The 144179-nt window shown below is 42.6% G+C and overlaps 1 protein-coding gene across 1 annotated transcript; it reads left to right on the top strand.

Moving 5' to 3' along the window:
• The first annotated feature begins 68998 nt into the window (after positions 1 to 68998).
• Positions 68999 to 70116, top strand: LOC147448457 (uncharacterized). Its single transcript, XM_086522382.1, has 2 exons — positions 68999 to 69252; positions 69328 to 70116. Exons 1-2 carry the CDS (start codon positions 69211 to 69213, stop codon positions 69988 to 69990), a joined length of 705 nt encoding a protein of 234 aa, XP_086378508.1. The 5' UTR covers positions 68999 to 69210; the 3' UTR covers positions 69991 to 70116.
• The last annotated feature ends 74063 nt before the right edge of the window (positions 70117 to 144179 follow it).

The following is a 144179-nucleotide window of genomic DNA, read 5'->3' as shown; positions in this document are numbered from 1 at the left end:
GGGCTACGTCCACAGGAAAGCAGCCACTCAATGGCTTTAGTACTTCAAAACAAGAAGTAGTTTACAAAGGGATTATACCCTTAATGGAGCTCCCGCCTTGCTTCACTCTCACCACCTCACACTCACTTTGTTGCATCAACTTCACACTATGAAATGTGTGTAGAAATGGCTTCCTTTTATAGGCCAAAAGGGTTGCCCTCTCTTATGAGAGACAGCCATGTGTAGCCGTCCTTGTGCGAATAAGTCCAAATCGGACCCTCCAATCCGCCCATGTGTGGCCGCCCTTGAGAAGACAAGTCTGCTTTTGAATTCGGCCACCGGCCATCGGCCATTGACTTCCGACCACCGGCCACCGGCTATTGACTTTCGACCACCGGCCATCGGCCATTGACTACCAGCCACCGGCCAACCAACCGGTTGTTTTCCGACCGCTTTCCGGCCTCCGTCCCGCCATAATATTCCGGTAAAAAGGAATATTCCGGTGAGTGATTTTCCTTCACACACGATGGCTTCTCCTTATAATGGGGGCCTTACAAATGTGCGCTTTTACCACAGAAAATTACAAGGGTAAATCAGGCTCCATACTTAACAATCTCCCACTTGGAGACTGATCTCCAAACCAAACCTGTGACTGCTTTTCATTTTGGCTTCTTATCCTTGAATGTCGATTGAAGATGAGCAAAAGCTCAACTTCTCCTTGTTGACCACCTTTGTAAACATGTCTACAGGATTTTCACTTGTATGCACCTTTCCTAGCTTTAGTTGTCCCTCTTCCAAAAGAGTGCGTATAAAGTGATATCTCACCTCAATGTGCTTTGTCCTTGAATGAAAGGCTGAGTTCTTCGCAACATGGATAGTGCTTTGGCTATCACTGTACAAGACACAATTGTCTTATTTGAATCCAAGCTCTTCTAAGAATCTTTGAAGCCACATAATTTCTTTGCTTTCCTCCGTCATTGCTACATACTCTACTTCCGTCGTAGAAAGTGAAACCACTTTCTGCAGCTTTGAAGCCCAGCTTACCTCTGTGCCTCCAACTGTGAACACATAGCCAGTAGTGCTCCTTCGAGTATCTTTGTGACCTGCCATATCTGCATAAGCATACCCTTCTAGAAAAATATCAGCTCCTCCAAAATACAAATCATTTGTTGTTGTCCCTTTTAGATACCTAAGTATCCACTTCACAGCTTGCCAATGCTCTTTACCTGGGTTGTCCATGAACCTACTCACAACTCCCACTGCATGTGCAATGTCTGGCCTTGTCCAGACCATAGCATACATTAGAGAACCTACCGCTGCAACATATGGAACTTTAGACATATAGGCTATCTCCTCTTCCGTCTTTGGACACAGATCCTTCGTTAGTTTAAAATGACCAGCCAAAGGTTTAGATACTGGTTTTGCATTTTGCATTGCAAACCTTTCTAGTACCTTCTTGATGTAATATTCTTGAGATAGCTTTATTGTCTTCTTCGTCCTGTCCCTTGATATTTTCATACAAAGTATCCTCTTTGCAGCACTTAAATATTTCATTGAAAAAAGATTTGGACAGCTCCTCTTTTAGGTCTTTGATGTCCTGCACGTTAGCACTTGCAATCAACATGTCATCAACATACAACATTAGGATGATGAATTTCCCATCTCCCAAATTCTCCGTGTAGACGCAGTGATCCGAGTTGCATCTTGTGAATCCATGATCCAACATCCATCGATCAAACTTCAAGTACCATTGTCTTGATGCTTGCTTTAAACCATACAAGCTCTTCTTTAATCTGCAAACCATTTTCTCCTTACCTTTTACTTCATACCCCTTTGGTTGAAGCATGTAGATTTCCTCCTCTAAGTCACCGTGAGGGAATGCCGTATTTACATCCATTTGCTCGAGATTTAGATCATGAGCATCCACAAGGCTTAAGACAAGCCTAATTGAGTTCATTTTTACAACAGGAGAAAATATTTCATTGAAGTCAATACCTTTCTTTTGAGAAAAACCTTTTACCACAAGCCTAGACTTGTACCTTTTCTTCCCACCTTCTTCTTCCTTTAGCTTGTACACCCATTTGTTTTGAAGTGCTCGCTTACCTTTAGGCAACTCAACCAACTCCCATGTTTGGTGGCGATGTAGTGAGTCCATCTCCACTTGCATGCTCTTCGTCCATTTTTCTTTGGATTCATGTTGCATAGCTTCTTCATATGATTCCGGCTCTCCAGAATCTGAGATCAAGAGATGGTTGAAGGAAGGAAAAAACCTTTCTGGAGGTCTACTTGCATTTAACCTTGGTACATGTTTCATTCTCCACAAAGGCTTTCCACCTTTGAAATATGGAAAATACATCAGATTTATTCTTCATGACATAAACCCATGTTTTCTAGTCGCATCGTCTATGAATGTTACATAGTACAATGAGCCACCAAGTGATGGTGTACTTGTAGGACCCCAAACATCAGAATGAACCAACTCAAGTTTTTTATTTTTTCTTTCATTTCCTGATTTTTGAAATTTTACCCTCTTTTGTTTACCATAAACACAATCTTCACAGAACTCTAAGTCCACTTCTTTCAAACCTGGTAGAAGCTTCTTTGTTTGAAGGATTTGCATTCCTTTGGCACTCATATGCCCAAGTCGGTAGTGCCACACCGCACTGTCAACTTTTGTAGTTGCTGCACAAGCTGAAGGTTGCGTGCTAACAGTACACAAGTAAAGTGTACCGACTTTTCACCCTTGGCAACCACCAAAGATCCCTTTGAGATCTTCCACCGTTTGTTTCCGAATGCAATGTTGTGACCTTCATCGTCCAATTGTCCTGTAGAGATCAAATTTTTGCGAAGAGAAGTACCATGCCTAACATCTTTAAGCTTCCATTCATTTCTATTAGCATTTTTGACAGAAACAGTACCTTTGCCGACAATCTCACAAGCTTCATCATCTCCCAAGTATACATACCCAAAATTACCTTTGGTGTAGTCTTGGAAATGTTGCTTGTGTGGTGTCGCATGAATGAAGCCCCGGAATCTACAATCCAGGAATTAGACACATTATCTAATGAGAGAATTAGAGCATCTTGCTCTACTTTACCTGCCACATTGGCCTCCGACGTTGGCTTGTTGTCTTGAGACTTTGTCTCCTTCTTCTTCTTGGACCAGCAATCCTTCTTGACGTGGCCCTTCTTGCCGCAGTTCCAACATTCAAGAACTGACTTTGTGCGTGACTTGCTCCGCCTTGAGCGATCACGACCCTTTTGGTTTTTGAACCTCTCCTTAAGCCTTCCTCTTGTTTCCACTGATAGTGCAGCACTTGATGATTCTCCTGTGCTTCTCCTCCGCATTTCCTCGCTTAAGAGAACACCCACAACATCATCAAACTTAAGAGTATTTGTGCCAGAGATAGAATTACTTACAGCCATCACAAGGCTGTCCCAACTATCGTAGAGATGATAGTATAAGGAGAGCTCGCACTTCGTCATCGAAATTTATTTTCACTGATCAAAGTTGAATTATGTTTGTGTTAAATTCATTTAGGTGTTCTGCAACTGAACCATTCTCTGCCATCTTTAGATTGAACAAGCACTTCATAAGAAATACCTTAATGGATGCCGATGGTTTCTCGTAGAAGGCGTCAAGTGACTTCATCAAGTCCTCCATGGTCTTCATCTCCGAAACATTGAAGGCCACAGTTGATGCCAAGCTTAACCGAATTGTTCCCAGTGCCTTTCGATCAAGGACAATCATGCTTCATCTGCCATTGTTGCGGGCTTCTTCGCAAGACTGCCTAGTGGCAAATAGAGGTCCTTCTGGTAGAGATAGTCTTTAATCTGCATCTTCCAATGTTGGTAATTTTTGCCGTTGAGCTTCTCAATCTTGAGCTTCCCTTCCTCCGCCATAACTCCCACTCAACTCAAGGAATCCTTTCCTTGAGATAATTTAGCTACGAGCAAACCTTGCTCTGATACCAGTTGTTAGGAAATAAGACGTAGCTAAATAGATAATTGAGTAGATTACTTAATGGAGAGAGACAGATTTATATACACGAGATTATAGAGTAGAGAGAGAGAGAGAGAGAGAGAGAGAGAGAGTACACACGATATAGGTGGTTCACCCAATGTGGGCTACGTCCACGGGAAAGAAGCCACTCAATGGCTTTAGTACTTCAAAATAAGAAGTACTTTACAAAGGGATTATACCCTTAATGGAGCTCCCGCCTTGCTTCACTCTCACCACCTCACACTCACCTTGTTGCATCAACTTCACACTATGAAATGTATGTAGAAATGGCCTCCTTTTATAGGCCAAAAGGGCTGCCCTCTCTTATGAGAGACAGCCATGTGTAGCCGCCCTTGTGCGAATAAGTCCAAATCGGACCCTCCAATCCGCCCATGTGTGGCCGCCCTTGAGAATACAAGTCCGCTTTTGAATTCGGCCACCTACCACCGGCCATTGACTTCCGACCATCGGCCAGCGGCTATTGACTTCTGACCACCGGCCATCGGCCATTGACTACCGGCCATCGGCCAACCAACCGGTTGTTTTCCGACCACTTTCCGACCTCCGTCCGGCCATAATATTCCGGCGGGAAAAAAAGTCTCGGAGGCCTCCGCCCACGAGGCCTTTAAAGTTGCCCCTGATTCTTGTCCGTGAAAATTTTGGTTTCCGGTGAGTGATTTTCCTTCACGCAGGATGGCTTCTCCTCATAATGGGGGCCTTACAAATGTGCGCTTTTACCACAGAAAATTAGAAGGGTAAATCAGGTTCCATACTTAACATTTACGAATACATTGTCATGCCTTTTGGCTTGACCAATGCACCAACCACATTCAACCGCTTGATGGATAAGCTGTTCAGGCCTCATCAAACCTTCATCGGAGTGTTCTTTGATGATATTATCATCTACTCTAATTCATTAGACAAACACAAGCAACACCTCCAGGTAATATTTCAAGTTTTAAGAGAGAATAAACTTTATGTTAATCGAAAGAAAAGTGAATTTTTCTTGCAAGAGATTCAATATTTAGGTCAGATTATCTCTCAAGATGGCATCCAAATGGATCCATCAAAGCTAGAGGTAATAAAAGGATGGCCTAAACCAGGGAATCTTCATGAACTAAGAAGCTTTATAGGTATGTGTGCATACTATAGACGCTTCATAGAAATGTTCTCACAAATTGCGGGACCATTACATGACCTAACAAAGAAAAGTGTTAGGTATACATGGTCTGCTAAGGAGAACAATGCTTTCGAAAAGCTTAAAGAAAAGCTTATCCCTCAACTTGTGCTTACACTACCGGATCTCTCAAAACAATTTGAGGTCCAATGTGATGCTTGTGGTGATTGCCTTGGAGCTGTTTTGCTTCAAGAAGGGCACGCCATAGGCTATGAGAGTCAAAGGCTCGACCCTGTTGAGCAAGCTCTAGGCATATATGAAAAGGAACTCCTTGCAGTTCTACATGCCTTAGACTCATGGAAGCACTATTTATTGGGGACTCCTTTCATTCTGCGAACGGATCACCAAAGTCTTAAGTACTTCATGACGCAGACCAAGCTCTCCGACAAACAAATGAGGTGGGCAAATTTCCTTTCGCAATTTCATTTTCATATTGCTCACATTGCTGGCAAGCATAATCAAGTAGCTGATGCACTCTCAAGACGGCCGAGAGTGAATGCGGTTTCCATAGCAACTCACAATGATCTATCTTCAATGATAGATGAGTATGCTATTGATCCCGATTTTAGAGATGTGATTTCAGCCTTTGCATTAGGGAATAAATAAGAACCATTTACTTTACAAGATGGCTATCTTCTCTACCGCAATAGACTATGTGTTACTAACTCACTACGTGAGAAAGTAATGTATGAATCTCATGCTCCACCTTATGCGGGGCATAGAGGGATTCAGTCTACCTTAAAGGGAATTGAAACATATTTCTATTGGACTACCATGAAAGTGAACATACAAGAGTATGGTTCTAAATGTGTAGTATGCCAAAAGAAAAAATTTGATAGAGGGAAGCAACTTGGATTGCTTCAACCTTTGCCAATCCCTAATTCACCATGGGAGAGCATATCCATGGATTTTATCTTTGGATTGACTAAGTCTATCCATGGGAATACGGGAATATGGACGATAGTAGATAGGTTCAGTAAACAAGCTCATTTTATACCTGTCAAAAAGACTATCAAAGCCCATCAAATGGCAACCCTCTTCATTTCACAAATTTTCAAGTACCATGGCTTGCCAATGTCCATAGTGTCGGATAGAGATCCTAGAATGACCAGGAATTTTTGGAAGGGTCTCTTTGAGAATTTAGGGACAAGGCTAAACTTCTCTTCGGCCTATCATCAACAAACGGATGGCCAAAGTGAAATAGCTAACCTAAAAATTCTCGATCTACTAAAAGACTATGTAACGGAAGTAGATCAAAGATCCCAATGGGAGAAGTACTTACCCTTAGTGGAGTATGCTTACAATAACACTGTACATACTTCCACGGGAAAAGAACCTTTCGAGGTAATTGAGGGAAGATCAAAAAGTACCTTGCTACTTAAGGTTCGTGGGAAGATCTTTGCTGCATATGAGTATAGCCGAGACCTACAAGAATCTTTTACGGGACACCAAAAGTACTATGCTAAACTAGCAAAAAGGTACTATGGTCCCTTCTAGATTATTAGGCCAATCAATGAGATGGTCTATCAACTCAAGTTTCCCAATCATTGACTCATACACAATGCTTTCCATGTGAGCCTATTAAAGCCTTACAAAGGAGATCCACCTCAAGAACCAACTATTGAAGACCCACCGGAGATCGAGGACCAAGAAGAGGTGTTGTAGCCCGAGTCCATTCTCCGACATGAAGACAAGGTACTAGGAGGCGGTAAGACTATCCGACGATATCTTATTAAGTTTAACAATTATCCTTTTGAAGATGCTAGATGGATGCAAGGCATACAATTAAAGGATAACCTAAACCTTGTCAATGCTTACAATGCTTCCCAAGAGTAAGCAAATGTACAAAATGTTAAAAATCAACATAGTTTTTTTTGTCTTATAAGACTCTCTTTTTCTTTATTGTGCACAAAAATGAAGTAGTATGCATGCTTAGATCAAATTTGCGGAGACGACGTCTCCCAAACACCAAGTAGAGCTTGTCACTCTACTATGGAAGACTGATAGGACTAATGTGCAGACATGCTTGCGGCAGCCTCAGGCTCTCAAGCGCCAAATGGACTAGTCATCCATTGTGGAATGATGTCGTAGGGTAACATAGGGATCCTCTACCCGCTAAGAAAAGAACTCATGAACATGCTTTATCTTCTCTACACCATAGTTGAGGACGACTATGATTTCAAGAGAGAGGTAATGTCATAATAATCAATATCTAATTCTCCTAAATGATTTTCTCATGTTAAACTGATCATTTAATATGGGGAAGTGCCAGGGGAGAAAAAGCTAGAATATTGGTTAAGCTAGGGCCACAGTAGGGATCCAAAGGAGGAAAAATAGGGATCCACAGAAGGGGTGATCTGAAAAAGATCCATGTGCAACAATGGGCTAAAAAGACCCTAAGGTTCAACCCATTAAGACTTCCAAAATGCTAAGGTTCCAAAATTCAAAGGTTGTGTCCAAAGGTCAACCTTAAGGGAATTGGATGCTTTGTGTCTGTCCCAAAAAGTCTTTGCAATCCCTACTTGGGAGGGGACGAGCCTTGCATGTAGGGGATGAGAGAGAAATCCATACACACACACACAAGCTCCCTTTACACAAAAGGAATGAGGGACACATGTTAGCTCCCTAGGCCAGATGCCCACAAGGTGTATCCAATTCCTATTGGATGGCCTTGGAGGTGGACCAATGAGAATTAGGCTAGAGTAAATCTAGTTTAACTAATTTAAAAACACTTAGTAAAAGAACCAATGACAATTAAGTCCTCTAGAAGACTATTGGACAGTCTCCCAAGGGGTCCAATGAGCATTCAGCAGCCCAATGGCTTGCCTGATTCCAAAAATACCAAAAAACCAAAATTCCAAAAAACCAGCCATCATAACTTGGGAAAATTTCGACAGAGTTTCCCCAGAAGTAGAGCAGTAGGAACCCAAAATATAGACTGTCTATGTATGCATAAACTGTCAACAATAAAACTCGAGCATCAAGTAGGACTCACTAGTACATAGCCTATGGCAAGGTCACAAAAAGGGTGCTCCAGCTACCTGTATCACCGAAAGGATCTCCACATTTGAGAATCCCCCAGCTCAATAAAAACCTCACGCTATCGACCCTCACACGAAGGCTAATGCAAATCGCATATAGTCAAGTCTAAAAAATGACTATCTTCCAGACCAAGTCTCAGAAATGGCTGGGACTGCCAAATACAACCAAGTATGGCTCCACAAATGCGTACAATGGAGGTTTCCACAAGTAACGTACAATTCAGCAGACAATGCGCTCAAATAGGCGCCAAGTGATGCATTCCCACAACAACTGCAAGTGACATCACTGCTAGTATATCACTGTACTCTAGCTACCTGTACCTGTGTGAATCACCTGTACCTGTAACCGTAACCTGTAACCTATAATCTGCAACCTGCATCCTGCAACCTGTAACCCCGAATCTCGAAGCTGGAAGCTCGACGCAGAAGGTACTCGAAGAAGATCCTCCGTGGGGGCGCTAAAAGAATGTGAGCGGGATGAAAACACACACAGCGCCTCTATAACGACCCGACACACACTCTTGGGAAGATACACACACACACTATGGGGCACCACTCGGCTTACACAACACACCTGGCCGAGACAGGGAACACACCTCTGGAGTGAGAGGAGAGAGACTATCCACTTGCCCACTCCACACACACACACACACACCCAAAAAACTCAGCTCAAAAGAGGAGAATTTCTGATGTTTAGATACAAATGAGCTTGGGCCAACACCAATGGGGCAAACAGCTCACACAATATGGGTAAAATAAGCCAGATACAATCACAAACTAGAGCAGAAACTTCGCTCATAGGAGAAACTTACATAGAAAAACAGCAGGAAAAGAGTGAGGAATTTGGCAAAATGGACAGCGCCATCGTGTCCGGAACGGCCCAAAACCCCAGTCTACAATGTCAAAGTGCTCAAATCCGACCTCGGATGAGCAGTTTACGGCCAAAACAGGCTCCAAAATGAGCAAAAACACACCTGCGGCTGTTCCTCCTCTCTTCTCCACGTTTTTTCTGGTCTTCTCTCTGTTTTTTCAGTTCCCACACTTAGCTTTATTAGTTGGGCACCCTTGGCCTTTTAGATGACCTCAAACGGACCCCGAACAGGCCAAAAACTGACCTCACAGTGCATAGTTGTCACCTTTTTGCATCATTCGCACACCTGGCACTCAGTTTTTTTCCAATAATGCATCCCGCCACCATGTGAAGTGGCCCCAAAAAGTGGTCCTAATGATGACCTTTCTGCATAACTCTCACAAGAAAACACCCACGTTGTGTCTGTCCTCATCCGCGTGCAAATATTGACCTCGTTCGCCCTCCTGACGCCACTAGATGCCATCTGACGTACTTGCTGACCTCACGTCGTCGACCCGCGGATAGCTTCCTCGAGACGTTTTACGCGCTATCAACTCCTCCTTATTGTAGAAAAAACACACTAATACTGATAATAGAGAAAATCGATGCACTATGTACATGCTGTCCTACCTGTACACATGTGGGCCCCACATAACCACCTGGCTAAGGAAAATGGGCTATCCTTTATTTGATGCACCATGCATGTATATGTACATATGCGCAATCCCTTGCTCCAAAAAACTCCTGACAACGTACTTACGTTACCTGCACACACATCACATAAACTATAACCCTTGGATGTTTCTATTTTCAAGGCATTGAAGACTCACTTTTGCAATGAAAAAGACATATGGCAACAAAGGACATGTTCAAGACGAGCAACAAAATTAGTGTTCGCTTCAATAGTGGCAAGGGCCATTTCCTCTTCCTTTACTGAGTCCAACATTAGAGCAGGCTTTTGAGAGACATGAATTTTTCTTCTAAATCCTTTTGCTCTGGTATTTGAAGGCATGCCTTGCAATTACACCAATTTGACTGATGATCCTAGTTCAGCTATTGAAGAAGACATCTCGCAAGTGTAGTCAACCCACTACATGGAAATATTGAGGATGAGGCTATCTGAGCATTGAATGATTTGGCAGTTCAATTTGACCAGAACTTATTTGCAGCAGATCATGTTACGACACTTGAAGACATAAACGGTGTGAAACAACTAATTCAATGAGTTATACACGACTCTTGGAGGAAGATGAGGAATTGTGTTTTGGAAATCAGTCAACAGGTTTTGGAAGGCAACCAATAGATTTAGGGGAAAATCAAAAACCACATGGACCAGATAATCCTCACATACATCTCTCTCAGCATTTCAGATCATCTTCAATGGGGATCAACTATGAACAACAAGAAAGCCAGTTTGCAAGTGAAAACACTCCACCTCCATTGCACACTGAGGAGAGGGAACGCATGATTGAACTTCTACATATTCCCCCGACTAAAGTTTGCATCAGGCAAGTGAATAGAGAACCATTTGTTGACTTTACAGATAGTTTGATACTTACTTCAACACAATACATCAAGAGCATGGAAGCCAAGAACACAAAAAAACAGGAAGTAGCAAAGGAGAAGGAGAAAAAGAGACTAGAAAAAGAGGCAAAGAAGAAACAAGCACTTGCAGAGAAGGAGGATGCACGTCAAAGGCGAGAAGACGCTCAACAAGCAAAGCGGAATTGGGAAATCCAACAACAACAATTCAAAAATCTCTTGCGTTCAATATTATGGGAAGGGGGTTCTTTGAGACGCCTTGTCTAGAAGCCACTTCACATGGAGCAACCATTCCATGCTACTGCTTATAGAAGACGATAAAAAAAGATGCTTCATGCACGCTTGCAACATCATCAAGTTTCAGCAAAATATTTTGAGTCTTGATCTGTTTTCTTATCTATCCTAGCCATGCTTTCACATTTCGGATTGACATTATTCACTATGTTTAAGCCAATCAGAATGGTAGTTGCTTTGTCCCTATTATGAGGAACTTACCTTCTATCTTTGACACATGACATTGTCGTCTTGTGCAAAAAAGCATGATATTGTGGCTTTGTAGTTGAGACCAGCATGCGAGAATCCTTTCTATCTCCTATTATGTTAGTTTAAGGTACATTTTTGTTAAGATGGTTTCCATTAGATTTCTGTGGTACATTGTTGTTAAGATGATCTCTATCACTCACTACAAGCACAAATGGATAATGTTAAAGCTAAGACTTCATAGATTATGCTATAAGCATTGCGAAAGACTTACACCTAGTACTTACATCTCAAAGTAGTTAACAAGAACAAGCTTCAACGTCATAGGTGAGTGAGAAATTATCACCTGACATATGTCGTCATAGAGAACAACAGCAACACAGATTAGACAAAGATGAAAGAGTTGAATGGAAATCACAAGGTTTCTGACCTCTAAGAGCTTCGACAAGGATGTCCAATTTCCCAAACGTGGCGAAATCGTCCCTGTTAATAACTGAGATTTGGTCACATTTATGGTTATGAATGACATTCTTATGTGAAGAGTGAAGAATCACAAGTAATACCTTGCTAAGATGCACAAGGATTGTTCCCTACCCATGAATTAAGAAGCCTTGTGGGGTAATTCACACACCATCTAAAAACAATAGCAATGTTGCTACCTCGGCGGCACAAGATGCCCCCACTTTTCCAAGACAAACAGTGTTACCAAAGTATAAGTGTCTTGAACTGTTCGAAATTGAGGGAATTGCAAGAATAGGGCCAACTGAATTTTGTTCTGCAATGATAGATATTGCAAGGACTTGGATGTGGAAAATAAAGAAGGTAGTAAACTCACAAGCTTGAGGTCATTGAGGCGACATTTGGCTAGTGAAAGAGTTGGAGTAATTGTGTCAAGTATCCTATTATCACTTGAGAGCTCGAGTCTCGTAAGCTTGAGGCTTGAGGCACGTATTCTTGAGGCAAGTAAGCTATGTAGGCTTGGTATGCTCCCACGGAGTGTTACATTGGTGAGAGTCACGAGAGTCTTTGAAGATGCGAGGTCGTCAAGTAAGGGATTGTCCTCAAGCTGCGAGGGATTGTCCTCAAGATGCTGGGATTTATTGTTTGCACTGCAGGGGTCCGAGCATGTCCAATCGATGAGCTTGTCAAGATTTGAGAGGCATGCGAGCAATGCCTTCATCACCACAAGGTCTCCAGCATTTGTCTTTGCTACTGTAAATTGCTACCGTGAACCCCTGTTTCGAGATAATGGAGAGTTGTAGTAGGAGGAGAAAGAACATGGAGAGCATCAATGGCAGAGCCTCAGCTCCATGCCAGGCCGCGAGCCATGAGTTGAGTGTTGGGCATGTAGTACGTGCATCGGGTGGAAGCTTGATTAGGGAGAACCCACAAAATACGAGTGGTACTCACCCATCCTTGTGTTGGACACTTATTACACCATGGAGTGAAGGCCACCTCACACAATGCATGGGAGGCGTTATCACGCCATTCACCCTCACATAAATTTTTAAAACCACAATTCACAACACCTACCCTCACCATTTAAGCACCAACTTACCTCCACATCTAGAGGAACACCTAGCTATCCTGGCCAATACCCTAGATGTCAAAATTTTTGATACCTCCCTTTCTTAGGTGGCACTCTATTGGCCAAGTTTTGTAGTTGCATCCAAAAATAGCAGTGGGCTACTTGTTGGGGACGTTTTCTCCTGTTGGCGTATCATTCTTAAGAGTACTTAAGATGAGGAGCTCCTTGTTCTCATATGTAATGAAGAATAAGAGAATGTACACACGTGGGCGGGCGATCGGGACACTAGACGTCCAAGCGGGCAAAAGACGGAGCGCCTTTACCCCAACATAAATCAGGCTCCATACTTAACACTTCAATGAAGCTAATTGTAAGGTATTTTAAGCTCTATTATCTGCTCATTGCTCTTTGGTAGACCATCACCTTTTTGGACCCTCAATGAGATGTAGCCTTCTCTCGCTTTGGTCCCGTGCTGAGATAGGTCTAAAAGCACAAATCTATATTCTATCTCTTTTTCCCATTCATTTTCGCACATTAAATGATCAGTTCAATATGAGAAAATCATTTGGGATAGGTAGATATTAGAATTTATGACAATGTATCCAACTTGAGAACCATGTTTATGCATCCAAATGTGAACCCATGCATCTACCTAAGGAAGCCTTGTATGAACCATGACCTGTTGAATCCATTGAGATCCAGGCATGATGTATCTCATGCAATCGTAGGATGAAAAAGGTTTAAGGGGGCAATTGTTAGGGTTAAACCTACTTCCATCATATGCCTATGTGAACTATCCCTAAAGGTGCTACTCTCACACACTCCACTGGGAAGCAACCCTAGACTTTGCATGATTACCTATGTGCCACCTACATGCCACTACCTCTCACCTAAGAGTGCCACCTCCTATGCCATGTACTAGGACATGTGGCTCAAAATGTGGCTTAAGCCTACACTCTCATAGTGCTATATAGGCAGACAGCTCATTGCACAAATTAAGCATCTTATCAATCAATCTACCTATTTTGTATTATTATTCACTTTCATTGATTACATCATTTTTAATCAGCACGTTAACTGATTGCTTAAATCATGAATGTGACTAATCATTATCCACCATAATCAAGCCTTACAAATGCTTAGTCATTGACAATCCTTGAGCTCATTGTTCAAGACTCACCTCTTGCACTGCATAGTGTTATGAATTGTGTGGACCTCAATAGCATGGTAGAGCCAACCTCGGATATGCATAGACACAACATGACTAGCCAAGCACTGCAGTACCCAAACTACACTTTGTCGTCCTGGAGGACTCAAGCAAGGAGGGGGGGAGGTATTCCAACTGCAGACCTTGATAGGTAGGATAGATTAAGAAAAGGGCAATGTGTTGAAGTGTTTGCATGTCAATGTGTGAGTTTTTGTAATTCAAAAATAAAATGTCATTCTAAGTGAAGAGAATGAGGACTATGGAAAATGATAACTCCTAGGTAAATATAAATTGTGTAAATATCATAAAAAAAGAAAAAAAATATTACAATTTTTACTCTTTTTTGCTTTTTTTGCCCTAAAAGTGATCAAAATGGAGAAATCCACATAAATATGGCCAAATCTAGTGTTTATGCATGTTCAATAAAAAAGGGTCAAAAATAAAAAATAAATAGTAAAAAGGCTCAGATGGAGAAATAGAAGATACCCTGATGATCACAAAGGGAAGATAGATGAGCATGTCAAATCTTGTTTGATTCCGGCGACATTGACAGAAAACCTGAATTGGGCCCGCCATGCCTGATTTGGTGAATTTCTCAAAAAAGGAGCAATCAAAATCCAAATGACAAAAAAATCAAAAGGAAAATGTACTACATTGTCTATTAGGACTAGCCGGGGAGTTTGAGAGAAAATGATTAGGGAAGCCTAGATATGTATAGCCGAGGTAGGCCAAAACTAGTCTCATTTCTACTTTGACATTCTTGGAGAGATCTCTCAGAGCTGGTTTTTTGCATGCCTTTGTCTACTTCCACCGACCTCTACGCTACATAGTCTTGCACGAGACATGAGGGATACATTCTTAACTTACTAATGAGTCTCTTGAACATGTTTTTGGGGGGGTCGGGATAGCTCAGAAAATCCCTAGGTTAGCAGAACCTTCCTAAGAAAGAACAGAGAGAAAAATGACCATAACTCCTAGATCTGTGGACCTAATCATACCAAACCTAAAGAGGGACATAGCGACCACAAATAGAACATTCCCAAGGAGTTATATGACCATTTGACTCGGGGCTAGGGGGGGTTATAAATAATAAGCTAAAATTTGGTCCATAGTCAGAATTGCATTCTGACTTTATAGGGAGCTTTCCCATAGGTGTCATAACCAAGGTACCTAGGTGGAATCAAAAGAAAAGCTCAGTTGAGGCCCCAAACACAAGAAATCGGTTCAAATTTTCACAAAGTGTCATTTTTTAGCTAGGACCTCCAAACTAGAACAAATTTGACAAGGCCATTCCTCAGGCATATGTGACACCACCCCATTCATGGTTGAAGGAAATTGATCCATCAAGTGGCAAGAGAAAAATCACCAAAGTCAGAGAATCAAAGACTGAACAGACTCAAGGAGACCAAAATCAATTCCAATTAGGGCGAAGAGTTACACATTAGGCCTATTAGGTCTCCCCAATCTCAGAAAACAAAAAGTTTTTCAAAACATATGAAGTGACTAAGTGAAGGGTCACTTTAGAAAATGAAAAGACATATGAAGGTGGAAAGTCAAAAGACCTTTTGTGTCCATATAAAGAGAGGTGGTCAACTTTCATTGGTATATTTGTATTTTTCTTATTCCTCTCTCTCTCTCTCTCTCTCTCTCTCTCTCTCACACACACACACACACACACATTCCCATGGCGGGCATGGCCTCTTGGTTCGAGGAGAAGGAACTGTCAATCAACACACAAACCCTTATATGGAGAGGATGACCGCCTGCGCTCTGGCTAAGCAAGAAGTTGAAGGACAGTGTGTGCAGACCGCTTAGGTGGGAAGGTCATGGTCAAGAACCCTGGGCAAGAGCCCTTGACATGTAGCATATGGCCGTACAAAGTGACCCTTGCATGGACAAGCACCACAAGGAGACCTGCAGCAAAAACAATGCGGTTATGTTCAAATCAGAGCGCCCCAGTGTGAGGAGCGCATCTCGTTTCTGCAGTAAGCCTAGATACGGCCTTCACCGCGCACTGCGAGCAAATTGGTCGCCATATCTACTGCTCGCCGTTTTTCCATCGCTCAGAGCGTGGTTGGCCAAATAATTATACCAGGAGGGGTTTCCCGCAGTGGACTTTATTGCATGGCTAGGTGGGAAATCCTCCAATCATGGGAGGAGATATGCGTTTGCATCATCATGGTGATCCTGACATGTAAATTCTAACCAGACTATGAACCAACATCCATGCAAGCGTGCATGCACACGCAGTCGCATAAGCAGATCCACATAAGCCCTCAAGTTCTTGACGAGCTGAGCAAGCCGGCGGCAATACAGCCGGCATGGGTTTCAGGCTGCTCCAAACAAGACACAATTTTCAGATTATTTGAAAATTGTGGACTGGCTATGATGAATCTTTTGACACTCAAGCATGATTTGAGAATCAACAGGGCAAATTGCCATGGTTGCGACTGCTCTTGGTTTCACAAGAAACTTGGTATGGATGGGCAACATGCAAGATGTTGCATTGCGGCTACAAAGGTATGTTTTTGCGGACTCGTAAGCATCATTTTCTATTGTTCGGCAATGCATGTGGCAAATCAAATGCATGCAAGGAATGAGCCAGTTGTCATGTGGAGGCTTCAATAAAGGAATCCACTTTATGACAATATCCACGACAATTTGAAATGTATCTCACTCTTGATCAGATCTTCAGGTATGACTTCTCATTTTTTGGGTTTCTTAATCCATGTATGAACTATTTTTACAGATTTCTACGGAGTGATCTTCAAAGGTTGAATTTTGATACCAAGGCACATTTGCCTAACGATAAAGGCCAGTTTAGGCAGGGCTTGTGGCACATAAGGCATGGATGTTGGGCATGAAGTCACAAGCAAGGTCTGTGACAAACCGAGTATATTTGGTTTTTTCAGGAGAAATTGGCAACATGTGAACGCCACCATTATTGCACACCTCAGGTAGGCTTTGCTTGGTGATTTTAAGCATCCAAGTTAGTTGTGAATTGGGCAAGGCCCTCGACAACAAGAAGTAGAGCATCTAATTCCACCAAGTAATGGTATCTAGAAAATAATTTCTCGATTTTCTTCTTGATTGTTTCGCTATATAACATACTGCATAGTAGTTTCTGAAGTTCGGAATATGCTATCAGCATACGAACTTTGAAGTGTTTGCAGCATCTCTACAAGTTTTCTCACTCAAGATCGGCCTACATCAAGCCCAAAAGACATCTGCGGGACATCCCACAACTCTCAAGTTATTCGCCTATATGGCTATGAGCCGGATTCGTGCAAACTCTTAGAAACCTAGCTACAAGTGGACGACAAGGTAGTCAATTTTTAAGTTATGTTTGTTCTTGTCTATGTTTTACTTTTCATTCTGGAAAAGATCTCTCTACTATGCAAAGAAAAGTGTTTGGGCAGACTACATAAGAATCTACTATACAAAGCAAAGGAAGCATGGATTCTCTTCTGTACCCACGTTCTTATCGATTGATTTGAGATCAATGATCTTTGGCACTATGTGGATATAAGCTCAAAGTAAGTAACGACGAACTGTGATGTATCCATGTCAGTGTAATTGTACAAGAAGGCATGTATACAACGACTCACGTTGAGATTGTTACTGCAGCAAAGGGCTTATCATTTCATTTTTGTTATTTTTTGTTTTTTATTTTTGATCTGTATGCATGGCATACTAGTACAATGGCCGTACCACAACCATCATTGCATATGCTTCCGCTCTAGCACTAGCTACTCTAACAAGGACGAGCTCAGTCATTGATGTTCTCAAACATTTTTGTTTATGTTATCCACAGGCAAAGTGCAATGTTTAAAGTTACCTTGCTACAGTCACAATCACATACAAGGTCAGTGGTTCAAGATGTGATTTATGGTATCTCTCTTTACGAGGGCGTGGTACGAGTTTACGATACATACAGGGTCTACACGGGATCCTATGCAAGGGGCATACAATCCGCTCCAATAAGGGGTTTTCCTCAGCCCATCATTCTCTCTCTCTCCCTTTTCAACTTCTTTGCGAGGAAGGTGAAATGAAACTAGGCGTGCCTTCATTGACATCTTTCTATGTCAAAGGTAACAAGACGAGCTCAAAGATAACAAGAAGGGTTGAGAGTCCTCTTTTGCCACTTATTTTGAAATGGCTACAAGCCATCTTCCCAAAGGCTTACTGGACAAGCAAGGGTCTTTCCATTAGTGATTTATTGGGCACATCGTATTTTATGTGTCACATTCACAATGCGTTTTTTGAACGCCTTAAAACTCGTAAGGGCTTATCTCTACCAAGGTGTATGGATGAAGCCAACATTTCAAACCGCATGGCTGTTCACACACATCCTAGGTTATGGATTTTTGGGTGTGAAAAAGATCTAGTTGTGCTTAAGACTCCAATTTTCAATCACTAAGAGTGCATATCTACGCACAGTTTAGCAGTAAGACCCAGCTCATGACTTAAGATACTATTGACTGCTAGTTGAGCAGTTTTCCTACCATGTTTAACCAAGGGGTTTGACAATGCTGATTTTAACCACGGGATCTGGTTTGCAAAGGCAACACCCAGGGTTTCATGTGCAATACTACTTGCCTTTCACTAATTTTCAATTAGTGTTCCTAGGCCTTGGCCGGCAGGAAATTTGGGTAGGTGCTTTTCACTCCGCTATACGTATGCATCTGTTTTGGTTTTGTTTCTTTTGGTTTGTTTTTTCTACGTAGGATGCATTTCCATTTTTTCTCTTGAGAGAGATGACAAGGTCATGTAAGAGCCAAAACCATTTGGGCTATAGTATCCAAAATAATTTTTTGCATTATGCAGTTTTAGACCCACTTGTCGGGTCTATTTAGCACATGTTGTCACATGGAATACAACCCGGTCTAGGGACTCAAGGAGTTTGGTTTAGCCAGTGTGGAGCAAGGCTAATGAGGGTCTCTCTCACTCCCGTTGTAGAGTGTTTGCAGTTACGTCTACACACAAGTACACCTTGTACTTGTCGTATGTTTTTTTTCAGACATCCTTAGTTGAGATATATTCCACATGTGGCAAATATGAGTCTCTAGGATTGACACTGGCACCCACTTTTTCAAGTATGTCACGACAAAGTCCCTAGGTACTGGTCATACTGGTCATGGTTCGGTTTAGGTGCTTGTGGATTTTTCAAGTTAACCACGATGGTTATTCTGGACATTGTTCATTCCTCAACAATATTGTACGATATTGTGATCCCCGTTTACCAGTCGTCTGGGAAGACTGCTTGTAAACCGTGGGGGATACACACCTCAGTACTATTAGTTATCCAAGGGGAAAGGCAAATTACAAAGTGTAATCTTGTGATAAAGGATATGAAAAGCGCATACATTAGTACCAAGCAATCCAATTACTAAGCATTTATTGCTCTACTTGAAGTTTGCTTACCTTCAAATAAAGCATGTTTGCGATTAGGTTTAGTCTCTTCATGTATAAGTCATGTTATCAACCTTAAATACTAGTTACGGTGGGGTCGTTTACTAATGAAATTTGAGAACAAGTCAAGGATTTACACTTGGCTGATGAGTTATGTCAGCAAGTTACCTTCATGGAAAGTGAAAAGCGGTACTCTTTTAGGTGCATCTTTGTTGTGATAACTCGTTTAGCATGATCATGTGCGTTCTAAATGGAGTCTACACACTATGATTGTCACGTGACACATCCAACCCTCTGTGTCCGTGGAGAAGCTACAACACGACAAGGGTTCAGTCAGTCCAGTCAGTCTAGATTAGAAGTGTTCTGGAACTTTTGTGAGTCTGTTCGCAGACCGTGCATGCCCAGGCACTTAGTGTAGATGCATATCCTCTGGTTGCACACAACATGATCATAAGCATTCCCATCAGAATCTTTCAGGAATTTTTCAGTGCATTTAGCCTATTTTCCCTATTTTTAATATTTTTCACTTATAATTTTTAAGTGACTTTTGTTGGAAAGTAGGTAGGTAAAATTGAATAAGTTTGTATATAAGCAAACCTAGACTAGCACTAATTGGCAGAAGAGGCAGCAGGAGCACCTTGCTCAACAGGCAACTTCTCAGCAAGAACAACCCCCACAACTACTCTGGCATTTTCTCAACAAAAAACCTAGCGTTTTTGCATCAGATCAGCCTTGGCGATTTGTGCACATTAGATCAGCCCCGGCGTCGTCAAGACACAGCAGATCAGCCTAGCATTTTGCATTTACAGAGCAACCGGTGACATCATCAGATTTTCAGCCCTAGCATTTTTGCATTTGCATTATACCCCACCGTTTTGCAGATTCTTCGCGACGGAATCTCAAGAACCATCAATGTTTTCAGTTTTCAGCCCTTAGACACTGCAGATCAAGTCCCAAACCTCGCAAATCTCACCATCTTGCAGAAGATCCTCGCCGCACGGTCAATTTTTGCAAGGTTTACAGTTTCAGCCTGGAAAACGCAGATTTCAGCGTCGTCGTCGTTGCATTTTCTCCATCGACATCGTCACTGACATAAGTCAAAATTTAGAAGATACCAGATTTGCAGATTTCAGCCCTTAGCGTTTTCAGATTTCAACCCGTCTCATCATCGTCCTCATCGTCGTCGACATCATCGGCAAGTCCAAGCATTGTAGAGATTTGTGCAATCATAAGTAGACTGCTCTTGCCATAGAGAGTGGGGCCTTCAGAGGAGGGTTTTACAACATCTGTCATAATAATCAATATCTAATTCTCCTAAATGATTTCTCATGTTAAATTGATCATGTAATATGGGGAAGTGCCAGGGGAGAAAAAGCTAGAATATTGGTTAAGCTAGCAGACCGGCCACAGTAGGGATCCAGGGATCCAAAGGGGGGGCCATCTGTAAAAGAGCTATGTGCAACAATGGGCTCAAAAGACCCTAAGGTTCAACCCATAAGACTTCCAAAATGCTAAGGTTCCAAAATTCAAAGGTTATGTCCAAAGGTCAAACATTAGGGGAATTGGATGCTTTGTGTGTGTCCCAAAAAGTCTTTGTCAAGCCCTAGATAGTAGGAGGGGGCAAGCCCGAGAAGTAGGGGATGAGAGAAAAACACCCACACACTCTCACAAGCTTCATTTGTACACAAGGGTAAAGAGGGACACATGTCATCTCTCTCCCTAGGCCAGATGCCCACAAGGTGTACTCAAATCCTATTGGATGGCCATGGAGGTGGACCAATGAGAATAAGGCTAGAGTAAATATAGTTTAATTAATTTAAAAACACTTAATAGAAGAACCAATAGGAATTAAGCTCTCTAGAAGACTATTGGACAGTCTCCCAAGGGAACCAATGAGCATTTAGCAACCCAATGGCTTGTCTGATTCCTATTGGCCAGGAGGCAAAGGGGTCCAATGAGACTAGTTTAGTTGCATTTATTTAATACCTAAAGCTCTCACTAAAGGGGAAAGGGGGACACATGTCAGAAGGCTATCACTTACCATTGGCTAGGCCTGGGGAGGTCCAGTAAGGCTGTAGCATGAGTAATTAGCAAGGGAGGTCTAACAAGAGAGACAAGGGGCTGAATTTTGCAAGGCATTATCACACACACACTCACACAATTTGATGTGTGAAGCAAAGAAGACTCTCTCTCCTTCTCAAGCTTTAATCGAAAGCTTACCACCTACTCCAAGCTTGTGAGAAGGGATTCCTACACCAACAACTCTTGGCTTTGTGATGCAGATCCAACCAAGAGCCAAGCTTCAACTCATGCTCATCTCCTCTACCATGCTAATTACTAAGATAAGCTATGCTAATATGAGTGATTATGTGAGGAGATGTACATCTTTCTCGTAAGAATACTACTTCCTCTCAATCTACTCTCATACCTTTATAGATCTCACCATCTTTGAAGGTGTGTGAGGTCTTGGGTCTGAGATCGTGAGGGAATTGATGTTGTGTTTGATAACTGTTTTGCTTAGTGCATGAAGTTTCCATCTTCATTGCACTAGCTAGTATTGAAGGAACACAAAGAATTGTACTGTAAAATGTCTCTCTTGATGGGAGAAACCATAATACAAAGCCTTTTGGAGGGGGGACCAGCTCCATGCAAATCTGGTCCTCTATTGTTGTCAATTGTGTAATTTCTCTCTCTTTTGAAGTATTGTTCATGCTACCTAACTAGTTGTTACCTAACAAAGCCTTTTGGAGGGGGGACCAGCTCCATGCAAATCCGGTCCTCTACTGTTGTCAATTGTGTAATTTCTCTCTCTTTTGAAGTATTGTTCATGCTACCTAACTAGGTGTTATGATTTTTGTTGCTCTCTCCAGCCAAGCACTCTTGGTATTCCCATTAGGAAGCTATTCTAATGAAATGCTCACTATGTTCATGCTATTTTCCGCTACACACAAGTTACTAGACCATTAAATGTTACAACATCTCTGGTGTCATATTATCTTCTCTATCTCTCAGTCTCATGCACAGTGTCCCTTCACTTTGTTTTGTTCATAGCACTCTCTCATTAAGAACAGAAGGCTCTCCCTTCCATAAGTAAAAGGAACCTCGAGCACAGTTTGGAGCACTCATCTTGAGCAAAGTTCAAACATTCATTCCGCTGTACCTTACATTGGTATCAGAGCTTTGGCAGTGTTCTGTATCACTCAAGGAAAGAACCACAAGAATCACAAGATTTTTTTTGCTTGTTGCGGTCGCAGAAACCCAAGTTCGCTTGGGCGTGTCGATTCCTAATCATGTTTTTGAAGAGTGATAGGAATCCCAGGAAAGAAGGGCTTGTCCAGCCTCCCCTTGTGTCCCTTTTCACTCATGGAGAGCGGACCGTGCACTTAGTGGCCGGCCAATCGACGTGAGGTGGGAGAAAGAAACCTTGGTGTGAGCGCAAGGCCGCCAAGGGGTGCGCCGTGGAAAAGAGCAGAACTCGGGTGAAGAGAAGATCCTTCTCAAACACAAATTGCAAGCAAAAGAAGACCCTCAAGAACCTCAAGACCTCAAGACCCTCAAGAACCCAAGATCCTCGTGAACTTAAGAACCCAAGACCACAAGAACCCACGACTTCAGTGGATGGTCATCACTCGAAGCGGAATGGATACTTTGCTTGGAGGTGATGAGCATGAGAGAGGCGGAGAAGAATTTTCCCCACTAGGAGGTTTTTCCGACCCTCCCCCTTTTCCATCTACGCTAAGGATTGCACTATCTCCTATGGAGGCTTTTGACAAGAGGATGATGGCCAGGAAGTTAGAAAGCAAAGAAAGAATAGTAGCCATCGACCGCAAATATGAAGAAAGAATGGCAGCCATAGCGCGTGAGACCGAGCAAACACGCTTGGAAGCCAAAGCAAGATTGGCAGAATTTGATCGTGAGAACAAAGAAACGATGCAAGAGATTTTGCGACTTTTTTCTCAAGTGCAGGCACACTTTGCACAGAGTCAGGAAAAGGAGACTCTCTCGGTCTCTACTTCTCCAAAGCAAGACACACATGATTTGCATGATGATTTGAATGACAATGATTTGCATGATGATTTGAATGATAATGATGAGCATTGTTAACCCTCACGGCTCACGGACACCCATCACCTACGATGGACGTGTATTATGTATTTGGTAGAGTCAGGTACCGGGCTTGTCGGACCAATAGGGAAAGGTAGAGTGATCGTCGATGAGAGGCGCACTTTAACTTGGACATTCAAGGGATTAGTTGGCTAAGCATGGGCGCCCAAGTGTGAATGGGGTGAGCTCCTATAAAAGCCAACTAAACCTAATTTTTACTCATTCTCTCATTTGTGCAATTGAAGAGTGCTCTTGCTCCATCTCCATCTTCTTCTTCTTCACCTCCTTGTGTGTGTGTGTGTGTGTGAGAGAGAGAGAGAGGGAGAGTGTGTGTGCGATCGAGCATTACGAAGGCACGACGGCGGCGAAGCGGTTGAGCGCGGCACGACTGCAGCTTCTTCTTCATCGCGGCGAGAAATCCACCACGAAGGCGAGCGCAGAGCGGTGAGTGACACACCCTTTGTTTTCTTGAGCTTGCTAGTTTAGGCTTGTTGTGTGCTTGGAGCCGTTTGTGGCTCGCACACGGTGTATTGGCAAGTCCCTTGCTTCGACAGTGCGGCAAGGAGCGCACATTTTTGGCGCCGCTGCCGGGGATATGCCCTACACTAAGCTCGGTTAGCACTTTACGCTTCCTTGTGGTGCAATTTCTATCATAGGAAAGGCAGGGAAGGAGTGTGTGGAGATTTCTGTTTTTTGCGTTTTCTGCATTTGCTGTCAAGTTTCAATTTCTGCTATTGTCTGCGTTTTTTCAATTTCTGCAATTTCTGCATTTTCAAGTTCGGCGTTTTCAATTTCTGCAATTTTCTGCATTTCTGCGTTTTTTTTTAATTTTCTGCGTTTTTTCTGCAATTTCTGCAATTTCTGCATTTCTGCGTTTTTCAATTTTCTGCATATCTGCGTTTTCTGCAATTTTTGCATATCTGCGTTTTCAATTTCTGTATTTTCTGCACCAAAAAGAAAAAAAATTAAAAAAAAAAAAATTTTTCCAAAAAAAAAAAAATTTCTGGGAAAAAAAATATTTTTTTAAAAAAATAAATAAATCGGAAATAAAAAACGCGAGTGAGCGGGCGGCGAATTTTTTCGAAAATAAAGAACGTGACTCTTAAAACGGACGGGTTGGTTTGTATGAAAGATAGATCGGGATCGGGAGCCCAAGCCCAAGCCCAAGCCCAGGCCCAGGCCTCAGTCCTAAGTCTTATGTTATATACTAGACTCACTCTTATATATATACCCTACTCCCTCAAGAGAGAATGAGAGCATGTGGGACAAGTCCTCCACTCTCCTCCTTTCTCTTCCCACTTGCACCCTTAGACTTTCTAGTTTGGGCCTAGTTCCCTACTGGAAATTGACAGTTTTAGGGATTCCGAGGGCATAGAGTGACCAAACGGAGGGCTGTAAAGCACGGCACGACCCTCTGACCGATACGCTCGTTTCGAGCTATCACACGGCCCATTCCACGACACGCTCTAAAAAATCTAGCAAAAAAACAAACAAAAAACACGCTAAAAACTAGTCACAAGGCCTCCTAGAGCAGCTTTTTGACACCTTAGGGTATCAAAAGCACATGCACTTACGCTCTGGGCGGGTGCTAGAACACGAGCATATTGAGGGTGCCTCTGTTCATACGGACACCCATTACCCATCCACGATAAGCTCTAGACCCTCAGCGGGGACACAAGGTAGCACCACCCAAGACCCTAAAATAGCCGCTAGTGATTCCTCCTCCGACTCAGAAATCATGGAAGCATACCCTACCCAAAACACTGAGAGAGAAGGCCATGCACCTCCCGAAGCTCCACAGCCTAGTACTAGTATGTTTAGCCGTTTCATGGAAACATTAGGTAGAGCTACTCGCTCGGAACCTGATGCAAATGAAGCACACGAAGGGGGTGGGGAAGTGGAATCTCCTTTCACATCGCACGTGGACCCCACACCCCCAAAGAGTGTCCATGTGGATATCCTGCCAACTTCTTACCAAGAAGGCCCTGTTGAGCTGCCTCCTTCAGAAGTTCCCTGTAGAGTACCGTTAGTGGCAAGTAAAACCACGGGGAGCAACATTGCTTCTACCTCACAAGAAACCGTTAACACGTCGACTCTAGAAGGATTGTTCATTAATGATCATTGGACATACGACCTCCACACTGAGGTGTTGACGGATCTACACTCTGGCCACGCCTACCATGTAGGATGGATAGAGATTGTACAATCCACCTCTAGTGCCACGAGCATCGAAGATCAACAGAAAATGATCTGTAATGTTATCCATGGCATTATTCAATTAGAAAGGCAAAACCGAGGGGTAAATATACTCTCAACTGGCCCCATGAGATTTCTGGATACAAGTAAGGCTCAACAGCCTACTCTATCACAAATGGAGACTCCTCTAATGAGCCCCATGGACCCATCTTACGTCATTTCACCTGGGGTCTCTATGCAATCTGAGCCTCCGAGCGAAAACTTTAGCTTCCCTAACTTGGCTCAACCCTCTATTAAGGAAAACCCAGTGCTCACTCCAGGGATAAGCCTAACAGAGAATGTACCGATGACATCTACGGTTAGCGCAGTGCCACTACCTAGTGTTGTAGTACCTAATATGGGGCCCTGACCGTATGTGCCTCTAGCCCCTTATGCACTCATGGCCCCCACACCTCCAATTGTACCACTTGCTTATGCTCCTCGAGTGCTGCTCCCTAGCTCTTATCCGAGTGGACCTATGCCCGGTTATGTTCCATATCCTGCATCATCCACACATATGCCAAGACCGGTACCCGTCCCTCTCCCACATATGATTCCAAGAGTACCTCCACCGGCCCTACCTCCTCACATAGGTGACTTGGCAGCGTTTGCTCAAACCATAGGTCGATCTATCGCGGAAAATATGCATCATGCATCTGATAGAGAGCCTAGAAGTAAGGCAGTACAAATTGCCAAACTCACGCAAAAATTCAATGGGGACGAAGATGCTAGGAAACACATTGAAGTGTTTGAACAAGTATGTGATTCTTTAGGGGAACGCAACGAACTACATAAGTGCAATGCCTTAAGCTTGACATTAAGTGGGAAAGCTGGAGATTGGTATAGGACCCTAAGGGTGGACGAGAAAACAATCTATCCTACCCTTCGAAGGTTGTTTCTAAAGGAGTACATACGAGAAGGTGTGCTTTGGGGTGTAGCATCTCAGCTACAGAAGGCCGAACGTAAGGAAGGAGAGTCAATAAGGGACTTCATTAGTCGTCTAAAGCACTTAAACTCTCGTTGCCCTGTAAATGAGCGCTTCAACAATAACCAACTGCTTGACCGATTCATTCGAGGGTTGAGGAATGAAGGAATCTATAATGGACTAGTGATTAGAGGTATCACAACCTGGGAAGATGTCACTGCCAATGCAATCCAATTAGAGGACAACTTGATGATAGCAGGCATGAGGGTGTCTACTGACACGAGATCCACTAGCTCACAAGCCATTGAGTATGAACCCATGACTGCAAAGCCCATTTCCAATGAGCCAAAGGTATTTGAGACATTCTTGACAGACCTCACCAAGGCAATCCAAGAGTCTCTTAAGGATAATCGACCCCCTCAAAATAGTCACATGTATCCAAGAAGGGAGCAACAATGGTGTTCCATTTGCTTAGGTCCACATAGCACTAGTGAGTGCCCTACATTTAGAGTAAAATTTAATGGAACTTGCAACGCATGTGGTAGGTATGGTCACCAAGCTAAGGATTGTTTAATGATCAAACGTATGATGGCAAATAGACCACCTGTAGCCTGGACGGATGCACCTCGAGCTCCTGTATTGATGCCTACTCCACCTGTTGAGAAACTACCGCAACACATGGTCCCTAGATCTCAAAATGTTGTACAAGCTACACCGCTACCACCTCCTGTGCTAGGACCGCAGCCCCCGCATCCAAGAGTCGCCCCTATGAACCAAGTGGGTTGCGAGCCATCAAATGCTTATGCAGATGGCTGTGAAGAGGAAATAGACACTAGTATTGCCTACGGACTTGATACATTGGAAGAGTGTCCTATATACTACATGGAAGATTGTTGGGGACAAGTCAAGCCGGTTTATCAAGCTGCTGCTCTCGCATCCAGAGGTCAAAATATCAACACCCAGGCTAGGAGGCCACCTCTTCAATGCTACGAGTGTGGTGGACCACATCGAGCAGCGGAGTGCCCTATTAGGCTGCAAAAGAATGCTGCACAGATGCAAATGAATCAAGGGAGCACGTCTGCAATGCCAATACTCACATGTAATCGTTGTGGCATAGATCACTTGATTGCCCAATGCCCCTATAACCCAAATGCGCCTAAAATCACACCCCTGAATTTGGTCGAAATTGCTAGTGTGACATCGCCAATACCACCCGTCGCACCCGCTTATGCGATTACACGGTCCATGCTTCAAGGGCCAGGACATATCCTCGAAGAGAGAGATACCGCGTCAATTATCCAAGCAAAGAAAAAGAAGACACGAAGGAAGAAGTCGCAGAATACGGAAAATTCAAAGCCAAGTTCCAAAACAAACATAGGAACAGGAGATGACCCCGTGTATATGAATGACCTCGAGGATGATTCAGATTCAGTCGAGACAATGGAGACTAGAACCAATACCACAAAGGGAAAGACCGACAAAGAAAACCGTAACATGGAACCAAATGAAAACCGAATAAGAGAAAATCTTAAAGAGCCTCTGAAAACACCACAAGTGTTTCCAAATCCAATCCAAGACCCCCAAGATAGACCGCAGGGGCAAAAAGGAAAGAATCGTAAAAAGAAGATTGGGACGTACCCAAACCCAGTAGACGAGATTAAGCAGGTGTTAACCCTCACGGCTCACGGACACCCCATCACCTACGACGGACGTGTATTATGTATGATTTAGAGTCAGGTACCGGGCTTGTCGGTCCAATAGGGAAAGGTAGAGTGATCGCCGATGAGAGGCGCACTTTAACTTGGACATTCAAGGGATTAGTTGGTTAAGCATGGGCGCCCAAGTGTGAATGGGGTGAGCTCCTATAAAAGCCAACTAAACCTAATTTTTACTCATTCTCTCATTTGTGCAATTGAAGAGTGCTCTTGCTCCATCTCCATCTTCTTCTTCTTCACCTCCTTGTGTGTGTGTGTGAGAGAGAGATAGAGAGGGAGAGTGTGTGTGCGATCGAGCATTACGAAGGCACGACGGCGGCGAAGCGGTTGAGCGCGGCACGACTGCAGCTTCTTCTTCATCGCGGCGAGGAATCCACCACGAAGGCGAGCGTAGAGCGGTGAGTGACACACCCTTTGTTTTCTTGAGCTTGCTAGTTTAGGCTTGTTGTGTGCTTGGAGCCGTTTGTGGCTCGCACACGGTGTATTGGCAAGTCCCTTGCTTCGACAGTGCGGCAAGGAGCGCACATTTTTGGCGCCGCTGCCGGGGATATGCCCTACACTAAGCTCGGTTAGCACTTTACGCTTCCTTGTGGTGCAATTTCTATCATAGGAAAGGCAGGGAAGGAGTGTGTGGAAGATTTCTGTTTTTTGCGTTTTCTGCAATTGCTGTCAAGTTTCAATTTCTGCTATTGTCTGCGTTTTTTCAATTTCTGCAATTTCTGCATTTTCAAGTTCGGCGTTTTCAATTTCTGCAATTTTCTGCATTTCTGTCAATTTGCTGCAATTTCTGCGTTTTTTATGCAATTTCTGCGTTTTTTTCCATTTTTTTCAATTCTTGTACTTTCTGCATCAACAAAAAAATAATAATTTAAAAAAAAAATTGGGAAAAAAAAAGTTTTTTGAGAAAAAAAAAATAATTTTGAAAAAAAAAATTTAAAGGAAAAAAATTCGGAAATTAAAAAACGCGAGTGAGCGAGCGGTGATATTTTTTCGAAAATAAAAAACGTGACTCTTAAACGGGATCGGGATCATTTTCCCAAGCCCAAGCCCAAGCCCAAGCCCAAGCCCCAGGCCTCAGTCCTTAGTCTTATGATGTATACTAGACTCACTCTTATATATATACCCTACTCCCTCAAGAGAGAATGAGAGCATGTGGGACAAGTCCTCCACTCTCCTCCTTTCTCTTCCCACTTGCACCCTTAGACTTTCTAGTTTGGGCCTAGTTCCCTACTGAAAATTGACAGTTTTAGGGATTCCGAGGGCATAGAGTGACCAAACGGAGGGCTGTAAAGCACGGCACGACCCTCTGACCGATACGCTCGTTTTGAGCTATCACACGGCCCATTCCACGACACGCTCTAAAAAATCTAGCAAAAAAACAAACAAAAAACACGCTAAAAACTAGTCACAAGGCCTCCTATAGCAGCTTTTTGACACCTTAGGGTATCAAAAGCACATGCACTTACGCTCTGGGCGGGTGCTAGAACACAAGCATATTAAGAGTGCCTCTGTTCATGCGGACACCCATTACCCATCCACGATAAGCTCTAGACCCTCAGCGGGGACACAAGGTAGCACCACCCAAGACCCTAAAATAGCCGCTAGTGATTCCTCCTCCGACTCAGAAATCATGGAAGCATACCCTACCCAAAACACTGAGAGAGAAGGCCATGCACCTCCCGAAGCTCCACAACCTAGTACTAGTATGTTTAGCCGTTTCATGGAAACATTAGGTAGAGCTACTCGCTCGGAACCTGATGCAAATGAAGCACACGAAGGGGGTGGGGAAGTGGACTCTCCTTTCACATCGCACGTGGACCCCACACCCCCAAAGAGTGTCCATGTGGATATCCTACCAACTTCTTACCAAGAAGGCCCTGTTGAGCTGCCTCCTTCAGAAGTTCCCTCTAGAGTACCGTTGGTGACAAGTAAAACCACGGGGAGCAACATTGCTTCTTCCTCACAAGAAACCATTAACACGTCGACTCTAGAAGGATTGTTCATTAATGATCATTGGACATACGACCTCCACACTGAGGTGTTGACGGATCTACACTTTGGCCACGCCTACCATGTAGGATGGATAGAGATTGTACAATCCACTTCTAGTGCCACGAGCATCGAAGATCAACAGAAAATGATCTGTAATGTTATTCATGGCATTATTCAATCAGAAAGGCAAAACCGAGGGGTAAATATACTCTCAACTGGCCCCATGAGATTTCTGGATACGAGCAAGGCTCAACAGCCTACTCTATCACAAATGGAGACTCCTCTAATGAGCCCCATGGACCCATCTTACGTCATTTCACCTGGGGTCTCTATGCAATCTGAGCCTCCGAGCGAAAACTTTAGCTTCCCTAACTTGGCTCAACCCTCTATCAAGGAAAACACAGTGCTCACTCCAGGGATAAGCCTGACAGAGAATGTACCGATGACATCTACGGTTAGCGCAGTGCCACTACCCAGTGTCGTAGTACCTAATATGGGGCCTCGACCATATGTGCCTCTAGCCCCTTATGCACACATGGCCCCCACACCTCCAATTGTACCACTTGCTTATGCTCCTCGAGTGCCGCTCCCTAGCTCTTATCCGAGTGGACCTATGCCCGGTTATGTTCCATATCCTGCATCATCCACACATATGCCAAGACCGGTACCCGTTCCTCTCCCACATATGATTCCAAGAGTACCTCCACCGGCCCTACCTCCTCACATAGGTGACTTGGCAGCGTTTGCTCAAACCATAGGTCGATCTATCGCGGAAAATATGCGTCATGCATCTGATAGAGAGCCTAGAAGTAAGGCAGTACAAATTGCCAAACTCACGCAAAAATTCAATGGGGACGAAGATGCTAGAAAACACATTGAAGTGTTTGAACAAGTATCTGATTCCTTAGGGGAACGCAACGAACTACATAAGTGCAATGCTTTAAGCTTGACATTAAGTGGGAAGGCTGGAGATTGGTATAGGACCCTAAGGGTGGACGAGAAAACAATCTACCCTACCCTTCGAAGGTTGTTTCTAAAGGAGTACATACGAGAAGGTGTGCTTTGGGGTGTAGCATCTCAGCTACAGAAGGCCGAACGTAAGGAAGGAGAGTCAGTAAGGGACTTCATTAGTCGTCTAAAGCACTTAAACTCTCGTTGCCCTGTAAATGAGCGCTTCAACAATAACCAACTGCTTGACCGATTCATTCGAGGGTTGAGGAATGAAGGAATATATAATGGACTAGTGATTAGAGGTATCACAACCTGGGAAGATGTCACTGCCAATGCAATCCAATTAGAGGACAACTTGATGATAGCAGGCATGAGGGTGTCTACTGACACGAGATCCACTAGCTCACAAGCCATTGAGTATGAACCCATGACTACAAAGCCCATTGCCAATGAGCCAAAGGTATTTGAGACATTCTTGACAGACCTCACCAAGGCAATCCAAGAGTCTCTTAAGGATAATCGACCCCCTCAAAATAGTCACATGTATCCAAAAAGGGAGCAACAATGGTGTTCCACTTGCTTAGGTCCACATAGCACTAGTGAGTGCCCTACGTTTAGAGTAAAATTTAATGGAACTTGCAACGCATGTGGTAGGTATGGTCACCAAGCTAAGGATTGTTTAATGATCAAACGTATGATGGCAAATAGACCACCTGTAGCCTGGACGGATGCGCCTCGAGCTCCTGTATTGATGCCTACTCCACCTGTTGAGCAACTACCGCAACACATGGTCCCTAGATCTCAAAATGTTGTACAAGCTACACCGCTACCACCTCCTGTGCTAGGACCGCAGCCCCCGCATCCAAGAGTCGCCCCTATGAACCAAGTGGGTTGCGAGCCATCTAATGCTTATGCAGATGGTTGTGAGGAGGAAATAGACACTAGTATTGCCTACGGACTTGATACATTGGAAGAATGTCCTATATACTACATGGAAGATTGTTGGGGACAAGTCAAGCCGGTTTATCAAGCTGCTGCTCTCGCATCCAGAGGTCAAAATATCAACACCCAGGCTAGGAGGCCACCTCTTCAATGCTACGAGTGTGGTGGACCACATCGAGTAGCGGAGTGCCCTATTAGGCTGCAAAAGAATGCTGCACAGATGCAAGTGAATCAAGGGAGCACGTCTGCAATGCCAATACTCACACGTAATCGTTGTGGCATAGATCACTTGATTGCCCAATGCCCCTATAACCCAAATGCGCCTAAAATCACACCCCTGAATTTGGTCAAAATTGCTAGTGTGACGTCACCAATACCACCCGTCGCACCCGCTTATGCGATTATACGGTCCATGCTTCAAGGGCCAGGACATATCCTCGAAGAGAGAGATACCGCGTCAGTTATCCAAGCAAAGAAAAAGAAGACACGAAGGAAGAAGTCGCAGAATACGGAAAATTCAAAGCCAAGTTCCAAAACAAACATAGGAACAGGAGATGACCCCGTGTATATGAATGACCTCGAGGATGATTCAGATTCAGTCGAGACAATGGAGACTAGAACCAATACCACAAAGGGAAAGACCGACAAGGAAAACCGTAACATGGGACCAAATGAAAACCGAATAAGAGAAAATCATAAAGAGCCTCTGAAAACACCACAAGTGTTTCCAAATCCAATCCAAGACCCCCAAGATAAATCGCAGGGGCAAAAAGGAAAAAATCGTAAAAAGAAGATTGGGACGTATCCAAACCCAGTAGACGAGATTGAGCAGGTGAAACATCTAAGAGGTTTAGTGGAGGAGACTCAAAGGAAACTAGAACCAGAACCCATGCAGGTCAAAATTCATGACACAGTGTTTCCCACGCAAGTTCATCCCCCCCACATGAACCATAGACCGTTAGCCATATCTAGTATCATCCAAGAAGGGAGTGAGGACAGGACATCAGAAAGTGAGCATACACCTTTCTTGTTGGAAAGGATGTTTAACGAAGGAATACCTGATCCCATTGAGGAATATGAGATTCCATCCTCACCAGTTCCTAGTCAAGGACCTACACCATGCAAAACGCCAATGAATGTTGCCAAACTAGTGGACTTCATGTCTTCTGAGGTCCGAACCACGATCATAGCAAAGCTGTATGGAGATCCTGAGTTATTCCTTGCACTTCGAGCATTCCTTAACGGAGACCTACGAACGGGATTACCGCAGTTTGCGCAACCAAATAGGCCTGACTCGATTATGATTGATGAGGAAAATCATGTGCAATCACTTGACTTAGATGGACACGAGTCTGTGATCGAGGTACCCATTAACGAATTAGGACAGTATTTTGAAGGCGACGAGTCTAATGCGACCCTACCCATCACTACCAAGGGATTAACTATAAAGGGAATTCTTGATGGTGGTGCGGGAGTTAGCATCGTTACAAAAGATTGTTGGGAATCCATGGGAAAACCCCGCCTCAGTGTTACTAACATTGTGGTAAAGATGGCAAATGGTACCATAGCCAAACCTATGGGGATGCTCAAGGATCTTAAGATCAAAGTTCTAGGACACAAGGTACGACATACGTTCATTGTAATGGATTTCTCTAAACACCTTATGTCATATGAAATGATTTTAGGACGACCATTCATGAGGGAAGCACAAATGGTTCACGATTGGTCTAAAAATCATGTCTATTTGCAATTCCAAGATTCTGTCCTTAGAGTGGATTTGGTGACTGGTAAAGTACACCCCTTAGGGAGTAAAACCATTATTGATCATCGCTCTGACACCACGGTTCACTCGGCCCCACTACAATATTGTTACACTTGTAAGAAGGATACAGACATTGGCCAAGATTCTCCTTACATGGATGTGTTACCGGGTATGACGGAATCAGACAATGTAGATTGGGTCCACCTAGCATCAACCATAGACACTTGGGGAAATAGGGGGACGACCTGGGTAACACCTGAGGGGGATGAAATTCCTATACCCTTAAATATGCTACAAGCAATGCATATCGCTTTCGACAAGACTCATCCTAATGTAACGAAGAAAACATACAAGTGGGTCCCTAAAGCTTCTTTAGTGACCATAGCTAGTGTAAAAAAACAGAAGCCTTGTAAGAAACGTACCACTCGCTCCAAGAAAAGTAAGAAAATGTTGCGATGGATCCCTAAACGACTATTGGAAGCCCAAGGCTACTATCAAGGAAATGATCAAATCTGGGTACCAAAACGTAGATTGTGCTCTTACCTATCACCTGACCCAAGTGAGCCCAATCCCGTAGCTCCAAAACGAATCAATGATCGTGGAAAGAAAAAAATCACAGAATGCTACACACCCGCTCCCGAGCTAGTTTGGGTACCAAAGAAAGAACGATTTGTTCCACCTAGCTCAGGAAGGGGGGAGTCCCATGAAGATTCTAGCTCATCATGTAATACATCCATAGAGGTAAAAGCTTCTACACAGCCTCCATCTATAGTAGTGGACCTCAATGAAGCTACAAAAGAATCCACACCTCCCAGTGTTCAAGAATCACCTGATGAACCACTTCAAGTTCAATCCTGGGAGAGTACCTTACCACCCTTGCAACTTGACGAGGCACCTACGGTAATAGAAAACTACTGGCAAAAATCCTCACCTATTACCAACTGGAACAATTGGTTTCAAAGGGTGACAAGCTCATTTCAAAAGGTATGATCTACCCAAGGAAGGGGGGAGTGTTTGCTGACAGTCATCATTCATTTGTTTCCCTCTCAACCTTTTTCCCTGACCTCTCAATCTCCGATCTTAGGGAATGTATATATATAGCCTTATACTCGCAAAAAAAAAAAAAAAAAAAGAGCAAGAGCAATTAGCAAACGAGTATGCACATTAAAGTCAAAACATTGACTCAGACCTACACATGTCACATCTGGTACAGTGAAACGGAAACCTATGCCATAAAACACCTTTGATCCTCATCACTTGAGTGATGGAGGGTAGGTAAGATTAGTACGATAGGAGTGTTTCTGTTTTAGAGTTGAGAGATTAGCAAAGTTCTCTTTTCCCACTGATGTGCCTCCTAGAGGTATTGTTTGTGTTTCATAGTGTGTACAGGAGCGTGTTGCTGTGGTTAGGATTTGGACCTTCATGGAACCTTTCTCTCGTTCACACTTCAAATCAAGCGCGACCATCAACACAAACAGGTGTTTCTTCTCCATTAGCATTGCCCTTATCTTTTTTGCATCCATGTTTGTCTGCTTTGATTGTGATCGGTAGCATAATATTCAGCGCATTGGCTTAGTATCCAACATTTAATTCAATGCAATCTTTTGTCATAATCACTTGTTTAGGGGTAAAAATCAAGCAGTCCAACTAAGCTAGTTTGACCAAGCTAGGTATTAGAAATCTTCTCTTAATACCATGGGGAATGCCTTCCTAATAAACAATGGTTACTTAGGTTCTTAATCCGATTTAGGCAGCATTGTGTGAAATGTACTAGGGCTTTCTAGTGGGCTTAACCCTATTGACCTTTAGCTTAAGTATTATAAAGGGAGTTTACTAATGTGATGAGCCTGGGGAGGGTAACAGTGTTATATGACCCCCCAAAGTTACAAAATTAAAATGCTGAAAATGAACAAGCAAAAAAATCAAAGTGCCACAATGTAAAATTTTAAGCTGGAAGAGAAATCTCAGCTTGATTTGGTACTTCACTCACATGTATTGCCTATGGTACTAGAGCCCTAGAGGTTCCCAGCGTGGGTGCTTTTCCTTGAAAAGCAAAAAAACCCAAGGCATACAAAATAAGCACACACATCATAATTGAATCACTGTGAAAAGACCTTGGGGGGTCAAAGAAAAAGTAATCAGTCAGGCGATGATTTCATGAGAAATTCCTTTTATGGTAGCTTAACTACAAGGTTTTCTAGATATAGCCTCTAGTCAGCCCTTGAACATGAATACTTGGCTCTCACGATTAAACAACTTAATTGACCACAGAAAATTAAGAAGCTTACCCATGGTATTAATATTTGATCTCTAGTGCCTTTCGATCGTCAAATTAGCGACCCCAGACTTGTTTAATTTTTTGCCTTTACATCTGTTTATGCATTTGATTACATTGCAATTTAATGTTCATTGCTAGCAAATTGTTTGAAATTCTTTGACCAATCAATTTGTCTACCTAAAACTACATATGCTTTTTAAGAGAATGCAATTACTGTGCCAATGTTGTTTGATTTTGCAGTGACTGAAGAAGGCTAAGGACATTCATCTCAAATGCTCTTCCACCTCGACGATCCAGCTTCAACTCAATAGCTTCCGAGGACGGAATCTACATCAGGAAGGGGGGCATGTTAACCCTCACGGCTCACGGACACCCCATCACCTACGACGGACGTGTATTATGTATGATTTAGAGTCAGGTACCGGGCTTGTCGGTCCAATAGGGAAAGGTAGAGTGATCGCCGATGAGAGGCGCACTTTAACTTGGACATTCAAGGGATTAGTTGGTTAAGCATGGGCGCCCAAGTGTGAATGGGGTGAGCTCCTATAAAAGCCAACTAAACCTAATTTTTACTCATTCTCTCATTTGTGCAATTGAAGAGTGCTCTTGCTCCATCTCCATCTTCTTCTTATTCACCTCCTTGTGTGTGTGTGAGAGAGAGAGATAGAGAGGGAGAGTGTGTGTGCGATCGAGCATTACGAAGGCACGACGGCGGCGAAGCGGTTGAGCGCGGCACGACTGCAGCTTCTTCTTCATCGCGGCGAGGAATCCACCACGAAGGCGAGCGTAGAGCGGTGAGTGACACACCCTTTGTTTTCTTGAGCTTGCTAGTTTAGGCTTGTTGTGTGCTTGGAGCCGTTTGTGGCTCGCACACGGTGTATTGGCAAGTCCCTTGCTTCGACAGTGCGGCAAGGAGCGCACAGCAGGTGAAACATCTAAGAGGTTTAGTGGAGGAGACTCAAAGGAAACTAGAACCAGAACCCATGCATATCAAAATTCATGACACAGTGTTTCCCACGCAAGTTCATCCACCTCACATGAACCATAGACCGTTAGCCATATCTAGTATCATCCAAGAAGGGAGTGAGGACAGGACATCAGAAAGTGAGCATACACCTTTCTTGTTGGAAAGGATGTTTAACGAAGGAATACCTGATCCCATTGAGGAATATGAGATTCCATCCTCACCAGTTCCTAGTCAAGGACCTACACCTTGCAAAATGCCAATGAATGTTGCCAAACTAGTGGACTTCATGTCTTCTGAGGTCCGAACCACGATCATAGCAAAGCTGTATGGAGATCCTAAGTTATTCCTTGCACTTCGAGCATTCCTTAACGGAGACCTACGAACGGGATTACCGCAGTTTGCGCAACCAAATAGGCCTGACTCGATTATGATTGATGAGGAAAATCATGTGCAATCACTTGACTTAGATGGACACGAGTCTGTGATCGAGGTACCCATTAACGAATTAGGGCAGTATTTTGAAGGCGACGAGTCTAATGCGACCCTACCCATCACTACCAAGGGATTAACTATAAAGGGAATTCTTGATGGTGGTGCGGGAGTTAGCATCGTTACAAAAGATTGTTGGGAATCCATGGGAAAACCCCGCCTCAGTGTTACTAACATTGTGGTAAAGATGGCAAATGGTACCATAGCCAAACCTATGGGGATGCTCAAGGATCTTAAGATCAAAGTTCTAGGACACAAGGTACGACATACGTTCATTGTAATGGATTTCTCGAAAAACACCTTATGTCATATGAAATGATTTTAGGATGACCATTCATGAGGGAAGCACAAATGGTTCACGATTGGTCTAAAAATCATGTCTATTTGCAATTCCAAGACTCTGTCCTTAGAGTGGATTTGGTGACTGGTAAGGTACACCCCTTAGGGAGTAAAACCATTATTGATCATCACTCTGACACCACAGTTCACTCGGCCCCACTACAATATTGTTACACTTGTAAGAAGGATACAGACATTGGCCAAGATTCTCCTTACATGGATGTGTTACCGGGTATGACGGAATCAGACAATGTGGATTGGGTCCACCTAGCATCAACCATAGACACTTGGGGAAATAGGGGGACAACATGGGTAACACCTGAGGGGGATGAAATGCGTATACCCTTAAATATGCTACAAGCAATGCATATCGCTTCTGACAAGACTCATCCTAAGGTAACGAAGAAAACATACAAGTGGGTCCCTAAAGCTTCTTTAGTGACCATAGCTAGTGCTAAAAAACAGAAGCCTTGTAAGAAACGTACCACTCGCTCCAAGAAAAGTAAGAAAATGTTGCGTTGGATCCCTAAACGACTATTGGAAGCCCAAGGCTACTATCAAGGAAATGATCAAATCTGGGTGCCGAAACGTAAAGTGTACTCTTACCTGTCACCTGGCCCATGTAAACCCAATCCTGTGGCTCCAAAACAAATTGAAAATCGCGGAAAGGAAAAAAAATCACAGAATGCTACACACCTGCTCCCGAGCTAGTTTGGGTACCAAAGAAAGAACGATTTGTTCCACCTAGCTCAGGAAGGGGGGAGTCCCATGAAGATTCTAGCTCCTCATGTAATACATCCATAGAGGTAAAAGCTTCTACACAGCCTCCATCTATAGTAGTGGACCTCCATGAAGCTACAAAAGAATCCACACCTCCCAGTGTTCAAGAATCACCTGATGAACCACTTCAAGTTCGATCCTGGGAGAGTACCTTACCACCCTTGCAACTTGACGAGGCACCTAGGGTAATAGAAAACTACTGGCAAAAATCCTCACCTATTACCAACTGGAACAATTGGTTTCAAAGGGTGACAAGCTCATTTCAAATGGTATGATCTACCCAAGGAAGGGGGGAGTGTTTGCTGACAGTCATCATTCATTTGTTTCCCTCTCAACCTTTTTCCCTGACCTCTCAATTCCAATCTTAGGGAATGTACATATAAAGCTTTATACTCACAAAAAAAAAAAAAGAGCAAGAGCAATTAGCAAACGAGTATGCACATTAAAGTCAAAACATTGACTCAGACCTATACATGTCACATCTGGTACAGTGAAACAGAAACCTATGCCATGAAACACCTTTGATCCTCATCACTTGAGTGATGGAGGGTAGGTAAGATTAGTACGATAGAGTGTTTCTGTTTTAGAGTTGAGAGATTAGCGAAGTTCTCTTTTCCCACTAATATGCCTCCTGGAGGTATTCCTTTTGTTTCCTCGTGTGTACAGGAGCGTGTTGCTATTGATAGGATTTGGACCTTCATGGAATCTTTATCTCGACTCACTCTTCAAATCAAGCGCGACCATCGACACAAACAGGTGTTTCTTGTCCATTAGCATTGCCGTTATCTTTTTGCATCTATGATTGTCCGCTTTGATTGTGATTGGTAGCATAATATTCAGCGCATTGGCTTAGTATCAAACATTTGATTCAATGTAATGTTTTGTCATAATCACTTGTCTAGGTTTAAAAATCAAGCAGTCCAACTAAGCTAGTTTGACCAAGCTAGATATTAGAAATCTTCTCTTAATACCATGGGGAATGCCTTCCTAATAAGCAATGGTTACTTAGGTTCTTAATCCGATTTAGGCAGCATTGTATGAAATGTACTAGGGCTTTCTAGTGGGCTTGACCCTAGTGACCTTTAGCTTAAGTATTATAAAGGGAGTTTACTAATGTGATGAGCCTGGGGAGGGTAACAGTGTTATATGACCCCCCAAAGTTACAAAATTTAAATGCTGAAAATGAACAAACAAAAAATCAAAGTGCCACAATGTAAATTTTTAAGCTGGAAGAGAAATCTCAGCTTGGTTTGGTACTTCACTCACATGTATTGCCTATGGTACTAGAGCCCTAGAGGTTCCCAGTGTGGGCGCTTTTCCTTGAAAAGCAAAAAACCCAAGGCATACAAAATAAGCACACACATCATAATTGAATCAATGTGAAAAGACTTTGGGGGGTCAAAGAAAAAGTAATCAGTCAGGCGATGATTTCATGAGAAATTCCTTTTATAGTATCTTAACTACAAAGTCTTCTACATATAGCCTCTAGTCAGCCCTCGAACATGAATACTTGGCTCTCACGATTAAACAACTTAATTGACCACAGAAAATTAAGAAGCTTACCCATGGTATTAATATTCGATCTCTAGTGCTTTTCGACCGTCAAATTAGCGACCCCAGACTTGTTTAATTTTCTACCTTTACATCTGTTTATGCATTTGATTACATTGAAATTTAATGTTCATTGCTGACAAATTGTTTGAAATTCTTTTTCCAATCAATGTGTCTACCTAAAACTGCATATGCTTTTTAAGAGAATGCAATTACTGTGCCAATGTTGTTTGATTTTGCAGTGACTGAAGAAGGCTAAGGACATTCATCTCAAATGCTCTTCCACCTCGACGCACCAGCTTCAACTCAATAACTTCCGAGGACGGAATCTACATCAGGAAGGGGGGCATGTTAACCCTCACGGCTCATGGAGACCCATCACCTACGATGGACGTGTATTATGTATTTGGTAGAGTCAGGTACCGGGCTTGTCGGACCAATAGGGAAAGGTAGAGTGATCGCCGATGAGAGGCGCACTTTAACTTGGACATTCAAGGGATTAGTTGGCTAAGCATGGGCGCCCAAGTGTGAATGGGGTGAGCTCCTATAAAAGCCAACTAAACCTAATTTTTACTCATTCTCTCATTTGTGCAATTGAAGAGTGCTCTTGCTCCATCTCCATCTTCTTCTTCTTCACCTCCTTGTGTGTGTGTGTGTGTGAGAGAGAGAGAGAGAGAGGGAGAGTGTGTGTGCGATCGAGCATTACGAAGGCACGACGGCGGCGAAGCGGTTGAGCGCGGCATGACTGCAGCTTCTTCTTCATCGCGGCGAGGAATCCACCACGAAGGCGAGCGTAGAGCGGTGAGTGACACACCCTTTGTTTTCTTGAGCTTGCTAGTTTAGGCTTGTTGTGTGCTTGGAGCCGTTTGTGGCTCGCACACATGTATTGGCAAGTCCCTTGCTTCGACAGTGCGGCAAGGAGCGCACAAGCATGATGATTTGGATGACAATGACAAGCATGATGGTTTGCATGATCAACATGTGATTTTTAAAAAACATGATGATTTGCATGAAGATGACGTGATTGTTCACAAGGATGATGTATTAGTTGATACTTTCTCTAGTAAAGCTAACCTCATTGCAGATTCGATCAATCACGAAGAACCAATCTTGGCTGTCGAGCCTAGGTCCAAAGAACCCTCACAAGAAGTATTATGTGTTTGCATGATTAGAAGTGTTTCATTCGTGATAGTTTCCTGTATTTTAGTCAGTGTTTTTATGTAATCCCTTTTCCTAGGCATTCCTTGTAACCTTTAAAGTAGTGGTGAGGGCCTCACTTCTCAGAGCATCTGCACGCAGAGTCTGAGAGTGAAACCCTAACCGCTCTCTTGTACTTTGATGATTGATTAATACAAAAAGAAATACCGAAAGGGGCGCCAGTCTTTGGGGCCAATATCTCTAGGCACGGAACTCTACCGGGCCAGTGCAAATCTATTGTGGTCTGTGAATTGTTTTGAAGTGGTTATTTGGTGCTGTCGCGGTTGATTCTTGACTTGGAGTGTCCAAGTCTGTTACAGGTAGGGCAAGTTGAGTAAGTTTGTATATAGGAAAACTTAGACTAGCACTAATTGGCAGAAGAGGCAGCAGGAGCACCTTGCTCAACAGGCAACTTCTTAGCAAGACCAACCCCCGCGACTACTCTGGCGTTTTCTCCATGGAAAACCTAGCGTTTTTGCATCAGATCAGCCTTGGCGATTTGTGCACAGCAGATTAGCCCCAAAGTCGTCAAGACAAAACAGATCAGCCTAGCGTTTTGCATTTGCAGAACAACCGGCGACAGCAATAGATATTCAGCCCTAGCGTTTTTTCATCTGTATTATACCCCAACGTTTTGCAGATTCTCCACGACGGAACCGCAAGAACCATCAGTGTTTTTAGTTTTCAGCCCTTAGACACCGTAGATCAAGTCCCAAACCTTGCAGACCTCATCTTCTCGTAGGAGTTCCTCGCCGCACGGTCAGTTTCCTCAAGGTTTACGGTTTCAGCCCGGAAAACGCAGATTTCAGCACCTGCGTTTTCAACGCGTCGCTGTTGCATTGTGGCCATTGACATCGTCACCGACATAGAGTCAGAATTCAGCAAATACCAGATTTGTAGATTCAGCCCTTAGCATTTTCAAATTTCAGCCTGTCTCGTCGTCATCCTCATCGTCACCAACATCGTCGGCAAGTCCAAGCATTGTAGAGATTTTTGCCATCATAAGTAGACCTCGCCATAGAGAGTGGGGCCTTCAGAGGAGGGTTTTACAACGTCTCTGGTGTCGTATTCTCTTCTCTATCTCTCAGTCTCATGCACTTTCATGCACAGTGTCCCTTCACTTTGTTTGTGTTCATTACCCTCTCTCATTAAGAACAGAAGGCTCTCCCTTCCGTAAGTAAAAGGAACCTTGAGCACAGTTCGAAGCGGGCTGGGATCACAACGAAGATTCAGGCAGAGTGTATGGCGCACCTCGGCCTACTCAGGCGGAGCAAAGAGAGATGGAGCGTTGTCAATTGATTGGCGATGCAACAAAGATGATGCTCAGTTTTTCCAAGGACCCGAAGATGGCAAAATATATGAACTAGACCTCTTTGGAAGAGGTACAGATGGAGTGGCAAAGAACCACAACACCACTCCCGAAACCCGCTCTCAAGAAACCTTCTGCCTCCAAGAAATATACAGAGAAGGAACTGGAGAATGTGGTTGATGCACGGATTGCTCATCTTTTTGACGTGCAAAAGAAAGACAAAAAGCACGGCAACAAAAAGCAGAAGAAAGGCACTGACTTCCCAGGATATTTGGGTCGTCGGTCGACATTCGACAAGGCAAAGAAACTGAAGAAGCGCATCAATTTTGAAGGCCTACCCAGTTCTTCTTCTTCTTCTTCTTCTTACAGTTCTTCTAGCTCTTCAGACTTGAGAGAAGAAGATAGGAAAAGCAAAAAGCGAAGCAAGAAACAACGCTTCGGAAAGGGCAAGAAAAAGGCAAGGAAGTCTAAGTCTCGCCCAGTGAGTGACACTTCTACAGAGGACTCGTCTACGGACAGTTCAGATTCTGACAACGGAAACTTTTATGCGAACAAGAAGAATTTTTACAAAGCCAACCAATATGACTTTCTCGAGGATAAAAGCAAGAAAGTCCGAGATTTTAAGGAAGGTGGCCACTCGATCAAGTTTGATACTTTTTTAGGATACTCAGATGCTTCGAAGGCTTTGTCTTTTATACAGGATTTTGACATCGCTTTCGTGGGAGGACGCTATTCAGAGCACTCCAAGATTCGGAGAGCTACCTCTTACCTTAAGGGGAATGCTCGTACTTGGTGGTCCACACTTCTTTTAAACAAGACTGCGCCAGTTAAATGGCTGAAATTTAAGAAGCTTTTTATTTCTTCTTGGTTGACGCAAGAATATGAACGAGATATACGAGCTGCTTGGAACCATCTTCGGATGACCAAGAGCGATACATTAAATACTTACTGTGAAAGATTCTAGAGCTCTTTTCTACCCGCCTCTTCATTCAAGAAGATCTCGTTCAGAGAACAGCTTGAGCGGTTTTACCTTGGGTCTACCTACAGAGATCCGAGATCACTGCTTGGAACAGAAGTCAGCTTCTATTCAGGAGTTGATGAGTCATGCGAAGCGGGGCTTTGCCATTCACTCTGGCAGTCTGACCTACCCCACAGATGAGGCCATGACACAACGAGCCGAACAGACTTATGGGAATGAAAGTAGAAAGAGAAAGAGAAACCCAGAGAAAAAGGATGCACGACCCAAGCTTACTCCTGAGGAGAGAGCTCGCTTCATCAGAGAGGGGAAGTGCTTTGGATGCGGGGAACATGGACATATCTCCGCGAAGTGCCCTAAAAAGGCAGAGAAAGAACAGAATGATAAAGATGAGCACACGTCTGAGAGTTAGAGAGCAGCTAAGGAATGTGGCAGAAAAGGCATATAGAAAAGCAGAACTGGTACCACATGGCGTGGGACTTGCACCGAATCAAATGAATGAAAGTATAAACTTTGTCGCTTTTTGGGGAAAAGTGAAGGATCAGAAAGCTCTTTTGAAGGAGCCAAGGCCAACTTCTTTTCACTTGGAATTGGCGACTCGATTTGGAATTACGCCCAACAGACTGACGCCACAGGCGAAGGTAGTTCGACTGGCACCCAGATGGGATGTTGCCATTACACCGAGCATTGGCAAACTTCGTTTGCAATGACAGGGGTGTTCAGGGCACGCGAGTGACGTTCTACTCAGGATCCCTTGGTACCACAAGAACTACGCCGTGGTTGACTACCGGGCCGAGAAAGCGACTTTGATAAATGAAGGGCTTAGAGATTGTACTTGATGAACTTCAGTTTCTTACTCATTCTTTTGGGAGAGAACTGAACGCTGGATAAAGGTTGAATATGTTTTGACCTGATCAAAAGAACGCCAAGATTTTTCTCCACACTCATGCCGATTGCTTTTCAAAGGGCTTGAAGATCAAACCATTGATCTGATACTTGGAAGCACGCCACTGAATCGGCCACCTTACTGTGGAGCCGAGTACAGAATGAAAATATTATGAACCCAGTGAAAGACCTCTTGGAAAAGGGTCTTGTCCAACCTAGTACTTCACCGTATTGCTCTCCACTGTTGTTTGTTTTGAAGAAAGACGGATCTTGGAGAATGTGCATCGATTATAGCACTCTCAATGAAATCACCATCAAGAACAGATTTTCCGATTCCTAGGATCGATGATATACTCGACAGGTTACAAGGATCCTCGTGCTTTAGCAGGATTGACTTGAAGAGTGGATATCATCAGATCAGGATAGCGCCAGGAGATGTCTACAAGATAGCTTTTCGGACAACTTTTGGGTTATTTGAGTTTTTTGTGATGCCTTTTGGCTTAACCAATGCTCCTGCGACATTTAACCGGACGATGGACTGGATTTTTCGAGAGTACAAGCTATTTGTTGGCACTTTCTTTGATAACATCATTGTTTTCTCCAAGAATGAGGCAAAACACAGAGATCATCTGCTTCAAGTCTTTTAGGCATTACGAGATCACACGTTAGTGATTAATGCAAAGAAAAGTGAATTTTTCCTACCAAAGATACACTTTTTGGGACACATTGTGTCAGCAGCAGGAGTGCAAATGGACTCGGCCAAGATAGAGACTATCCATGATTGGCCCGATTTGAGGAATGTCCATGAAGGTAGAAGCTTCTTGGGACTGTGTTTCTACTACAGGCGGTTCATACGAAAGTTTGCAGAGGTTGCTTCCCCTTTGCATACCTTGACACAGAAAGGAGTACCTTTTTCATGGGGACCCACAGATGTGACTGCCTTTCGGACATTGAAAGAGAAATTGACTACTACGGGACCTATTTTGACTTTGCCGGACTTGCAGAAGTCATTTGAAGTGTATTGTGATGCTTGTGGTCGTAGTCTGGGTGCGGTCTTGATGCAAGAAGGCCATGTCATAGCTTACTAGAGCCGTTTGTTCTCTAGGCCGGAGGTGACAGCACATATTTATCAGAAAGAGCTTTTGGCGGTTATCCATGCTCTTACTCAGTGGCGGCCTTACCTACTTCGGAGCGGATTTTACTGTCTTTACAGACCATCAGAGTTTGCGCTACTTCTTGTCACAGAAGCAGCTTTCGGAAAAGCAGATGCGGTGGGCGAACATCTTGTCACAGTTCCACTTCCAGATTTTCCATGTGCAGGGACAGAAGAATGTGGTGGCAGATGGTTTGTCTCGGAAACCGTTGGTTCTGGCTATTTTCGGGATACATCATAGGAGCTTCGAGGATATGGTCGATCAGTATGCCACAAATACAGAGTTTGCAGATATTTTCACAGGGATACGGGATGGGGATACAATAGCTGGATACTCCCTTCGTGAAGGCTACTTGATGAAAAAGACTATGTTGTGCATTACACAGCCGTTGAGGGATAAGGTTATGACTGAATGCCACTGTCCACCTTTTACGGGTCACCGCGGCATTGCTACCACCATGAAGGGGCTAGAGAAATACTTCTTTGGGCCGAGACTCAAAAAGGATGTGGAAGAGTTTGTGTGCAGTTGCTTGGTATGCCAGAAGGTCAAGTTTGACAGACATAAGGCACAGGGATTGTTACAGCCTTTACCCATACCCACCCACCCCTGGGAAAGTATTGCAATGGATTTCATTTTTGATCTACCGAGAACACAGAAAGATCACGATGATTTTCCGATTACATGGCACGTCTGAGACGATCGTATCTGACAGAGACCCCAGATTTACGAGTTTGTTTTGGAAGGCAATTTGGGAGAACATTGGCACGTAGTTGCAGTTCTCGTCATCGTTCCACTTGCAGACTGACAGGCAATTTGAGATTGCCAATTTAGTGATTTTAGATTTATTGAAGTCTTGTATCTTGGATCAGAAGACTCAATGGGAAAAGAACTTACCTTTGGTGGAATTTTCCTACAATAACACGATACACTCTTCGACGGGGAAGACGCCATGTGACATTGTTGAAAGTGCTGTGAAGGTTCCATCCTTCCTGAGCACGAAAGATTAGATATTGGAAGCGGATGAATATTCGTGAGATTTGGATACGGCTTTTGCCAAGGTTCGCGAGACTTTGCAGAAGTCTCAAGAACGACAGAAAAAGGCAGCGGATCTCCATCGTCGCGACTTGAAACTGAAGGAGGATGATTGGGTGCTCTTACTTTTGAGAAGGCACGCCTAAGAAAGAAAAAGGGAAAGGAGAGGCTTTTTCCAAAGCTTAGTATGTGATACTACGGACCTTTCCAGATCACTGACAAGATAAATGATGTCTCCTTTCGATTGGAACTGCCAGATACTTGGAGGATTCATAATGCATTGCATGTGAGTCTCTTGAACCCTATTAAGGGTGATGTGCCTGATGATGGGGAGCCTGATGAGCAACCCGTAGTGGAAGAAAACGAGGAGATCCTTGTTCTTGAACAGATTTTGGCACATACTGATACGAAGAAAGGTAAAGTACGAAGGCGGTTCTTGGTTTACTTCAAGAACTTTCCTACATTTGATGCGAAGTGGATGGAGGAGGAGGACCTAGCAGATACTCCTCGGATTGTGAAACTTTACCTCGATGTTTTGGTTTAGCATAGTCTACTCCAAACGGAACCCAGAATTCAGTTTGGCCAAAGATCTGGTGCAGTGGGATGCACAAGAGGGGAGTCACTCCACTCCTTTGTCAACAGATGCCTCGATTTTGATACTAAATTCACTGATGTCTCTGTGAGCTTCAGGGATACTGAGAGCTGATAGTATTCTGCTGGATGACTTTATGAAATGGAATTCCTGATTATGATATTGATTTGTTCTTGACTTCTTGTGAGTGTAGGAACTGATAGACGAAATGACTGCAGCATTTTGGTCTGATTGATCTCGAATAGACATGGTTGCAATAGGGGTTAGTCAATCGGACATCGATGAGGTCCCGATTGGACCTAGATGTGATTGCTAGCTACATTGCCAATAAATCACGGTCTAAGATCCGAATGAACGTTGAATGTCATGTGATGCCCTTCGATGTCTGGTGATGTCCTGTGATGTCGTGTGATGTGACTGTAGATTGCGTACATGTGCTAGATGTGTGTTCCTAGTACGTAGGTACTAACAGTCAGTGTCTGCTAAGACGGTTTATGGCTTTTGTCGGTTTTGCAGGCGTAATCGTGGTTGATTACAATGCTTTCAAGCGGGGGGTATGTCACAAAGTGATGACGTGGCGGACAACAAAAACCCTAATTTATGCCAGAAACCCTAAAATTCCTGCAAACCCTAATTTCTACCAAAAATCCTAATTTTCAAAAATCGCGAAGGCGATTAAAAAAATATTTATTTTTTTTTTTGTGAAAATGATGAGCGACGCAAATTTCTCTTTTTCTCTACTTAATGAGAAAGAGAGAGAGAATGCTTTTGCTTTCAAGTTTTGACTCTCTGTGAGAGAGAGAGAGAGAGAGAGAGCAATTGTTTTTTATTTGAAGCTTTTGGGGCTCTGCTTTTGGGCATTCCTTGTAACCTTTAAAGTAGTGGTGAGGGCCTCACTTCTCAGAGCATCTGCACGCAGAGTCTGAGAGTGAAACCCTAACCGCTCTCTTGTACTTTGATGATTGATTAATACAAAAAGAAATACCGAAAGGGGCGCCAGTCTTTGGGGCCAATATCTCTAGGCACGGAACTCTACCGGGCCAGTGCAAATCTATTGTGGTCTGTGAATTGTTTTGAAGTGGTTATTTGGTGCTGTCGCGGTTGATTCTTGACTTGGAGTGTCCAAGTCTGTTACAGGTAGGGCAAGTTGAGTAAGTTTGTATATAGGAAAACTTAGACTAGCACTAATTGGCAGAAGAGGCAGCAGGAGCACCTTGCTCAACAGGCAACTTCTTAGCAAGACCAACCCCCGCGACTACTCTGGCGTTTTCTCCATGGAAAACCTAGCGTTTTTGCATCAGATCAGCCTTGGCGATTTGTGCACAGCAGATTAGCCCCAAAGTCGTCAAGACAAAACAGATCAGCCTAGCGTTTTGCATTTGCAGAACAACCGGCGACAACAATAGATATTCAGCCCTAGCGTTTTTTCATCTGTATTATACCCCAACGTTTTGCAGATTCTCCACGACGGAACCGCAAGAACCATCAGTGTTTTTAGTTTTCAGCCCTTAGACACCGCAGATCAAGTCCCAAACCTTGCAGACCTCATCTTCTCGTAGCAATTCCTCGCTGCACGGTCAAGTTTCGCAAGGTTAACGGTTTCAGCCTAGAAAACGCAGATTTCAGCACCTGCGTTTTCAGCGCATCGCTGTTGCATTGTGGCCATTGACATCGTCACCGACATAGAGTCAGAATTCAGAAAATACTAGATTTGTAGATTTCAGCCCTTAGCGTTTTCAGATTTCATCCTGTCTCGTCGTCATCCTCATCATCGCCGACATCGTCGGCAAGTCCAAGCATTGTAGAGATTTGTGCAATCATAAGTAGACCTCGCCATAGAGAGTGGGGCCTTCGGAGGAGGGTTTTACAATGTCTCTGGTGTCGTATTCTCTTCTCTATCTCTCAGTCTCATGCACTTTCATGCACAGTGTCCCTTCACTTTGTTTGTGTTCATTACACTCTCATTAAGAACGGAAGGCTCTCCCTTCCGTAAGTAAAAGGAACCTTGAGCACAGTTCGAAGCACTCATCTTGAGAAAAGTTCAAACATTCATTCCGTTGCACCATACAATGATTGGATTAAAACTAGTAACACAAGATGGTTGCAAATGGACAACAATGTGCAAAATCAAGATGTTATTCTTGATTATATTTGACCTTCTACTGCACCATGTTTTGATCAAACAAACATTTGGATCCATGAGGGATACCATTGTGGAAAACATTAGTGTTCTTATGAAGATCCCACCACTTTTGTTTTTCGAGGACAAGAACGCTTCTCCGAGGGCCAGGCCAAGGGCTAGAGGGCAGAGCCTGACCTAGGGGAGTTAGGGACTTACGCCAAGGGCTGGAGCGAAGGTGTGGATAGGGGATCCATGGGCCCTCCTATAATAGGTTGGCTGGGAGGAGGATCCGGCATTCAGTCTCCCTATGGTCTTTCAGTTATTATCTCCTGACCCAAAACTTGCCCATTTTTACTTTTGAGAGAGAGAGAGAGAGAGAGAGAGAGAGAGAGAGAGAGAGAGAGAGAGAGAGAGAGAGAGAGAGAGAGAGAGAGAGAGAGAGAGAGAGAGAGAGAGAGAGAGAGAGAGCACAATGGGAGACATGATGAGAGAGACACCAATGTAAAATAAGAGGCCTGACAAAATAAAGGGGCCGCTAACTCTCTAACTCCATTTCTAACTCTCTAAATCCCTCTATCTCTCTGTCACTAACTCTAACTCTCTAAATCTCCATATCTCTAACTCTAACTCTCTAAATCTCCCTATCTCTAACTCTAACTCTCTTCTAACACTCCAACTCTATCTCGAACTCTCCAACTCTCCAAATATAGCTAACTCTCTAACTCTCATTTTTTCTATATCTCTTATGTGGATCAAATGGTCAAGTGTCTTCAACCTTCTCTGTGCGTCACACTGTACCACTCTAGCTGTCTGATGTAGCTCTCACACTCTATCTATAACTCTCACCCTTGCACTCTATGTTGAACTTTCTAACTCTCTATCTCTATCTCTAACTGTTACTCTCTGACTCTAACTCTAACTGTTACTCTTTGACTCTAAATCTAATTGCCTAAATATAACTTGCTAACTCTCTAGCTCTAATTCTATATCTCTATCTCTAACTCCCACTCTGCCACTCTAAATCTCACTCTAACACTAATAAGTCTAGCTCTTTGGACCTCACTCTAGCAGACCAAATCTCTAACTCTCACTCTCTATCTCTATCTCTATCTCAATCTCTATACCTACAACCTCATTCTCCAACTTTCTACTCTATCTCTAACTCTGACTCTATCTCTATATCAATCAAACAAGAATTAGGGATAAGTCAAAAGGAAGGAAGGGGGAGAGAGAGAGAGAGAGAGAGAGCACGTGCTAATACTCTATCTCTAACTCTAACTTTATCTCTATATCAATCAAACAAGAATTAGGGATTAGTCAAAAGGAAGGAAGGGGGAGAGAGAGAGAGAGAGAGACAGAGCACATGCTAATGCAGCGTATTGCATCCAAAATCATCACAGGCGTCGAACATAGCAGTGGGCTACTTTTTGGGGACGTTCTCTCCTGTTGGCGTATTGCATCCAAAAACCACAAGAACCAAACCCTAAGAAGGGGAGAGCATATAACCACGAGAACCAAACCCCAAGAACGGGAGAGCATATAACCAAGGAAAAAAAATAGTTTTTTTGTAACATTCACCACCCCTCTAGGCTTAACCACTGGTGGGGCGCCACCAATTTGGCCACATCTCTCCATTATTGCCAGAAGAGAGAGCCCTCTCTCTCTTGCTAGGCTCCGCCAACCCACTCTCTCACTTACCTTGCTTCTGCATCGCCCGGCCCAATGGGCGCATAAAAAAACACATTGCCACTCTCTATATTCCTTGGCGGGTCGCCAATTTTTTGAATTCCCTCTCTCTGTCTTTCATTATTCGCAAGCTCTCTCTCTCTCTCTCTCTCTCTCTCTCTCTCTCTCTCTCTCTCTCTCTCTCTCTCTCTCTCTCTTCGCTCATCCATATCTCGGCCCAACGGACCGCCATACCTCACCCCTCCTTTTACCTCTCGTCCACACCCCCTCGAATTCACTCTCCCCTCCATCTCTGCCCTCTTGTTTTCTTCCCACCGACGGACCACTGCTCTGTCTTCCCCTATCTTCCTCTCCCTCAATTAGCTCTCACTCTCTCCCCCCTCTGAGTGAGCGGCCCCACGTGCATGGAATAAATTAACAATCTCTCTCTCTCTCTCTCTCTCTCTCTCTCTCTCTCTCTCTCTCTCTCTCTCTCTCTCTCTCTCTCTCTCTCTCTATTCACTCCCACATACCCTCTTCCTCTTATCCCCCCCCTCTCATTCACACACACTCTTTCTCTTTCCCCGGTGTAGGTACCCACCATGCAAAATATCTCTCTCTCTCTCTCTCTCTCTCTCATTTTTCTGTGGAGACCACGGCCCCGGGGCACAACTCACTCTCTCTCCCTCTACAACCACACCCACACACCCCTCCAATCTCTCCCCGGCCGCTTCTCATCCTCACCCCGTCCCCATCCCGTTGACCTTATCCCCCCCCTTCCCTCGCTCTCTGTTGGCATAAGCTGGCCCGCCGAGCCCTCTCTCTCTCTTTCTCTCTCTCGCTCCCAGTTCAGGCCCGAAGGTGCAGCAAGAAACTCTCTCTCCCTTTCTCTTACACACACACACCCTCACACACTCCCCTTCACACTCTCGCTACCATCTCGCTCTCTTCCTCGCCCGCTCTCAGCCTGTACAGGTGTAGCTCGGAAAATCTCTCTCTCTCTCTCTCTCTCTCTCTCTCTCTCTCTCTCTCTCAAACACACACACACACCTACACACACACACACACACACTCTCCCTTCCCCCGTACAGCCGCCGAGACCCCTCTCTCTTCCCCATACTTGTCCTCGCGTTCTCTGCAGTAGGCAACCAATAAAAATAAAATTAATTAATTAATTTAAAAAATAAAAAATAAAAATATATATATATCTAGCACTCCTTCGTTCCCACGCACACACTCTCCCGCCTGCACACACACGGCACGCATTTACACACTCATATATATATACACACACATAAAAGCACACTCACATACATAAATACATGGCACGCATACCCACACAACCAAATAACACACATGCATATACGCACACATTGATAAAAAAGAGAAAAATCCAAATGACATCGACGTCATCAACAAAAGAAAGGAGATGACCAAGTCGCGCACCGCCAACACCAAAACAAGAAAAGGCACCGAAGGCATGCCCAGGCTAACCCCGAAAGTGACGAATGCGCTACACCGACGCACCAGCTAGGCCGCCATTCATCGGCATTGCAGCAAGGCTATACATATCTATTATATGGAGTGGTGCAAGCTCTTCATCACCATCTCCATAAGCTCTTCTGAAAAAATGATAACCTATGGTAAAATCCATAGGTTATCATTTTTTCAGTTTCAAACCAATCTTGTAAAAAATCCCAATCTTTGTAAATTCTCATCTCTCTCTAGGTGGTGGTCACAAAGGCCCGCCTAGAGGTTTTCCTTTATAATATTTCCCAAGACAAAGCAAGGGTCAACCACCCAGGGCCACCGCCTTGCTTTTTCTCCCCTTAATTAGAATCTTAATCTAATCAGATTACCCTAATCTAAAGCAACTAGCACCTATAAAAGGGCACTGAGAAGTCACCATCGGGGGGGGGGAGGCAAGTTTATCAGAGGTCAACACTTGGTAGTAGTTTGGTGGGAGGGATTGGCAACATTTGCATCACGAGAGAGGGGACTTAATGTGGAGATTTTCTTTGGAAATTTGTACTATGTAAAAGAAGTTATTTTTACATCTCGACTCCAATGGTCGATACACACACACACTCATATTAGCAAGGGTTTTGTGTCGGTGAGTCATCTCTAGAGAACGCACTAGTAGGCTCACTATCTCTCCCTCTATCTCTCTATCACCATGATTTCCACCTCGCCAGAAATAAGGTTGTTGTAAATATTGCAAGAAAATAGTTCTCCCTCACACCCCCGAGGGTTTTCATTACCTGTCATATTCTCTCTCTCTCTCTCTCTCTCTCTCTCTCTCTCTCTCTCTCTCTCTCTCTCTCTCTCTCTCTCTCTCTCTCTCTCTCTTGGTGTGTAGAATCCGTGATATTTCCAATCACCGTTGTCTGCGTCCTAGCCGGTCAAAGGTAGGTGGTGCGCCCTGTTCGCTTCACCATGACCGGCTTGCGGCGTGCATTGGCTCCCGGTGTTTACGAGGCCATCAGAGTCCATGTCGCGCTTTGCGCCCGTTATTTGGTGCCCCCACTAAGGAGGGCTTCTCAAAAACCTTCAATTTACAACGCTGAAAGCAACGCACATCATCAATCATGGACAAATGGCTGAAGGAATTCTCTAACTGGAGGACGGAAGAGGAGGAGACTAAAGAGGCACTAGCAGTCTTGATTGAAGTACTACTGCCAGGCTGTAGTGTCGTCAATACTCAAGAGGTAAGATCCCTATTTTATGTTTCTCGTTCTAACTACAAATTGAGAGCATCAGGTGGGAGGTCTATGAATTGTCATCACTATTGTCAACGAAAGCACACTGTCAATGAGTGCCAGCAACAATGAAGGTACCGAAGGGGCTAAAATAATCTACATTGACATTCACCACCAGGAGGTCTTCCATATCAAGGGAGGAAAGAAAATGATAAGGCCTCTCTTTCCTAAGGAAACTACAATCAAAGGTATAACATCTACTCCAAAATGGCCTAAAGGGGCTGCTCGAGCCAAAGGTAAGGAAAGGCTAAGACAGCTTGGAAACACATGACCCCAAAGGAAGAAGTATCTGGCCACATGAGTGCTTCAAGTTCAGAAATCCGGGTCATACCCAGTTTGCCAAAGATTGGTCATTCGAGGCTAAGCAACGAAAGGTCACTATCGATTCGCACGGTGCATGCGAGTACTGCCAGTCCTTTTCGACAATCCTAAAGCAGAAGTGGTAAGAAGGTTTCCATGCCCTAAGGAGGAGTGGTTCGGCTACTGCTCTCGCTGTTTTGGAGGACGGGTAGAGGGTCTTCCTCCTCTCCCCGTACAACTCATCCTGAAGAAGATCTCCACCATGGGTGAAACCCAGTGGGTTGGAGACGAGTTACAGCTAAATGGAGTGGAGTTCATGCAACATGCCTACTACAGTGATTATCTACAGTTGTTGCTAGCCAAAATGCTAGGAGTAGTCATACGCGTAGCCATCACCCCGTACGTGCTGAGCGAGAAAGGAAAAGTGGAGCCTATGAAAGGCGACGACCTCCTGTGGATGTGCTGACTCATCAACACCGGAACGGTAAGAGTATAAGTAAGTGATCCACCCTCTGTGCATGATGTAAAATTGGCCAACAGAGTTCCCATGTAGATTTCTACAGCATATGCACGTGAATATTTATGTAGATAGGAAAATATTCTACCAATAGAAGATTGTGTATCTGTTTGGTGCTGCCTGCTAGGAGAAATCCTTAGCTCCCCAAACCCTATCATTCTCCCCATATTGGATTACCACTACTCCTTCAATGTTTCCATCTTTATCCTGGTTTAATCTATCCACCCAACCCTGTAAAAAGCCGCTATGAGACGCTACTGTCATTAATCTTATAACTTTTTTTTTGTAATTTTATGAGTCACTACCATGGCAAGTGTTTCTTTCCCCACGTTCAATGGAAAGAAGGGAGAAGACATCACCACCAGCTTTCTGGATGATTTCAACATCGCTTGTGTGGTTTCCAACAACGATGACGACGCGTCACGGCTACGAATTTTTCCTCTACTGATGAAATTAGAGGCCAAGTCTTGGTACAATGCTTTGCCCCAAGCTACCAAAAATGCATGGGATGTACTACGTGCTGCCTTTGTGAAGAGGTTTGGTGGAGGCACAACCTCAAAAAAGCTATGGCAGCTTACTATTGACGAAATTAAAGCAAGGAAGTCTGCTAGAGTATGCCACCTACGAGTCCATGTTTATGGATTTGTGAGAGACATGGGTTGCCTCACTGGAGGAAGGTGAAGGAGCGCCTAATTTCCTGAAGAAGGACCGTTTCATTGTTGGCCTGTGGTCGCCGCTTAAGGAGAAGGTGAAGGGGAGGTTTCCTGCAACATATGAGTTGGCAGTGGAAGTAGCCCGCCTTAAAGACAAGAAGATTCACATGCAAGAAAGAGTCAATGAGTCAGAGGAATCAAGCTCATTCCGACTAACCCCAGTGAGACTGCAACAACCGTTCATAGAGCCCACCCACAAGAGGCATCAGAAGAGCAGCAAGAACTGCTGAGTCGTATCACTACACAACTCGAGAGTTTATCCATGCATCTGGTGGAGCAAGGGCATGCACCTATCAGAAATCCAGAACAAGGGAGAGGAAAACGAAGGAAAAACCAAGAGTATCACTGCTATAATTGCGGGGAAGACGATCATGGCATGTACTACTGCCCACATCCAAGAAGGCAGAATTTCAATAGAGGAGGGAGACAGAATCAGATCTCTCCACCAAGGGCAAGACCACCACCACCCAGGCAACCAGGGCCGATTCCATCGGTCCAAATACTTCGACCACCTGTACAACAACCACAACCACAACCTGTTATTCCACCGCTACCCCCACCACCTGCTGTAAACCAAGTAGTGAGTGCTATTAGCTTGGAAGCTAATGGGAAGGCAAAGGTAGAAGAACTAGTTCGAGAGAAGCACAAAGGGAAAGCAAAAGTAGAAGAAGTGTATGCCATGGGAGTGAAGTGTGCCAGGCACGAAGAAGCCTCTCAAAAAGAAGAGAAAATGAAAGGAAAAGGCGAGTCTAGCAAGCAGGCATCTAAGCCACAACGGAAGATAGGCATCGTGGATTTTTCACTATGTGAGTATGCTAAACCATATGACTTAGTTCAGGATGTGTTGATGAAGGGCCCGAAGATAACTTTGCCCCAATTACTCCACCTTGCACCAAGGATGAGGAGGCAATGGACAAAGATGGTAAGTACAAGAAAATCAAGACCAAGGATAGCTGGGGCTATCTCTAGGAGGGACCTCGACGACATCCTACTAACCATGGATACGCACATCAAGGGGCAACAAATCTCAAACGTCTACATAGATGGTGGCGTGCAAATATGCATCATGAGTGAAAAAATGATGCACCATCTTGGCCTAGAGGTGAGCAGGCTGGCACCCTGCTGAGCCAAAATGGCAAATAACGTAAGAGTGAAATACGTAGGCATTGTGAATCCGGTCAAAGTAAAGGCATTCAATACAGAAGTGGAGGTAGACATTTTTGTCATGCCACACAAAGGGGAGGGCTACCCTATCATTCTTGAAAGACCCTGGCTCATGGCTATGGAAGCTAAGCAAGACTAAAGTACCGGAATGATTCAGTTAAGGGCGCTAAAGGGAAGTCCATATTCTACAACATGAGGACTTGGAATCAATGCAACATGATCTTGGAGGCTTCAGAAGATGAGTCCACTAGTGACTATTCGTCCACCTCAGGAGAAGAGACAACAAGAACCAAAGAAAGTGATAGTAGCATCGAAGTGATGGGGGTCATCCTTAAAGACCCAAAAATATTGACACAATCTGAAGCACCACCGACAAACCAATAGGGACCGTCAGGTACGCAATCCTTATAGGATACAAGTAGCGTACATCGGATGCTCTCCAATGAGTTAACCGATAAAGAGAGGAAGGAATATGTCTCCATGCTAGGTAACTTCACCACATTGTTCATTGATGGCTATGATAAGATCACAGGAATCATAGTACTACAACACCGCATAAGACTCAAAGAAGGAAGTAAACCCGTAGTGCAAAAACTCAGAAGACTTGGGGTAATCCAAAAAGAGGCACTACTTAAAGAAGTGAGGAATTTGCTACAGGAAAGTTTTATTTACCCCGTCGAAGACTCAGAATGGGTCCCTCCAGTAGTAGTCACATCAAAGAAGAATGGCAAGTGGAGAGTTTGTGTGCACTATAAACCTCTCAATGCAGCCATAAAGAGGGATCACTTTCCCCTCCCATTCCAAGATGAAATTCTCAATGAAGTGGCAGGTCATGAGCGCTACACTGTATGTGATGGCTAATCAGGATACTTTCAAATTAGCATTGCAGAAGAAGACCAGAAAAAGACAATTTTCATAACACCTTGGAGATGCTTTGCTTACAGAGTGATGCCTTTTGGCCTCACCAATGCTCTGCCACATTCCAACGCTATGTGAATTTTGTCTTCCAACCATACTTTGGAACGTCAATACGGGTCTTCATAGATGATTTTTGTCATAAAATCTAATATCTAATATCTAACCAACCCAAATGATTTTCTCATATTAAATTGATCACTTAATGTGGGAGAATAAACGGGAACAAGTGTTAAGATACAGACATGTGCTTATAGATCTATCCCAACACGGGGCCAATGGTAAAGGGGCCCAAATGAGAGATGGTCTATCAAAGAGCAAGGCTAACAAAAGGAGCATGTCTTTATGAATATCTAGTCATGCCTTTTGGCTTGACTAATGCACCAACGATGTTCAATCATTTGATGGAGAAAATGTTTAGACCATACCGCAAATTCACTGGAGTGTTCTTTGATGATATCATCATCTACTTCAAGTCTTTGGAGGAACATAAGCAACATCTCCAAGTTATTTTTCAAGCATTGAGGGAGAACAAGCTTTTTCTTAACCAAAATAAAAGCGAATTCTTCCTTCAAGAGATTCAATACCTAGGTCATATTATCTCTAAAGATGGTATCCAAATGGATCCATCAAAGTTAGAGGTAATAAAAGCATGGCCTAACCCAAGAAATCTACATGAGCTAAGAAGATTTGTTGGTATGTGCGCATACTATAGACGCTTCATAGCAAAATTCTCTCAAGTAGCAGGACCACTACACGACTTAACTAAGAAGAACGTTAAGTTTGTATGGACTGCTAAGGAGCAAAATGCTTTTGAAAAGCTCAAAGAGAAGCTTACTTCCCAACCAGTCCTCGTGCTTCCGGATCTCTCAAAGCCATTTGAGGTCCAATGTGATGCTTGTGGTGATTGCCTTGGAGTAGTTTTGCTTCAAGAAGGGCATGCCATAGCATATGAGAGCCGAAGGCTCAATATTGATGAACGAGTCTTGGGCATTTATGAAAAAGAGCTTTTAGCTGTTCTACATGCCCTAGACACATGGAAGCACTACCTATTGGGGAATCCATTTATCCTAAGAACCGACCACCAAAGTCTCAAGTATTTCATGACGCAAACAAAGCTTTCCGACAAACAAATGAGGTGCGAAAATTTTCTTTCGCAATTTAATTTCCATATTGCTCACATAGTTGGTAAGCACAATCAAGTGGCTGATGCACTTTCACGACGACCCAAAGTTAATGCGGTGTCTATAGCTACTCACAATGATCTATCCTCTATGATACATGAGTATGCTACTGACCCTGACTTTAGAGACATAATGTCAGCGGCCCTTGCTTTGGGGAAGAAAGGGGAACCATTCACCTTGCAGGATGGTTATCTTCTCCACGGCAATAGGCTATGTGTTACCCATTCCCTTCGTGAGAAAGTTATGTATGAATCCCATGCTCCTCCATATACGGGGCATAGAGGTATTCAGCCTACTCTCCGAGGAGTAGAGACATACTTCTATTGGCCTACCATGAAAGTGGACATACAAGAGTATGTTTCAAAATGTGTAGTATGCCAAAAGAACAAGTATGATAGAGGGAAGCAACCTGGATTACTCCAGCCATTGCCTATCCCAAATTCACCATGGGAGAGTATATCCATGGATTTCATCTTTGGATTACCCAAGTCTATCCATGGGAATACAGGAATATGGACAATAGTTGACAGGTTTAGCAAGCAAGCAGATTTTATTCCTGTCAAAAATACTATTAAGGCACATCAAATGGAAACTCTCTTCATATCTCATATTTTCAAGCACCATGAATTACCCACATCCATTGTGTCAGATACAGATCCTAGAATGACCAGTAATTTCTGGAAAGGTCTCTATGAAAATCTAGGAACAAGATTGAATTTCTCTTCGGCCTATCACCCACAAACGGATGGCCAAAGTGAGATAGCCAATCTTACGATACTCGATCTACTCTAGACTTATGTTACCGAAGTAGATCAACGCTCACAATGGGAAAATTACTTACCTCTTGTAGAGTATGCCTACAATAATACTATATATACTTCTACGGAAAAAGCACCTTTTGCGATCATTGAGGTAATACCTGAAAGTCCCTTGCTACTCAAAGTACATGGGAAGATCTTTGCCACCGATGAGTATAGCCGTGACCTAAAAGAATCTTTTCAAAAGATTAAGGAGGCTATATCACAAAGGCAAAAAGCTGCTGCTGATAAGCACAGAAGAGCCCTAATGTTCAAAGAAAATGATTGGGTCTTGCTCAAGTTTCCTAAGGCTCGATTAAGGAAAACGACGGGCAAAAATCCTACAGGCCATCAAAAGTATTATGCTAAACTAGCAAAAAGATACTATGGTCCTTTCCAAATCTTGAAGCCCATCAATGAGATGGCTTATCAACTCAAGTTGCCCAACCATTGGCTCATACACAATGCCTTTCATGTAAGCCTACTTAAGCCCTACAAAGGAGAGCCACCAACTGAACCAATTATTGAAGACCCTCTCGAAGTTGAAGACCAAGAAGAGGTGCTATAACCCGAAGCTGTTCTTCGGCATGAAGACAAGGTACTACGACATGGTAAGATTATCCAACGGTATCTTATTAAGTTCAAAAATTATCCTTTTGAAGATGCTAGATGGATGCAAGGAATACAACTTAAGGATAGTATGAACCTTGTCAATGCTTAGAATGCTACATTAGAGTAAGCAAATCAAATTTCTTTTAAATGACTCATGGTTTTGTCTTATAAGACTAGTCCTCTTTTTAATTGTGCACAAATTTAACTAGTATGCATGCTTAGAATCATGTTTCTGATGACGACGTCTCTCAAACACCAAGTAGAATTTGTCGCTCTACTTTGGGAGAATGAAATGGACTAAAGAGCAGACATGCTTGCGGCAGCTATGTCTCCCAAGCACCAAATGGATTAGTCATCCATCTTGGAAAGATGTCGTAGGGTAAAAAGGGATCCTCTACCCGCTAAGTAAAATTGACTAATGACTAAGGCTTTATCTCTTCCACCTCATAGTTGAGGACGACTATGATTTCAAGAGAGAGGTAATGTCATAAAATCTAATATCTAATATCTAACCAACCCAAATGATTTTCTCATATTAAATTGATCACTTAATGTGGGAGAATAAACGGGAACAAGTGTTAAGATAATATAGACATGTGCTTATAGATCTATCTCAACACGGGGCCAATGGTAAAGGGGCCCAAATGAGAGATGGTCTATGAAAGAGCAAGGCTAACAAATGGAGCATAAGACCTTAGGGTTAGCTTCATTCAAGACCTCCAATAATGTGTGTAAAAGGCCTTTGACCTTAGGTAATTGACCTTAGGTAAGCTAGGGCTGAGCTTGAGGCGCGGGAACCCGACCCAGCTCGAGGTGCTTGTCTTGCTTGCCATGCTTGATGACTAAGGTGCTTGAGGTGCTTGAGATGATTGCGGTGCTTAATTATTGAGATGATTGAGGTGCTTGACATGCTTGAGATGCTAGGGTTTCACTTGAGGTGAGAACCCACCCCAAGCTTAAAGTGCTTATGAGCCAAGCTTGTGGTGGGAACTGGGCCTATGCATGAGGGGTTGAGGTGTCAAAAAGTCAAAGATTCAATCCCTACAAGGAGGGGGTGAGCCCTACATGAGGGGGGATGAGAGAAAACACCCACACACTCACAAAAGGCATGCATGGTACAAAGAATGCAAAAGGGACACTTGTCAAGTTCCTCCTCATGTTGCCCTCATGGTGTGCCTGAAGCCTATTGGGTGGCCACCCAAGGGGTCCAATAATAATTTAGGAGATTTAATTAATTGATTTAGCATTTATCTAGACCTCTCTGTCAAAGGGGAAAGGGGGACACTTGTCTAAAGGCTACCCTTGCTGCTTGTAATGCCTCCTGCTTGTGATTGGCTAGGCCTGGAGGGGTCCAATGAGCTTCAAGCATGAGCTACAAGGGTGGGGCCACCCAAGCAAGCTAGGGGGTTTCTTAGGGGGTATACTCACCCACACACACTCAAAAACACTCTCATTGTGTGCTATGCAAAGTTCAAGAGCTCCCTCTCCTTATCCAAGCAAGTAGAGGTTGAGAGCCTACACCAACACTCTTGGATATGGAGTGCAAATCCAACCAAGAGCCATGCTTCAATGCTTAAGCTTGCCATCTCCTTCTTCTTCATTACTATGCTATTATGTATGCTAGCAACAAGAGTTATGATAAGTGAGGAACTAATTCTTTCTCCTACGAAATGTTTCTTCTTCCTCTTCCCTACCCTCATTCCCTGCTAGCTCTCTCCACCTTCGAAGGTGTTTGAGGTCTTGGGACTGAGGCTTGGGATAGCTAAAGCTTTCTTCAAGTTTATGTTATGTTTGTGATGCATGAAGCTTTCCATCTTCATTGCATCACCTAGGTCACAAGGAACACAAAGATTGTATTGTAACAAGTCTCTCTTAATGGGAGAAGTCATAATACAAATGCCTATTGGAGGGGGGACCGGCTCCACATAAATCCGGTCCTCAACTGTTGTCATGTTCTCTAAATTCTCTCTCTTGCAAAAGTATTGTTCATGCCAAGTTAACTAACTGCTATGATTATGTTGCTATCTTCAACTATGTTAACCCGCTATGCTCACAAAATCATTTCTCAAAAGTATTCTCATTAATTTCCGCTACTCTCAAATTAAATAGGTCAATTTCATTACAATTTTTGCATCTATAGTTCACGCTCCCTCCATTTGAGCAAAGTCTATGATGGCCTGACCAGGCTGCAAACCTTGGTGGCCAACTCAACGTGGATAAGTGTTGAATTAATGAAAGCAAAGTCACTCTCCTTGGCCATGTAATTTCAGCAAAAGGGATTGAGGCTGACCCGACCAAGATTCAAGCTTTGGTATCTTTGTCATCACCCACCACAGCTAAGCAGTTGGTATCTTTCCTTCAGAAGGTAAGATACTTAAGCAGGTTCATTCACTTGCTATCTCAAGTGGTTCTCCCTCTACAACAAGTCACCCAGAGGGATGTCTTCTCATGGAGTGAAGAAAATGAGCAGCAATTCACCGAAGTGAAGCAAATCCTAGCCACGCTTCCCACCATTTCACCCCCCAGATGGCACGAGCCATTTTATGTGAACCCCAGTGTAGGAAGTGATACACTTGGAGCCGTACTAATGCAAAAGGACCCCCAAACTTCTTTCATGCGTCCTATCTACTTCTCTAGTCGTGTCATGACCCCATTAGAAAAGGGATTCACCGCAGTAGAACACATGGTGCTCGCACTAATGTTTGCTACCACAAAGTTCCTCTCTTATCTACTGCCTAGACCCTTTGTAATTCTGACAATCGAGGAGGTTTTTCCGGATGTAATGCGACACATGGATGTCTCATCTAGGATCTCTAAATGGCTGGTTAGATTACAAGAGTTTGACTACACCATGCAAGTAGAAAACTCCACCAGGGCTAGTCTAGTTGGTATTCTTACTCATCGTCACTATGAGAAGAAGCTGAAGGTCAACACGAAAGCAAAAGAAGAGACACCAATGGTAGAAAGTCCTAGGCTAGAAAGAGCTCACTCTCTTTTCTTTGACGGAGCATACAAGAGACCAGTGGACCAGTCTGTAGCTGGCATCATCATTTTCAATGAGCAACAGGAAAGGGTATTCTCCATCGGGCAACTATTATAGTCCCACTCCAACAACGAGGCAGAGTATGCAGCTTTAATTCTTGGGTTAGAACAATGTATTTTGCAAGGGATTCAATGCCTAAATGTGTTTGGCGATGCTCTACTTTTGATAAAGCAGATAAATGGAACTTGGGTTTGTAAAAATCAGGTTTTACTTGGTCAACTACGCCAAATTAAGGATCTTTTAAGAAAGTTTGAAGCAGTGCAATTATTTCATGTCCCCAGGATAGAAAATCATGGGGCAGATGCTCCATCCAAGGAAAGAATACAAGACGTTCCCATAGGAGCAATCAAACTAAAACTACCGCTCTTTCAAGGTAGTGATGCTATGCCTGATATTATCAGCTTTCTAGATACATGAGAATTTCCGGAAGGGTACACTAAGGGCCAGAAACAGTGGCTGGTAAGGAAGGCTACAAGATACCGCCTTGTAAGCGACCACTTGTATTGTAAGGGCAAGGATCAGATTCTCAGGCGAGTACCAACCTCCAGTGAAATCATAGAGGTAATTTCAAGTTGCCATGATGGTGTCTGTGGCGGTCATTTTGCTTTAGATATCACCAGTAGGAAGATTCTACAGGCAGGATACTCTTGGCCTAGCGTGAAAAGGGATGTGCATTAGTGGTGTAAAACATGCAAGGCCTGTCAAGTGGCCAGTGATCGCACACTAACTTGAACCACTGACTCCTATCATCTCATACGGTCCGTTTGAGAACTGGGGAATAGATGCAAGCGGTCCTCTACCAAGGGCCCAATCAGGTAAACTATACATTCTAGTTGGTGTAGACTACATGACCCGATGGGAGGAAGCAACAGCCACCACCCGCATTACAAACCAAGAGGTAGCAATGTTCATATTTGAGCACATCTGTTGCCGTTTTGGCACTCCTCTTGAGATAATATCTGATAGGGGACCAGGTTTCAAAGCCGATCTGGTGGGAGAACTGATGAAAAAGTTAGGCATTACCCACCGACATTCCACACCATACTATCCACAGTGTAATGGCCTAGTAGAAAAGGTAAACGGAATGATGTGCAAAATCATCACAAAGCAGGTGAATAACCGCACAGGAGACTGGGATAAACATCTCATGGCCGCTCTATGGGCCTATCGAACGACGTTCCGAACATCATTAGGTTTCACCCATTTCCATCTAGTTTACAGAAAGGAGGCAATTCTATCCATTGAGGTACAATTAGCCAGCTTACCAGTCATGGCTAGCCAATTACAGCGCCCAATTGTAAATCTCCACAACCACATCTTGGATTTGGAAAGGCTCCAACTAGATAGGGAAGATGCAATCAATCACTTTGCAGCGCAGGGAGAGCGACGCCGGCTCACCTTGAAACAAGGGCTTAAGGAAAAGAGCCTGGAAAAAGGCATGTTAGTATTGAGATACGACAACAGATTTGACATCAGGAATGACAAGAAATTTCAACACCAGGGGAAGGACCATTCATTGTCAAAAGGCGCTATGACAACGACAACTATAAGCTGATGGAAGAAGATGGGAGAATTCACAAGACTAGAGTCAATGGATGGAGGCTAAAAAGGTATTTCCTTAGGTTTGATCCAGAGTTCATGCTAGATGGGAGAACCCTCCAACTCCATAACTAAAGAATCAAAAGTAGGGCTAGAAGCATGAATGCCTCTAGCCAGACGGGAGGGCTAATAACGGCCGGTTTTCGAAACCGCGACCGCAAGAACCAAACCCCAAGAAGGGGAGAGCATATAACCAAGGAAAAAAAGAACAGTTTTTTTGTAACATTCACCACCCCTCTAGGCTTAACCACTGGCCGGGCGCCACCAATTTGGCCACATCTCTCCATTATTGCTAGAAGACAGATCCCTCTCTCTCCTGCTACCCGGATCCGCCAACCCACTCTCTCTCACTTACCCTGCTTCTGCATCGCCCGGCCCAATGGGCACATGAAAAAACACATTTCCACTTTCTATATTCCCTGGCGGGTCGCCAATTTTGTAAATTCCCTCTCTCTCTCTTTCATTATTCACAAGCTCTCTCTCTCTCTCTCTCTCTCTCTCTCTCTGTCTTCGCTCGTCCATATATCATACCTCACCCCTCCTTTCTCTCTCTAGTCCACACCCCCTCTACTTCACATGCCCTCTTGTTTTCTTCCCACCAGCGGACCACCGCTCTATCATTCCTTATCTTCCCCTCCCTCAATTAGCTCTCACTCTCTCCCCCCCGCGAGCATGGAATAGAATAAAACTCTCTCTCTCTCTCTCTCTCTCTCTCTCTCTCTCTATTCACCCCCACATACCATCTTCCTCTTATCCCCCCCCTCTCACCCACACACACTCTCTCTCTTTTCCCCGGTGTAGGAACCCGCCACGTAAAATATATATATATCTCTCTCTCTCTCTCTCTCTCATTTTCCCTACACACCTCCTTCCTCACCTCTTCCCCTCTCTCCCCTCTCGACCATCTACAACTCTCTCTCTCTCTCCCTCGCTCTCTGTGGAGACCACGGCCCCACGGGCACAACTCACTCTCTCTCCCTCTACAACCACACCCACACACCCCTCCAATCCCTCCCCGGCCGCTGCTCCTCCTCACCCTCTCCCCATCCCGTTGACCTTATCCCCCCGCTTCCCTCGCTCTCTGTCGGCATAAGCTGGCCCGCCGAGCCCTCTCTGTCTTGCTCCCAGTTCAGACCCAAAGGCGCTCCCTCTCCCTTTCTCTCCCCCTCACACTCTTGCTACCATCTGGCTCTCTCCCTCACGCACTCTCAGCCTGTACAGGTGCAGCGCGAAAACTCTCTCTCTCTCTCTCTCTCTCTCTCTCTCTCTCTCTCTCTCTTAAACACACACACATAGACCTACACACACACACACACACACACACCCTCCCTTCCCCCGTACAGCCGCTGAGACCCCTCTCTCTTCCCCATTCTCATCCTCGCGTTCTCTGCAGCAGGCAACCGAAAAAAAAGAAAGAATATATATATATATATATATATATATATATATATATATATATATATATATATATATATATATATATATATATATCATGCAATCCTTCGTTCCCACGCACACTCTCCCGCCTGCACACACACAGCACGCATTTACACACTCATACATATATACACAAACATAAAAGCACACTCACATACATACATAAATACACAGCACGCACACCCACACAACCAAATAACACACACGCATATACGCACGCACTGATAAAAAAGAGAAAAAACTGAAGGACATCATCATCATCAACAAAAAGAAAGGAGACGACCAAGTCACGCGCCGCCAACACCAAAACAAGCAAAGGCGCCGAAGGCATGCCCCGACCGCCCCGGAAAGTGACGAATGCGCTACACCGACGCACCAGCTAGGCCACCGTTCACCGGCATTGCATCCATGACGGCCTCTTCAGTAAAATCCGTAGGTTGTCGTCATTTTTCCAATTTCAAAACAAATCTTGTAAAAAATCCCAATCTTTGTAAATTCTCATCTCTCTAGGTGGTGTTCACAAAGGCCCACCTAGAGGTTTTCCTTTATAATATTTCCCAAAACAAAGGAAGGGTCAACCACCAAGGGCCACCGCCTTGTCTCCCCCTGATTAGAACCTGAATCTAATCAAATTACTCTAATCTAAAGCAACCAGCACCTATGAAAAGGCACTGAGAGGTCACTATCGGGGGGGGGGGGGGGGGGGGGGGGGGGCAAGTGCATCAGAGGTCAACACTTGGTAGTATTTTGGTGGGAGGGATCGGCAACATTTGCATCACGAAAGAGGGGACTTAGTGTGGCAATTTTCTTTGGGAATTTGTACTATGTAAAAGAAGCTATGTCTACATCTTGACTCCAATGGTCGATATACACACACTCATGTTAGCAAGGTTTTCATGTCGGTGAGTCAGCTCTAGAGCACTAGTAGGCTCACTATCTCTCCCTCTATCTCTCTATCACCATGATTGCCACCTCGCCGGAAATAAGGTTGCTGTAAATATTGCAAGAAAATAGTTCTCCCTCACACCCCCGAGGGTTTTCATTACCTGTCATATACTCTGTGTGTGTGTGTGTGTGTGTGTGTGTGTGTGTAGAATCCGTGATATTTCCAATCACCGTTGTCTGCGTCCTAGCCGCTCAAAGCTAGGTGGTGCCCCCTGTTCGCTTCACCATGCGGCGTGCATTGGCTCCCGGCGTTTACGAGGCCATCGGGATCCGTGTCACGCTTTGCGCTCGTCAATAGCATCAACGACAACGGCACCGCCTGCGCCCAACATGTCCAAGAGTACTACTTGCCCCACTTACGCTCAGGTAACCACTCTCTATCATGGGCATTAGGATTACCTTTTAATGTGTATGGCATTTGAAGTTGGAAAAAATGAAAATTTGCAACCCTAAATAATAAGCACGGTTATTATCTCGTGACCCAAAACTTGCCCGCTAGAGAGAGAGAGAGAGAGAGAGAGAGAGAGAGAGAGAGAGAGAGAGCACAATGGGAGACATGATGAGAGAGACACCAATGCAAAATAAGAGACATACAGACTCCTTTATTTTATTGCCTGGTCATTGTAACAAGGGAGGAACCGACAAAATAAAGGAGCCGCTAACTCTCTTACTCCATTTCTAACTCTCTAAATCCCTCTATCTCTCACTCACTAACTCTAACTCTCTAAATCTCCCTATCTCTAACTCTAACTCTCTTCTAACACTCCAACTCTATCTCGAACTCTCTAACTCTCCAAATATAGCTATAACTCTCTAACTCTCATTTTTTCTATCTCTCTTATGTGGATCAAATGGTCAGCTGTCTGCAACCTTCTCTGTGCGTCGCACTGTACCACTCTAACTCTCTGATGTAGCTCTCACACTCTATCTATAACTCTCACCCTTGCACTCTATGTCGAGCTTTCTAACTCTCTATCTCTATCTCTAATTGTTACTCTATGACTCTAACTCTAGCTGCTACTCTTTGACTCTAAATCTAATTGCCTAAATTTAACTTGCTAACTCTAACTCTCTATGTACATATGTACTGGTGGGTTTGCTATTATATCGTACAGGACTCTTCTGAGATCCGAGATTGTAACTCATTTCCTGGCTTGGCGTACATAGAGCAACAAAATTAGCAGTCGATTTCCGGATTTGAACTCTGGCGGGCCGAGCCAGCAAATTCCGAAGCTAACCAACTCAACCAACTGTTTTTCGTGCTTTCAAAGCGCATCTTTTATCCTATACAAAAAATCTTTCAACCTCTTCCCAGGCCCTCGTCCACCACCTGCGCGCCCTGCCGCTAATGGAAACTGCTTCAACCGCCGGCGCTGTCCTCAACACCAAGCTAGGCGAGCATTCCTCCTGTAGAAGACCACTGTTTACGTTCAACCTTCGTTGGCGGCATGAAGCTGAGTGCTTTTGATAGCTGGGCATCATCTTAGATTCGCTACGATAACGATTTTTTTAAAATCGTAGGGACATACTAGCTCTAATTCTATATCTCTATCTCTAACTCCCACTCTGCCACTCTAAATCTCACTCTAACACTAATAACTCTAGCTCTTTGGCCCTCACTCTAGCAGACCGAATCTCTAAGTCTCACTCTCTATCTCAGTCTCTACTACAGCTCGCTCAACTAGCTGAAACTCCAACTCTAACTATATCCCTATGTCAATTTAAAACTGTGACCCTGACTCTATCTCTGTGTCATTCTCCAACTCTCTACTCTATCTCTAACTCTGACTCTATCTCTATATCAATAGTCAAAAGGGAGAGAGAGAGAGAGAGAGAGAGAGAGAGAGCACATGCTAATGCAGCGTATTGCATCCAAACGCGTCACAGGCGTCGAAAATAGCAGTGGGCTACTTGTTGGGGACGTTCTCTCGTGTTGGCGTATCGTTCACCTCAAAGCGGCCTTTTTAAGAACCTAAAGCGCAGGCACTGAAGTCTGCCCTTCGCCAACGACAGCATCAACGACAACGGCAGCGCCTGCACCCAGCATGTCCATGTCCAAGAGTACTACTCGCCCCACTTACGCTCAGGTAAACGCTCACTCTCTATCGTGTCTCTCTTTGCAATTGGACTGTGCTCATCCTCCTCCACCATTCGCACTGCAGATGTGCTTCGAGGCCCTCATGGATTTGCGGCGCCGCAAGGGCTCCAGCCCCCACGCCATTGCCAAGCACTTGCAAGCCCGATATGGCGCTTCATTGCCTCCCACCACTCCCTTCCGCCGCCGCCTCTTGCGTTGGCTCAAGCACCTGGCCCACCAAAATCTCTTACTCAAAATCAAGGCCTCGTACAAGCTCTCCCCTTCTGCCCGCCATCACTTCCGGCGATGCACAACAAAGTCGTTCAGGAAGTCTACATCGACATCAAGCGGCGCCGCACCGCCCGCCGCATCACAGCCTTTCACAATTAGCGACGTCGTCACATTCACCTCGAGTTGTGCTACTTTTGGCAGCGACGGCAATACGAGTCCGATACATGAATGTGCATCTGAGGCCGCAGCCGGTGTAAGCATGACTCCCATATCTCCCCATTCCTCCTCGTTGAACACCACATCGAGCACATCCTCGGCAGCCAGCGACGCTGGCTCTTCCTCCAGCTCCTTGTCACGCAAGCGCCGGCGGGCACTCCTCAAACAGCTTCTTGCTGTGCATATGTCAGGGGTAAATGTACATCTGAGGATCCCTATGGCAGCCCCCTCTCCACATCCTTGCAGGAGAAGGCTCCGCCGATACGGTGCCTCACTGCTACGCCCAATCAGCTACATATAGCGGCGAGCTCAATGTCATGTGCTGCTCTGATCCCAGTCCATTACAAAATCTCTCTCGTGTTCATGCCACATGAAACTTAGTAAAGTACTCATATGTTTATAAGCATTCCTTTTTAACTGTCAACAAGTCTGTCTATCTGTTCAATATTGTTGGGCTTTGCTGTATTTTTTTATTGCCTAAACTGCACCATCCCGGCTGCATTCAGAGCTCGCCTTGAAGGAAACCAACTCAAAAGTGGTGTAAAAGCCACCTCTTTCTTCAAATTTTGACCCAAAAGCCGGGCGAATTTTTCGAGTGCCCTTATTCTCTTCAGTCCTGTGTGTAAGGGAATGGACAATCATGGGAAAAAAATTCCGATTCTGAACGGAACGGTACAGATCAAGCCTTGCTCCATCATTCCAACCATTAGAAAGTAATGAGATTGAAATCCATGTGCAGGAGTATGTAGTTCGCCTCCAAGTGAAGTATGGCCGGCTGATAGTGGCAGTGTCTGGTTGTTCATGTCGCCGACTTGGCTTCATAAGAGTGAAAGCTACTATGATACATAAGTTGCAGGTTTGATTTGGGCAAAGACAGGTTTCCATATACAGATTATCAAGAAAGTAAGATATTGCACTACATCATCCACTCCAAATAGAGATGAAAGGCACCGCAATCGATTGCTTGTCTGATTGAAGATTGTTTTTCAGTCTATATTCCGGCTCCACATTGTGGAAAGAAAAATCATCCCCGGTGATCAGTGATCGGCCAAAAGAGTTACCGCTATATAATAAGGACAAATATCTCCAATTACAAAATGCAAATGCAAAGGATTGCAACTTATTTGTGAAGCATACCTACCTCCTCTCAGCAGGCTGAGTGTTTGGAGGAATATGTAGTATATAATAGACACCAACAAAATCTTTTGAACTGTCCTCAGAAAGTAGCACAACTTTCACATTCGTAGGGCATTTGCTTCAAACCCGTGAATCTCTCTTCCGCCGCTGCTAGTGAGATGGCTCTTCTCTGTAGGCTTTGCATGGTCTAGGGTTTGTAGTCTGAAGCTCGTGACTCCACTGTGGAATGTTGATTGGCACGGCAAACCTTGTTTCCGGGCCCACGAAACTTTGGCCACGAAAATTAAAATACTCGATGCTGCTCATGCTCACGCTCCTCCCTCGCCATCGCTAAAACCCCCCCTCCCCCCCCCCCCCCGCGGGGTAACTTCCTTCTTCCACCTCCTTTTCAATTCGATGTGAGGAAGATGCCGATGCAAAGGAAATCTATGCTGTGCAGTACTGTGAATGAAGAAGTTGCAAGGAAAAAAAAAAAGAATAAAATTAAAATTAAAATACTCGATGCTGCTCATGCTCACGCTCCTCCCTCGCCATCGCTAAACCCCCCCCGCCCCCCAGCAGCTCGCGTTGCCCCTTGCCCTTTGCCTTCGCTCCCCCTACCCTTCTCTCCCCCTCAGTCCCAGCCTACCCCGCACAACTTGCCCTCTGTCCCCCACCCGCACAGCCAGCCCTCTGTCCCCCACCTGCACAGCTAGCCCAAGTGTTGGCTATGTCCACGGAAAAGCAGCTACTCAATGGCTTTCACTTCAAACTAGAAGTAATCACAAAGAGATTCGCAACCCTTAATGGACCCCTCGCATTGCTTGAGTCTCTTTCACCACCTCACACACACACTTCACCTCGTACCTTCACAATGTGTTTTGTGTGTTGAAGAGACCTCCTTTTATAGGCCAAAAGGGCTACCCTCTCTCATGAGAGAAGACCGTGTGTAGCCGTCCTTGTGTAGAGACATTCAAGTAGAACTCTCCCATGTTTTAAGTTGCAACGGCTATGGAGGGCGAGCCCTTGGAGAAGCCATGGCAGCTTGAGCGTGTAGAGAAGTGAAAAACGAGAGAGAGAGAGAGAGAGAGAGAGAGAGAGAGAGAGAGAGAGAGAGAGAGCTGATCAATACACTTCAAAAATAATGCTATATTTGATTGGGGTGGTTTTTGGTTTACTCCCAAATCTTGGGTCTACATGAGAAGAGGTTTACAAATCACTGAAAATGGGTTGGGAACATACCCTGGTAGAGAATCAACTACTTGAAACAATGAGTAGAACCCCGCCCCCCGGTGACAACAACATGGGATGTGTACTTTCCTTGGACAACAATCTGAATGAAAACAACAAGAACTCGACCAAAAATTGATAACTTGCGAGGTCTTACCATGTTGTATGTGGTAGTGTCTAAAACTAGTAAATTTTATTGACTATGAAAAACATAAAAGAGACTGGACCTAAAGGAATTCGATGTCAATTGAAAGTACTTGTGATTCTGTATCACCATCGACCATGTGAATTTGATTTTTATTTTTCTTGAAACACTTTTTGGAAGGATGGTTTGTCTTATCACACTGAGTACATGGATTTTTTTTAAAGCAATCCTTTGTTTGATGATTGTTGCGCCCAGAAATGGCACAAGATCTGGTACTAGTGGATGGTTTGGCTAAAGGTGAGATAGAAGTGTAACCACTGACTGCGTATGGTAATAATGGAAGAACTAGTCTTTTTTACTCTTCCTGCAAGGAATTAATGATACCATTCAAAGAAGGCAATATATCTTTCTCCTTTAAGATTGTTACAATTTGATGAAATTCAATAGGTATGCTATCAAGTAGAACAACTATGAGATCTTGATCTAGTTGTAATGGAATTAGCCTATTTAATTTGAGAGTAGCCGAAATTAATGAGACTACTTTTTAGAAATGACTTTGTGAGCATAGCGGATGAACATAATTGAAGATAGAAACATAACCATAGCAATTAGTTAACTTGGCATGAACAATACTTTTGCAAGAGAGAGAATTTAGAGAACATGACAACAGTTGAGGACCGGATTTATGTGGAGCCGGTCCTCCCTCCAATAGGCATTTGTATTATGATTTCTCCCATTAAGAGAAACTTGTTACAATACAATCTTTGTGTTCCTTGTGACCTAGGTGATGCAATGAAAATGGAAAGCTTCATGCATCACAAACATAACATAAACTTGAAGAAAGCTTTAACTATCTCAAGCCTCAGTCCCAAGACCTCAAACACCTTCGAAGGTCGAGAGAGCTAGCAGGGAATGAGGGTAGGGAAGAGGAAGAAGAAACATTTCATACGAGAAAGAATTGGTTCCTCACTTATCATAACTCTTGTTGGTAGCATACATAATAGCATAGTAATGAAGAAGAAGGAGATGGCAAGATTAAGCATTGAAGCATGGCTCTTGGTTGGATTTGCACTCCATATCCAAGGGTGTTGGTGTAGGCTCTCAACCTCTACTTGCTTGGAGAAGGAGAGGGAGCTCTTGCACTTTGCATAGCACACAATGAGAGTGTTTGTGAGTGTGTGTGGGTGAGTATACCCCCTAAGCAACCCCCTAGCTTGCTTGGGTCGACCCCCCCCTTGTAGCTCATGCTTGAAGCTCATTGGACCTCTCCAGGCCTAGCCAATCATAAGCAGGAGGCATTACAAGCAGCAAGGGTAGCCTTGAGACAAGTGTCCCCCTTTCCCCTTTGAGAGAGAGGGCTAGATAAATGCTAAATTAATTAATTAAATCTCCTAAATTATTATTGGACCCCTTGGGTGGCCAACCAATAGGCTTCAGGCACACCATGAGGGCAACATGAGGAGGAACTTGATAAGTGTCCCTTTTACTTTCTTTGTACCATGCATGCCTTGTGTGAGTGTGTGGGTGTTCTCTCTCATCCCCCCTCATGTAGGGCCGCCCCCTCCTTGTAGGGATTGAATATTTGACTTTTTGCACCTCAAGCCCCTCATGCATAGGCCCAATTCCCACCACAAGCTTGGCTCTTAAGCACTTTAAGCTTGGGTTGTGTTCTCACCTCAAGTGCAACCCTAGCATCTCAAGAATGTCAAGAACCTCAAGCATCTCAATCATTAAGAACCTCAAGCATCTCAAGCACCTCAATCATCAAGCACCTCAAGCACCTTAGTCATCAAGCATGAAAAGCAGGACAAGCACCTCGAGTTGAGTCGGGTTCCCGCGCCTCAAGCTCAGCCCTAGCTTACCTAAGGTCAAAGGACTTTTACACACATTATTGGAGGTCTTGAATGAAGCTAACCCTAAGGTCTTATGCTCCATTTGTTAGCCTTGCTCTAATTTGGCAGATGTGCGCTCCTTGCCGCACTGTCGAAGCAATGGACTTGCCGATACACCGTGTGTGAGCCACAAATGGCTCCAAGCACACAACAAGACTAATCTAGCAAGCTCAAAAGAGGGAAATGGTGTGTCACTCACCGCTCTATGCTCCTGCCGTGGAGGATTCCTCGCCACGATGAAGAAGAAGCTGCAGTCGTGCCGCGCTCAACCGCTTCGCCGCCGTCGTGCCTTCGTAATGCTCGATCGCACACACACTCTCCCTCTCTCTCTCTCTCACACATACACACACACACGAGGAGGTGAAGAAGAAGAAGATGGAGATGGAGATGGAGCAAGAGCACTCTTCTATTGCACAAATGAGAGAATGAGTGAATTTTAGGTTTAGTTGGCTTTTATATGAGCTCACCCCATTCACACTTGGGCGCCCATGCTTAGCCAACTAATCCCTTGAATGTCCCAGTTAGAGTGCGCCTCTCATTGGCGATCACTCTTACCCTTTTCCTATTGGTCCGACAAGCCCGGTACCTGACTCTACCAAATACATAATACACGTCCGTCGTAGGTGATGGGGTGTCCGTGAGCCGTGAGGGTTAACATGCCCCCCTTCCTGATGTAGATTCCGTTCTCGGAAGCTATTGAGTTGAAGCTCGTTCGTCGAGGTGGAAGAGCATTTGAGACGAATGTCCTTAGCCTTCTTCAGTCACTGCAAAATCAAACAACATTGGCACAATAATTGCATTCTCATAAGTGATTAAAAAGCATATGCAGTTTTAGGTAGACAAATTGATTGGTAAAAGAATTTCAAACAATTTGTCAGCAATGAACATAAAATTGCAATGTAATTAAATGCATAAACAGATGTAAAGGTAAAAAGTTAAACAAGTATGGGGTCGCTAATTTGACGGTCGAAAGGCACTAGAAATCGAATATTAATACCATGGGTAAGCTTCTTAATTTTCTGTGGTCAATTAAGTTGTTTAATCGCGAGAGCCAAGTATTCATGTTCGAGGGCTGACTAGAGGCTATATCTAGAAGACCTTGTAGTTAAGCTTCCATAAACGGAATTTCTCATGAAATCATTGCCGGACTGATTACTTTTTCTTTGACCCCCCAAAGTCTTTTCACAGTGATTCAATTTTGATGTGTGTGCTTCTTTTGTATGCCTTGGGTTTTTTGCTTTTCAAGTAAAAGCGCCCATACTGGGAACCTCTAGGGCTCTAGTACCATAGGCAATACATGTGAGTGAAGTACCAAATCAAGCTGAGATTTCTCTTCCACCTTAAGATTTTATAGTGTGGCACTTTGATTTTTTGTTTGTTCATTTTCAGCATTTTAATTTTGTAACTTTGGGGGGTCATATAACACTGATACACCTCCCTAGGCTCATCACACCAGTAAACTCCCTTTATAATACTTAAGCTAAAGGTCAATAGGGTCAAGCCCACTAGAAAGCCCTAGTACATTTCACACAATGCTGCCTAAATCGGATTAAGAACCTAAGTAACCATTAATTATTAGGACGGCATTCCCCATGGTATTAAGAGAAGATTTCTAACACCTAACTTGGTCAAACTAGTTTGTCGGACTGCTTGATTTTTAAACCTAGACAAGTGATTATGACAAAAAATTACATTGAATTAAATGTTTGATACTAAGAAAATGCGGTGAATATTAGGCTACCAATCACAATTAAAGCTGACAATCATAGATGCAAAAAAGATAAGGGGCAATGCTAATGGACAAGAAACACCTGTTTGTGTCGATGGTCGCGCTTGATTTGAAGAGTGAGTTGAGATAAAGATTCCATGAAGGTCCAAATCCTACCAATAACAACACGCTCATGTACACACTAGGAAACAAAAGGAATACCTCCAGGAGGCACATTAGTGGAAAAAGGTACCAACACTTATTGAACACAACAAAAAACATAAGGAACCCTAACCTAATTATTTGCACTCCCCCTAGAGAGTCAAAGGAATAGGATATTGTAGAGGTTGGGGGGAAACCCTAAGGCTAAACCCCTATTTTCGTCGTCGAGATAAGCAAAATCATCATCCATGAGACCATATGTGCCATCCGTGTAGTCGTGTAAATTTTCTTCTTCATCATAGGTGCCCATGTTTACTAAGAAGGTCACTAGACGCCTATAGTCATCTTGGTCAAAAGGGTAGGCTTGTGCAATGGGAGAAACACTCTCTACTAAGTATGGATCAGACGTGGTCAAGAGACGTATCAGCCATTCTAACTCCTCAAAATTCCTCTCACATGCTAGCGATACCTATCAAATCCCATTCACATGCAAGCACTGGAAAGACCATGTGAAATATTTGTGAAAAGTAACGAGGTTACCTCTCACCCAAGGCAGGAGTGGATGACTCTAGCGTACTAGCCACATCTGTACACGCAAATAGATGATGGTTAGAGTGCAAATATTACAAGGGTCGTGTTCTTGTGCATAATTTGTTTTTATGATTTGTGTTATGGCTCTTGCTCTTTTACTTTTTTATCTTGTTTTTGTGAGTATAAGGCTTTATATATACATTCCCTAAGATCGGAGATTAAGAGGTCAGGGAGAAAGGTTGAGAGGGAAGCAAGTGAATGATGGATGTCCACAAACACTCCCCCCTTCCTTGGGTAGATCATACCATTTGAAATGATGTCGTGACCCTTTGAAACCAATTGTTCCAGTTGGTAATAGGTGAGGATTTTTGCCAGTAGTTTTCTATTACCCTAGGTGCCTCGTCAAGTTGCAAGGGTGGTAAGGTACTCTCCCAGGATCGAACTTGAAGTGGTTCATCAGGTGATTCTTGAACACTGGGAGGTGTGGATTCTTTTGTAGCTTCATGGAGGTCCATTACTATAGATGGAGGCTGTGTAGAAGCTTTTACCTCTATGGATGTATTACATGAGGAGCTAGAAGGTTCATGGAACTCCCCCCTTCCTGAGCTAGGTGGAATAAATTGGTTTTGCCTTGGAGCCCAAACTAGCTCTGGACTAGGTGTGTAGCATTCTGTGATCTTTCCCTTCCCACGGTCTGCCATTGGCTTTAGCGTTACATTGTTTGACTCATATGGGTTTGTTGTCGATAGGGAAGGACACATTTTACATTTAAGTACCCAAATTTGCTCATTTCCATCATAGTAGCCTTGGGCTTCTAATAGTTGTTTTGGAATCCATCGTGATTTGGTCTTGACTCTCCTAGGGTGCGCTCTTGGTTTTCCCGGGAAATTTTTTCTTGGAATGGATGGGAGGGTTGAGGTAGTTGGAAGTAAGGCCTTGGGGACCCATTGATATGTACTCTTAGGTCGTGCAGGTTGAGTACTTGCAATATTACTGCTTGCTGCAACTACAAGTGTTGAAGTGCTAGGTTCATGGGTAGCTGGCAAAGACGAGTTAACCACCTTGGCTTGTGAATGTTGGCTATCCTTCAAATTTGCTAGAGTTTGCAACATAGGTGACTTTGCTTGAATGATAGGGGTAAGAGTCGGTGGTCGCGTCGTGACACTACGAGTATCCCAATCCATAGTGCATTTGGTTGCCAACATCCACGTGCGTCCCAGGTTTACGTTGCCTTCCATAGCTCCTGCGGGCATGACTAGAAACCTCTGCACTATGCTTCCATTGTCATAGACAACAGGGGTCTGAAGGACTCCAAGAATAGCAGTTTTCTTTTTATTAATTCCCTTGACTTGCATCGTACTCGGGGATGGGGTCGGTTTCCCTAATTGACACCAAACTCCATAGGATAACAAATTGTGTTTAGCCCCCGTATCTAATAAGGCATTGTATAGTACTTTCCCATAGGGGCTATTTAGCTCAATTGCGTATCGTAGGGGTGGCTCAGATTCTAATGAGTCGTCATCTGTGTCCTCGAAAAATGCTTGCGTGATTCCCAGATTAGCCTCTCATTGGTGTCTAAGACGTTGTTGTCGTTCTCGAGCCTCAACTCTTGCTTGGATTTTTTAAATCTCTGCTTGTTCCTTGGCAGCCTTCTTTTGATGGATGGCTTGCAACTCTTCCTGACTTAGAGGATCATAATATCTTTTGAATTTACTCCCATTAAGGAATCCAATAATTTCAACTCCATCTAGAGTCTCCACACGAATGGTACCTTGCGGGGTAATTTCACACACTCGATATGGCCCCTTACCAGCGTATTTCAATTTCTTCTTTTCATTATGTACCCCGTACATAAGAACTTTATCACCAACCTTGATGTCTTTATCCTTTAAATGGATATCAAACCACTTATTTCTCCTATCCTTCTCCACTAGAGCATTTCGCATAGCTAATTGCCTCTCTTCATCTAGCCTTTCCAGGATATATAATCGCTCCACTAAGGGGTTACCATCCCAACCTTCTTGAGAAGCTACTCGAAGACTAGGAATGACAAAATTCCATGGCATAACTGCTTCTTGGCCATACACCATCTTAAACGGTGTGCAATTAATAGCAACTTTATACGCAGTACGATAAGCCCATAAAGCTGATGTAAGCTTTAGGTCCCAATCAGTGCGATGAGCCTCAACTGTCTTTGTCAAAATGGAGATGAGAGTTTTGTTGGTACTCTCAGCTTGGCCATTTGCTTGGGGATAATAGGGTGTAGACTTGTGGTGTGATATCATGAAGTTTGACGTGAGTTCTTTTATTACTTCATTTATAAAATGACTTCCATTGTCACTCACAAGTTCAAAGGGGCATACAAAATGTGTGATAATGTTCTCAAAGAGGAACTTATCTGTTGTTTTTGCATCCGCCTTCCGTGTTGCTTTTGCTTCAGCCCATTTGGTTACATAGTCGGTAGCCACAATGATATATCGTGATTGCGTGTTACGTGCAGCTGGACTAATCGGTCCTACAAAGTCTAAGCCCCACTTTTCAAATGGTTGGGTTACCTTGATGGGATGTAGAGGCATCCTATCACTTCTTTGTGGCTTCTTGAAGCGTTGGCATTCATCACATCCCTTTGCAAAAAGTGATGCATCCTTAAACAGAGTGGGCCACCAATAGCCTGACTGTAAGATCTTTCGGGCAGTCAACCTTCCTGAAAAGTGACCACCAGCTACACCCATGTGTGCCTCTTGTAGAATATATAAATACTCATCCTCGCGGGCACAGCGTCTAAGAACATCATCTTTTCCTCTCTTATAGAGAGTTCCAACTAGTAAGCAATAGGGTTCACATTCCTTGATTAATTTTCGAGCTATATCTTTTCACAGTTCTTTGGGTGGAAAACCATTAACTAAGAAGTTAACAATCTTTTCACTCCATTCAGGCATTGTCTCAAGAATGAACAAAGGAGTATCAGGCAATTCATCATCAACCCCCGTAGGAGCTTCGCCATTAAGGATACGAGATAAATGATCCGCCATGACATGTTTCCTCCTAGGCCTCACAACAACGGTGAAGTCATACTCAAGAAGAATTAACAACCATCGTGTAATTCGACTTGTGGAACACGGCTTGTTTACCAAATATAGCAATGCTTGATGATCAACATAAAACACAAACTTGGTAGCAAGAAGGTAATAGCGAAATTTCTTTACTGCGTAAATCATAGCTAGACCTTCGCGCTCTGTAGTAGTGTAGTTCATCTCAACATCATTTAATTGGCGACTTGCAAAGCTAATAGGGTAGTCCAATTTATGTTCTCCTGGTTGAGTTAGAACACACCCAATAGCAAAATTTGATGCATCAATATGCACATGAAAAGGTACATTCCAATCGGGTGTTCGCAGGATTGGAGCACTTGTTAGGGACTTCTTTAATAACTCATAAGATTGATGACATTCTTCCGTCCAGTGAAACTCGATAAGAAGCTTGTACAATGGACGCGCTATCTCGGCAAAGTTTAAAATAAATCTTCGATAATAACCAACATGGCCCATAAATCTTTGAACTCCTTTATAGTTCGTAGGTGGTGGCAAATGGGCAATGGCTTTAATCTTACTCTCATCTGTGGATATCCCGTTCTTGGACACTATATGCCCTAGAATTACTCCATGCTTAACCCAAAATTGGCATTTGAAAGGGTTCAATGAGATGCGATAAAATCTGCACCTTTCAAATATTTTTCGTAGATATAACAAATGCTTCTCCCAAGAAGAATAAACACAAAGGTCGTCTAGGAAAGCTTCACAAAACTCCCTTAGAAATTCTTTAAACGCAGTGTTTATTAATCGTTGGAATGTAGCAGGGACATTTGTTAAGCCAAAAGCCATAACACGAAATGCAAACACTCCAAACTCTGTGATAAAAGCAGTTTTAGCTTGGTCCTCTAATGCAATTGTGATTTGATTGTAACCAGAGTACCCATCTAAAAAGCTATAAGCTTCCTTGCCCGCACCTCTTTCAAGCACATGTTCTGAATATGGCAAGGGATAGTGATCTCTCCTAGTGGCTACATTAACTTTCTTGAGGTCCACGCACACTCTTAGTTTCCCATTCTTTTTTGGCACAATGACTATTGGAGAAACCCATTCTGAGTGCTCAATAGGGTATATGAATCCACATTGGATAAGTTTTTCAATCTCCTCTTGTACAATTTTGGCGTACTTAGGATTCATTGGATAGGGTCGTTGCTGGACGGGTTTAGCAGTGTTGATCATGGGAATTGTATGTTGCACCACAGAAGGTGGAACGCCCTTCATGTCATGATATGTCCAACCAAAAATATCCTTGTATTCCTTGAGGAGCTCTTAAGTACAGCCTCTTCAGTTTCGGTAAGGTCTTGAGCAATAAAGACTGTTTTAGACTCCTCACCTGCTTCTGCTAATTCTATCTCTTTAACTACCGCTGGACCATCATAGACTCCACTGCTTTCATTGGTAGGTATTCGTTGGGCCTTGGCATACACAACCTTTCGCTCCCCCGTGGTATAAGATTTAAAATGTTCAGGAGCCGTATGTAAGTCAGTAGGCTCTTGACCTGACGGAGACCTTTCTTTTAGTTCTGCCTCCTTTTGTTGTTGTGCTAACTCTCGGTTTTGACGTCTTCTTATAGTTCGACTCAATTTCGGCTCTGTAACCTCCAATTGAGCGAGGTCAATGGGTCGCGGGCTGCACCACATGACACTCTGGAGATGTTCACCCCAATTGTCTACTAGCTTTCGATGAGCATCACATGCCCCTAGATAGCTAAGCCATTCTGCAGTAGATCTTTCCTTGTTTATCCTAGCTCTCACATTTGCTCGATATCGTCGTCTCTTATATGACCTTTGTTTCTTGTTAAGGTTTTGATTTTGGTAAATGTTTGAACTCGACTCGCTTGATAGGTCTTCGCTTGTATCTTCTTCACTCTCATATAAATTACCATAGATGGTCGTACTAGACCTTGAGTGTTCAGTTTCTATACTTGGCTCACTCGATGTTTCCTCAGGTTCTGAATCCATTTCTCCCTGAGATTCCGTTTCTGATGTGTATTGGCCTGAAGCCTTTGAGGAATCATCGGTTTCACTCTCAGGTAGGTGTGCCTCTTTCTTATCATCGGATGTTACATGCGTTACACCTAACATGTTTACCGGTGCAATGTGTGGTATCTCTTCCCCATCTGGTGTTACCTAGGTTGTTCCTCTAGCTCCCCATGTATCTATAGCTGCCGCTAGGTGTACCCAATCGACATTGTCTGACTCAGCCATTCCGGGTAGGATATCCATATATATAAGGAGAGTTCTCCCCAATATCCGTGTCTTCGTTACACGTGTAACAATACTGTAATGGAGCTGAGTGAATTGTTGTGTCTGATCGATTATCAATGATGAATTTATTTCCTAGAGGATGCGTTCGACCACTTAAAAGATCAACTCGAATGACAGAGTCTTGGAACTGTAAGTAGACGTGGTTTTTGGACCAGTCATGCACCATTTTTGCTTCCCTCATGAATGGACGCCCTAAGATCATCTCAAATGACATAGGATGCTTGGAAAAATCCATAACAATGAAAGTCTGCCTTACCTTGTGTCCCAAGACCTTGATCCTGAGATCCGTAAGCATTCCAATAGGCGTAACAATAGATCCATTAGCCATTTTTACCACTACGCTTGTGGCTTCAAGGTGAGGTCGCCCCATAGACTCCCAACAACTCTTTGTCACCATGTTGACTCTTGCACCACCGTCAAGGACCCCCTGTACAGTTAATCCTTTAGTAGTGATTGGTAGAGTAGCATTAGATTCATCACCTTCAAAGTATTGCCCCAATTTGTTAACGGGTACTTCAATTACAGATTCATGTCCCGCTAGGTCAGATGGTGGTGCTAAATGTTCCTCGTCATTCATTATCGAGTCAGGTTTGTTCATATGTGCAAACTATGGTAATCCGGCCTATAATTCTCCATTGAGGAAGGCTCGAAGAGCTGAGACTAGCTCGGGGTCTTTATATAGTTTGGACATGATGGTGGTTCTAACATCTGAAGACATGAAATCCATCAATATGGCAACATTTAATGGCATCTTGTGGGACTTAGGACCCTGACAAGAGAATGGTGAAGATGGAATCTCCACTTCCTCAAGGGGGTCGGGCATTCCCTCACTAAACATTCTCTCTAGTAGGAAAGGTGTGTGTCCACTTTCAGATGTCCTACCCTCACTCTCTTCCAGACTGATACTGGGTATAGCTAACGGACTGTAGTTCTTGTGAGGTTGAACTTGTGTGGGAAACACTGTGTCCGACATCTGGATATGTTTGGGTTCAGGTTCTAATGTTCGTTGAGTTTCTTCCACCAAACCCCTCAGTTGTTGGACTCGTTCAATTTCCACTGTTGGGTTTGGATAGGTTCCAATCTTTCTCTTGCAATCCTAATTTTTTGTCTCTCGTGGTTTATCTTGGGGGTTCGCAACTGGGTAGTTTAACTTTGAATACTCTTTTGGTGTTCGTCGTAATTCCCTCTCGTGATCCTCCTCACTTGCTTTTTCCTTTGTAGTAATAGTTTTGGTCTCCGTGGTCTCTATCGAATCTGAGTCATCCTCAAGGTCATTCATATACACGGGATCCTCTCCTGTCCCTATGTTAGTCTTTGAACTAGGTTTTGAGCTAGAAGCATTAAGGGATTTCTTTCTTCGTGTTTTCTTCTTTCTCGCTCGGCCAATGGATGCAGCATATCTCTCTTCGAGGATGTAATTTTGCTTTTGGAGCATCGACCATGTGAGTGCATTCACTGGTGCTATGTTTATAGTTGGTGGTGTCCCATCAACAATCTCTATTATGTTCAATGGTGTGATTTTCGGTGCGTTTGGATTGTTAGGAAACTGTGCGATCAAATGATCTATGCCACAACGATTACAAGTGAGTATTGGCATTGCCAATGCACTCCCTTGACTTGTTTGCATTAGTGCGGCATTCTTTTGTATTCTAATGGGGCACTCAACTACTCGATGTGGTCCACCACATTCGTAGCACTGAAGAGGTGGTCTCCTGGAAAAACTATTAATGTTTGGGCCTCTTGCTGCTAGCGCAGTAGCTTGATATACCAGTTTGATTTGTCCCCAATGGTCTTCCATATAGTACATGGGACACTCCTCAAGCATGTCGAGTCCATAGGTGATACTAGAGTCTATGTCCTCTTCGCAATCTACATAAGTATTAGATGACTCGCAACCTATTTGGTTTATAGGTGTAACTCTTGGATGAGGGGGTTGCGGTCCTAGCACTGGAGATGGCAACGGTGTGGTTTGGACCACATTTTGGGTTCTAGGGACCATGTGCTGTAATGGCAACTGTTGCTCCATGGGTGGGGTAGGCATCAATGCAGGAACTCGAGGTGAGTCTGCCCAAGCTATAGGCGGTCTATTTTCCATGATGCGTTTAAGCATTAGGCAATCCTTCGCTTGATGGCCATACCTACCACACGCGTTACAAGTCCCGTTAAACTTTACTCTGAAAGTAGGGCATTCACTCATAGTATGTGGGCCCAAGAAAATTGAGCACCATTGTTGCTCCCTTCTTGGATACATATGAGTGTTTTGTGGAGCACGATTACCCCTAAGGCTTTCTTGGATGGCCTTTGTGAGATCTGCCAAAGTCATCTCAGATATCGTTTGCTCTTTCACGATTGGCTTTATCTTCATTCGCTCATGCCCTGATGCTTGCGAGCTACTAGACTTCGGCTCGGCAGACACTCTTTCTCCTGCAATCATTAAATTATCCTCCAATTGGATTGCATTCATAGTGACTGCTTCCCAAGTAGTGATACCTCTAATGACTAGGCCATTATAAATACTTTCATGTCGTAGTCCCCTAATGAATCTATCGAGCAATTGGTTGTTGTTGAATCGCTCGTTTGGATTGCATCAAGAATTCAAATTCTTTAGGCGACTAATAAAGTCTCTCACGGATTCACCTTCTTCTCGTTGGGCATTCTGGAGCTGAGAGGCTACACCCCAAAGTACTCCCTCTCGTATGTATCTTTTAAGAACAGTCTCCTAAGAGTAGAGTAGATCGTTTTTTCTTCTACTCTTAAGGTTCTATACCAATCTCCAGCCTTTCCGCTTAGGGTCAAACTCAAAGCCTTACACTTATGTAGCTCATTGTGCTCTTCCAAGGAATCGCACACATGTTCAAAGACTTCCATAGCTTTCTAGCATCTCCGTCTCCATTGAATTTTTGTGTGAGCTTTACTTGAACTGCCTTGATCCTAGGCTCTCTATTAGGTGCACTACGCATGTTTTCCGCAATAGAGCGACCGATAGTTTGAGCAAATGCTGCCAAATCTCCTATTTGAGCAGGTATAATGGGTGTATGTGCTCCTAGAACCACATGTGAGATGGGAGTTGGCCTTGGCCTTAGCATACGCGCGGCTCTTGGGTCCCAAATTTCGTATGGTGGTGTACCAAACGGTGGTCCAAAGTTTACAGGCGTGGCCCTAGGCATAGGGGGTGCCTGATATGGCATGTTATTATTAAATGACATGGCTCCACTTGTATAAGAGCTTGGATAATTCCATTGTGGATTGTAAGCTCTTGGAATAATCGGAGGTGTAGGAGCTACATGAGGCTGAGGTACGACAGGTGCACATGATTGATACATACATGTAGGTATAGTTGGGGGCACTGTGCTACTAGGCATCGGCGCAGTATTAACAAATGAACTCCATGGTGTACTTCTTGTCATGCTCACCACTGGGATATGCATGGTAGCCGTAGTGTCATTAAGAGAAAGATGAGCTAGATCTGGGAAGGTAAAGCTGCCACTTGTGGGCTCAGATTGCACTGAGACTCCTGGCGAAACAACATATGAAGGATCAATGGGGCTCACTGAGGGAGTCTCCATTTGTGATAGGGTTGGTTGGTTGGCCTTTCCCGTATCCAAGAATCTCATTAGGCCTGTTGAAGGCATGTTGATCTCTGTGTTCTGTCTTTCTAACTCGACAATCCTATGGAGGACATCACAGACTTTCTGTTGTTGCTCATCTATGCTAGTAGCACCCGATGTGGATTGTAGAACATCTAACCAACCCACATGATAGGTGTGTCCTGTGTACCGATCAGTTAAAGCTTCTGCTTGTAGGTCATACTCCCAATTTTCGTTTAGGAATATCCCATCTAGGCCTGGCGTGCTGGAGGTTTCCCTTGAAGTGGAAGCATTATTGCTCCCCATAGCTTGCCCCTCCGTGACGGTTACCTTGGGAGCACTCGGTTGCTCGGCTGGCATGATTGTTGTTATATGAGCCTTTGCTTTCAGGGCTCGACTTTGTTCTAGCCTTCGTAGGTTCTCAATTTCCCTCTCCCTTGTTGCTTGCATATAGCGTTCGATCTCTTGTACTTCGGCAAGACTCCTACCATCGGGTAGTAAAACCTCAGAGGGAGATAGTCCTAAAGGATCAGGAGGTGCAGTGGATGGAACATTCACATGCACACTCTCAAGAAGCATAGGGTCCATTTTAGGCATGAATGATGAATTTACTTCCCCACTCCCTTCATTTATTTCATTAACCGCATGTTCGGAGCGAGTAGCTCTACTAAGGGTCTCTTTTAAGCGGCTAAACACGCTGGACCCGGGCCGAGGGCCCATGGCATGCATGTCTTGACTTGAACTATCAAGGTTTGGTGTAGGATACCCCTCCATGACTTCGTAGTCAGAGTAAGAATCACTAGACGCGATATGAGGATCTTGGGTCGCGCTACCTTGAGTCTCGGCCGAAGGTCCAGAACCTAGGGTGGAGGAATAATGGGTGCCCGCGTAAATGGAGGCCCTACCAATATGCTCGTGCTCTAACAGTCGTCCAAAGCGTAGGTTCATATGACTTGGATTCCCTAGAAGTGTCGTGAAGGCCCGTGAAGGCTGCTCACCTAGTAATTTTGGGTGTTTTGCAACCCAAGTCTTTTCTTATTTTTTGATTTTTTGGTCCTTTTTTTCTGACCTAGCTATAGAATAGAACGTATGATAGCTCAAAACGAGCGTCTCGGTCAGAGGGACGTGCCGTGCTTTTCAGCCCTCCGTTTGGTCACTTTATGCCCTCGGAATCCCTAAAACCGTCAATTTCTAGTAAGCAACTAGGCCCGAATTAGAAAGTCTAAGGGTGCAAGTGGGAAGAGAAGGGAGGAGAGTGGAGGACTTGCCCCATATGCTCTCATTCCCTCTTGAGGGGGTAGGGTATATATATAAGAGTGAGTCTAGTATATATCATAGGATTGAGGCCTGAGGCTTGGGCCTGGGCTTGGGCTTGGGGAAATGATCCCGATTCTGATCAAAATTTTAGTGTAGCCCCCCAGTCACTCACACTTAAATATTTTCGGATTTTTTTTAAAATAATTTTTTTTATTTTTTTATTTTTTATTTTTATTTGTTATTTTTTGGTGACGAACGCGTGCGGATTTGGTGACCCTTTCTTGGCCACCCACACTCTCACCTACCTAACCTCCCAGTCAATAGCTCACAGACAGCTCACTACCTTATCTACTTACTAGCTGTGCTGCTAACCACTAACTAATCTACTAACTAATCTACTAACTAATCTGTTAACTGCTTGCTGACAGGGAGCTAACTGTCCACCTACTTCCTCTCTCACTACCTGCTATGCAAACACTGTGTGCAGCCAAACCTTGACAGAAAACTGTGTGCAAACAGAAATTGCTAACTGCCTTCCTACTTATTCATTCACTGCAACCAAGCTAACGACTACTAATTGTGCAAAGACTGTGTGCAAACAGAAAACACAACATTATGTAGAAATCACAGAACTTGCAGACAACACAGAAATTAACAACATACAGAAAAACAACTCATTCCTCTTCCTCTTCCTCTTCTTTCCTACTACAAACAACTCATAGGGGAAGCACAAAGTGCCACTTGGGCTTAGTGCAGGGCGATTCCCCGGCAGCGGCGCCAAATATGTGCGCTCCTTGCCGCACTGTCGAAGCAAGGGACTTGCCGATACACCGTGTGCGAGCCACAAATGGCTCCAAGCACACAACAAGACTAATCTAGCAAGCTCAAAAGAGGGCAATGGTGTGTCACTCACCGCTCTATGCTCCTGCCGTGGAGGATTCCTCGCCGCGATGAAGAAGAAGCTGCAGTCGTGCCGCGCTCAACCGCTTCGCCGCCGTCATGCCTTTGTAATGCTCGATCGCACACACACTCTCCCTCTCTCTCTCTCTCTCTCACATACACACACACACGAGGAGGTGAAGAAGAAGAAGATGGAGATGGAGATGGAGCAAGAGCACTCTTCTATTGCACAAATGAGAGAATGAGTGAATTTTAGGTTTAGTTGGCTTTTATATGAGCTCACCCCATTCACACTTGGGCGCCCATGCTTAGCCAACTAATCCCGTGAATGTCCCAGTTAGAGTGCGCCTCTCATCGGCGATCACTCTTACCCTTTTCCTATTGGTCCGACAAGCCCGGTACCTGACTCTACCAAATACATAATACACGTCCGTCGTAGGTGATGGGGTGTCCGTGAGCCGTGAGGGTTAATAACATACCATTTCTCATTTGGGCCCCTTTACCATTGGCCCCCTGTTGAGATAGTTCTATAAGCACATGTCTATATCTTAACACTTTTTCCCATTTATTCTCCCACATTAAGTGATCAATTTAATATGAGAAAATCATTTGGGTTGGTTAGATATTAGATATTAGATTTTATGACATTAGCTCTCTCTTGAAATCATAGTCGTACTCGACTATGAGGTAAAAGAGATAAAGCCTTAGTCATTAGTAAATTTTACTTAGCGGGTAGAGGATCCCTTTTTACCCTACGACATCTTTCCAAGATGGATGACTAATCCATTTGGTGCTTGGGAGACATAGCTGCTGCAAGCATGTCTGGTCTTTAGTCCATTTCATTCTCCCAAAGTAGAGTGACAAATTCTACTTGGTGTTTGAGAGACGTCGTCATCACAAACATGATTCTAAGTATGCATACTAGTTAAATTTGTGCACAATTAAAAAGAGGACTAGTCTTATAAGACAAAAATATGAGTCATTTAAAAGAAATTTGTACATTTGTTTACTCTAATGTAGCATTGTAAGCATTGATAAGGTTCATACTATCCTTAAGCTGTATTCCTTGCATCCATCTAGCATCTTCAAAAGGATAATTTTGAACTTAATAAGATATCGTCGGATAATCTTACCATGTTGTAGTACCTTGTCTTCATGCCGAAGGATAGCTTCGCGTTGAAGCACCTCTTCTTGGTCTTCAACTTCGGGAGGGTCTTCAATAATTGGTTCAGTTGGTGGCTCTCCTTTGTAGGGCTTAAGTAGGCTTACATGAAAGGCATTGTGTATGAGCCAATGGTTGGGCAACTTGAGTTGATAAGCCGTCTCATTGATGGGCTTCAAGATTTGGAAAGGACCATAGTATCTTTTTGCTAGTTTAGCATAATACTTTTGATGGCCTGTAGGATTTTTGCCCGTCGTTTTCCTTAATCGATCCTTAGGAAACTTGAGCAAGACCCCATCATTTTCTTTGAACATTAAGGCTCTTCTGTGCTTATCAGCAGTAGCTTTTTGCCTTTGTGATATAGCCTCCTTAATCTTTTGAAAAGATTCTTTTAGGTCACGGCTATACTCATTGGTGGCAAAGATCTTCCCATGTACTTTGAGTAGCAAGGGACTTTCAGGTATTACCTCAATGATCGCAAAAGGTGCTTTTTCCGTAGAAGTATATATAGTATTATTGTAGGCATACTCTACAAGAGGTAAGTACTTTTCCCATTGTGAGCGTTGATCTACTTCGGTAACATAAGTCTTGAGTAGATCGAGTATCGTAAGATTGGCTATCTCACTTTAACATGTTGGAAGACCCCTCTGACAGGATTGGTGGTAGCCATACTCTGTGCGTAGAGTTGAGCGGCAGCTTGGGAGAGGTTTTGTATGACTCTGCGGGTTTCAGATGTGTGGCAACATTCTAGCTTTGTGAGGCAGCTAGACAGCCTGGCCTTCTCTCGTTCGGACCGTAGAGTGGGAGGCGTGAATCTATCTCAAATAGACCGCTTCTACACTAGTGTCCATTTCTGTGACTTGGGTGGGTTGGTTGGCATCCTGGTTGGGACTTCCTTTTTGGACCATGGACTAGTGATCCTCACAGGGACAAATAGACAGAGGAGGGGGAGCACAATGTCTAGCATGAATATCTCTTGCCGGAGCCGCACACTCGGAGACATTACTAGGGACTTTAAACAAATGTTCTTTGATTGTGGTCGCATTACCACCACTGAACTCATGGCCGCAGGTCTTGCATTTCAATTGAGATATATTATTTCTAACATGAAGCTAGTGGACGTAACTCCACTCACGTCTTTTCACCATGCTGGGAGATAAATTCAAAGTGCCAGATCAACAAATCCACTTATTAATTTTGAGGTCAAAATTAATTCAAAGCAACAAACTACACAAGCAATGCTCTATCGATCAATATAGTGATCTGAATCTATCCACATTATCAATTAGTCTCATGCTACATTATCAATTAACAATTATCAATGATATATTAGCATTCTTCAATAAACTCATGTCAATCAAATTATATTTTGATGCGCTAAATAACTTCATCACTTCAAATAACATTTCAATCACATTGCACTATATCGATTCATCTAAAGTGTAAGCTTTTGGCTTTCACACAACATTACGATAGTCGATAATCTTAATCACTTATTTAAAACAATACAAACAAAACTCATCATCATCACGTTGCACTATATCGATTTATCGAAAGTGCATGCTTAAGGCTTTCACACATTACGATAATCGATAATATTGATCAAATCTTGCAATTGATTCTCATTGGAACATGAGGATTAATTGCAAAACTTGACAATTGTCATATCTATCTGAAGTGCAAACATGAAGTTCTCACACTCCACGGTAGATCCCTTATCTATCTGAAGTTGATGCACATGTACATTACATGATATGATAGACGTAGCAATCCAAATAAAGATAATGTAATATCAATGTATTTGGACATGAGATTCCTAAATTTTGATTTTAGTGAGAGCATAGTGTGATGGCTCTAAACATGACAAAACAATTTCTATCTATGTTCACATTGAGGTGAGAAAGTATCTGCACGTCAAAATTGAACCTACCTAGATAAAACTGACCTCTATTTTATTAGATTTTGCAGACAGATAACCTCATGTAAAAGTAAACTTTGCACACAATGGCAATCTCTAAATTATATCACTAATTCACTTCCACATGATAGTAAACTGAGCACGTAGCAAGTGACTCCTAAAAAATAAACACCTTGTATGAGTGAGAATTTGAGCTCTACACAACATAGAAAGCTTATATAATTTGATTTTAAAAGAATGTAAGGTCTATGCCACCCTTGGAGAGGTTATTTCCATGTAAAGGAAAACATATCAGGCCATTCTAGTCATATACAAAATGTTACTATTTTTGGCAGTTTTTAGTCCCCTACCTTGTTTATAGGTAATGACTTAACAATTTTAGTATGTATGCCTTGTTTTGCATTTTTTCCAAGTCCATTTGAGATGTTGCTTTCAACCCCATATTTTTCATGGTGGTTTGTATTTCTCCCCACAACTGTGGTTTTAACCTCAGGAGTTCTCCCAAAGTGATTGTGCATTGAACTGGTGTTGACATAATGGATAGTAAATTAGCCACATCCAAGGTTTGTCTTGGCCTTTCTAGTTTTTTTCTGCAGACCATTGATTTCTCTCCATTATCTCCTAAGTAGGATGGTAGCATCTGTATAGTTTCATCTTTTGAAGAGTCTGACTGCTTGGATCCCCAATCTCTATATAATGATCCAGTTCCATGGGGAACCTATTAAACTGAGCTTTCTCAATTAGAGATAATTTCAAGGTTATACTCTCATTTTTTTCTTCTATAACCCTTCTCCATAGGTAGTTCAGCCAATCTCCTTCAACTATCGGTAACTCGTCCCATCCTTCCTCACTATCTGGAACTTCCAATTTAGGTGAGGGTGTGTTAATGTTTGCTATGTTTCCCAACTCGTCCTTTTCATGAGCTCTTTCTTTCATGGTTTTGGTCTCATTTTCAATCGATTTTTCCGCAACCTCCTCTTCCGGATTCTGTTTTTCCATCATGGTTTGTGTAATTTGCACAAGGTTTTTGTAAGATTCTAGTCTAGCTGCTTCCATATCTGGTGTAGGATAATTTTTCCATTGATTTTCCAGGGTTTGACCCGCTTGGAAACCCTCCATAGTTTCATTGGTTGGTTCGTAGATTCGGTCGACCAGTACCAATCCAACCAATTTTGATTTTGGTTCCTTGAATTCTATTGAAGGAGTTTGAATTCTTTCTTTTGTTTCCTTCCGTATCTTCTCTTCAATCTCTTTTCGTTGTTTTTGTCTCTTAAGTTTATACCTCTTACGTCTTTCTTTCTTGGAATCTTTAGAGGATTTACTAGATTTGTCAGATGCACTTGCATCTTTTTGCATGTTTTCCTTGTCTAGTCATCACTTGAACAATATTTGTTGGTTCCCTCTAATGAACTACTTGGCCTGATTTGAATTATGTTTATAGCAGCTCTTCCTGTTGGTTGGGTTCCTAGGACAATCTTCAAGAAAATTTCCTCCCTTTTGTTCACACGCCCCACAATAAGACTCTATAGGTCGTGCATTCTTATCCGATTTGGGAAAGTCATTCTTCCAATGATCATCCGCTCCACAGTTATGACAATTTACAATTTTTGGTATGGGCATTGGCTTTGACCATTGGTGGTATCGCTCCTTGATTTGCAATAAAGTTGACAGGTGTTGTTTTAGTAGGTGCTTGAAACATCGTCTCTATAGGGGCTGGAGCATGTTGGCTATACCACTCTTCTTCTATCCCCATTGTTACGGAATTTGTTTCAGGGTATGGAGTAACATGTACTAGAGCTTGCTCATCCATATGTCCCTCAGGTAGCAAATACTTGATCGATACATTATTCCTAGGGAGTGGTGATTGTTGGCGTAATACTGACTGTGGTCTCTCTATATTCATTTGCAATCTTTGCATGGGTGCCACATTTGGTAGATAGCGATACATGTGTTGTCCTTGTGGCCTCATTGGCACGTACTGAACATTTCCATCATATTTAGTCTTGTAGTAGCACTTGTTTGTCTTGTGATTTGTCCATTTTCCTTCTGCCTTTGCAGTTTTCCTTGATTTGGTCCTTACTTTGGGCATCTTTTGCATGTTGATCATCATATTGTTCATGCGCTTCAGCATGTCCTCTATAGAACTGGCAGAAGCCGCAAAAAATGGACCGACTTGTGCTGGCACAGTGGTTGTTGTTTGTTTGCTTTGTATGTCTTTAGCTTTACTTTCCTCATTATAAATCTCGCAATTATCACTCAGGTCAATCATATCTAGACTACATTCTTCCCAAGTCATATGTTTTTTGTTGTACACGATAGCATGTAATTTCTTGTTTAAAAGTCCTTCCAAAAATAATGAGACAAGTCTTTCCTCGGTTGGAATTTCCACCTACGGACATATGTATACATATTGCCTCATTTGACTCACACTATCCCTTACAGTCTCTGCCTGTTTCTACCTTAAACTATAGATTTGTGCCATTGTACTATTCTTTATCCCCATTTTGAAACAAGTAGCAACAAGTCTCATTGCCAAGGTTGGCAAGTCAATTATTGATCCAGGAGGTATGGTTTGAAACCAAGTCAAATCTTTGCCTTCCAAGGTCATTCCGAACCCCTCAAACTGTGTATGGAAGTTGGTTATATGCTTAGCTCTCAAGACCTATCTAAAGCTGGTCAAATGTTCATATGGATCCCCCAATCCGCTGTATTTTTTGACCCACTTTTAAAAATCTTCTCGGCTAACCCTACGGTCGTGTTTTGCACCCGCTCTTTCCCTTCTAGCCAGTGTCTCTCCCTTTAATCTCTCAAACCAGTTGTTTGATAAATGTGACTCATGTGGACCTCTTCTTGTCCTCATGTCACCCATTTCTCCCCTGTTATAGGTGGTTTTAGCCTTTCTTTCTATGTTGGTACCATTGAGGTGATCACCCCTTGTTGTGCTTCCTCATTGATTGGCCATGCTATCATAAGATCTAGCATTTGGATCCACATCCTGATCATTTTCTTGTGTGGTTCCCATGATCACTTCACGGATTGAGTGTCCGTGGTACTTGGTTTGCTCAATCTTCTTTGGAGTCATCATGACAAAATTATTGTTGTAACAACATCTAAACAGATGAGCGAGAAGTTCTACCAACCCTTTTTCCTTGATCTTGAAGATGTACACAATTTTCAAGGGCGTCAGTTGTCCTAATCTGGCATGGGTAGTCCATACCATATCCTTGATATTGTTTTCTTCCTAGCAATAAACTCCAAGTCTTGGGTTATCAGTGTGGATGAGTTTTAATGATTTAGCATGTATTAACTGATACCCTTATAATTCTAACACTAGAGGTCCCTCTTTTACAGCTTTATCTTGTATTAGAGTATCAACGTACAATCCCCATTTGTCCACTGAATCAAGGTGTTGTATCTTGCAATATTGTACTCCATTTTGGTCCATGTAAATGTCGTCGTGTTAGTTTGCTCTCACCTCCTCTTCAAAATCAATGGCATGGTCATCTATCCGCATTGTGAACTCCTCATTTGGGTCCAAGTAAATCTGGGCTTCATATTTGTTAGTCTTGAAGAAAGTCACGATATGCTTGAATTTGAGAGAGGTCCCTGTTCTTGATTAAGCTGAAAAGGAAGACATGTCTGAGCTGAATCGGAGTAAGTGTCTAGCACTTCTTCCACAATAGTTTCTAATGGTCTCCCTTGGTTTACACTCTCTTTTGTGGATGCTTTGCTCCTATTCTCTCCTAAGTCAATCAAGTTTCCCAAAACTCTTATCAAATCTTAGGTTTATATATGGACTTATTCACTCAATTGAACTGATACTTCAAACCTTGAAATGTGGCCTTGATTTCAACCGCAATACTTTTTTTTCTCACAATTTGTCACCAAGTCGCGAGTCCCTTCACACCACCACTTAAAACCGTATGTGATTCCACAATTTAATGTCACATTGTTCAATAAGGAGTCAAAAAGATACAAAATTTCCTTTTCCTATCCCTCGATAGACTCTTTGTGCAAAAAAGATGTGAATTTTTTCAAGCTATCTTAGGTGTGTCAAAGATATCAGCACTCATAGGTAGGCCCAATTTCACCTACAAACGTATTGGTATGCTAAAAAACGAAATACTCAAAACAACAATGCAATACCGTACGCGAGAGGGATGAGAGATTGAAGAAAAAATAGACAATCGTTGAGCTGCTGCAGAAATGCTTACTCTTAATTATCCAAAAAGTAGGTCTTAAAGTTATAAAAACTGGCTTTTATACCTTAGCCAAGGTGTAAAAATGGATCCCTAGCTAATTGGGGCTCTCAGTATAAGGTTAAGAGACTGCATAGAATTACAAACATGGAAGCCATTTGCCCCTTTACACTCATCGGTACTCGATAACATTACAACGGCTTTGGACTTTCGAGATTTTTCAATAATAAAATGGGTTTGATTACAATCATTAGGCTTGAAAAAATGTGTGGAGTCTTGCTTGATGCTCTTCTTTTTCTCTTGTTAGCTAAGAAGCTAACAAGGATTAGCAAGTGTAGAATTCAATTTTGCATAATTAATTATTACACTAGTTACTCAATATGAGGACTGCGGACTAGCACATGTGAATCACCACCCAACCACGCCCTATATATTCCCTTGGTCATTCTATTTATAGGACCCCCTTTACGTATGTCCTAGCTCTTGACCTGCCCGATCCTACCTTAGGCTTGGTATTACTTCCTCCTTGGAGAAGCGTTTTCATTCTCAAAAAAAAAGTGATGATACCTCCATAAGAACACTACTGTTTTCCATGGAAGCATCATTTCTAGATCTAGGTGTCCCTTTGACTAGAACATGTGCAATAGGAGGTTTAATAAAATCAAGAAGAACATCTTGAGTTTTCACATTTTTGTCCCTTTGCAATAGTTTTGTGTAGCCGGCCTATATCCAACATAGTGTGTAAACTCTATTTATAGCTCACTAGAGTATGCTAAACAAAGAGGTGTCTAAAAGAATACCTCTTCTCACTTTCCATGAAAGTAACATGTTGACATAGCCCATCAGCCAAAAAAAATTCTTCACTTGTTATCATTCTTCAATAGTTAACAACCCCACCATAATTGGTAAACAAGGTTGAGAACTCAACCAAAAAATGAAGGGACTAAATTTAGTCACCACATGCTTTGCCTCATGGTAAGAAAACTCCAACTAGAGAGATAACCTTTTCAATTGGATGGCTTGGTGCTAATATACATGCTTAGCATATCCTTTAGCACAAGATTTACACTTATGTATTGTTGGAGTTTTGTTTTTTGGTTGGGCCGAGCAACTACTACATCACTAAAAAAATATATTTTATAATATGCTATTCCATGACAACAATCTCACTTGATCTTCCATGAGGAGTTTGTTTTGGCACACAATGAAGGGTTTGAAGCTTTTGCAAAGACCTAGTCTAACTAATCATTCTTTATGAAGCTAGCGCCTATGTTTTGAGTCAAGATATGTTGATGCTACAAGATGACCATCCAATGTGAAGAAAGAACCGAACGAGGGTGCATTCCATGTAAGTCAGGGTCAACGGGAGGAGGGTGCCTTTTCTACAATATCAAAAAAATTAAGAGAGGCAATCCCTCTGCAGGGTTTTTGAGCCAGAGCGTGAACGAGGTCCATGGGGGCGTTTTTTTATATGTGTATATGTATATTAAAAAATGATTTTTATATGGCCATTCAAAAAATATGTAAGTGCCACCACCCTTCAATGAGGAGTTGCGTGCATGAGGGAGGTGCATGGCCGGTGTGCTAAATGGATATGATAGAGGGGATGCGGACCGTGCAAGACGGGGCCAGGATGAGGAGAACTCAGAGGGGGGGGGGGAGTCACCTTTCTTGAATTTTAAATGAGATCTTGAGAGGATCACGACGAAGCCGGAAGAGGCATGAGAACCAAGATGGAGAGATGGATGCTCTGAGGAACTTGAGAGGATGAGATGGCTCAAGTGGGGACTCTGAGAGCATAAAGAAAGAGAGAGATCGATTCTCTATAGGATGCCAAGAGAAAAGGAGGGTACCCCTACTTGTCGTAGGTCCAAGACAGAGATAAATAGAGATTTCTTTTTTTTAAAGGGAGATTTAAACTTCATTAGAATCCACAAGGGGGGATCCCATAGTTAGGACAAGAAGAAGGAAAAGAGAGAGATTCTCTCTACATAATAGCAAGAGAGGAAAAGGGGTTCCGATCAAGAGAATAGAGAGAGAAGAGGGCTCATTGCAAGGTTATTCCAAGGGTGAGAAGGATTGCACTAAAAAAAAAAGACAAAGAGAGTAGCTTTGTCTAAGGTAGCTCGAGACATAAGGGTGAAAAGAATTTGCAAAGTACGTGTATGAAGAAGTGTCCATAGACGAGATACAAAGTCAATGCTCCGGACATGGATAAGTTTCTCTTATTTTTCATAAATTTTGTTGTAAACTTGACATGATTAAAGAAAACATTTAAATACAAACATTTGTAGTGTCTATCTCTCTCTACAAGTTGATTAAAAAAAAACACAGAAGTGTCTTCCTAATTGTGTTTTCAAGTCTTCACGAGTATATCCAACCCGAGCACTGTGTGGGTTTGAGGGACAGTGTTTGATACATTATTTGGCAGATGATTTAGCAGCGCCTACATCTTTTAGATTCATTGATTTTGGGGGTGAGTGTAGCTGATAGCATGAGCCCCTTTAGTCTTTGTTAGGGTTTTTCTTGGTATTGCTATTCTCCATAACCCAGGACTAGAAAAATATCTATCAGTGGCACGCCTGGTGGGACCCAGCTTCTAGCATTTTTGCTTGGAAAAGTACCTAAAATTACTACAGATGGAGCTAGTTCTTTCCTTTTGGTTGTACCTAACTTTGAAGCTGGTTTCTTTCCTCACATCCATTTGGGATGCTTGCATATCCAGAAGGGGAGACTCCAAGAGGAAGGTTATTTTAATGTGTGTTGCTACCCAAACCTGGACTGTTGAAGATGATTTTGGTGAACCTTTAGGTTTTTATAGAATTTGGGATGAGTTTTTATGCCATTTGAGTGATGAAATTGATGAAGATCAGGGCAGTTTCCTTGAGGTTATTGCTTGGAGCAAAGAGTATAGGGAGAGTGAAACTCTTGACGAGAGTGTTTGGGATGGATTTTTAGCAAATTTAGTTGATGATGCCACTTTTGACCATGAGGAGGATAATGTTTCCCTACCTCTTGTTCTTTCCCACCCTCCCACTCTTATTCAGGAGGTATAGTATAGAGTGGGGTTTATCACTTCTTTTGACCATATTGATGATGAGATAAAGCCTTTAGAAAAGATAGCATTTGTACCAAGAGATAAGCCATTAGTTGTAGCCAAGACTTTTGAAGATGATGTTCCTAATGATTCAACCTTTTGTTCATTTGATGTTTTGGGTGATGATGAGCCTTTGATTAATGAGGTTCTCACGGAGGAGAAACTTGACCCCATAATTCTTGTTTCTCATGTTGCTGAGTTACTAGTTGTTCCCCAAGCTAGGGAGAGACCTATTGGTCAATGGATTGTCAAGTTGACACCCTACGATGGAGTTGGGGCTGATGTAGTTGATTCCCATTTATTACACTTTGTGCAAGATTTTGGTTTGAGGTTTATGACAAGCCTAGCATCTTATGTGGTTCTTTCCTTCCTTTTTGACAGGTGTAGCTATGCAATGGTACCATTGTATGCATCGGCATTTTACACATTTGATGCAAACTTGGGATAGAATGGGCCGAGATTTTGTTGCTAGATTTTCTACGCATTTGCCTTATAATTTATCCTTTGGGAGCTTGCTAGACTTCTTCCAAGGGGAGGGTGAACCAATTTCCGAGTATATTAACCTTTTTGAAGCTTTCAAGAGGAAGCAGTGTGACCCCTATTGTTTTGATGAAAGGCTATATTGGAATGTTTTATTAAGGGTATTTTGAGGGTTATTCAACTCCTTGTGTGGTTGTTAGATCCAAATACACTAGAGGATGCATATGCACAATCTAAGGTTGTGAGGAAGGCCTTTGCAAACACCACACTAGCAACCTAGTCTAGACTTACCTTTAAAGCTGAGAGATATAAGAGAGTGGCTTATCCAATTTCTATGGCATGTGATCCTACGGTTCCTATTCCACCACTCCTTACCCAAACACCAGCTAATCCTTTTGGATTTTTGAAAGCTAACAAGTCACCTTCTTTTAAGGATAGGACTTTGCCTATACCACATGGGATACCACATGTGCTAAAGAGTGAGTTTGTTTCCCATTCAAGGGGGTTAAATATGGATACAAGAAAAAGAGAGAAACTAATAGAAAAAGGGTAAAATTCAAGTGGAAGGAGAAAGAGAACTGCAATGGATAAGGCACCAATCGTAACCATATTTTGGGTTCAACATTAGCAAGCTAGTTTTCCTTGCAGGACGCCACTGTTGAGTTTTTTTGGCATGGAGGAGGAGCTACTACAACATGAACGTTTGCACTAGAAAAAAAGGTTTTATTATATGCTATTCCATGATGATACTCTCACTTGATCTAGCATGAGGAGTTTGTTTTGGCAGGAAATGAAGGGTCTGAAGATTCTACAAAGACTAACTAATCATGCTTTATGAAGCTAGTGACTGCGTTTGAGGCAAGAGATGTCGATGCTGCAAGATGACCATCTAATGTGAAGAAAGAACCAAACGAGGGTGCAATCCATACAAGTCAGAGCTGATGGGAGGAGGGTGAATTTTCTATAATCATGATCAAAGAGAGACTACAGGGTTTTTGAGCCAGAGCATGAATGAGGTCCATGGGGGAGTTTTTTTAATGTGTATATGTGTATGCAAAAATGAGTTTTATATGAACATTTAGAAAAAATGTAGGAGCCACCACCCTTTGATGAGGATTTGCATGCATGAGCAAAGTGCACGGCTGTATGCAAGAATATGGATGTGATAGAGGGGATGTGGACCGTGCGAGATGGTGCCAGAATGAGGAGAACTAAGAGGGAGAGAGAGTCGCCTTGCTCCGCTATGAATTGAGATCTTGAGAGGATCACCATGAAGTAGGAAGAGGAGTGAGAACCGAGATGGACAAATGGCGGATGTTGAGGGATTAAGGGTTTGAAGGCAAGCCGGGCCAGCACCGATGGGCCAGCATCGAAGCTACTAGCTGTAAGGAAAGAGAGGATAAGAACATGCACCACACTGTACAATAGACCAATAGCTTCTTTGAAATGAAATTAAGTACAAAAACAAATGGATTTGATAACATGAACAAGATAAGATGCATGTTGCCCAAGAGACACCGTAATGTAATTTAGTTGTAGATTATGGATTTTAAACTCCCTTACAACGGGTTAACTCAAATAAAAAATGATAGATAGGGAGAATAGTTGAAGAAAATATGTAGAAGAAGTGTAAGAAAATGGGAAGCCAATGCAATCTCAATGACAATAAGGTGTGCCATTGTATTGGCCTTCCAAAAAATCTCTCCTGTTGATCTCCTTGCTCTTCCCAGCTCTATGTTATTGCCTTTTCAAGAGAAAACTCTCTGCACAAACTCTTAATGTTATAAAATCTAATATCTAAATAACCCAAATGATTTTTTCAACAGGGGGCCAATGGTAAAGGGGTCCAAATGTGAGATGATCTGTCAAAGAGAAAGGCTAGCTAATGGAGCTTAAAAGACCTTAGGGTTAGCTTCATTAAAGACCTTCAAAGGTTAGTGCTAAAAGTCCTTTGACCTTAGGTAATCTAGGGCTGAGCTTGAGGTGGGAACCAAGCCCAAGATTGAGGTTCGTGTTGTGCTTGTTGACTAAGGTGCTTGAGGTGCGTGTTGTGCTTTCTCACTAAGATGCTTGAGGTGCTTGTCGTGTTTGCTGACTAAGATGCTAGAGGTGCTTGTCGTGTTTGCTGACTAAGATGCTAGACGTGCTTGTCGTGCTTGCTGACTAAGATGCTTGTGGGAACACTACCCAAGCTTGAGGTGCCTTGTCATGCTTGGTGACTTAGGTGCTTGAGTGTAAGCTGCTCAAAAAGTCAATTCCAATCCCTACTCAAGAGGGGGTGATCCCTAAAGCTAGGGGGATGAGAGAGAACACTCACACTCACACACAAGGAAAGCCCGTACTCGTGTTGCCCTCATGGTATGCCTAAAGTCTATTGGTTGGCCTCCCAAGGGGTCCAATGATAAATTAGTTAATTTCTTCTTTTTTTTGCATTTTTCAATTTCTCTCTCTCAAAGGGGAAAGAAGGACACTTGTTCCAAGGATACCCTTGTTGCTTGATATGCCTCTCGTATGTGATTGGCTAGGCCTAGAGGGGTTCAATGAGCTTCAAGCATGAGCTACAAGGGGGGGTAGACCAAAGCAAAAAGGGAGGATTCTTGGGGGGTATACTCTCCCACACTCACTCACACACAGTCTCATTGTGTGAAGTGAAAAGAGCAAGAGATCCATCTCCTTCTCCAAGCTAGTAGAGAAGTTGAGAGCCTACACCAACACTCTTGGCTATGGAATGCAAATCCAACCAAGATCCATGCTTCATTGCTTAAGCTTTTCATCTTCTCCATATTCATTACTATGCTATTATGTATGGTAGCAAGGAGAGTGATGATAAGTGAGGAACTATTTCTTTCTACTATGGAATGTTTGTTCTTCATCTTCCCTACCCTCATTCACCGCTAGCTCTCTCCACCTTTGAAGGTGTTTGAGGCCATGGAACTACGGCTTGGGATAGTTGATGTATTTTACAAATTTATGTTATGCTTGTGATGTATGAACCTTTCCATCCTCATTACATTACCTAGGTCATAAGGAACACAAAGATTGTATTGTACCAGGTCTCTCTTAATGGGAGAATCTACAATACAAATGCATATTGAAGGGGGGACCGGCTCCACATAAATCAGATCCTCAATTGTTGTCAGCTCTCTAAACTCTCTCTCTCTCTCTCTCTCTCTCTCTCTCTCTCTCTCTCTCTCGCAAAAGTATTTTTCATGTCAAGTTAACTAAGTACTATGTTTTTGTTTCTACCATCAATTAAGCTCACCCTCTATGCTCTCAAAGTAATCTCACAAAAGTGCTTTCTCTAATTTTTCTAATTCAACTACTCTCAAAGTTCATAGGCCATATCTATTGCATTGGTATCAGAGCATTTGGCTTCTCTTTTTTTGCTTAAGAAGAGAGGTCCTTAAGTAGCCTATTAATGGTTGATTTTGTTAATTATATTTGGGTAAGTGGGACTAGGATCTATAATTGGTTTTGTTGAGCCCACTATGTGGGATATGGTGCACACCTTGTTAGGAAATAAGACGTAGCTAAATAGATAATTGAGTAGATTACTTAATGGAGAGAGACAAATTTACATACATGAGATTATAGAGTAGAGAGAGAAAGAGAGAGTACACACGATATACGTGGTTCACCCAATGTGGGCTACGTCCACGGGAAAGCAGCCACTCAATGGCTTTAGTACTTCAAAACAAGAAGTAGTTTACAAAGGGATTATACCCTTAATGGAGCTCCCGCCTTGCTTCACTCTCACCACCTCACACTCACCTTGTTGCATTAACTTCACACTCTAAAATGTGTGTAGAAATGGCCTCCTTGTATAGGCCAAAAGGGTTGCCCTCTCTCATGAGAGGCAGCCATGTGTAGCCGCCCTTGTGTGAATAAGTCCAAATCGGACCCTCCAATCCGCCCATGTGTGGCCGCCCTTGTGTAGATTAATCCGCTTTTGAATTTGGCCACCGGCCACTGGCCATTGACTTCCGACCCACCAGCCACCGGCCAACCGACTGGTCGTTTTCCGACCACTTTCCGGCCGCCGGCCGGCCATAATATTCCGACGAAAAGGAATATTCCGACGAGGGAAAAAAAAAGTCTCGAGGGCTTCCGCCCCCAAGGCCCGTAAAGTTGCCCCTGATTTTTGGCTGTGAAAATTTTGGTTTCCAGCGAGTGATTTTCCTTCATGGACGATGGATTCTCCTCATAATGGAGGCCTTACAAATGTGAGCTTTTACTACAAAAAATTACAAGGGTAAATCAGGCTCCATACTTAACACACCTTGGGAGCTTTGGTCTTTATAATGGAGTATTTTTAGACTTGCCTACGTCTTTACCATTATTGATCCATAAGAAGTCTGAAAGGAGCTATCCTGCGGCAGTTCTGCAGTATTAGACCCACTCCACTACTCTCTATGATTAACCAATTTGAGCCGTGGGTGTAGATACTTAAGTGCTGATTTTCAAAGGCTAAGAGGAGTAGAAACTAAGATTTTGAATTTCCAAAGCATACACTAAGTTAACACATAAGTTTCATAAACATGGCTAACAATAACCAAGAGAGTAGAATGAACAATGATAACTTTGATTTTCACATGAAGGTGCTAATGATACTGCCCCCATGTTTGTCAATTACCTGGTTACTAGGTTGCAGTAAGCTATGGGAAACCCTACTTTGCAAGCCAAAGTTACTCAACAGCTTCCTGCTTATGGGATTTCCCATCCTCTCCAACAAGAGAAGAGAGCTTAGGAGGCCTCTTGATGAGACCCCCAAAAGAAGACTCTCTCCCATACAAGAGGAGGAATCCAAAGAATAGGAAAGTAATGAATCCTTAAGTTCCTCTAAAGATGTGGCTCTAGCAAGACGGCGGTTTAGACGATCGCCAACTCCTCCCAAGAGGAAATGGTCAACCACAGTCCTTCTCCTCATCATGCCGAAAGGGAAGAGAAAAAAAAAAGGAAGAAAAGGGCAAGAAAGAGTTCGCCTTTCTCCTTATTTTTCACCTTCCTCCTCTTTCAGACCAAAGCTATGGATACTCTCCTAGAGAATACAAGAGGGGAGGACATTGCAAATCTTACCCTGCATGGTGAAAGTCACAAAAGCTCAAGAAGTTCAAAGAAGGAGGAAATAATATCCCTTTTCTCACCTATGATGGCACCTTTGCTGCCACCAACAAAGTATTGGCCTTCATCCAGCAATTTGATGTGGCCTTTGGAGAAGAGGGGTTCACAGAGTCCTCGAAGCTATGCCATGTAGTTATGCACTTCCAAAAATTGACTTGTCAATGGTAGGCTAGCCTACGGTGTGGCAACATGAATCCCCAAAGACATGGAAAACTCCACGAGTTTCCATCATGAAGCAATTCCTTGCAAGCGATGCAAAGGAAAAAGTGCTTACTGAATGGTGAATTTTGAAGCTTCTCTCTCATGAGTCTATCCACAAATATGTAGAGAAACTTTTGGGATTTACATCTCAAGTCTATTGTCTAGACTTTGCCAAGAAAAAGTAACAATTCTGTGTAGGATTACTCAAAGAGATGGCCGAGTACGTCAATTCTCGACGACCTGGCTCTATCACCGAAGTAATCCACCACACCGTGGTTGCTTTGCACATCAATTTCCAACAAGGGGCTACACGGAATTTCAAACCCATGGAAAACAAAGACAAGAGTGATGCAAAGGGGAAAACCAATGCCCAAAATTCTTCCCAAATCAATTCCAACAACAACAACAACAATCGATCCAAGGACAAGGGAGTTTACAAAGGTAAAAAAAAATTCTCTCTTGAAGAGCTTGATGCTTTTCGCAACAAGGACCATAAATGTTTTAAGTGTGGGGAGCAAGGACACGACCATCGTTCTTGGCCATCACTCTTGCCCCAACAAAAAATCCTGCAATGAGACTCCTAGAGCTTCCACCATCGAAGCTCCAAAAGAGGATGCTCACTGCAAAGGATCACCTCTCCCCTATGATTGGGGAATGTTAAGGAAGCATGATGCCTTCATCTTGTTTGACCGTGGCTCTACTCACAACTTCATGTCAATGGAGTTGGCCACCAAGTTGGGCATTCAAGCTTTCAAGATGGGAGACTGCTTTTGATAAATCAATGAAGAGCTTAGTCTACGTACATGATTTTTGTCAACAAGTCCATAAAATATCCTAATGTTTCATTAAATGTAAATGGTAGGAATCAAGAAGAGTTACACTTGTCTAATTTTCTAAAAAGATTCCAAGATGTGTTCATTGATGATATCCCTAAGGAATTACCTCCAAAACGAGTGGATGATGACCATCAAATTGAGCTCCTACAAGGAAGCTCACCGCGTAACAAGCCTCCTTATCAAGTTTTCCAAGCTCAGCAAGATGAGATCATGAGGCTAGTACAAGAATTGGTAGACAAAGGTATGGGGAGGCCTAGCTCCTCTCCCTTTTGTTCTCTACTCCTTTTAGTTAAAAAGAAAGATGGTACATACGGCATGTGTGTGGACTATCGAGCACTAAACCATATCACTATCAAAAAAAAATTTCCCATACCTTGGGTAGAAGATATGTTTGATAAGCTACAAGGCTCTACCTACTTCAGTAGGATTGACCTTAAAAGTGGCTATCATCAAATAAGTGGATGAAGATATCCTATAGACCACATTTCGTACAACATTTGGTCTTTATGAATATCAAATCATGCCTTTTGGCTTGAATAATGCACCAGCCACGTTCAATTGTCTAATGGGGAAACTCTTTAGACCCTATCACAAATTCACTAGAGTGTTCTTTTTTATGATATCATCATCTACTCCATGTCCTTGGAGGAACACAAACAACATCTCCAAGTGATTTTTCAAGCACCAAGGGAGAACAAGCTTTTTCTCAATCAAAAGAAAAGTGAATTTTTCCCTCAAGAGATTCAATACTTAGGTCATGTTATCTCTCAAGATGGTATCCAAATGGATCCATCAAAATTGGAGTTAATAAAAGCATGGACGAATCCAAGGAATCTACATGAGCTAAGAAGCTTTATTGGTATGTGTGCATACTATAGATGCTTCATAGAAAAACTATCTCAAATAGCATGACCACTATATGACTTAACCAAGAAGAACGTTAAGTCTTCATGGATTGCTAAGGTTGCTTTTGACAAGCTCAAAGATAAGCTTACCTCCCAACCAATTCTCATGCTTCCGTGTCTCTCAAAGCCATTCGAGGTCCAATGTGATGCTTACGGTGATTGCCTTGGAGCAGTATTGCTTCAAGAAGGGCATGCCATAGCATATGAGAGCCGAAGGCTCAATATGGATGAACGGGTCTTAGGCATTTATGAGAAAGAGATTTTAGTTGTTCTACATGCCGTGGACACATGAAAGCATTATCTACCAGGGGGACTCCATTTATTTTACAAACAAACCACCAAAGTCTTAAGTACTTCATGACGCAAACCAAGCTTTTCGACAAACAAATGAGGTGAGAAAATTTTCTTCTGCAATTTGATTTTCATATTGCTCACACTACTGGTAAGCACAATCAAGTGGCTGATACACTTTCACGATGACCAAAAGTTAATGCGATGTCTATATCAACTCACAATGAACTATCTTCTATGATAGATGATTATGCTACTTGTAAGGCTTGGGTGGGTGAACTGATACAATGAACTCAAGGTGGTTTGAAGCTTGAAAAATCCATGGCTATACACAGGAGAGAGAGAGAGAGAGAGAGAGAGAGAGAGAGAGAGAGAGAGAGAGAGAGAGAGAGAGTCACACTCAATAGACCATAGTGTACATATAATATATTTACAGCATATATCATTATCATGCATATACAAAAGGAAGTGTTTATGTACAAAAAGTCTCACAGTCAGTATTCGGCAGCTCATATCTCTAGGTGCCTTTTCAAAAGTCTACACACATATCTGTAATGAAGAGCACGTGCAAGAGCATGTGTGTGTTGCAGCAATGCAGAAGAGAGGGGACACAGGTTTGGGTGGACTCCAAACACAATAGTATTAGGGTTATGTGTCCTTATTCTTTTATGTAGAATGAATGTTCGGTGTTAGTTCCTGGTAGTGTCCGGCCGCCCAAAACTTAGGCGCGGCACATTGGGCTTTACCACTCCAACAACCTCCCACTTATTACAGGACAATGTGACTTTAAGTTGGGGTGACAATGTATATATATATATATATATATATATATATACAATACATGTAGACAATGACCATGATCATCTACCCAATGCCCATGAGTGCCCGACAATGTGCAAACCGCTCTGAAGGTAAGCCCATTGTTAGAAGATTAGCAGGGTTTTCAGTGGTGTGAATCTTGGCAAGCTGCAATCACTTGTCCTCAAGCACCTCACGAATGAAGTGATCACATCCACATGCTTTGTCTTTGCATGAAACACTAGATTCTTTGCCAATTGTATAGCACTTTACCTATCACAATGTAACACAGGAATCTCAACATTGATTCCCAAGTCTCCCACCAGTGACCAAGCCATATAGCTTCCTTGCAAGCTTCTGAAGCTACAACATATTCAGCCTCTGTAGTAGACAAGGTAACAAATCTTGCAAACGAGATCGCTATGAAACTGCACCTCCAATGAATTCAAAAACATAGCCTGAAGTGGACCTTCTCTTGTCCAAGTCTCCTGCATAATCTGCATCCTTGTAACCAATTACACATGTTTACTTTCTTCCAAAGCAAATGCACATGTATTTTGTAACATTCAAATATCACATAACCCCTTTCACTGCCTCCTAATGTTTCTTGCCTGGATTTGACATATATCTGCTAACAACTCTCAGTGAAAACGCAATATCAGGACGTGTAGCAATCATACGATACATCAAACTCCCAATTGCAGGTGAATAAGGCACTTGTGCCATGTCAACCTTTTCCTCTTCAGACTTAGGGCAATCATTTTTAGAAAGTTTCACATATGGAGTACTGAATTCCTTCCCCTTCTCCATATTGAAACGCTTGAGCACATTAGCAATGTACTCATATTGAGACAAATAGACCAATTTCTTGCATCTGTCTCGCTTAATGCGCATGCCAAGGATATGGCTTGCTTCACCCATGTCTTTCATTTGAAAGTTTTCATGTAACTGTGACTTCAAGGCTGAAATCTCATCCCTGCATTTCCCGGAAATTAACATATCATCCACATAAAGGACCAAAATCAGCAAATTACCATCGTTAGCTCGCTTAGTGTAGAGGCAATGGTCCATATTGCTATGTTCATAGCCTTGAGAGAGCATGAACGAGTAGAATTTATGATACCACTCCCTTGATGAATGCTTTAGACCATAAAGAGTCTTTTCTAATTGAGACACCAAGTCTTCATTGCCCTTCTCAACAAAACCTTCTGGTTGCTGCATATAAACTTCTTCTTCAAGATCACCATGCAAGAACGCCATCTTGACATCCATCTGGTCAAGTTCCATGTCGTCTTTAGCAACCAACGCAAGTACACACCATAGAGTAGTCATCTTGACAACCGGAGAAAAGATCTCATCAAAGTCACTCATCAAAGTCAATACCCTACTACTGCTTAAATCCTTTAGCAACAAGTCATGCCTTGTACTTGGGTTTATTATCATGAGGTGTATTTTTTTTTCTTGTACACCCATTTGCATGGTAATTCCTTTTTTACCTTTAGGCAACCGAACCAACTTCCAAGTTTGATTCTTATGCAACGAGTCCATTTCTGATTGCATAGCTTTTCTCCCACTTTGCCTTGTCATCCATTAACATGGCTTCCTTATAGCAAGAAGGCTCTCCGCAATCTGTAAACATAATGTAGTCCAATGAGGGTGTAAATCTATCAGGAGGCCTTGAAACTCTTGTAGACCTTCTATTAAGTGCTTGGGCCGGTTGTCCCTCAGCAACATCTTGTATTGCAGGAAGATTCTGTACTTGTTGTCTGACATTAGGCACTTCAGCCCTATTGTGTACAATTCCATCTTCTTGGAAGATAACTCTCTGGACCTCCATTGTATGCACATGCTTCTTATGCATCTTTTCTTCATTGAAGTATACGTCATTACTGCGAACTATCTTTTTAGCTTCAGGATCCCATAACCAAAATCCCATCTCACCAAGATTGCCATAGCCAAGAAATATGCATTTCTTTGACTTATCAGCCAACTTGCTTCAAAACTCCTTTGGAACATGGCAATACGCTTCACAGCCAAAGACTCTAATATGCTTGTAAGAAGGTGGCTTCCCAGACCAAAGCTCTTCAGGTACCTTCTCATCTAAAGCCTTGTTAGGAGATCTATTAATAAGATGGACAGTAGTTTCTAACGCTTCCGCCCAAAATCCATTAGGAAACTCTGCATTAGACAACATGCTACGTAACTTCTCTTGTATGGTACGGTTCATCCTCTCAACAACACCATTTTGTGGAGGGTTATAAGGAGCATTCAAATCTCTTTTGATGCCTTTCGAATCACAAAAATTCTAAAAAGCTTTAGTGACATACTCACCACCATTGTGTGACCTCAAGCACTTTACTTTCTTACCAGACTGATTCTCCACTAATGCCATAAAATTCTAAAATTTTGAAAGAACTTCATTCTTCTTCCTGAGAGGACATACCCACACTTTCCTTGAGAAGTCATCAATGAATGTAACAAAGTACAATGAACCCCCCATGGATACGTTAGGCATAGGTCCATAGACATCACTATGCACTAACTCTAATGGCTCACTTTTTTGAGTGCTTCCCCTTCTCTGTGGTGACTGTGTTTGTTTACCATAAAGACAATGCTCACAAATTGAAAAGTCTGAGAAATTGAAGCCAGGTACATAACCAAAATGAGATAAGAATTTCATTCCCTTTTGAGACATATGTCCTAACCGGCGATGCCACAAAGAAACACTTGGCTGCTTGCTTACACAAATTACATGGTTTTTAACATTGGATACATGTAGCATGTACAAAGTCCCAGACTTTGAACCATGTGGTACCACTAAAGAACCTTTGGTGATCTTTCACGAACTATCACCAAATGTACAGTAATATCCTGTGTCATCCAATTGTCCTGTACTAATCAAGCTTTTGGTAAGCTTCCGTACATGTCTCACATTCTTGAGCATGAATGAAGAACCATTCTGAAATTTCAGTTGCACATCACCGACACCGACTATGTCGCAAGCAAAATCATTGCCAAGACGAACATGACCTTTGTGGGATGCATCATATGTACCGAACCACTCTCTGTGAGGAGTCACATGAAACGATTCACTTGATTCAATAACCCAATCCTGTAAAACATAGTCATCAGTGGCAACTAAAAATGTTGAATCCATGGCAGATGTGAGATAAATATCTCCATCATAATCTTCAACAACAACATTGTTGATCTCTTCAATCTTTATACTGCTTTCCTTAGTCTTGCCTTCTTCCGACTTCTTATCTTTACCTTTCTCTTGTTTCCACTTTTGATAGTCTTTCTTCATATGACCCTTTTTGTGACAATGATAGCACTCAATGTCTTTCCGACCACGTGATTTGCTACAAGATTTTCCTCTCTATTTCTGCTTGCCCTTTTCTTGTGATCGACCACGAACAACGAGAGCGTTGCTAGTACCACGAGAAGTATCAAGATTCTTCCTGTTAACCTCTTCAGTAAGCAAACTGCCCTCAACATCAGCACATGTTAAACCATCAGGAGGTGATGAGTTACTTATGGCTCTGTGAAAAGTATCCCAACTTTTTGGTAGCGTAACTAGCAAGAACATTGCTTTGACCGAATTGTCAAAATTGACTCCCTGCGCAGAAAGCTGATTGAAAATTGTGATGAACTCATTGAGGTGGTTGCACATGGGTGTGCCCTCATCCATCTTTAAATCAACTAACTTTTTCAGCCAATAAACCTGTGATGTTGTACTTTGCTTCTCATACAGGTCACATAACTTCTTCCACATCTCATAGCTAGTTTTTCCATGTTCACATTGAAGTACACATTCTTTGACAAAGTCATCATGATGGTGGACCTGGCAAGCTCATCCAACTCCTGCCAATCATACTCATCCATATCCGCATGCTTTATCCCTTTCATCTTTATCGGCCGGATTTGCTTCTTCTGTACTAAGACATTGTAAATTTGTTCCTTCCAAAATGGGAAGCTAGTGCCATCTAACTTCTCAATGTTGAACAAAGATTTCTCCAATGATGAAGCCATCACTCGAAAAGGAACAAAAGTGATAGATCCGCTCCACTAAAGAAGATGATAGAAAACCTGAAAAATTTCGGTAGAGTTTCCCCTGCAAAATTGAGTTCTGAACCCAAAACAATTGTGTACAATGACTGAAATGCTGATCAAAGTGGCTAAACTGGCAAGATAAAATCTCAAATAACTGTCACTGTCAATGTCTCCAACTCTAGAAGAGTGTCTCTAACCAACTGAACACTGTCAAAGGCATACACATAAAGATGATAGCAATGCCAACAACGGCGGGTCAGTAGATGCACACCAATACTGCACTAACCGCATAAACATACATCCTATGTCGATGCCGAAACTATGGAGATGTTGGGGGCTCACTCCAAAACCTATATCATCGAAAGGATCTCCACATTTGAGAATCCCCCAGCTCAATAAAACCTTACCACGACCCTCAACAATAGGCTTTGCATGTTTCCATCACAATACATAAACCGCATAAGATCTTACATCAACCATAGAAACCCTTTTCTGTAACCGCTGCGGCGATTTGTCTGATTTAATAGACCCTCAAGACCTTACATCAAATATGCATGTGAGAAAAATTGCAAAAAGAGTCTGCAACGAAAACCTGTACGCAGAAGAACCGACGATGGTAGACCATCCTGCTGTCTGAAATGAATATCTCTCAAACTGTGCCGCAAATTTGCAAAAACTTTTTTTTGCAAAGTTGTAGACCACACGAAAACGGTTAGGATCGCAAGAATGGACTTGAAATAAGCTATTTTTTATAGATAAAAACAGATTTGTAAAAATTTGTAGCTTCTACTTCACGACCTACAGGTAGTCTGAGTGACGTATCTCAAAATTGGTGAAGATTTTTCAGAAAACTTTCTTATGCAAAGTTGAAGAGGATGAAAAAACCAATCAGAAATCGCAAGAATCGGCTTAAATGAAGACATTTTGGTAGGCCATAACAGATCTACAAAAATGTGCTGCAGTTTTTGTTGCTTCTCCGCCTGCCTCCCCGCCGCCGCTAAGCTCCAATGGTGCTCCCAATCCCTGAGCTCTGATACCAGTTGAAGAGCGCTTGCAAGAGCGTGTGTGTGTGTGTGCAGCAATGGAGAAGAGAGGAGACACAAGTTTGGGTGGCCTCCAAACACAATAGTGTTAGGGTTATGAGTCCTTATTCTTTTATGTGGAAAATTGGTCAGTGTTAGTTCCCGGTAGTCTCCGGTTGCCCAACACTTAGGCACGGGCACATTGGGCTTTACCACCCCAACATGTAATATGTGTCACTTAAGAAATTAAACTAGGTGTGGAAGGACTTCCCATGCCCACCTTTCAACCCTTCCCTTGGGCATGTAATACATATTGAAGACCCAATTATCCACACAGGATGACACTATCCACACAGGATGAGAAGATCTATCCATAGAGGATGAAAAATACCTCCCCTTGAACTAGAGAGAGTAGAAACAGATCTTCAAAGTACATATGTAACAAAATAAATTTCCCCTTCATCCTCAGTTTCTTCTTCTTGGACTATATGTGCTGCTCCTCTCACTGGCTTCTTGCCTTTGTTGTTACTGTTTCCACTGCTATCTTGAACTTTTGAATAGAACCTAGAAGTAGGGTGCCCCTTCTTTCCACAGGTGCTATAAAATTTATTGATATAGCAGTATTTAGCTATATGACCCATTGTACCACAGTCATAGCATTTTCGGACGTTGGAAGATGATATGAAATCTATGGATGATTCACCTTCTCTTGCTATAAAAGCCCCATTTGTCGGTGTATGTGGATTTTTCTGCTTCCTTTCTTCTGCCTGAAGTGAGCTTACCACATCTTGAAGTGCTCGACCTGGCTCCTTTTCTTCAAGAATTGTGACTATATGGTCATAGTTGGAAGGAAGTGCACTAAGAAGGACTGCAACTTTGTCGTCTTCTTCTACTTTGCATTGAATGTAGGTCAATTGTGTAATCATGATTTTAAGCGTATTGACCAAACTGGCTATGTCTTCCCGCTCGAGCACAATGATTTTGTAAAGTTTCCTTTTCAAGCTAACTTTATTTCGTTTTTCTTTAGCTCCAAAATTCTCCTCTAGAACTTGCCAGTCCTCGTATGCATGTGTGCACTCATCTATAAAATGTACATAATTATCATGGAGTGCAGTAATTATTATGCCAAGTGCTTGTTCATCCTTTTCTTGATTGAGTGTGGTAGAAGCTCTGGTTTGTGTGCTTTCATGATCACTGAGAGATGTTTTTACACTTCCCATAATGTTTTCATTAAGTATCCCCTTAGCTTAGTTTTCTAGGTATGGAAACCCTCCCCATTAAATTTTATGATTCCTTTCTCTTCCATGGTGCAAGTACTCGTGATAGATGCTAGAGACTTGGTCTTACCGATAGAGAGACTCTCTCTATGGCAGTGTCTTGCCCATTTTACAAAATAGTGCAGTTTCGAGCTTCACAATTTTGATTTGTGAAGTCACTCTTCTCTCTTGAGAAGTACCTCTTCACTAAATCCTTGAAGTAAAAAGGATGTCGTGAAGTACAAGAATAAATGCTCAAAAGCTTGACGTGGTGCTTTGCTTAGCTAGGGATTGCCCTTTTTGAGTAACGCGAGCTTGCAGAATTTTAAAAGAGCCTTTCGTTAGGAAACCCTCTTTAGGCACTGAAGCCGGGGAAAGAAAAGTTCCTCTCTTCGGATGATTAAGATTGCCTAATGGTTTGAGCCAAAAAACTCTTATGCACCTTTTACTTGTGGGAAACCCGGGTGAGAATGAGTTAGAGTAACAATGGGGTGAGAACAAGACTTCACTTTTAATGAAAAGTAAAGGCTAAAAACAAAGGGAGAAATAAAAAACCGCATTGCCAGAATTGTCGAAATGAGCAGGAACCGTCGATTGTTGCAATGATGAAGTCTTAGTGTTTGGCATGAAGTGAAGGTGCAGGGCTGATTGCCTTGACCTTGTGGCATAATCTCTGGGGGCTGATCGAAGCCTGAAGCGCTCGTGTGTGTGTGTGGAAAACAGCGCTGCAGCCACTTGATTTTATTTGCATCGATTTGCTTCTCAAAAGAAGAAGCTGCTCGATTTTTCCATGAAGTGCTTCAATATTCCCCCTCCAAGCTTGCTCGTTTCCAAATTGCCCTGCTTTGCTGCAACTTTAACATAGACTGTGACTCTGTGTACAGGTAGCGGCAACAAGTATCACCAAGCTTGGCAGTAGATAACGATGCCGAAAGTTGATCAGCTGGGGCAATTTGTTCTGGTTTTTAAGGGCTACACACTTGCGAGTTGAAGACTTTGGTTGATGGCGAGCTCGAGAGCTTTAAGTTGCAAGAAAACAGATAATGACAAGCCCGTGTGTGTGTTGAGATCAATACATATATTGCCCTTTGTTCTATGCAGCACTGTCGATTCTCTTTGCTCGCTTTACTGGCTTTACTTGGAAGCCCTCAAGCTCACTTACTTGCCTTGAATTTGCTCTTGCAAGGTTGGATCGGATTTGCCTGCTTGCATAGCCGAGATTTTCCTCTATTGCACTCGACTGCCTCAAGCTCTCAAGCTTCCATCTCCCACTTGGGAGGGTTGCACGCGTGATGACAGAAGCGAGGATCGAGATTGGATTGCGATATACACAGTAGAGAGAGAGAGAGAGAGAGAGAGAGAGAGAGAGAGAGAGAGAGACTCACACTCAATAGACCATAGTGTACATATAATATATTTACAGCATATATTATTATCATGCATATACAAAAGGAAGTGTTTATGTACAAAAAGTTTCACAACCAGTATCCGGCAACTCATATCTCCAGGTGCCTTTTCAAAAGACTACACACATATATGCAATATGTGTCACATCAAAAATTAAACTAGGTGACGAAGGAGTTCCCATGCCCACCTTACACTACTGACCTTGACTTTAGAGACAGAATGTCAACCATTGCTTTGGGGAAGAGAGAGGAGCCATTCACCTTGCAGGATGGTTATCTTTTCCATGGCAATAGTCTATGTGCTACCCACTCCCTTCATGAGAAAGTTATGTATGAATCCCATGCTCCTCCTTATGTGGGGCATAGGGGCATTCAACCTACTCTCCAAGGAGTAGAGACATATTTCTATTGGCCTACCATGAAAGTGGACATACAAGAGTATGTTTCAAAATGTGTGGTATGCCAAAAGACCAAGTATGATACACTACAAGAGGTTGTGTGCTCTTGTGACGCTGTTAGCGACGGAAATACACTGGGTTTTTATAACCCCCGGTGTCGCTAAAACCGTCGCTACGAGCGTCGCTATATGCGTCGCTATATAGCGATGCATATAGCGACGCCTATAGCGACGTTTACAAAGAAGACTATAGCGACGCTCATAGCGACGCTACAGAGCCATAAATAGCAACGCTTATAGCGACGCCCGAGAGATTTTTTTTTTGGTGGCAGGGCATTGAATGCCCTGCCACCCATCAACCATATTGTACTTGATTCACTTTTTAAAAAAAGTGCAAAGGTAGATAATAGACCCAAAATAGTCACCCACAAGACGCATTGTTTGCAAACTTGACAATTGTACACATCATAAGCAAAATGAATTGATTGGCAAATGTAATAATGACAATTGTACAACATCATAGGCATAAAGAATTGATTGGCAAAAGGAACTGCGGTGACAAATGTAATAATATACATGGTTCAAAAAGACGTATAAAATCCGTCTCATGATACATAAGCTATGAGAAACCCTAAACTAATGCTATCTAGCTATGGCTAAACTGACGTCGTCTAGTCAGACGTCTCATCACGTCCAAGTGGCGTATCTGTCGGATTCTGCAAAAAAAGACAATAAGACAGCTTTCAGTAAGTATAAACATATAACGACATTTATAAAACAATACAAAAAATAAAAAAGAGTAAACCCTAATACTAACCATGCCGCTGCGAGAACTGAGAATGTCCATCAGGGCGTTTAAGCCCTTCCTGCCTGCGTACTCGCGCTCATACGGTGTGGGATCACGTCCTGTCATCGACCACTGTCAAAACATACAAAGATTTCATTATGTTAGAACTAAAAAACTCATAAACCCTAAACTATCAAACATGCATAAAGAGCAATGTGAAAACACTTACAAAATCGGCCTCAAATGATGCCCATCCACCGCTCCCCAAGTGGTGCGAGCTCCCTGCCTCTACTCGCGCTCTGGCTGCATCCTTTTGTTGCTTCCACTTGTCGGGATTCTCCCGCGCTGCTTTCTTCGCATTCTTCCAATCTTCTTTGGCCGGCCAATCTGGCCTGTTCCACCCATTCTTGATTGCTTTTTGCACTTCGGAACGCTTGTGTTTGCAGTATTCGTGCATTCGAATCTTCATCAGGTCTTCATTGAAGCGCTGATCCCGTGTTGGAATGGGAAACTCATCATGAAGTATGCTGATGACTCTGTTTTTTAAATCACTTGGTACTTCACTCCATTTGTTTAGTATGTAGTGTCTAAACAGCTGAGAGAAAAGACCACGCATGCGCGAGATCACCTTCTTGCCGTCATCATCCATGATGATGCCGCCGTTGATGTCGACGGAGTAAGGCAAGCCCTCTGGCCGGTGACGCGTGAACTTGGGTGTCCCGGTAGGGGTCTCTAGCGGCGTGTCGATGGGGGTACGGACGTCAGGTGTCTCCACCGGCGTCTGGGCCCCGAAGCGAGGAGTGTCGAGTGGGGTGGCTCCTGGCGGAGTAGGTAGAGGTGTGTAGCTGCTAGGAACAGTCAGCCGCGCAAAACCTGGCGTAGATAGCGATGCTGTGGCTGGTGTGGGGGTGGGCAAAGAAGGGGAGGGTAAAGAGCCTCGTCGAACACGAGGCGGTGTGGAGGCATCGGCGGCGGAATCCCCACAACAACCGCCACCGCCACCACTAGAGCGCTGGTGTCTAGACGAGTGTGAAGATCGTCTCGTCGACGCCGAAGCTTCAGAGCGCGCCGAATGCTCTGAAAGAGAGGGAGATGCGGATGGAGTAGGAACGCGCGATGATGCGCCAGAGCGATGACGCTCCACGTACCACTGTCTCTGCTGCGGTGACAAAGAAGAAAGAAACTCCTCATCATCCATACCTGCATTAAACACACGAATATTTAAACTTAATATTGAATGAATAGAGTAGACAATGACGCAAAGACCATTAAATACAATGACGTAATGACGCATATAAATACAATGACGCAATGAATTGAGTGATAGAAGAGGCAAGTCGAAAACTTAGAATTTTCAATCAAAAGATGTGAGCGCGAGTAGAAAAGAGCGTTATACACCATGGAAGGTACTTAGAGAGCCAGAGCTTTTACAACACGGAGCAAAATTGTTCAAATACAATATTTGTGGCTTTAAGAGATCTCTCTCTCATCCTCGCATAACTCAGCATAACTTCCTATATCTATATAGAGCTCTCCGTTTAAACACATATCCTCTATTTCATTTTGTAGCTCCTCTGCATGCACCCCATATAGAGTAGTAGCATCTTGATGCTCGTCTGGCACCACTGCAGCAGCTTCTGATTGAGCATCTTCTCTGATCTCCTCCATTGATGCCGTTGTGATTGGCACATGGTATCCTTCATACGTCCTTGCACTACGAGGGGCTACCTCTATGACGTACCACCAGTTTGATGTAGACTTTGTAGGATGAAATATTACCTGCCAGAGCCACATAACTTACATGAGAGCTTTCAAGCACATAACTTGTAAAAGGGGGATGTTAACTATTTCCATACTTACTTGTTCACAATGCTCTGGTAGTACAAAAGTGTCTCTTAGGTCAGTCCATTTTCTTAGCAGAATCCACCTCAAGAAAACCAGACTCTCCTCTACGCACAGTAGCGTTGCGACCCTCCATGATTATCTTGAACCATTGCACGTCGAACAAGTCGACAAAAAATCCTCTGTAATCGATCCTCAAAATATCTTGCAGCGTGCCGAAGTAAGTGAGTTGCGCCACCACAGGATCTGCATCAGAGGAATGTCGTCGACTAGACTGTTCAAATTTTGCCATGATTCCACAATCTTGAGTAAAACGCTTTTTGTCGATTCGTTCCACCCTAAAATGTCGACCTTTACACCATGTTGCTGTGTATGACTTATACTACAACGAACAAAGATTATGAGTGGCTGTTCAAACGTTTATAAATAAAGTCACTTGCTAGTCGTACATTGCAAACTTACCTTGGTCGCGCAACCCCGAGAGTACTCCCACTCTTCTTCACTCACTTCGTCACCGCATTGTTGTGCGCTTTTCAATTGGTTGTGCAACCATCTTAAGCTCATGAAGGTTGGTAGGCTCTCCAGAACCGCTGGATAGTGCATCAGTGGTCGTCTTCCCCGTCTCCACTCGATTCGTGCCCTTTGTCGCTCTTGCTTTGCATCCTCATATTGTGAAATCCACTTTTGCATCACTGGATTGTGAAGCATGCAAAATCGGTTGATTTTAGCCTCTAGATCTTCCGTCATCTTCTTCTCAACACCGAGATTGCACATGACAATCCCAGATATGCGCTCATCATCTATGGTTCGCCATAGCGTGTCTCAGGATTTATCAAATCCGTCTAGCCACTCTCCAATGTACACTAGGGACTCTGATACCAACCAACCTTCTGCCATGCTACCCTCCGGACGTGCCTTTTGACGCACATATCCCTTAAGCGTTTTCATGAAACGCTCTAAGAAGAACATCCATTTGGAATGAACTGTGCCAGCTATTTCCACCTCATCAACTATGTGAACAAGAAGATGCACCTGAATGGTTAGCATTGTAGTAGGAAAATGTTTCTCAAACATGCACACAAGCTCCGTAGCATTTAGTTTGGCAAATGGTATGGAGTCTACGTTGATCTCCTTTTGTGAGATCCATTGCACCAGCTTTGCAAGTTTTTAGATTGTGTTACGGATGTCGAGAGACAAACATCCCTCCATGGCAACCGGTAAAATAAACTATAAAGTATGTGCAGCAATGATATTAAAGTCCACATTTTATGCAATGATATTAAAGTCCACTATGAACGTACCTGACACATTTTATGCCAATCGTGTGACTTCAAACCGGTAAGCTTTCCTTCTTTAGTAAAACACGTTCAGAGCGAGTGCATTACGCCAGTGGAGGTCCGCAAAGATCGAATGGTCTCTTTTACTTTGCGTTCTTGGGCTCCTGTGAAAATCCATGGTGCTTTAGGGAGTTTTATCGATCCATCAGACGCTGTTTGCGGCCAATATTGCTCCATACGATCCACATTTCTAAGGTCAACTCTGGCTCCCAAAGTATCTTTCTTGCCGGTCAAATGGTCCCATAGTAGATTACCCACATTCTTGAATATGTGCATTGGATCGAGCAAGTGATTGATCATGAGTCGGGGCCAGTATGGTAACTCGTACCATAGAGATAGTCTCTTCATCCCTGGAGGCAATCCGTCATCGCACATCTCCTTCTGCTCTAACCATGCTTGTGCAGACATCCTTGGTGGCTCTCTTCCCAAAAAGCCATCGCGTAACACATGATTCTCTGGAAGATACGCTTGATGACCTTTGTAGATTTGCTTCTTCAGTGAGGGTGTCCTACGTGCATTCAGTCTAGGTCCACATGTGACACATGCTCTGTATCTGCTTGTTTGAAGCCCTGCATGTATACACATGATAATAGATCAACTATGGGAAAAAACAAGATTTACAGTGTCTGAGTGAGGAGTGTCAGTAGATCACCTGAGCATTCTGTTAGCCCGGGATAGTCATGCATGGTCCACATTAGAATGCCTCTGATCAAAGCTTTCCGTCGTCCTGTGTGTCGGCTCATATCCACCACCTCTATGCCAATCCACAATTGTTGTAGCTCTTCCAATAGTGGATGAAGATACACATCCATATTCCCCACTTTATATCGCCCTGGCACAATCAAGCTTAGCCATAGGTGTCCCTTCTTCGTAGTCAACCACGGGGGAATGTTGTAGTTGACGATGACAACGGGCCATACACTGTAAGATGTTGATCTTTGACCAAATGGATTTACGCCATCCATAGCCAGGCCTAAGCGCAAATTTCGAGCTTCCCTGGCAAAATCCGACCATGTTCCATCTATATGTTTCCACGCTACGCAATCTGCAGGAATTCGTAGCACACCATCCGAAGATTTATTCTCCTCATGCCATGATGCTAGGGCGGCCATGGACTTACATTCGAAGAAATGCTTGATGCGAGGAAGCAGAGGGAAATGTCGCAAAACCTTTTGTGGAATTTTTGTCCCGTGGAGATCTACTCGATATCTTTCGGAATCACATTTCGGACACTTCTCCATGTCTATGTATTCCCCTCTGAAAAGAATGCAGTCATTAGGACAAGCGTGGATAGAATTGTAATCCATCCCCAAGTTTCGCAAAATCTTTCTTGCTTCATCTCGGGAATCTGGCATCACATTGTCAGCTGGTAGTATGTGCTCTTTCAGCAATCTACACAACATAAAAATATGATACAGTTGTGTAAAAATCTATCAGATCATTATACATTTAGAGTTCTATTAAAGTAAACTAATTGTAATAGATCACCTGAAAAGCGTTGTGACGCTAGTGTCACTCCATCCAAACTTTGCCTGCATGTTGAGAAGAACCAGGAGTGCTTTCAATCTAGACATACGTGCTCCATTATACAATGGCGTATCGGCTTCACTTTTCATATCATCATGGATAAGCCTTTCTGAATCCATGATCGTCTTGATCATTTCATCAATCTCGGGCTCAAACATTGCCTCGTTGGGAATGTGCTCTGCATGATCATCCCCCGAGCTGTCAGAGGATACATCTTGTGGCCTCACATATGCTGCTTGACCAAAGCACCTGCGAACACGTCTATTGGGTTGCAAGATTGCTGCTTGTTGGCCAGCGTCAGAGTCCGACGAGTTATAATTGGCAACAACTCGATCTATAATAGATGGATCGAACTCGCCAAATTTGCGAACGTGCTGCAAAGAAACACGTCTTGTCCGTCGCACAGCATGCTTGCATTGATTACAAGGACATAAGACCCTCGTTGAGAGATAGGTGTTTCGGTTGGACGGTCCCACATCCTCGTCGCTACTCATAATGAGGATAAAAAACTTATAACCTGGACAACAAATTTAATATTCTATTGGCATTCTTCGTCTTATCTCTCTCTCTCTCTCTCTCTCTCTCTCTCTCTCTCTCTCTCTCTCTCTCTCTCTCTCTTACCTCACATTCTCTAGTCATGTCCAATCCCCGCACACCTCGGTCTAGAGGTGCACGGAGATCAGAACCACCGGGTTATAATCTCGTCTTTATTGGTCAATACCTATATTTGTGTGTACAAGAAATCTACACACCCACGTCTACATGATACTGCATGTAGTGGACAAAACCTCTTTGCCTCTTCTCTAGCTGTAGCACTTCACTTCATCTTAACATCTTTTCACAGTAGATCTTTTCACTGTTCGTCTAACTCTAAACCCTAAACCGTAAGTAATTCTTGCTTGGACTCGATCTAACATAAATAAGCGTAAATCTAAATAAACGTAAATCTAACTAAAAATAAAGCTAAATCTAATTTAACGTAAGTCTAATGACTAGAGGTTGTTTAGATGGTCATTGTGTCGGGGATGTAGTGACTCTTGCCACCCTGAAGATCCAACTTCTTCCCTATCTTCTGAAGACATTTCACCAGTACTTTTGGATCGACGGAGCCCACCATGAGTGAAGGCAGCAATACCCTATATTCCATTGAGGGCTTTCTTCACCCGCTTCATGCAGGCATCGCAGTCTATGGAGACCTAAATCTAATCTAATATAACGTAAATCTAAATCTAGCTTAAATAAACGTAAATCTAGTTAAAAATAAACCTAAATCTAATTTAATGTAAGTCTACATATAACCTAATCTTTAACGTCTTTTAAGATAGTTTCCTACGACGTTATAACTCTCTTCTTCTTGTGTGTGTGCGTGTGTGTGGATGTGTGTGCCAATAAAAAGAGATAAATGGTATAACCTTTCTATCACCCATGCCAAGTATGATAGATTGATTATGCCATTTCCCTCTTGAATAATAGGTCTTGAGTTCAACTCCTCGTCAGCTAGATCTTTAGGTCTTTCAATTTTAATTAGTTTCCTACGACGTTAAATTAGTTTCTCTCTCTTTCTCTCTCAATGTGTGTGCGTTTTTTTGGATCGTATGCATGTTTTCTCTCTCTTTTCCTCTCTCAATGTGTGCGTTTTTTGTTTATGCATGTTCTCTCTCTCTTTTCCTCTCTCAATGCGTGCGTTTTTTGTTTATGCATGCTCTCTCTCTCTTTTTCTCTCTCAATGTGTGTGTGCATTCTTTGTTTATGTATGTGTGTGTGCGTTTTTGTTTTTGTTTGTACTCTCTCTCTCTCTCTCTCTCTCTCTCAAAAACACTATGTATGTGTGTGTATGTGTGTGTGTGAGAGAGAGAGAGAGGGAGAGAGAAAGAGGGGAAGGGAACATGAGAATGAGGAGAGGGAAGCAGCATACCTGGCTCTCCTTCCTCTCCTCGTGTGTGTGTGTGTGTGTGTGTGTGGAGAAGAAAAAGAGAGAGAGAGAGAGAGAGAGAGAGAGAGAGAGTGAGGGAGAGCGTTACCTGCTCCTTGCTTGAGGGCGCCAAAAAACTCAGATCGTTGGGCGCGCTCGGTTATTTTTTTACCCCAGCCGGCGTCGCTATGAGCGTCGCAAATTTACAAAGAAATTTGCGACGCTCATAGCGACGCCGGGAATTTTTTTTTGGAGCGTCGCTGTGTGAGCGTCGCTAATATGAAGAGCCTCTTGTAGTGATAGAGGGAAGCATCTTGGATTAATTTAGCCATTGCCTATCCCAAATTCACCATGGGAGAGTATATCCATGGATTTATCTTTGGATTACCCAAGTCTATCCATGAGAATACGGGAATATGGACAATAGTCGACAGGTTTAGAAAGAAAGCACACTTTATTCTTGTCAAAAAGACTATTAAGGCACATCAAATGGATACTCTCTTCATATCTTAGATTATCAAACACCATGGATTGCCAACATCCATCGTGTCAGATAGAGATCCTAGAATGACCAAATAATTTTTGGAAAGGTCTCTTTAAAAATCTAGGTACAAGATTGAATTTATCTTCAAAAATCTAGGTACAAGATTGAATTTATCTTCAACCTATCACCACAAACAGATGGCCAAAGTGAGATAGCCAATCTTACGATACTGAATCTACTAAAGACTTATGTTACAAAAGTAGATCAATGCTCACAATGAGAAAATTACTCATCTCTTGTAGAGTATGCATACAATAATACTATCCATACTTCTACAGGAAAAATACCTTTCGAAATCATTGAGGGAAGCCCTAAAAGTCCCTTGCTACTTAAAGCACATGGAAAGATCTTCGCTACCAATGAGTATAGCCGTTACCTACAAGAATCTTTTCAAAAGATTAAGGAGGCTATATCCATCTCTCAACAAATAAAAAAGCTATTGCTGACAAGCATAGAAGGGCCTTAACATTTAAAGAAAATGATTGGGTCTTACTTAAGTTTCCCAAGGCTCAATTGCGGCAAATGACTGGCAATATTCCTAAGGGCCATCAAAAGTAATATGCTAAATTATAAAAAAGATACTATGGTACTTCCCAAATCTTAAATCCAATCAATGAGATGGATTATTAACTCAAGTTGCCCAACCATTAGCTCATACACAATGCTTTTCATGTTAACCTACTTAAGCCCTACAAAGGAGATCCACCAAGTGAACCAATTATTGAAGACCCTCGTGAAATCAAAGATAAGAAGAGGTTCTACAAATCGAAGCTATCCTTCGGCATGAAGACAAGGTACTATGACATGGTAAGATTATTCGATGATATCTTATTAAGTTAAAAAATTATCCTTTTGAGGATGCTAGATGGACCATGCAAGGAATATAGCTTAAGGATAGTATGAACCTTGTCAATGCTTACAAGGCTACATTAGAGTAAGAAAATGTACAAATTACTTCTAAATTCCCAATATTTTTGTCTTGTAAGACTAGTTCTCTTTTTATTGTGCACAAATTTAAATAGTATGCATGCTTAGAATCATGTTTGTGATGATGACGTCTCTCAAACACCAAGTAGAATCTATCACTCTACTTGGGAGAATTAAATGGACTAAAGAGCAGACATGCTTGCAGTAGAGCTATGTCTCCCAAGCACCAAATGGATTATTCATCTATCTTGAAAAGATGTCATACGGTAAAACGTTATCCTCTACCCGCTAAGAAACATTGACTAATGACTAAGTCTTTATCTCTTCTACTTCATAATCACGGATGACTATGAATTGAAGAGAGAGATAATGTCATAAAATCTAGTATCTAACCAACCCAAATGATTTTCTCATATTAAACTGATCATTTGATGTGGGATAATAAATGGGAACAAGGGTAACAATAATGTCATAAAATCTAGTATCTAACCAACCCAAATTATTTTCTCATAATAAACTGATCATTTGATGTGGGAGAATAAATGGCAACAAGGGTTAGAATATCGACATGTGCTTACGGGTCGATTTCAACACAGCCAATGGTAAAGGGGTCCAAATGTGAGATGATTTGTCAAAGATAAAGGCTAGCCAATGGAGCTTAAAAGACCTTAGGGTTAGCGTCATTAAAGACCTTCAAAGGTTAGTGTTAAAAGTACTTTGACCTTAGGTAAGCTAGGGCTAAGATTGAGGTGGGAACCCGGCCCAAGCTCGAGGTGATTGTCATGCTTGCTAACTAAGGTGCTTGAGGTACGTGTCATGCTTGCTTACTAAGGTGCTTGAGGTGCTTGTCGTGCTTGCTGATTAAGATGCTTATTGTGCTTGTTGTGCTTGCTAACTAAGGTGCTTGAGGTGCTTGAGGTGCTTGTTGGGCTTGCTGACTAAGATGCTTGAGGTGCTTGTGGGAACACTACCCAAGCTTGAGGTGCTTTGTCATGCTTGCTAACTAAGGTGCTTGAGGATAAGGTGTTCAAAAATTCAAATCCAATCCCTACTCAAGAGGGGGCGTGCACTAAAGCTAGGGGCAATGAGAGAGAACACACACACTCACACATAAGGAAAGCCCAAGCCTCAAGAGATAGCAAGGACACATGTCAAGCCCCTACCCATGTTGCCCTCATGGTATGCCTAAAGCCTATTGGTTGGCCTCCCAAGGGGTCCAATGATAAATTAGTTAATTTTATTAATTGCTTTTGCATTTATCAAGTCCTCTCTCTCAAAGGGAAAAGGGGGACACTTTTTCCAAGGCTACCCTTATTGCTTGATATGCGTCTTGCATGTGATTCACTAGGCTTGGAGGTGTCCAATGCGCTTCAAGCATGAGCTACAATGGGGGGTCGACCAAGGCAAGAAGGGGGGTTTCTTGGGGGTATACTCTCCCACACACACTCACACACACATCTCGTTGTGTGAAGTACAAAGATCAAGATCTCCATCTCCTTCTCCAAGATAGTAGAGAAGTTGAGAACCTACACCAACACTCTTGGCTATGGAATGCAAATCCAACCAAGAGCCATGCTTCAATGCTTAAGCTTGCCATATTCTCCATCTTCATTACTATGCTATTATGTATGCTAGCAAGAAGATTGATGATAAGTGACTAACTATTTCTTTCTATTATGGAATGTTTCTTCTTCATCTTCCCTATCCTCATTCACCGCTAGCTCTCTCCACCTTCGAAGGTGTTTGAGGCCTTTGGACCGAGGCTTGGGATAGCTACTGCTTTTTACAAAGTTTACATTATTTTTGTGATGCATGAAGCTTTCCATCTTCATTGCATCATCTAGGTCACAAGGAACACAATGATTGTATTGTACCAAGTCTCTCTTAGTAGGAGAATCCATAATACAGATGCCTATTGGAGGGGGATGACTCCACATAAATTCGGACCTCAATTGTTGTCAAGTTCTCTAAACTCTCTCTCTCTCTCTCTCTCTCTCTCTCTCTCTCTCTTAAAAGTATTAATCATGCCAAATTAACTAATGATAGCCCTTTTTCGGCTCTCCATAATCGCCATAGTGAGTTACCTCACCCTACCAAAATCACCTAAACACTGTGGCTATTCCTACCTTTTCACTGTACATAGGCATGTGTGAGTAAGGGAATTTTTTCCATATCTCCTTAAAACTCTTAGTAGCTAGCTAGTAATTTGGGCTAGTTGAGCCAAAAAACTAAATAAATTTTAAAAATAAAATATATTATGGCCCATTTGTGTTGTAAATATTGCATTGTATATAGGGCCTAAATATAAAGAATTTTCAAAATTATTTTGGTATTTATTTAAATATTTCTACCTAGGTGTGCGTTATTTTCCTATGTATGCTATGTACATTGACTCACCATTACCACAATTTTCTTGGCATTTTTCATACTCTTTATTCCATATAAAAATATCTTCACACAAGCTTCTCTTATATTTGGAGAATCCACTCCAAGGGAAAACTTCAAAAATACCTTTCACCATCAGTAGTTGCCTTTCACTAAATTTCTATTTCCTATAGGTAGTTTTTTTTATCTCTTTTCAATAAATATACTTCAATAAAACTAAATGAGGGTCCCCTCAGTTGATTCCTTATATTTTCATATATCTATTTTTTCCATTTTATATTTATATATAGCTGACACTATTCTAGATTCCATAAATTGTTTATATATACTAGCCTATTTTTTCCCATCTTATCCATGTATTATATTTTGCATAATCCAGAACCATGCATATTTTCAAACCTCTCAGAATCAATTAGGTCATTCTCTCATGCAAGGAGGGGCTCACCTTTGGAGCCATATGCAAATTCAGCAAAAGGGGGGACACTAAATACTTTTTTGTGAAGAAAAACAAGTATTTTGGTGGGATTTTTTATATCCATCTCCACTCCCAATTGAAAGTGGTGGTCAAAAGAGAAAATGTGGACCAAAAGTTGAATAATCACCTCAAACATTTTGGTGATTTTTGTTAGGAAATAAGACGTAGCTAAATAGATTTTTGAGTAGATTACTTAATGGAGAGAGATAGATTTCACACACAAGAGATTATACTAGAGTAGAGAGAGAGAGAGAGTACACACGATATACGTGGTTCACCCAATGTGGGCTACGTCCACGGGAAAGCAGCCACTTAATGGCTTTAGCACTTCAAAAGAAGAAGTAGTTTACAAAGGGATTAAACCCTTGATAGAGCGCCCGACTTGCTTCACTCTCACCACCTCACACTCACCTTGTTGCATCAACTTCACACTCTGAAATGTGTTGAGTAGCGTTCAATGGTAACCGTGCATTTGCACTACATTTCTACTCAAATGTATATATTTTTTATCAAAGTTTTAACCTAGTGTTCATTCTCTCTTTCCGTAATAGCCTTTTTCCATACAAACACCTTACCCTTCTCAGATCTTTATGCATCTACATCATATTTCTCTCTTCATGCTAAATGTAAATAGTAAACTTAATTCTACTCTCCTAGTTTTTTACTGTATATTCTTTTAACTAATTACCTTTACTAATTTAAATAGCTATCTACATCCCATAATTTATAAATAAATAATTTATGGGCACTTATCTTACCCATCTTCTCTCAAGGGTAGGGTTAACCTTGTAGGCCTTCCCTTCCCCACCACTATGTGACCCAAGTCTTGGATCATTTACTTGTGCTGGTCAACAAATCTTAAATATAATGTATATCCCCAATAAATCAAACTTTATTGGAGCCCACCTCATTTGTTTAAGGTGGATTCTCTTTTGAAAAAGCATGCTACACCTTGGATGCATGCTAAAGGGGCCCCTACAAGGAGACTTTGTTCAAAAGGTGTTTTGGATGCATCTCGAACGCCTTAGCTCGTGGGTATACTTGAGGAACACTCCAAAATCAGCTTAAACACTTTGAGAAGGCAACTTTGCCTTTTACAACACCCAATTCTGAGTTACAGGCTGAAAGTTATGGTGAAAACAAGGTGCTGCGGACACTGTTACTGCAGGTCAAAGTTACAATCAGGTAAACCACAAAGGTGAAAAGTTTTCTTGACTTCTTCAACATTCTAAAATACCAATGGGGAGTTAAAAACCACTTGCATGTGGAGGGGTCGGCTCGAGATGCTTCCAAAGACACAACAAACAAGATGGGGACACTCTGCAGGGGCCACTGGAGGGACATCATGGTGGGGCCCACATACATTATCAACCCTTATGGAGCCTCCACGACCTAAAACGCTATTTTTTATGAAAAAATAAGTCCCTTATTTGCATAATTGAAGGAATGGTCAAAAGGGAAACTAACTATGGTTAATTCCTACCCTAGTCAAGTTTAACCTAACCCAAGGTCTTGTACAACTATAAAAAGGCCCTTTGGCAAGCACAAAAACACACACACCTACTCCATTGCTGCAAATAAGCTCCTCTAAGGTTAGGGAAGCCCTAATCTCTCTCTCCTCTTGTCTCCCTATCCATTTCCTAAGCTCGCTATCATAAGCGGCACCATAGAGAGAGCATCAATATGCTATTGCTACCATTCTCTTGCAAACATTTCTCTTATCATACTCATCCCTAAATAAGGATTGTAGATTCTATATGAGAGCAAGGATATCAAGTTCAATGATCTATCTCATGGTTTGATCTTGCAATTGGGGTGTCGTCGTCACACTTTTGCTCTAAACGCATGTAAAATTGGTAAGCCTATCTTGGCAGCTTTTCATATTTTGTGCTCATTGGGTTGCTTGTTTGTTGAGAAAGTTTTTTGTACACCATGGTGTCTATTTACTTGGCTTCTCTCCTTATGTTGTGTGTAAGTAAGTCTTGGGGCTGCATAGATGGAGAAGAGCTCTCTATGCATGCCGCCTTATGTGTGTAAGTAGTCTCTTCTTTTGGGAAAGGAAAGGAGTTGTCAAGTATTTGTGCATTGTGGTGTTTTGAGTTTTGAGGTTTTGTGATTGCTTTTCTTAGAAGTATATGAGCACTAATATGGTGAAGGTCAATCTTTGCATGTGAGTTTGTGCAGCGTTCAAAGGGATTGCTTAAGGAGTGTGTGTTGAATGGTTGAAGGGCATTTTGTGTTGAAGCACATAAGGAAGGTGTGAGTGTGTGTGTGTGTGTTGTATATGGTTTGTTTTGGTTTCCTTCTTTCTCCATAAAGAGGGTGGTGCCCCTAAGAAATATGTGTGTGTAGGGTCTCACGGAGTGGTTGTCTGGTGGGAGCCTTGAGTTGAGCCCCATCTCAAAAAATCCGCTCTCATAAAAGTGGTGCCCCCACGGAGGAACTTTCCTAATTGCCTTCTATTCTCCTCATGAACAATAGAGTTACACCATATGCTTTTCATTTTTCACAACGCATCAGAATTAACATTTGTGTAGATCGCAATTTTTTTTACTAACAACGCATTGTTTTTATGTTTGGAGCAGAAAGACTTGGTGAAATCTTGGCATCTCCAAATCCCATCATTCTTCCATTCATTAATTATGATGATTCTTTGATGTCTATGTTTTTATTTTGTTTTGAGGCAGGGACAAGAGGCGCTTAGATAGCGATCCACTCAAAGGAAACTTTCTTCAAGAGAAAGAAAAAGGAGAACACATTGTCACATGAACCAACCTGGAGCTGTTTCTCCTTTTACACCCATAACTCGTCAATCTGTGCACATCATAATTACTACAAAATTTAGATTTCAAGCAACCATTAGGAGAATTTTTGGACCCACTCGCCTTAATGAAATTAATGCCTCAATCAACCCTTTTATTTTGCCTATGATAAATTATGAACTAACACTTGATGTATATATTTTCATTTTGATGTGATCATCGTAGTCAAAACTTTGTGGTACACAAACCTCCTTGTATTGTAAAAATGTCAAGCACTTTTCCTACCTTTCATTCTAAAAATGGTGAGGATGCACAAGAATTTCTGGACAATTTGGAGATGGCACACCTCATCTCTGGGAGAGATCAAGAAGAGGTAAAGTTGCGTGCTTTTCCACTCGTTCTCAAAAGGGAGGCTAAGGCATGGTACGAGGCCTTGCAACCTCAAAACAAAACAAATTGGGAGAGGCTACCTGCAATTTTTCTTGCAAAATTTGGGCAAGGAGATACTCCAGAGGGTCTTTGGAAGTGTCTACTTCAACATAAACAGGTATTCCTTGAAGACTACCCATCTTATGAGGCCATTTTCCTTAACCTATGGGATAGATGGGAGGCTACCTTACAAAACCAAGGTGGTGCACCAAACTTTCTAAAGAAATATAGGTTCATGGATGGGCTTGTATCCAATTTTGAAGACCAAGGTAGAGTTAAAATTCCCATCAACATTTGAGGAAGCACGTGAGGTGGCCATGGTCAAATTCAAGAAGTTAAATTTTCAAGCACATATAACAAGGGACCTAAATGAAGTCATTGAGAGGGATTCTTCACCAAGCATGGGAGCACAAGTTAGGGGCTCTCTTGCCCAAACTTCACAAATAGGGGAAGGATCACAACAAGAGATCTTGCAAAGATTAACTCAACAAATAGAGAGTCTCACCTTGAATCTAGTGTAGGGCCTACCCCAACAACGACAACCAAGAGAAGGGAATCGCAATCAACGACGTCAAGCACAAGAGTTGAGATGCTGGAATTGCAACGAAGTTGGTCATGGCATGTATAATTGCCCTCACCCTCAAAGACTTCCAGGGGACATATACCCTCCTAGACCCGCTCTGCTCATGGTGTAGCAAGAGCATGCTGAAGCCCCGCAAATTCTTCATCGACCACCACCACCTCCAGTGGCAAACATCCCTCCTGTTCCACTAGTGGATGAAGAGAGAGGAGTAAACGTCATAAAGCTGGAAGAGGAGATAGAGGTGAGCCCTATACATTTTGATGTTATGCCAGCAAAAAAGCGCACAAGAGCACACAACAAGGATGAAGACACAAGGAATGAAGAGTCAGAACCTGCAAGGAAGGAGAGGAAGAAAAAGTCAAAGAAGGAGGAAGAAGACAAGAAGCAGAGGTCAAGGCGAAGGGAGATCGGCATCAACGATTTTCCATTAGGAAAGAATATGGAACCCTACAACATCTTAGAAGATTTGCAAACTCAAAAGCCCAATATTTCTTGGCCTCAACTCCTACATCTATCACCCAAGGTGAGAAAGCACTGGTCCAAACTTGTAAGCACAAGACTCCCAAGAAAGAAAGAAAAGGTGACAGTAAAGGCATTGACTTCAAATCTACAACAAGATGTGGAACCTATTGTAGATGCTTATGTAAGGGGTAGGAAGGTATCCAATGTGTATGTTGATGGTGGAGCACAAATGTGTGTGATCACGGAAAGAGCCATGAATAGACTAGGGCTTGAAATCACTAAATCCTCTAATTGTCAAGCTAGGCTGGCCAACAATGCAAGTGTAAAGGGCCTAGGGATCATCGAGAATGTAAAAGTTTCTGTATGTAATATAGATGCACGTGTGGACATGTATGTTATGCCAGCCAAGGGGGAGGGCTATCCCATCATCCTAGGGAGGCCTTGGCTCATTGCTGTAAATGCAAATCAAAAATGGGGACGAGGACAATTGATTCTCAAAAAGGGGCAACATGTAGTATATGATTGGCATGAAGGAAAGCAGCTCGACATCAACTATGAGACCACGGCTGATGAAGAAAGTGAAGAGAGTTTTGGCTCAAGCGACGAGGACAGTTCAACCACTACATCCAATAGCGAAGAAGAATCATCTTTGGAGGTAATGGGAATCATCTTCAACACATCAAAAACTCCATCAATAGAGGTTGACCCAACAAAGGATGACAAAGGTGACCACAAGCACTTTGAAGACTTTGAGAGGATGCTTGCAAAAGATCTTACCCCTGAGGAGAAGCGGTCCTACATCGATATGCTCAAGAGGTATCCCAATTTGTTTATCACTGATTACTCACAAATTAGAGGTGTGGATGTTATAGAGCATGGCATAGAATTAAAACCAGGTACTAAACCTGTGGCTCAAAAGCTAAGGCGCCTAGGAAAAATACAACAAGAGGCACTTTTGACAGAGGTTAACCGACTCCTCAAAGCTGGTTTCATTTACCCTGTGTCTAACTCTGAGTGGGTGTCCCCAATTGTAGTAACCCCTAAAAAGAACGGAAAATGGAGGGTCTGTGTTGACTACAAACCGCTCAATGCTGCAACAAAGAGGGATCATTTTCCTCTTCCTTTCCAAGATGAAATCTTAAACGAAGTAGCCGGCTATGAATGTTACACAGTGTGTGATGGGTATTCAGGGTATTTTCAAATCAGAATAGCAGAAGAAGATCAATTAAAAACCACTTTCATCACACCTTGGGGTTGCTTTGCCTATAGAGTGATGCCATTTGGGCTCACAAATGCTCCTAGTACCTTTATAAGGTTTACAACTCTTGTCTTTCAGCCCTTCTTTGGAAAGTCAATTAGGGTTTTTATGGATGACTTCTGTATCTATAGTAGCCAAAGACTTCATTGCCAAAAAGTTGAGGAGGGGCTTAGGAGGCTTCATCAATTTGGGGGACAACTTAATCCTGAGAAGTGTCACATTGCAGAGTCACAAGTAGTATTGCTAGGTCATGTGGTTTCTTTGCAAGGAATTCAAGTGGATCCATCAAAAGTAAATGCTCTCTTGTCACTACAACCACCAACAACAACCAAGGAGCTCATGACTTTCAACCACAAAGTAAGGTACATGTCTCGTTTCATTCACCTTCTAGAGGAAGCTATTGCACCTTTGCACAAGCTAGCAAACAAACCCACATTTGAATGGAGAGAGGAACACGAATTATGCTTTACTGAAGTAAAGGGTATTCTCAACTCTCTTCCAACAATAATGCCACCAGATCCAAAGGATACATATTACATCACGCCAAGTGTAGGAATGGAGGCCATCGGTGTAGTTCTCATGCAAAAAGACCCAAAAACATGCTACATGAGGCCAGTATACTTTGCAAGCAAAGTCATGACCGCTGCAGAGAAGGGCTACACTGATATGGAGAAGGTGGTATTCACAATTATGTTTGCGGTAAGAAAGTTCCGATCATATCTCTTACCTACACCATTTGTCATTCTCACCATGGAAAACAATTTACCATATGTTGTGCAACACATGAGCCTCTCATCTAGGATAGACAAATGGGTTCTAGAACTTCAAGAGTTCGAATACACTTTTCTTGTGGAAGATAGCACAAGGGCAGGTCTTGCAGACATTCTCACATACAAAGTGAGAGAAAGGAAACAGTCACCAAAGGCAGGAGACAACGCTACACCACAAAATAATGAGGAGGAGATGGACAATGCACACATTTTGTGCTTTGATGGAGCTTACCGACGACAACACGATCAGGCAGCAGGGGGGGTTCTTATTCTAAGTCCACAAAGGGAAGTTCTTGTTAAGAAAGGTATCACCTTGGAAAATGCCCATTCTAATAATGAGGCTGAGTATGTCACCTTAAAGTTGGGGCTTGAAGAATGCAGAAAACTTGGCATCGAAAGACTTATAATAAAAGGTGATTCCTTACTAATGTTGACTTATGTTTGTGTTAAAGTCATTTAGGTGTTCTGCAACTGAACCATTCTCTGTCATCTGTAGATTGAACAAGCGCTTTATAAGAAATACCTTATTGGATGCCGATGGTTTCTCATAGAAGTCGTCAAGTGACTTCATCAAGTCCTCCGTGGTCTTCATCTCCGAAACATTGAAGGCCACCGTTGACGCCAAGCTTAACCGGATTGTTCTCAGTGCCTTTCGATCAAGGAGAATCCATGCTTCATCTGCCATTGTTGCAGGCTTCTTCGCAAGACCGCCTAGTGGCAAATAGAGGTCCTTATGGTAGAGATAGTCTTCAATCTGCATCTTCCAATGTTGGTAGTTTTTGCCGTTGAACTTCTCAATCTTGAGCTTCCCTTCCTCCGCCATAACTCCCACTCAATTCAAGGAATCCTTTCCTTTAGATAAATTAGCTACGAGCAAACCTTGCTCTGATACCAGTTGTTAGGAAATAAGACGTAGCTAAATAGATTTTTGAGTAGATTACTTAATGGAGAGAGATAGATTTCACACACAAGAGATTATACTAGAGTAGAGAGAGAGAGAGAGAGAGAGAGAGAGAGTACACACGATATACGTGGTTCACCCAATGTGGGCTACGTCCACGGGAAAGCAGCCACTCAATGGCTTTAGCACTTCAAAAGAAGAAGTAGTTTACAAAGGGATTAAACCCTTGATAGAGCTCCCGCCTTGCTTCACTCTGACCACCTCACACTCACCTTGTTGCATCAACTTCACACTCTAAAATGTGTGTAGAAATGGCCTCCTTTTATAGGCCAAAAGGGTTGCCCTCTCTTATGAGAGACAGCCATGTGTAGCCGCCCTTGTGCGAATAAGTCCAAATCGGAACCTCCAATTTGCCCATGTGTGGCCGCCCTTGAGAAGACAAGTCCGCTTTTGAATTCGGCCACCGGCCACCGGCCATTGACTTCCGACCACCGGCCATCGACCATTGACTACCAGCCACCGGCCAACCTACCGGTTGTTTTCCGGCCATAATATTCCGGCGAAAAAGAATATTCCGGCGAAAAAAAAAGTCTCGGGGTCCTCCGCCCCCGAGGCCTTTAAAGTTGCCCCTGATTCTTGTCCGTGAAAATTTTGGTTTCCGGTGAGTGATTTTCCTTCATGCACGATGGATTCTCCTCATAATGGGGGCCTTACAAATGTGCGATTTTACCATAGAAAATTACAAGGGTAAATCAGGCTCCATACTTAACAATTTTTGGAGCAACCACCGGTGAGCTAGGAGTTTTGGAGTGGACCCCAGTCTGCCCACTTTTCTCACAAGTAGCCCATAGTCTTCGCTCACCTCTTTCCATACTTCTACACCTACACACACACATTCATTACTCTCAATCCCTCAGTGAAACCTACACCTTTCATAGTTCTCTCACCGTCTTCACCATTAACCTCCCCTCTTACTTCCATAGCTCTCATATGAGCTCTACATGTACATACACCATCTCTATGCTTCTCTCTATTACTTCCAAAGTACAATTCCATCTTACCCCTTCTCTATATACGCATGTAAACCATGCTTAACCTCTGAAAATTGTGAGATCTCATCAACCAAATTTCCATTTTCATCGCGATAATCAACCTTGGCGGCGGTGGCGTAAAGAAGAGAAGACGAAGAAGAAGATCGATAGTCATTTTGAGAACCTACACAAGACTTCTTTAACCTTCACCATCACAAGAATTTTCTCACTTCATTCAACCATATTACTTCAACCATCCACCCCATTCTACCCATTGTAAATATATCATTAACTTTCTAGTGATTACTAACACTAACCACTAACATACTTACACAAAATAGCCATTGAGCTAACCATAAAAGAAAACTCACCTCAAGACATGTACATAGTAACTCTCTCTCTCTCTCTCTCTCTCTCTCTCTCTCTTTTCTTCCTTAAAACTCTACTTTCACCTTATCTACCATCAATAATGCTCTCTTTTGAGCCCACATCCATGACTCAAGCAGACAAAGAAGCCCCACAATGTTTTGATATTAAAAAAACATCATAATCCTGATTTTTTATCTTGTAAATTAAGATTTTCAATAATCTTAATGAGGGGTCTCCAACGATTAAATAGGCCCCTCTCCTTCTTGTAAAACAACCTACAATATCTCGCACAACACCCCAACAGTCTATGCGTGAGGAGAGACTTAGGCATAGCGACCCATTTGTGAGCTTCACTCTTGGTGCGAAAGAAGCTTTCAAGCTACACATTGCAAGTGAGAGAGCGTGAGTTCAAAATCTTAAAACCACTATTGTATATGGTCCTCCATCATCAATAAATTGAGGTTTGGTGCATCAAAGGCGTGATTCCACTTTCAAATCTTCGTCCTTCCACTTGTGCGGTACGGTTTAGTGAATTCAAGGTGACTTGTGTATTTTGAGTTTCTATCGTTTGATCTCGTTTTAGAAAGCGTTTTAGTGTTCTTTCATTGCCAATTTTGTGTCCATTGTAAGAGGGTATTATGGTGAGAGGTCTCCCACACCCTAAGACAGTGTGAGTGTGTTGGCAATGTTTAGCATTCACTAAGCATTGAGTTAGTTTTTGTACAAGATCTTTAATAGCATCATAACGAATCATCTCCATTTGCAAGTCACAAATAAGGTATTACGCTAGATCCATTCCTCTCTCTCTTTACTTTTCTCTAGCTCTCACTTGTCCATTTTGTGTGTGTCTTGGTGTGAGGTTTCTTGTGTGTGTGTTTTGTCGCGCATCTTCTTGGTTGTGAAAAATCTCTCTTCCATCCTAGTTTGCATACCATAACTAGGTGGTGCCCCTATCTTGTTTGGGTTTGGCTGTGGGTTTGTTATTGTGTTGTGCTTGTGGTTGCCCCAGCCCCAATTGAGCAGCATGGGAGCCTTGAGGGGTGTTCACAGGTCGCCTCTCTGTTGTCCACCCCGGACCGCCTCAATTTTGGTGCCCCCACTGAGGAGGGCTTGTGTTTTTTTTTGTGTAGGATTAACCTTTAGCATAGTCAAGTAGTTTGCATGAATCACGAGAATTTGTATGATCCTTTCATTCCCATTGCAAGGCCAAAGGTACACATAATTGTTAGTAATGAGTTGTAATTTCAACGTGTAATTCGTAGAATTTTAGGTCCTCTTAGTTTGGCCGAGATAAACGTTTCAGTAAATCCTTTTATTTTTCCTCTCATTGGATACGACCTTAGTTTGGACGTCTATATTTTTGTTTTGTTTTAAGCATTAGGTCATGCATAGACAATGGATAATGGCACAAGAATAGAGGGTTTCCCCTTCCATTTCACTCCACACATTAGAATAAAGATTGCAATTAGTAGAAAAATCCATTTTCAACAACGTATGGTGTTCATGTTTGGTGCCCAAAGAGTAGGAGAAATTCTCGCGTCACCAAACCCTGTCATCTTGCCTCTTATTGATTATCATGGGTCATTTGATGTGAATATTTTTATTTTGCTGTAGAATAGATTGCAATTTAGAAAATATTATTGTGTAAGTCTTTTTAAGAAAGAAAAACAAGAACGTGTTGTCACTTTGAAACTGATTCAATGGAGGCCCAACACCAAATGTCCGGATATCCTCTTTTCTTTGGAGAGCCTGGAGAGGATGCAGAATTATTTTTAGAAAATTTCAAGATGTCTTGCCGTATCAAGAGGATAGTAACTGATCAAGAACGTGTAGAAATGTTTGAGATGGTCCTTAGGAAAGATGCTAGCACTTGGTTTGACTGTTTGCCTGAGGAAGTAAAAGAGAATTGCACGGAAGTTGTGAAACATTTCAAAAGATACTTCTTTGATTCCCAAAACACTCAAAAGCTATGGCAAGATATTGTTTCTCACAAACAAAAAGACTTAGATGACTACTACATGCATAAACAAGAGTGTCTACGTCTTTGGGATATATGGGTGATAAATGTTGCTAACCTTGGTGATGGTGCAGAGTTCCAAAATAAGAAGAGGTTCATAGTCAGTCTTTTTCCCACACTCAAGATAAAAGTTGAGATGGGTGCATCTGCTACCTTTGATGCAGCTGAAACTAGGGCTGTTGAGAAGTATAGGAAACTCAAGTGTCTAAGAGGAGAGGTTCCAATAGAGGGTCCTAGACCTAATGGAAAATTGCAAGCATCATCATCCAGAGAGATTTCTGAGGTAGCATCTGAAGTGATTGAGAAATTAAATGAATCTTTAAGCAACCTGTCAATTCACCTTGCACAAGCTATAGGTCCAAAGGGACAAGCAAAGAAGTCAAAAGAGCGAGAGCCACCACGACCTAGGAGAGTCTTGCAATGTTGGAATTGCGGAGAGTCTGGACATGGGATGTATAATTGTCCTTGGCCCCGTGGGGAGCCAGGGAGACCTAACTTGAATTACCCAGTGATGAATGCAAGTGAAGGAACTAGTCAATAACCACGGCTTCTACAAAGGCCAAATGGAGCAAGACCACATCCACGACGAGTGGAAGGAATTCCACCTTTGCCAGACCCAAATGTGCATGTGGTAGAGGTGACAAATTCCAATCAGGTGGACATGGAAGAAAATGGCATTAAGCGTGGCCGTGGAAAAGGTAAGGAGACCAAAGAAACCAAGAGGACTCATTGTCGTATCAATCTCCAAGACTTCCCTCTTGGACATGGTATGGCTACATACAACTTGTTGGAAGAAATGAAAGGTAAGGGTCCTGATATCTCATGGCCTCAATTTCTTGTATTATGCCCACAAGTTAGGAGATATTTAACGAAAGCAGTTAGCACTAGGAGAAAGGTAAAAGATAGTGTGCCTGTTGTAAAAATTGCACAAGCTAAAATGAATGAGGATATTACACATGTGCTGCTAGATTGTTACATCAAAGGGAGATTGGTTAGGAAAGGTCTAGTGGATGGGGGGTACAAATTTGCATTATGACAGAGGGACTCATGCAAAAACTAAGCATGCACATCCATGAGACACCTAGAATTAAAGTGAAAATGTCAAACAAGAGCAAGGATAGATGCGTAGGCATTTGCAAAAATGTTTTTGTAGAGGCCTTTGGCATTAAGAAGGCACTGGATTTCTATGTTATGTCTACCAAAGGAAGTGGTTACCCATTTATCCTAGGAAGACCATGGATAATGAAAATGCAAGCTTTATAGGATTGGGAGAGTGGAAAATTAATTTGTAGGAATGACAATCATAAGAAGGTTGTCTTTGAAATGAAGGGAGGAAACGCCAAGAGGAGCTCCATGAAGAATCATCTCAAAGTGAGATGGAAGAAGGAATGTTAGAAGGTATGTTGTCTACAACACTTACAAAGGATGAAAGAGAGGAGTTTAAAGGTTTGTAAGGAAATTTCCTAAGCTTTTTGCTAAAGACTACACCGACATGCGTGGAGTAAATGATATTCAACACAAGCTCGAGCTAAAGCCAGAGGCCAAACCTAAAGCTCAAAAGCTACGAAGGCTAGGAGTCATCAAGGAGCAGGCTCTACTCAAGGAGGTAAGAAAGCTTCTAGCAACAGGTTTCATTTATCTAGTGGAGAATTCAGAGTGGGTATCTCCCATTTTTGTCACTCCCAAGAAAAACAGCAAGTGGAGGGTGTGTGTGGATTACCGTCCGCTCAATGAGGCAACAAAAAGAGATCACTTCCCCCCCCCCATTTCAGAATGAGATACTAAATGAAGTAGCTAGTCACGAGAAGTACACCGTGTGTGATGGATACTGAGGTTACTTTGAAATAGGGATTGCATTGGGGGATCAATTCAAAACAACCTTCATCACTCCTTGGGGTTGTTATGCTTTAGAGTCATGCCTTTTGTCTTGACAAATGCTTCTGCAACTTTCCAACATTTCATGAACATGGTGTTTCAAGCATGGTTTGGAAAGTCAATTAGGGTGTTCATTGATGATTTCTACATTTATAGTTCAAAATCATTACATCTACAAAGGGTAGAAGAAGGTTTGAAGAAGCTCTATGACATGGGAGGTCAACTCAACCCTGGCAAGTGCCACATAGGTGAGGATGAAGTGATCTTGCTTGGTCACAAAGTTTCTTACAAAGGCATCGAGGTGAATCCTTCAAAGTGAAAGGCTGTTATTGAGTTACCGTCACCGAAGAGTCTTAATGAGGTCATATCATTCATTCAAAAGGTGAAGTATATGTCACGCTTCATTCACTTAGCCTCAGAGTTACTTCACCCTTTACAAAAGTTGACACAACAAGTTGAGTTTGTTTGGTCTGATGAGCTTGAAGAACATTTTTGTAACATGAAAGTCATTCTGTCAGAGCTACCAACACTCATGCCTCCTTGTTGGGAGTACACATTCTTTGTTAGCTCTAGTGTTGGAAAAGAAACAATTGGTGTTGTTTTGATACAACAAGATCCCTACAGTACCAGGATGTGACCCATCTATTTTGCTAGTAGGGTCATGAATGCTTTGGAGAGAGGCTACACAGAGGCAGAACTCATGATGATTTCTCTCATGTTTGCAGTGAGGAAGTTTAGATCCTACTTGCTACCAAAACCTTTTGTAATTCTCACTGCAGAAAATTTGTTCCCTTGGGTGTCATCTCAAATGAATCTTAGTACTAGGATCTCAAAGTGGGTTATGGAGTTGCAAGAGTTCCAATACTCTTTCAAGGTAGAAGATAGTGTGCGTGCACAACTGGCAGGGATTCTCACTTATAGGATACATGAGAAGGAGATTAAGGTGCCTAAAATAAAGACCCTACCATTGCCACCACCAAAAAGCATTCCTAATGCTTTTACATTGTTGGAGATTTTCAACGAGTCACAGGAAAAGCAGGGGGAGGGCTAGTGCTGTTCAGCCCAAGTGGAGAGGTGGTCATGAAAGAGAAGGTCAATCCACCAAGTTCAACTAGCAACAATGAAGCATAATACAACACACTACTTCATGGTTTGAAGATGTGCATTAGTCAAGGTATACAACGTCTCGTGGTAAAGGGGGACTCACTTCTCATTGTGAAACAAATCTTAGGTATCTGGCATGCAAGAATGAAAGCCTCAGGACAAAGGTTCATGCCATTCGTAGGTTGTTTAATCATTTTGAAGAAGTGCAATTATATCATATTCCTAGGAAACAAAATGAAGATGCCAATTAACTTGCACAACAAGCAGTACATGTGTTGAGAAAGAAGTGCACGTCATCATGGTGGCAGTAGTTCTCAAGCAACTGAGATACCAGGGGTTGGAGTCATTGGCTCCAATTATTGGCTACATTTTGGAGGGCAAGTTTCCAAAAGACTTCACTAAAGCTCAGAAGAGGAGACTCATGAAGAAGGCAAGTTTCTATCTCTCCCTAGAAGGATCCCTCTATCAAAGAGGGAAGGATCAAGTGTGAAGAAGAGTACCAGCTATCGAGGAAATTCCACCCATTCTAAAAGGTTTGCATGAAGAGGCATCTGGTGGTCATTTTGCCCAATAATTAATTGTGAAGAAGATTTTTCTTGCGGGGTATGTTTGGCCAAGCTTGCATGTGGATCTCCAACATTGGTGTAAAAGTTGTCACAACTATCAAGTAAATGGAAATAAAAGGATGGTGCATGGTCCAAGGCAAATAGTGCTTGCAAATGGACCCTTTGAAAAGTGGGGCATTGATGTTATGGGTCCTTTTCCTAGAGCAAAGAATGGTAAACTCTACATTCTAATGGCTATAGACTACATGACTAGGTGGGTAGAGGCTCAAAGTGTGGCAAGGGTAAATGGGAAAACAGTGAGTAGGTTTGTCTACACTAATATTTGTTGTAGATTTGGCACACCTCTAGAGATTGTTTTGGATAATGGTCCAGTGTTCAAGCAGGGTTCACTCACAGAAGTTTGTGAAGAGCTTCACATTCTACATTTTCATAGCAAACCCTACTACCCACAATCAAATGGTTTGGTGGAGAAGGCTAATGGTGTCATTGCAGGCATCATAAGAAAGATGGTGCAAAACAAGAAAAAATTATGGGATGACTTCTTGGATGGTGCCTTGTGGTCATATCGAACCACATATATGGAAGCCATGGAGTTTACACCACTTCACTTGGTCTATGGTCAAGAGGCTTTGCATCCTATTGAGCTCAATATTCCAACAATGCAGCTTCATGGCAAAGGTGCACAAGATGATCAAGAGGTATGGATGGATAGACTTCTTACATTAGTGGAGCTTGAGTGGAAAAGAGAAGCAGCTTATGAGTGCTACAAGAGGAAAGCCACACAAGCGAAAGAAAACCTCGACAAGAAACTGAAGGACAAAGGCATCAAGGAAGGAGAGCTTGTGCTAAGGTATGACAATCGACTTGAGAATCGTTTTGATGCCAAGTTTGAAACTAGCTGGCAAGGGCCATACATAGTCAAGAAGGATTTCACTCCAAGTTACTATCAGCTTATGGACTTGAATGGTAAAGAGCACTTAGGAAGGTAAACGGGTATCGCTTGAAGCCCTATTTGAGTCGCCTTCCACCAAAGCATCTACCAAAGGACTGTCAAAAAGTGATTATCTCATGTAAGTTTTGTTGCATGAAGCATGAGTGTAACAAGAAGACACACAATGAAAATCCTGTCAAGGGACCAGATATCATGGAGGACTCAAAAGCACTCTCTTTGCAAAAGATGCTCTATGATGGTACATGAATGTACCATCATCCTGGGGGAGGGCTAATGATAGCCATTTTTTGGCTCTCCGTAATCGCCATAGTGAGTTACCTCACCCTACGAAAATCACCTAAACACTGTGGCTATTCTTACCTTTTCATTGTACATAGGCATGTGTGAGTTAGGAAATTTTTTCCATATCTCCTTAAAACTCTCAACTAGCTAGTAATTTGGGCTAGTTGAGTCAAAAAAGTAAATAAATTCAAAAAATAAAATATATTATGGTCCATTTGTGTTGTAAATATTGCATTGTATATAGGGCCTAAATATAAAGAATTTTCATAATTATTTTGGTATTTATTTAAATATTTCTACCTAGGTGTGCGTTATTTGTCTATGTATGCTATGTACATTGACTCACCATTACCACAATTTTCTTACCATTTTGCATACTCTCTATTCCATATAAAAATATCTTCACACAAGCTTCTCTTATATTTGGTGAATCCACTCCAAGGGAAAACTTTAAAAATACCTTTCACCATCAGTCGTTGCCTTTCACTAAATTTCTATTTCCTATAGGTAGTTTTTCTTATCTCTTGTAAATAAATAGACTTCAATAAAACTAAATGAGGGTGGTCCCCTCAGTTGATTCCTTATATTTTCATATATCTGTTTTTTCCATTTTATATTTATATATAGCTGGCACTATTCTAGATTCCATAAATTGTTTATATATACTAGCCTATTTTTTTCCATCTTATCCATGTATTATATTTTGCATAATCCAGAACCATGCATATTTTCAAACCTCTCAGAATCAATTAGGTCATTCTCTCATGCAAGGAGGGGCTCACCTTTGGAGCCATATGCAAATTCAACAAAAGGGGGGACACTAAAGACTTTTTTGTGAAGAAAAACAAGTATTTTGGTGGGATGTTTTATATCCATCTCCACTCCCAATTTGAAGTGGTGGTCAAAAGAGAAAATGTGGACCCAAAAGTTGAATAATCACCTCAAACATTTTGGTGATGTTTGGAGCAACCACCGGTGAGCTAGGAGTTTTGGAGTGGACCACAGTCTGCCCACTTTTCTCACAAGTAGCCCATAGTCTTCGCTCACCTCTTTCCATACTTCTACACACACACACACATTCATTACTCTCAATCCCTCACTCAAACCTGCACCTTTCATGGTTTCTCTCACCTTCTTCACCATTAACCTCCCCTCTTACTTCCATAGCTCTCATATGAGCTCTACATGTACATACACCATCTCTATGCTTTTCTCTATTACTTCCAAGGTACAATTCCAAGGTACTTCCAAGGTACAATTTCATCTTACCCCTTCTCTATATACATAAAATTGAGCATGTAAACCATGCTTAACCTCTGAAATTTGTGAGATCTCATCAACCGAATTGCCATTTTCATCGCGATAATCAACCTTGGCGACGGTGGCGTAAAGAAGAGAAGACGAAGAAGAAGATCGATAGTCATTTTGAGAACCTACACAAGTAAGTCAAAAACGTCTTTCAGCTTCACCATCACAAGGATTTCCTTACTTCATTCAACCATCCACCCCATTCTACCCATTGTAAATATATCATTCACTTTCTAGTGTTTACTAACACTAACCACTAACATACTTACACAAAATAGCCATTGAGCTAACCATAAAAGACACCTCACCTGAAGACATGTACATAGTAACTCTCTCTCTCTCTCCTTCCTTAAAACTCTACTTTCACCTCATATACCATCAATAATGCTCTCGTTTGAGCCCACATCCATGACTCAAGTAGACAAGAAGCCCCGCAATGTTTTGATATTAAAACAAAATCATAATTCTGATTTGTTAGCTTGTAAATTAGAATTTCCAATAATCTTAATGAGGGGTCTTCAATCTATAAATATGCCCCTCTCCTTCTTGTAAAACAACCTGCAATATCTCGCACAACAACCCAACACTCTATGCGTGAGGAGAGACCCATATTGTGAGCTTCACTCTTGGTGTGAGAGAAGCTTTCAAGCTACACATTGCAAGTGAGAGAGCATGAGTTCAAAATATTAAAACACTATTATATATGTTCCTCCATCATCAATAAATTGAGGTTTGGTGCATCAAAGGCATGATTCGACGTTCAAATCTTCGTCCTTGCACTTGCGCGGTATGGTTTAGTGAATGCAAGGTGACTTGTGTGTGTTTTGAATTTCTATCGTTTGATCTTGTTTTATAAAGAGTTTTAGTGTGTTTTTCATTGAAAATTTTGTGTTCATTGTTGTAAGGTCTCCACCTTTCTCCAAAACCAATCCCACATGTAAATAATTGAACCCAATTTTCATACTACAAAAAGTTACTATTTTTGGCAGTTTCTCTAAATCCGTGGATGCCAAGATGTTTAGAATGTTATAGAGCTTTCAAAAATAAATAAAAATAATT

The sequence above is a fragment of the Adiantum capillus-veneris genome, chromosome 10 (assembly GCF_014529385.1).
Source record: "Adiantum capillus-veneris isolate H3 chromosome 10, ASM1452938v2, whole genome shotgun sequence".
NCBI lineage: Eukaryota > Viridiplantae > Streptophyta > Polypodiopsida > Polypodiales > Pteridaceae > Adiantum > Adiantum capillus-veneris.
This window is presented reverse-complemented; position numbering and strand designations above follow the sequence as displayed.

What these genes read in the sequence shown, in the direction of transcription:
- LOC147448457 (XM_086522382.1), top strand. Translation starts at nt 69,211, where the DNA reads ATGTCCATGTCCAAGAGTACTACTCGCCCCACTTACGCTCAG. An exon ending in CTCGCCCCACTTACGCTCAG is followed by an intron (nt 69,253 to 69,327) that starts GTAAACGCTCAC and finishes TTCGCACTGCAG; the next exon opens with ATGTGCTTCGAGGCCCTCAT.